Raw genomic sequence first — 144,179 nt, 5'->3', positions numbered from 1 at the left:
ATCTATCACTTATGATTTATTCATTCGGAAAGCACTTACTTAAGTTTATCATGATGTTAAAGCCAGCTCCCCTGTACAAAAAATACAAACAACAGAGGAGAAAATGAACAGCACCACAGCGACACAATCAGACAAATCCTCAAAAGCAAAGAATTTTGCAGGCAACTTTAATAAGTCAGTGTATAGGAAGAAAAACAAAAGAGATAATATTTTTTAAATCTCCAAAGAGCTACCCTTTAGATTCAATGCATGGTCTTGGGTTGGACTTTGTTCAGAGTAAGCCAGAAAATATATTTTTGAGACAGTTGGGAACAATGGCTATGAAATATGTCATAGATGATATTAAGAAATTATTACTAATTTTGTTAACTCTGCAATGTTTTTGACTATGCAAGGAAATGTTCCTTTCAAGACTATAACCAGAAATAATAGGTATTTTAAATTTTTCAATTATACTAACAAATAAATACAAATTTTTAAAAGAACAAACATTTTATCTATGAAACAGGCCCGACTTTCTTTTTGTTTATTTAAATGAAAAATAAAAGCACTACTGGGTAGGAGAGACAAAACTTCATTTCCGCTGATCTTTTCTGGTAAGAGAGTAGGTTCACTCAGCCTTTGTGGGAGCCAATTCAGCGATACATATTAAAATATGCATGGCATTCTTAACCTTTCTTTTGTAGAAATTTATCTTGCAGAAAAATCAACACACAAGCTGGACATGGTGGCTCATGCCTACAGTCCAGCATTCAAGGGCCTCAGGCAGGAGAATCACAAGTTCAAGGCTGGCCTGGGCTACACACAAATTAAAGGCCATCTCAGACAACAACAATAAGAAAAAACAACTTTCTGCCCCACCAGTGAGAACACAGTGGAATATACATATTAACTACCCACCAACATACATACTTTTTTTTCTCCCTTTTGGTTTTTTCAGACAAGATTCCACTGTAGCTCAGGCTGTCCTCAAACTCACAGTGATCCTCCTTTCTCAGACTCTCAAGTGCTGTGATTATAGGCATAGGATACCACACCCAGCACATATTATTTTTAAGAGCAAAAAATTAGAAACTACCAAAATGTTCAATATTAAGTAATTGCATACCATAATATGGTATATCCTATAACTATAAAATTACATTAAGAAGTCATTAATAACATGAGGAAATGATAAATAAAAAGTTGAGTGAAAAATTAGTGTGATAATCAATCTTTCCAATAGTCCTAATATTTTAGAACTTATAGAAAAGTACTGAAAGATAATATAGCAATATATATATATATATATATATATATATATGTCACTTTAGAGAGTAGATTCTTGTTATCTTTATTTTCTCTGATTTTTCTATAGTTTGCAAATTTTGGCAATGAATAAATATTCTTTTCTAATTAGCAACAAAGTCTATTTATTTAAAAATGCCTCGCCGAAACAATAAAGAGGATACAGAATTTCAAACAAGGTGATAGGAAATTAACAATGGTTGTTGTATTACATATTGTTATCTTCAAATTGGATGCTCAGATAACCAGATATAGGCATGTAAGATTGATCAAATAATTAAACATTGACTGTTTCTTTTTATTGTTTTTGTGTTGTTTTATGTCTTTATCTTTGTTTTTGTTATTTTGGTTTTGTTCCTTTCCTTTTGAAATAAAAAAGTTTTAAAAAAATACCTCCCCAAATAAGAAAGAAAAAATAAAAAACTGAAACAGAAGTCTGGCCTGATGCAGTATGGGGGTAGGCTGAGGAAGACAGAATTATAAATGCCTGTCTGTATAAAGCTACATGCTATAAAAAAATCTACATACTATCTTAATAGCAACAGTAATTTATATTTGCTATAAAATTATATACAAAAGCATATAATATAAAAGGAGAAATGTTATCACCCCCCCCTTTTTTTTTTTTCAATTTTCCTCCTATTAGTTTAGGAGAAATTTTTCCATACATAGCTTTTTTTGAAAAATGAGATCATAGCTACAACTTGTTTTTATAACTTAACAATATTTTGTACATGGTCTTCTATCTGTCAGTATATGTGGATTTATTTTATGCATTTTGATGGTGGCAGATGGTAATATGGCTATTGTAAGTTATTCACTCGTTTTCTATTAATAGATGTTTAGATCACCTTATCATGCCATTACAGCACTACTGTCAGAAATACCATCATATATATGTCTTTGTCTAGTGTGTGTATTTAAATAAGATAAATTCCCTGAAATAGAATTTCTTGGCGAAAGGGCACATGGGTTTAAAATTTTAGATCTACTTACTACCAGGTTACTCTCAAATATCCTATACTGACCTTTACTTTCATCATTAATGTACTCATTTTCCTAATTTCTCAACAAATTTAGACTTGTAACATCAGATCATTTTAATTTTTTTTCCAATTTCAAAAGTGAGGGCAAGAAGTGCAGCTCAGTGGTAAGGTACTTGCTTACCATGTATAAGACCCCAAGTTCCATCCCCAGTACTGTTTTAAAAAAAGGTGAAAAAGTGTTACCTCATTTTTCTACTTGCAATTTTTATATTAATTAGCAAGACTGATAATTTTAAAGTATGTGTCTTTGCTAAATGTATTTCTTCTTTTGTAAATTACCTATTTATTTGTCTTTTTGCCTAAGAAATATCAGCACTATTAACGATGAAATTCTACATTTAAAGTGGCTTCTCTATTACAAAAACTATTAACATAGGATAAACGGTAATGTCTAAGAATAACCAAGGGGTCTAATTTAGTAGGTTCTTGTTTTGGATATTTGCTTCTTGAATTCAAAAATCTTGTTAATATTCTCTTTTTTTTAAAAAAATAGAATCACATGCCATACTTTCCAGGTAGTTATATTATCATAATTTTCCAGGTGGGGAATCAGAGCATGAAGTGTTATACTTTAGTTAGAGTAACAAAATGATTCAGCAGCAGACATGCATCTAAAATCCATCACTCCATCTTATTTTTCAATTATGTGCCCCACACTTTCTTTCTTCAATTCACTCCCTACCATAGTCTCATTTATTCCAATAAAGAGCCAGTTAGTATTCATGGGTTCTGTTCAAACACATAAATATGTAAGTTCATGAAAGAGTGAAGCCCTTGCACACTGGTTATAAATTATTTCTTGATCCTGTTTACAAATAATGTTTTAATTACTGTACTCTTCTTGATCACAGGGGAAATGGCCTAGAAATAATTTTGCCTCCAACCAAAATTCAGTAAGAAATATGTTTTAGTACAATGGCATTTGCACAGTGAGAGGAACTGCAATGTGACATTGCTGCTGTACTTTAAGAAAAAAATAAGGTAAGCTGCAGAGAAAGGACTTTAAACTTTTATTATGGGAGAAGGTTTTAGGCGGGGGAACTTTTCCAAATCTGAAGTAGGCTTTCTCTAAGTGCTATAAATATAGCCATCATTTCTTCACCGCCCCCGTGTGACAGTGACCTTGTAGAATAGATGGAGTGGAGACAAAGACATGTTTCTCAGAAATTAGGAGTTGTGGCACACCAATACATTCTGTTTTTGCCATTTTCTGAGGACTGGAAAATACTGCAGCTAACATTGATAAAAATGATTTTTAAAATAACTATTGACATTTACAGTGTGCTTTGTACTCATCTCATTTAGCTTTTCTACCAACCTATGCTATCTTACAGGACTGAGCCTCAGAAAACTTGGTCAAGGTCTTGAAGCTAGTGAATGCAAGAGCCAGGATTCAAATTCAGCCCTAGGAACTCACAAGCTGCTTCTTTTCTCTACAGTGCTTCATTGCTGCTTCTATTTGTTGAATCTGTACAAGTGTCCTTTGGTGTCAGAAGGGGGTTTGTTCCAGGAACCCTCACAGATACTAAAATATAGGTAATGCTCAAGTCTCTGTGTGCAATGGTGTATCGTTTGCAAGTTACCTATGCACATCCTGATGTGTACTTTAAATCCTCACTAGAGTACATAGAATGCCTAATAAGATGTAATCCTAGATAAACAGGTTTTATACTATACTGCATAGGGAACACTGAAGAAAAAAAGGCCATCCGTGTTCAGTACAGATACATTTTTTTTCTCCAAATATTTTCAATCCCCAGTTGATTGAATTCACAGAGCCAGAGGACCAACTGTAGAGTGAAGGCAGATGGGCTCTTTTAGGCTTATTCTCTCAGGACACCTTCACATTCCTGATCTGGGCCTGCCTCTGGCTTTAAAATGTCACAGCTAATGTTTTGGTACATCCAGAATGGAGTAAGGCACTGGTCGAGAAGCATGTCAGAGGAAGACCTAAGTGCATCCCAGGTGAAATGCACACAGAGTCCACAATCTATAGAGGGATGAAGAATTAAAGAGCCAAACACAGGAATAGGGAGGCAATAAATACAAAGAGCAGGACAACAAGACAGTTAGATGACCCTAGAGATCCTGGCAGTTCACTGGAAGTGAATAATGAAGTGGCCAAGGTTCTTATGTGACCAGTCACATGATGACCAGTAGTGCTTAGGAAGTGGAGAGGCAGAAAGGCCACTGGGAAAAACCACCTGTGTAAGTTTGGAAGCTCACGTTGAGATGAGGCCAAATTTGGGACCCATACAGGGCAGGTGCAACAATTTGAGGCTCATTGACTGACTCAGCTAAGCAACCATACTACAAACTAAGTTGTAGGTTACTTTACCTACCATACCCAACTTACCCTTTAATGGGCTTGTCTCTCTCTCTCTTTTTTTGGTCTTTTTGAAACAGGGTTTCACTATGCAGTTCAGGCTGGCCTTGCACTCACTTCATAGCCCAGGCTGGCCTTGGAGTTGCAGTGATTCCCCTGCCTCAGCCTCCTGAGTGCTAAGATTACAGGCATGGGCCACCACACCCAGCTGGCTTCTCTTTTTGATCAACATTCCTGGAAGGATTAGTGGAGCTTGCCAGCAACTGATTGGATTCTTTCAAGGATTTGACCTATGAAATGTAGAGAACCGGATGGTCACATAGTGGGAGCACAGAGCTGCACAGTCACGTGAAAGGTAGGCCAGAGTCCATGAAATGTCACATATAATCAAAATGACAATGGAAAGGACATTTAGAATGGAACAAAGGAAACCTAAGAGAAATCAACAAGATTATATATATGTCCTCAAAGTAAGAGACAGGTAATTCATCTTACGGTTTTCAACAAGGGTGGGTTATTTCCTACAAATTAAGTGTCTAGGAGATTTCTCTTCCTCCGGTCTTGATAAAAGTGGATTCTTCTTTTTTTTACCAATAATTTCTGACCAAGATAGATTTATGAGTAAGGATACCATTGCATCCATGAACAATGAGATGGTCCTTTCCATTAAGAATTCTATGTCACTTACATGAAAAATGGAATTAGAAATTGGAATGTTACTTGTGAGCAGAGTGTCACAGCAGCCAGAGGATACTCTTCCCTCTGGAAGCAGAAGGAAACAAATAATTATTGAGAATTGTGAAGGGGCTCTTGGATGTTGCATATGAATTATGTCATCCAATTCTCACAACCCTGTTATTTAGTTACATGAAGAGTATGAGGACTCCCCAAGGTCACAAAACTAGGAAGCAGATTAGCTTTGCTTTTGGACACTCAGACTCACAGGGACTAAAACACCAGCAGTCACCCTGTCCAGGCCCTCTTCTCTTGGGCGGTGGGATGAGTAATTGTATGTATTAAATTGCCTGTGCCCAGATATTTGGTCAAATGTTATGCTAGATGTTTCTGTGAAGCTGTTTTTTTGGATGAGATTAATATTTAAGTGGAGTAAGTTTGAGTAAAGTGGATTGTTCTCCATAATATGGGTGGATCTCTTCTCAACTGAAGGCCTGGATAGAAGAAAGTCTGACTCCCCCAAGCAAGAAGGAATTCTCTCACCTGTTGGCCTTCACACTCGTATTGCAATATTCATGCTTCCCTAGGTTTCCCAACTCGTGCTGTATATTTTGGATTTGCTAAACCTCTATAATCTCATGAGCCAGTTCCTTAAAATAACCTGCATGATATTGTTTCTGTTTTCCTGGAGAATCCTGACCACACAGGCAATGATAGACAATAGCTACTACTTCTTGTTTTCATTCTGCAGGATTTAGAGCCATTACTTCTGGCATCTCAGCCTTATACGAAAGAGCACTCCAAACCACAAAGTAGGTTATGTTACAAAAACTCCCTTCCCTTGTATGTTACCTCTCATTAGATTCCATTTTAGAGTGACTTTCCTGACCTTGCCTTCAGATTCCAGCTTAGTTCAGTGTTTCAGGTAGTGGGAATATATAAATTAGCCAGGATATTACTTGTCATACTTTAACACTAGCAATAATAAGTACTGATTCTAGACCTATATTCTTCAGCACAACTACAAATCTCCATAACCTCTATCCACACACAAATGTCACTGATACCTGCAAGTGCCAGAGAGGAGATGCTAATTTGAAAACTTTTATTGGCTATAATTTGTTTGAAGACGGTGAACTGAATCTCAAATCAAGCTAAAGGTGTGCTTTAATACTCTTCATTAGTATACAAAGTTGTTGGAAAGATGTGGGGAGGGGGAGTCAAGGATGAAACTTCAGCTTACTCAGTCAATTAATTGTGCATGTTCTATTTTGAGATTTTTCCCTCATTTCAGGCAACCAATAGTTTTACTGGTGAGAAGGGAAAAAGAAAAAGGACAGTATTTATTAAAGTTGTGCCAAATGGTAAGAATACTATTTAGACTGCAAGATTATCCAAATTTTAGTAAAATAAAATTAGGAATAGGGGCTGGGGATTTAGCTCAGCGGCAAAAGCGCCTGCCTGGCAAGCGCAAGGTCGTGAGTTCGGTTCCCGGTACCGGAGAAAAACCAAAAAAAAAAAAAAAAATTAGGAATAATAAAATAATAGCAAGTCTCATCTATATAGAAATAAAACCTCATAGTTGTAATAACGTGTGGTCAAAGGACAAAGTTATGACAGAAGTAAAAACTCTTAAAACTGTACAATGATGAAAACACTCCATACTAAAACAAGAATGATATAGTAAAATAGAAAGCTGGAAGAAATAACTATATCCTATGACTGCCTGCATTAGAAAACAAAAAAGACAGCAAAGGAATGAGAAAAGTATTCGAGCCAAGATGTTAGAAAAAGAGTAATGGAATGAACTCAAAGAAATAAAAGGAAAAAAATGAAAATGAAACCAGCAATGACTAAAAATAGAAAACAATAAATTCATAGACAAAACTAAAACAAATTACTTGAAAGCCTAGTTAAAAGGTCAAAGCTCTCACTCTTCTGATCAAAGCAGCAAATACAAGGTAACTCAGGAAGAGAGAAACAGAATCAGAGGAAGAGAAAGCACCAATGAATAATGATCGTAAAAAGGGTCATGTAACCATAAACCCTGCAGAGATCTCAAATCCTACTGGGGAGTAATATAAATGAATACTGTGCCAAATACTGAAAACATAGCTGAGATGGGTAAATTTTTCAGCACAATATAAATGAACAAAAGTGATTAAAGAATAAATATAAAATCTAGACAGAGCTGGGTGTGGTGGTGCATACCTGTAATCCCAGCACTCGGGAGGCCGAGGCAAGAGGATCACCATGAATTCGAGGCCATCCTGGCCTCCTTAATGAGTTCAAGGGCAGCCTAAACTGCATAGTGAGACTCTGTCTCAATCAGTCAATCAATCAACCAATCAACCAACCAACCAACCAATCAATCAATCCATGGACCTTACAGAGGTCTGGGTTAAAAACTAGACAGACCAATAACTAATAATGATATTGAATCAACTGAAGCAGTATCAAAAGTTGACTCCACAAAGGGCACCAAGTCTAGATTTTTATTTTTAATTTTTAATTTTTTGCCTTTTTGAGACAGGGTCTTACTGTGCAGTTTAGGCTGGCCTTGAGCTCACTTTGTAGCGCAGGCTGGCCTCAAACTCGCAACAATTCTCCTACCTCAGCCTCCTAAGTGGTGGAATTACAGGCGTGTGCCACCATGCCAATTTAAATCTAGAGTTTTAAAAGTATTTTTAAAATTTTGAAATAGTCTTAGAGTTAAAGAAAAGTTACAAAAAATGGTGCTGAGAATTCCTGTCAATCCTCACCCTGTTTTCCCTATTGTTAATAATTCTCTACTGTTAACAATTCATGTAACTGCAGTACAGGGATTAAAACCTGGAAATTAACATTAGAATAATGACCAAAAAAATCACAAACTTACAGAATTTTACAAGTGTTTCAACTAAGGTCCACTTCCCGTTTTGGGCATTCAGTCTAGGATCCCAAACTACATCTCATGATCATATCCCCTTAATCTCCTATTGGTAACACTGCCTCAGTGTTTTCTTGTTTTTTATGAAAAATGCTGGGAACTGATTTTTTAAAAATGCCTCTCATTTGGCTTTGTGATGTTTTCTTATGATTAAATTGAGGTCATGAATTTTTGGAAAGAATAGAACATCATGTTTTGTTGTCCTTGGTGTATCTCACACCACTGAGGAATGTGATGTCAAGATATCTTGTGACTATTGACTAAGACTTATTAGTGCTGGGGAGAGATCTGGTCCTTAAAGCCTGCTTGGTGGCTGCAGGATGTGATACTCATTACACCGTATTCCTTTGCTCTGGGAAGAAGGGAGATTCACCTTAAGGCCAAGGGACCAAGTTTTTTTTTAAAATTTAAATGCTGAGAGTTAATCATATTCCTCAATTCATAGCTGATTGTCACTATTGGTTCACATGTAGCTGCTTGTTTTATGTCATTTTACTTTTACTTATTCATCTGCACCCTCCAATGCATCTGATACATGTGTTATTAAATATGTGTGTATCTTTATGAAGTACGTGTTGGGTTGTGGCATGTATGTAATCTTTATTCCTTCTCCACGGGCATAAAATCTTGGGCAAAAGTCTGGGCTAGTTTCTGGGATGTTATATAGACTACTTCTTCTACAGGACCTTAAGGGAATGTGCTGATGGATGGGGTATGCAACTTTATTGCATTTATGTGGTTTTCCATGCCCTTTGAAATATGATTAGCTCTCTTAAGGATCATAGACCCTTATGATACCGAGCTCATAAATAATTAAATCCCATTAACACTCCAGACTGAACCAAATTTAATTTATTTCAAGTTCTGAGTCTCAGTGGAGGAGGCCGCAGTTCACTGCTTTTGAAATAATAATATCAGTACCTTCTTCCATCTTCCTTTTGGTTAGTTTAAACAGTGAAGTATAGGGGATAAAAGAGAAGAAGTCATACATGTAAAGCTTATGTTAAAATATGGTATTTGCTAATTTTTTAAAAAAAATTTACAATCCAGAAAAGTAGAGAAAAGGATATAACATACTACATGCTTCCAAACTTTTGTCTTTAAAAAACAATCTAAGCAATGTTGAAACAGTATGTGAAAAGACACTAAGATTATAGGAAGAACATTACTGTGTCTATCCCTCAGTTTAAAACCTGGCAAATACAGTTGAAGTCACCTCCCTAACTCTTACCCTTCTGTTTTTGAGAAAGTGTTTTACTATGTAGCCCAGGCTGGCCTTGAACTCACAACAACCCTCCTGCCTCAGCCTCCTGAGTGCTGGGATTACAGGCATGCACTACCATGCCCAGCTGCCATCTGTTTTATTACATGATTAAAATTTTTGCTATGGCCAACAATGCTGCCATGAGCATTCAATTCTCTAGACTGTGGGAAATTTCTCTAGACTGTGGGACTGCCTACTGATAGACACAAAATGACAAACATTAAAACAACTAATCCTTATTTTCAGATCAACTTCAGTCTTAAATGTAGGTTAAAAAAAAAGCAAAAATCACAAGTGCTCATCTAGAGAAAAAGGAACCCTCCTATGCTGTTGATGGGAATGTAAGCTAGTATACCCACTATAGAAATCAGAATGGAGATTCTTCAGAAAACTAAAATTAGAAATTCCATTTGACCCAGCTATTGTCCTACTAGGCATCTTCCTGAGAGAGTTAAAGTCATCGTATTACAGTGATACATGCACACCCATGCACAACCCATAATAGCTAAATCTTAGAAGCAGCCTATATGTCCATCAGCAGAGGAATGGATAAAAAATGTGGTATTTATATATAATGTAATACTACTGTGCTATAAAGAAGGATGAATTCTTTATAGCAGAATAAAGGAAATCTAGGAAACTAGATGCACCTTGAAAACATAATGCTAAGTGAAGCAAATTAGACACACAAATATGGTTTCTGTCATATGAGGAAATCAAAGCATAAATAAAGAGCAAAGTAAAGGAAAGAAAATGTATATATAGATAATGGACTTCTACTCTGGCACAATGAAGATAAATTTGATTCATCTGTAGGAAAAGGGATGCATCTTGAGACCAGAAATTTAAGTGAAGTAAGACACACAGCTTAAATATTGTATGGTTTCTCTTATAGACGAAACCTGAAGTATAAATAAATTAAAGGGTAAGATAAAAGATGGATAATAGGAAACAGGGAGATAGAACTTTTAGAAAAGGTAAGGAGACCAAGAGCTTAAGGGAAGAGGGTAAGAAAAAGAATTAAGACATGATATGTACACACACTGACTCCCCACAACAAACTATAATTATTATGTACTGCGAACATATATTAAAAATAAAAGGCAAAAAATCCAGCCTCATTCTTTTTCTAGTTGTATAAAATCACAGCAAAATTGTTTGTAGAATATGTGATATTCCTGCCGAGACAGATTTGATAGTGATGAACAAACCTCATGTTCCATTAAAATCTATTATTTTGTATCTCTCAATGTAATTTTTGAACCCAAGGTAAGTTCACTAAATTGACAATCTCAACCCAACCATTTATTTGTGTGTGAACTTTGAAAAGAAAGTAAAAGGAGCAAATGAATGATACATAGCAGCAGAACAAAAAGAAAATCTCTACCTGCTGGTCTTCACATAGTTCAGAGGGGAAAAATCAGAACTAGGCATGTAGAATGCCCAGGAAACCAGAAGAATGCCTCTTTCAACATTTTCTGCAAAACTCTGAGTGGGGAGGTGCCCCCCTCGTCCTCTTAGCATACAACAAGGGCCCAACCTGCAGAGATAAGGGTTTGCGACCAGGATGCAGTCTGACAGTGTTGATGCAAATCCTCTTTTGCTCCCTGGATATCCTCTTCCTAATACCACTAGTACTAGTGCCACAACTGATACGACTCCTACAGCTAACCCTCATTTATCAGGTTTGTCCTCTGCCATTCGTACATGTGCTCTGCCCTCACCCAAACCTTCCAAGTTAATGCTCAGAACAAGCCAGCATGGAGAAATCATCATGATGTTCTTTGTGTAGAAGAAGAAGCTAAGGCACAAAGAAGTCAGAGGACTTGCTCAAGGTAGCACAATTAGTACTTCACAGCAGCCTGGAGCAAGGATTATGATCCATATCTGTGTATTCCCAGATCTCTCTGCCGCCAGACCAGTCTATTCTAGAGCTTAACTTCCTAGAAGCTTTGCCTCTCTGGCTCCAGCTCTCTGATAATACATAATAGTAATTACTGATACTCTTTGTTAGATAATGACTTGTTTTTGAGACAAGGTCTCACAGTGTAGTGCAGGCTGGCCTTAAACTCACTTACATGGCCCAGGCTGGCCTCGAACTCATGGTGATCCTCCTGCCTCAGCCTCCTGAGTGCTGGGATTACAGGCATGCGCCACCATGCCCAGATAGACAATGACTTTTATGAATACTGGTTAGTATCAAAAATAGAAGAAGATGAAAATTGTCTGTCATTTCCTCTATTGGGATATAATCACTATCGATTTATTGCTGTATTTCCTTCAAGCCTTTTTTCTTCTACACACTGGGTCAAATAGAGGTGGCACTCTTGTTCTGAAATCTGCTTTATTGAAATATAATTCACATATTATATAATTTGCCTACTTAAAAAAGCATGATTTCAATGATTTTTAATATCTTACAGTTTTACAACCATTATTGCAATCTAATTTTATTTTATTTATTTGTTTAGTTTTGGTACCAGGAATCAAACTCAGGACCTTGCTCTTGCCAGGCAGGTGCTTGTGCCGCTGAGCTATATTGCCAGCCCCCGTAACCTAATTTTAGACTGTCAGACTGGAGGTGGAGCTCAGTGACAGAGCACAAGCTTAGCATATAGAAAACATACATGTCAGGGACCCTGGGTTCAACCTCCAGTTCCATTCCCTGCCCCAAATAAACCACAACAGAGCCAAACAATTTTAGAGTATTTTTGTGATCCCAAAAGGCAGCCCCATAAACATACCTCACTCTCCTACCTTCCAGCTCTGGGAAACCACTAACCTAATTTTTTGCTCCTATAGATTGGCCTGTTTTAGACATTTTATACAAGAAGAATCATATAATATGTGGTCTTTTGTGATCAGCTTCCTAAACTCAGTATGTTCTCAAAGTTCATCTGTGACATAGGATGTGTCAGGCTCTCATCCCACTGGATGTTTTCCCATTGTACATATATAGCACACTTTGTTATCCATTCATCTGTGGATGGGCGTGGGTTGTTTTCATTTTTTGCCTCTTACCCATAAGGCTGCTATGAACATTCATGGGTAAGTATCTGTGTGGGCGCCTGTTTTCGTTTCTCCTATGAATGCAGTGTTGGCTCATATGGTAACTCTATGTTTAACTGTTTGAGGAACTTCTGCACTGTTTTCCAAAGCATTTGCATAATTTTCACATTCCCACCAGCCGTGTGTGAGTTCTGACTCCTCCACATCTTCATCAACATGATTTGCTGTCTGTCTTTTTGCTTTAGCCAATCCTGGTGGTTGTGAAGTGCTAGCTCACTGTGGTTCCGAGGTACATTTCCCTAATGACTAAGGATCCTGAGTGTCTTCACAGGCCCATTGGCCATTAGTGTATCTTCTCTGAAGAAATGTTTATTTAAATAGTTGGTCCATTTTAAAAACTGAACTTCTTATTTTCGAGTTGTAAGAGTTTTTAGCTCTTTCTCTTCCTTTTTCTCATTGCTTTTGCTTTCTTCTGCCACCATGAACTTCTGCCACTTCTGTCATGATCCATCCTGCCTTGGAGCCAGCCTATTATGGACTGAAACCTCTACAAAAGTGAGCTAAATAACCTTTCCTCCTTTAAAAAAATTTTTTTAAAAAAATATATACCCTGTGTATAAATCCCTATCAGATATTTGATTTGCAAACATTTTCTCTCATTCTGTCAGCTATCTTTTTCATTTTCTTGATGGTGTCATTTGAAGCACAAAATGTTTTACTTTTTATTTTTAGTGGAGTTTTTTGTTCATTTTGCAGCTAAAGTACTGAATCCAGGGCCTTCTACATGGTAAGCAAGACCTCTATCACGGAGCTACACTCCAGCTCTATTTTTCTTCTTATTTTTTGTGGCACTAAAGACCTAACCTAGGGGTACTCTATCACAGGATTACATCCTCAACCTTCTTTTTCAAATTTTTAAACAGGGCCTTGCTAAATTTCTCAGGTTGTCCTTGCACTTGAGATCTTCCTGCCTCAACTTCTTGAGTAACTAGAATTATAGGTGTGAGCCACCATGCCCAGCTAGTGTTTTAATTTTGATGTAGTCCAATTTATCTAGTTTGTCTTTTGATGCAAGTGCTTTTTGCATTATATGTTGAAGAAGGCCAAGCCTTATTTTTAATAAAAAATATTTTAAAACAAAAATCCAAATCAGAATAAAATATTTAGTATTCAAACATTTTATATCACATTTTATCATGAACATTTTCACCTGAAGTATACCTAAAAGCTTTGTTAAAAAGCTAAATTTATTTTCCAGGAGAGTAACAATGATTAGTACATTGCTTATTGTTATCTTCAAAGCTAAATTTTTTGTTGTTGTTTTGAGAGCGGGTTTACTCTGTAGTCCAAGCTGACCTCGAACTCAAGGCAATTCTCCTGCCTCAGCCTCCAGAGTGCTGGGATCACAGGTGTGCACCACCACGCCCAGAAAAAGCTAAATTCTTGTTATTTGCCTTTATCAAACTTTTCAGAAACTTAGTGGCACTAGAAAAGAACTAGAGAAGCATTGCTGATAAGCAAAAAATCCCAAACAAGAAAATCTAAAAATTTAATTACATTGATAATATAATCACATCACAAAAATGTAGAAAGTAGAGAAAAGGAACAACAGTTCCTAAACTCTCATCACCCTAACAGCCTAGTGGGTATTTTCTTCGGGTATTTTTTTATTTTTATTTTTTATTTTTTTTTTGGTACCGAGAATCAAACCCATGACCTTGCACTTGCCAGGTAGGCGCTGTACCTGCTGAGCTATATCCCGGGCCTTGGTATGTTTTTTAAAAGGCATGTCTTTGAAGAATTGCGATCATATGGTATATTCAAATTTACATTCTGCTGTTAAAATTTAATCCACCATAAGATCTCTTCCTTGTTTCTCCCTAGTTTTCATAATGATCATGTTTACCACCTGCAGAATATACAAAATAAATGTATTACAATTTACATAATCTTTTATTAGATGTTTGGATAATTTTCAAGCTCCTTTCTCTTTTTTCTATTATTAATAATGCATGGGTGAAGTTTTTGCTTTCCACTTTTGGGATTATTTCCTCAGGATAAGTTCCTATAGCTGGAATTGCCAAATTGAGTTACACCCTTTCTGTGCCTCCCAACATATCTTGACAGATTACTTTCCAAGATGTCTGAATCACTTTAAAATGCTATTGGTGATGATTGATGATTGATGATGGTATTTTGGATATATTCTTTTAAAAATACTTTGCTAATTTGAATGGGGAAAAGGATTCCTTATTGTTTTAATTTGCATTTTATTTTATTACTACTTAGATTATACTCAAGTTAAACATCTATTTTTAGGTAGGACTTTCTAGTTTTACTTCTTTTTAAGTTTGCAGTTAATGCGAGGAACAGTCAGACCTGTCATATATTAAATATGCAGCTATCTACAGCTATATAAATACTAAAATATATACATCTATATATTTCGTGAGATCCTTACTTTTATGTTTTATTTCAATAGGAATTTATAACTTTGTCACAGAGATATAACTTCAATAAATTTCTTCCAAGCTTCCTGAATCAGGGTCTGTAAATTAGTGAAGTTTTTTTCCCTTCTAGGCAAAAGAAGGGCAAACGAGGTGAAAAGATAGTGAAAAACATATTCATGTAAGACAAGGTATTATTATGCCTTGATATTGTTCATATTAAAATTTTATGGCCAAGTTCCCATCATTTTGTATGCATATTTTAGTATGTAATTATTTTAAATATAGCCTATTATTTTAATTATCTCTAATTAAAAGCATTTTCACATATCAATGTATATTGAAATTTCTAGTGAAAGTCCCTTTCTAGTGAAAAGGGACTTTGAATTCCTTCTATTTTATAATACAGTCTCTAATTCTCTTTTTAAATTAATTTTATATGTAGGCAATAAGTCCCACAGTGATCCTCTAGATAAGCTATGAATTTAAAAACTAACTCACATTTTATTTTATTGTGCTACAAAAATAAATGTTAAAGAACTTTTCACTAAGTGTCTTTGCCTCCACTAAGTACCTTTCCTTTATCTGATTATTCACATGCTGCTTCCAGTGAATACTAACTGCTGCTATTTGGCATTCTACTTCATAGTGAGAAGGTGGATTCACCACATCCTAATTATCATTATTATTCCATTACCAAGTTGTCTTCAGAGACCACAAGAATGTGTCCTGTTATTTGTAGTTACACTCAATCATGGACTTAATGCACAATTAAGTCAAGTCATGAATATCCTGATCAGATGCCTTACTTGAAACACTGGAGTTAAGAAGGCGTTGGGAGCAATTTCAGAATATAATTTTTCTTCACTTCTTATTTGAAAAGCTTACAATCTAATATTCACTTATCTCCTACTCAATTTTGTCTCCTTCCTTTATACAGTATTCTCATTAATTTATTATTCTAGAACTGATTTAGGAAGTTCTCAAGGTGGGTACATATTTCAATCAAAATGAAGAAAAAGTCCACCATACTTATTGTGCTCTACTTCTCCTCCGTTATTGCATTCATCCCTCTGTGGTTGCTCCTTTCTTTCACTATTACTATCTTAATCTCATCAGGGTCCCCATTCCCACCTTACCCTCCTTCCTGGTATCCTTTAGACTTCTCATTTCCCCTTTGAGTGCCACCCCATAGCTAGCTAGCCACATCTCTAGTTTAATGGAACTTCATTTTTCTTAATCCCAAACTTTTTCACTGTAACATTTGGTGTTTTTATTTCCGTGCATTATCAAAGCAATTCATGCCCATTATAAAATCTGTAAAAGCATAACAGAGTGTGTGTGTGTGGGGTGAAACCACCTTTATTCCAACTTCCAGAGGTCACGACTATCAAATTATTGTTGCATTGCCTTCACATGGTTTTTCAGTTTAAATAAATCTTAAACAAATCAGGATCATAGTAAATATATTTTTTATCTAGTTTTTTATTTTACATTTGTCAGGAGAATTTCACCTCCACTTTTAGTAAATAATTTATCATTGAAGAGAAATTAGACTATCTAGAAAATAGGGATGAAGAAAATGTAACTCACCCATAATCACTTTTAATATTTTGATCTATTTTTGCTCTTTTTTCCCCTTAGGCATATTACACGTGTGTGTGTGTGTGTGTGTGTGTGTGTGTGTGTATGTGCATGCATGCTGGTGATCCAACCCAAGGCTCAGCAAATAAGAGGCAAGCATTCTACCACTGAGCCCTATCCCTATCCCTGCATATTACTTTTTGAAAATGGAAACAAAAACTAGGTCATTCTCTACACATATTTTATAAATTATGAAATGCTGTGTGAGAATCTCCAATGTTCACTCAACAAATACTCACTGATTAGTTAGGTCTGTAACCTTGGGGCCCACATCCAGGGATTGAACCAACCAAAGATCAAAAATATCTTTTAAAAATCATGTCTGTAGTGAACATGGATAGACCTTCTTGCTATTATTCCCTAGCTAATACACTATAACAACTACATGACATTTACATCACAGTCACTATTGTAAGTAGCTTAGAGAGGATTTAAAGTATATGCAAGTTACATGCAAATAGTAAGCCATTTTATAGAAGGGATGTGAGCATCCGTGGATTGCAATATTCACCTTGTGTGGGAAGAGAGTTGCTCGCGGAACAGATTCCATGGGAACCAAAGGAGGAAGGTACTTACCACGTTCTGGGTTTAGGGGCAAAATATAAACTGGTCAGAAAATGTCTTTGTCCATGAAAGCTTGGATTCCAGAGAAGGCATTAAACAAACAGATAAACAGACATAGTGCCCTTGGGATAACTGCTATGGAATAGAAGAAAGCAGGTCAGAGCTGGAGGCTAATTCTGGGGGTGCTTGCTCCTTTCTAAGGGTATGGTCAGGAAAAGGACAGAGCCTTGCAGCTCCAAAAGAAAACTAAATCCAAAGAAAAACAGTGTTATGTTTCTGGATTTTGTGTTATGTGTGGTATATTATTTGTGTTTAACTTATGAACTCTTTTTTATTCTAAATTTATATTGGCTTTTGTCTCTAATTTTGTATTATTTTTCTTAAAGCTCCCTAAAAATTGTATCCCTCTGGGTCTCAGGATTGGCAGCTCTATGAGGAGACTAGCAGAGAGAACTTTTTTTGTAGTACTGGAGATTGAACCAAGCACTCAGATACCTCCCCAGTCCTTTTGATTTTTCTTTATTTTGAAACAGTTTCCCCACATTGCTTAGGCTTGGGTGAACTTTTGAGCCTCCTGCCTTGGCTTCCCAGAGTGCTGAGATTACAGACATACAGCACTATGCCTGGTGAGGGAGATGTCACTTTTAAGGTAAGAATGACATTGGGTAGCAGTTCACTGTTGCAGACCAGAAGCCCAACCTTGTGTTGGAAAAGTCCAGAGCAGGTTCACACTTCAGAAACTCTGGCCAGGCTGGGATCTGGAGGCCCCAGATACATCTGAGATTGAGGCTGAAAATAAGATGGGTTGAATATGCGTGTAAGGAGATGTAATAGCCCAGATTCTGGTTGCTACCTCCTGTAGCTGAGTACTTGCCCTTCCCACCCCATCCGGGCTGAGGCAGCTTGATTCATGCAGACTCATTCTATGAGCTATTGTTATCAGTAATTTCCCTTCTTCAGACACCTCTTTTATTTTCTAACAACCTGGAGACTTCTGAAAATGAAATGTCTGCTTGCCTTCAGATAAGCCCCTCTGTGCTTTCATATGTTAGTTTGTTTCTTGAGTTAAAGAATTTTGAAACTCAGACCAATTTGTGCAGAAAGTGGATGATTAGAAGGCAGTCAGGAGATGACAGGAATTTAAGTCTGAGTCTTGCGGAGGCCTTAACATCCTGTTAGAGGAGACATCTGCTGGGAAGACTCCCAGTATTGGTGATAGGGCAACACCCCATCACCGATGCATTTTTTTTTTTGTTTTGTTTTTTGTTTTTTCTCCGGTACCGGGAACCGAACTCACGACCTTGCGCTTGCCAGGCAGGCGCTTTTGCCGCTGAGCTAAATCCCCAGCCCCCACTGATGCATTTGAAACATTATATTTTTCATGTGTGGCTCTTTCTGTGGTCCAGAGAAATAGTGGGGTCTGTCACTTGTTTTGCCAACTTTGAGTCTTACAGCCAGGATCTGTGTAGATGCATGGACCCTGTACTACATTGGTAATATGAATGGATGTACATAAATGGATTCCTATTGAATGTTTTTAGAAACAGTTTTCAGGAGAGTTAAAGGTAGCAATATATCATACATTATTTTTATTAGTTCATGTTTGCAGTACATAATGATCACATTATCACGAGGAATTTGTGTATGTACATAACACATCTTTATTTTGGGATGTCCTCTTTCCCTCCCCTCCCTCCAAAGCTCCTTCCCCTTCCCTTTTATAAAAGCTGTACTGCCATTTCCCCCTTCTTTTTTCCTTTAAACCCCTTCTCCCTTTACCTTTTCCCCATCTCTTGTTCTCCTTCCCATTTGAAAAAGTTCTTCCTACTTCCTAATATCTATCCTTTATTTTGCTCCTTATTTATATTTTAGATTTCTCACACAAGAGAAACAATGCAGTCTTTAAACTACATCAGAAATAATTTAACTTAATTGTAACAAAAAATTTCCAACATTTTAGAGAATAATTTTGAAAAAGCTTCCTCTGGATTTTTCCAACTTGTTCTAGTTGCTTCAGTACACATAAACATACTTGGTCACCCCTCAGTATTTTGAGGGATTGGTTGGAGGACCCAGCCATACCAAAATTTGTAGCTGTTCAAGTCCCTTATAAAAGTGGCATAGAATCTCCGTATGATCTACATGCGCCCTCCTGTAAATCGTCTCTGTGGTTACTTATGATACCTAATACAACATAACTGCTATGGAAATAGTTGAACTGTCTTGTTAGGGAATAGAGGCAGGAGAGAAGTCTGTGATGTCCAGTACAGACACAGCCATCACTGGTCTGACTAGGTTATGATTTGCTGTTGGTTGAATGTGAGACAGTCATCCTGGAAGGAAAGACATCTCACCTCTTCAGTCTTGCTGGTCATAGGAAAGAGGGACCTGGATCAAGTCAGAGGAAGGGGATGGCATCTCAGTCCTGCTACTCACCACCTTGGTGACACTGGACAAGTGACCTAGCCTGCTGAACTTTCCCTCTTCTCAGCCCCATGGGGTTGGGTAAGCATTTAATGAGGTAGGATTAAAGACTGCATGGGTTAAGACTTACTCTCCCAGGGGGAATTAGGTTGATTCACCACAGAAATGTGGCAGATGGAGTACATCCAGCCCTCAACAAAACATTTGATGTTGTCTTTCATTATGGATCAGTAGAGAGGCTGGGAGATGAATTGGATGCTGGGATAATTGGGCTAGGGACTTGGTCAACATCTGTGAACTGGTGGGTTGATGGAGAATTTCTACTGGTCTGCTACAGGATTCTAGGTTAAACTCTACCTTTTATGATGTTTTAATTCTTATCCAATTTCTAAGTGATATTAAGTTACAGATGGAAAATTTGGCAGAGAAGAAACAGCGCCTAAATTTCCTGGCAGGCTGAAACAAAAATAGATGAGTTTTCAAGATGAAATGTAACTGGAATAATTGTCTTATAATTCTACCAAAAATAAAACTTAGGGCTAGGAGTGGTGGTGCATGCCTGTAATCCCAGCACTCTGGGAGGCTGAGGCTGAGATAGTAGGATCCCAAGTTTGAGCTCAGTCTGGGCAGATTAGTGACTTAATGAAACTCTGTCTCAAGATAAAAAATAAAAAAGGACTAGGGAAGTGGTGGTGAATCTATGGCATGCGTGCCACAGCGGGCACACAAAGCCCTCTCTGTTGGCAGGCGAGCCAAGTTGCCCCAGCAGCTGAACCTTGGATAATAGCACACATAGGGGCAGTGCTGGCACCTTGTGATAAATAAGTGGGTTTTGGGTTGCAGTTTGGGTAACTGGTCTCTAAAACATTCACCATTTCTGGACTAGGGGATATAGCACAGTGCAAAGCCATGGTTTCATACCACTAGTCCCCAGTGCTAAAATCTTTAAAAAGTATCATCCCAAGAATTAGTAAGAGTTTATAATTCATAAATTTTTATAAAAAGGTAAATATTGGAAAGAAAACTAAAAATATCACAGGTCTTAAAAATAAGCATATTCTTTGAGCCAGGAAATCACCTCTGAAAATATGTATAACATAAATATGTCTGCCTTAGTATTAATTTACAATAGAGAATAACTATAAATAAAATATCCAGTGGTATAGATTTGTAATTAAGTGATAGGATTTATATAGGCTGGAGTACTCTACAGTCATAGTTCTTAATTGGGGGTAATTTTTTTTCCTCCAAGGGACATGTGACAAAATCTGCAGACAGTTTTGATATTCACAACCTGCCTCGGAGGGGCCAAGAGCTATGGCATCCGGAGATGTTGCCAAATGTCCTCTAATGTGCAGGAAAGCCCCCAGCAGCAAAGAACTATCTGGTGCAAAATGTCAGTAACACCTAGGCTATGAAACTCTGCTAATTTTGTTGAGAAAGACTACCTCATGATGTAAGAAAATACTCAATAGTCTGTAAATTTTTAAGAGGCTATAAATTGGTAAGCTTTCATTTTGTGTGCAAGTGAAAAAATATTCAGTAGTTATTGATGAAGATCAGAGTTAGTGATTTAAATTTTCTTCAGCCTGCTTTTCTGTACTTTTCAAGGTTTCTTTTAATATAGGTATTACCTTGAAAATCAGTGAAGAAAAATACTGCATGAAAATGAGCTATCAAGGATTGGTGGCAGTGTGAAAAGGTTTTGATGGATTTTATTGACAGTGAGCATACAGTCTTGGGTGAAACTAAGATATAAGATCTGGAACGAAGGGCTTATGGTCTTCTCTCCTCTGTGCAGGTCAGGTCTGATCTGGTTATCTGTGTTCAGGGACCCATATTTTATCAGGAATGGGGGATTTGCATAGTTACTTCTCCATGGGGGATATATAACTAAAACTCCCAGTGGGTGTCCAAAACCACAGCATACATAAATATATTTCTATGCATATGTACACATCATAAAGTTTAATTTATAAATTAGGCACAGTAAGAGATGAACCACAATAAGAGTAAAATAATTATAAATATTTACTACAATAAGAGTTATGTAAATGTGGTCTCTCTGACTGAAAATGTCACTGTGCTGTATTTGCCCTTCCTGTAAAGATGTGAAATGGTATAATGTCTCTGTGAAGGAGGTGAATAATGTAGGCACTGTGACATAGCATTAGGCTGCTATGTAACACAAGCTACTTGAATACAAGCATGCAGTACTGAAACAGTGGCTCAGATAATCACTGCTAATAAGTTGTTAACAGGTGAGTAGCAGATACAGCATGGACACACTGGACAAAGAGATGAGTCAGTCCTGGGTGGAATGGAGCTGAAAAGCAAGAGATTTTATCACTCCACTCAGAAGAGTAGGAACTTTAAAACTTAAGAATTATTTATTTCTCGAATTTTCTATGCAATGTTTTCAGACGATAGCTGACTTTGGATAAGTGATATCTTGAAAATGAACAAGGGTGGGGGATGACAAAGGAGAATACTGTGTTTACTCTCTGCCTGTTGTTCAGGGAAAATAACATGTTTCTGTATTAGTGCTTTTATAGAAATCATGATCTCAGCCTGGTTCAGTAGATGAGAAATTTCTCTTTGAGTAAGCTCGGATGACTCTTTGAGTGAATGCCTGGCCTTTCAGTTTCCCTCTTCCCTTACTGCAAGGTGTGGACAAAGGGTTACTTTGTTCCTATGATGGCTAGGAGAGGATCTAGATTTACTCCAGCAGAACCTGGTTCTCTTCTGGCCAGCCTTGCACCTGGAATGGTGGGGCTGAGGGCCACTGGTCCTGTTGGACGGTGTTACTGCTGTTTTTTTCTGGTCTCAACTGGGTACCACCTCACTCCCACTTGTGCTGTGCTCCTGAGCTGGGCCTATGATCTCCTTGGGGTCACACCCTTTGCCAAGGTCCTGGGCCAGACTCCCAGCCAACCTGGGTGTTCCTCTCAAGGGCTGGGAAGTCCTGGTGTTGGCCACGCAGGACGCAGGGCTGTCCTCCTCCTCCTGAGTTATTTATGTATGGCATGCTCTTGCTTCCCATGTGTAATTATTTAGGGAGCGTGGGAAAGTACTTTTTGTTTTAATGTAATTTCAAATTTATAAAAAGTTGCATATATCCTTTGCCCAGATTCATCATTTGTTCACATTTGGCCTTTTGTTTTTCTGCTTGTATGCATTTGTACATATGTATATATATAGTGTATATTTATAACACACAGGCATATTTAGAATTATTTGAGAATTTTTATGTACAGGCTTAATGTAATTCCTATAAAAATCCCAGAAAAAATTTTCTGATAGTCAAGATTATTGTAAAATTTAGATGGAAATCCAAAGGAACTAGAATTACTAAAACAATTTTGAAAAATAAAACTAGTGGGAGAAATCAGCCTACCTAGTTACAAATTTATTTTGTATAATGAATAATTAAGATTGTGTGATACTGGTAGTTGAATAGACACATAGATATGTGGAGGAGATTAGAAAACTCAGGAACAGGCTTATATAAGTACAACCAACTACTTTTTGACGAAGGTGCAAAATCAATAGTCTTTTTAACAAATGGTGCCGGAATCTAATCTTGACCTTATATAATTAACTCAAAATAGGTTATAGACTTAAATTTAAAACTTTAGGAAAAAGGAGGAAATCTTTGCTATATAAGGCTTGGTTATAGGTTCAAACATGGCACCAAAAGCATGATCCACAAAAAAAAAGCCACATTGGACCTCATTAAAGTTTAAACATTTTGCTCTGCAAAAGACCTGGTCAAAGGTGAAAAGGTAAAATTGAGAGAAAATATTTGCAAATCACATATTTGACAATGGACTTGTATCCATAATATATAAAGAACATAAAATGCAAATGTAAAACCCCAAACATCCAGTAAGAAAATGGGCAGAAGACAGGAAGTGATATTTCACTGGACAGGATATGCAAATGGCAAATGAGTACATGGAAAGAATTCAATGTCACTGGGGAAATTTAAATGAAGACCATGATGCAGTATTACTACATATCTATTAACAGAGCTAAAATTAAAAAAATAGTGGCAATGTCAAATGCTGATGAGGATGCAGAGACACTATCTCACACAGTGCTCTGCTGGTGAAAATGTAAATGTACAGACTCGATCTGCATGGAGTTCTGGGTAAATGTGTGGAGGGGGGCCTCTGTCTGCAGGAGCAGCTCCCAGAGCAGGGGTGCACTTGCTTGGGTCATGCACAGAATCAAGGCAAACCCATGACATCCTGATGAAGACCTGGTAATGAGTAAATCCTGCAAATAGAGTGGTGTGAAGAGGATTCATGGGGCCTTCAGGTCCTTGCACAGAAACTAGGACAGGAAAACCTGGAATGGACAGAAAGGAGGCCCTGCACCTTGATGGTCAGCACTAGGGCTCCTCAGCCAGGAAGTGGCCTGTTGGGTGTGATTTAAAAAACCCAAGCAAATAAGTTTCTTCCACAAATACTCCAAATAACCATGAGGGACACCCGAGAGCCATTCACACATGCTCTCAGGAGGGGCTTGCAGGGATGGGCACACAGCACCAAGTCGGGATTAAATGTGCTCTTGTGTGACAGCACACGGTCCCCAGTGGGAGCTCAGTAAGTGTATTTTAATGGTGTTTAAGTGGATGCTTCTCTTTTTCAGACCCATCCTGTCGTGGGAAACACAAGTGCCACTGCCAAAGTAGCTGCTTTGGGGAAAAGGGAAACAGGCTGATGTGGCAGGGGATAAGCTGGGAAGTTGGAGAACTGCACAGAACAAGGGCTCTCATAACCTTGATTTCACTTGGTGGAGCTGAGCATGTGGCCTCAGTCAACAGAGCCCTGAGAAACCCTGAGGCTCTGTGCAGCTCTGGCCTCCTTTCAGCAGATCCTGCAGCAGAAATGACGGAGGCTGGGTCCAGAAGAGGAGGGCTGTCCTTGCAGGTCATCCCCAGCAAAGTCACTGAGTACTGCAGCATACAGCTGCCCCTTTGAATCCAAGCCTAGGACCACTAATTAAACCCAAGGCAGACCAGCCAGAGAGAGGCTGTTCCGCTGCCCATGGAAATTTGCCACTGCATGGACAAGGGTGCAGGGGCTCTGGCTGCCCTGCTAGACACAGGCCTGGGGCGATCAAAGAGGGCTATAGACCACGGGAGTAGTGGGACGGGGGTCAGGAAAGAGATGTGCACAGGCAGGAGCTATAGCAGGTGGTCCAAGCATGGACAGCATGGGCTGGAAGGCTGAGGTTGCTGGCCCGGGATGGACCACTGCACTTGGCCCTGAATGGTGACTTCATTGCCTTTAGAGGGGAAAGAGGGAGGGAATGGAGATAGGAAATCAATACTGGAGAAAGCAATATAGTAAAGAGATGCAGGAAAACTCGCCACAACCAAAACTGAAATGATCCAGAAGCTAATGCTTAGGTATGGCTGCTTCAGTGCCCTGAGACCCTAGTCACCTTAATGTCCCCACCAGTACCTAGCCTTTCCCCAACAGGGCATTGTGTGGTCCAGTTCCGCTGCTCTGCTTTCAAATGCCCGACAGAGGCCAGCGCTCCAGGTCTCCTGGGATGCCCTGGTGCCGATGTGGCACTGAAGTGTGGCTTTCCACCTCCCAACGGTTGTGAAACGCTGGAAACACAAATCTCCATCTGCGTGAGCTTTAGTATAGGCTCCAAGAAAATGAACCACTCCACCAAATAAATGGTAGATTTTATTTCAAAATTGTACAAAAGGCCAGAAGTGGCTATAAAAAACTTTGTCTTCAGAACATGTGGAAATTCAGAAAGAACAAAGCAGGTATCATTCACAGTGTAATGGGAAAGCTTTCTCTGAGGCAGAAATTACAACTCTTCCTTCCTTTTCCCTTGTTTCTTGAGGTCTCCCTCCCGGAGGGTTCGAATAAAATTGATAAGGTCCAATTCCTGTAGGGAAGGAGAGGTGAGAGAGAAGAGACTTAAAGCTCTGAGCCCAAGTACACACTATCTCCTTGCCCCTTCCCAGCGCCCCCAGGAGCTCAGAGAGGTGGGCAGACTGACAGGGAGGGTCTCCTTGGCTTCCCAGGCCAGCCCTTGCTGCAGGCATGGAAACTGCATCCCAGAATCTACCCTGGCTCTTAGACAGGCCCAGGGCCTGTGTCTGGTCAGTGTGGAGCTACTGCTGAGATTCCTGGGTGGCCTCGCTTTGCTGCCCTCCTCTGTGGCTGCTTCCTATTCCCCGTCCCCAACAGCACGAAGGGCTCCAGGCAGCTGCCTCCCCCAACTCACCGTCCCGTCGCCTTCATACTTCTCAGTAAACTTCCCGTAGTGGTAGTGGTGGAAAGAAGGGTAGGCCTTCACGGCCTCCTGCTGACACAGGTCCTGGTTCCTGTCTTTGACACAGTCTATGGCCACACAGGCAATCTAGGGGTGAAGTGGGGACAGTCAGCTCGGGTGTCTCCATCGGGATGCCACTGGGGACAGTGCTGGACCAAGGTGATGAGCAAAAGCTCTAAAGTCAAGTTTCCCAAGCACAAATCTTGGCTTGCTTTCCCCTAAGACTTACAGAAAATGGATCATTTCCTTAACTGTGAGATGGAGGTTATGATAAAACCTGAGCCATTAGGACATTATGAAGAGGAGACAAATGAGGCCAGTGAGCACAGGACCCGGCAGAGGATCAGTACATGTTGGCTGCAGTGACAGTCACTTCTACTGACCCCACACCCTGCGCTGTGTCTGCTAGGAGCTCAGGGCTTGGGTAGAAAGCTGAACAGTGAGACAACCTGAAGATGGTGGGATGTGAGCTATGACTGAGGTGCCCAGCACCCAGCGGGACAAAGTGCTCCTCACCGTTCACCACCTGAACCACAGCCTGAGGGTAGAAGAGGAGCAGAAAGCTGGGGTGTGGCACAAGCCGGAAACAGGGAAGGAGTTGGGTCCCTTAGCATGACTAAGGCGATTGTATTTTCAGTCAAAAAGAGTTCTGAAATTGGCCATTGGCCTCTCTTTGCTCATCTAACAAATTCCATGTGCTGGGTAGATTTTCCTTGTGATTTCTTGTTCTTCTAAGACTAGAAGAAATAAAGCAGATACGGGAGGCTTTTTTTTCTTTTGAAAGCCACACACTAGAGGAGGAGTCAGTTGATGGTAAGACACAACACAGAAGTGTCGAGGAAGGGCGAGTTCACATGGGAGGGAAGTGCTGCCGTCAGGCAACCTTTACTGAAGCCTGCCGTGCGCCATGCCTGATCCAGATGTCAGGGTGACCTCAACGAAGTCTAGTTATCAAGCATCTGCCTTATAAAAAATGAGGCCATATTACAGCCCAAGCAATTCTCTGAAAAACTTTACAAGAGTGATTCAGGAAGACAGCTGAAGATTGTCAAATAAGCATGATTCTTTGGCTGCTGATTAATCACGTTAGGAGGGAGTCCCCTCTCCTTCCAGGTAGGAAAGTTCTGCAGGCCACTAATGGCCATGTCTGTCTACTGGTCACTTACTGTGTGCCCAGGGGAGTGGGCTACTGTTCTCTGAGCTGCAGGACTGACCACCAGAGTGGGACAGGGCTCTGGCCTTGCCTGAGCACCAGAGGGCCGCCCTTGCCCACCCACATATCACGCATCTCTTCTGCCTCTTTGGCCCCAGGGCGTGCATCACAGTCAGACTCATGGAAGTCGAGTTTGCAAACTCACTGCGCACGATCCCTAGCTGGCTCTCAGTCCTGTTCTATTTGGCCCACATAGAATTTAAAAAGAAAATATATTTGAACTAGCTGCCAACAGAGAAAGGAGCCAGAAGATTTAATATAAAAATGTGGCTTTCCAGCTTCTCCTTAAACGTCAGATCTGGTGGCACTTGCCCTGCATTCCCACAGGCAGCAGCCGGCTGGGGCAGGGAGGCAGCTGTCTCTTTCAGCATGCCAAGTGTGCCCTTCACCAGCGCCTGCACAGGCCACCAGGCAGCCCCGACAGGCTGCTAGCAGCCCCAGCTCACCCTCTAAAGTGTTTTCTGAATTACTTAGAAACAGAAGGTAGATGCTCCTCCAGTCATCCAAGAGCAGGGTCGCAGTCCTCGGGACAGGCGCGTCCACCGCTCGGGCTCTGCACAGCTGGCCGTGGAGGGCCCTCCGCGTCCAGCCTTGGGCCGGAGGCCGGAGCTCCTCTGTTAGGCTGAGAGTGTTTGATGAACATTGCTCCAGGCTGCTGCTCTCCCTGCATCCGATTTAAATTATGAATTTAATTTGTATACATGCCCTGGAGCTGTTGGAAATGTAGTGTATGGTTTTATAAATCTACTAAATTAAAAATCTGTACCACTTCTGAATCCCTTACACTCTTGCCCAGCTGCATACACAGAATGCAACTCCCAGCTGCAATGAAGAATCCACGTGCAATACCTCCAGGAGAACAGGAGACAAGTGTGACTCTCCCCACAGGGCCAGCTTAGACTCTTTGGGAAGAAGGTGGCAAGTATACTAGTGCCTCTCACCTGCCTCGACACTGCCCGGTGAGACTGCCCCAGATCGGCACTCGTCACATCTGCAGCAGGGAGCACACCTGCGACTTCTGGTTTCATCCTGCGGCAGCTGGTACAAGTTCCTGGGCACAGTGTTGGTCCCCTCAGCCTAGCAGTTGCCATCATAACCCCCAAAGGGCTCAGCCTAAGTGCTTCCTCCCAGCTCCAAGGAGCCAGCTCTGGCCCCACTGTCCACAGCCGTCTGCCTTTAATGCACGTGTGCCGGCTTTTTTCCTCCCTTGGACCACCCGTTAAATCAGCTCCACAAGTTTGCCCAGGTACCGGGTGTACTTCTGGGAGACTCAAACTCTGCCCATCCCTGTCTGGTCTGTTCTGTCTCGGCTCCTTTCCACCCACAAAACTTGGGGCTGGTCGTTTGACCTCTCTAAGTTTCAGTCTCCTGATGTGTAAAATGAGGACTGGAATAACATCTAGTCAATAATGCTCCTGGAAGAGGAGAATTCTTAGTCACTTTCAGGTATGTTACTGTACTTTCATTTGTTCACTATATACAGCGGTTTAAAGTATCAAGATTATGGGAAATTCAAGGGCCGCAGAGGTCCTTGCTATTGGGCGCTTACATGCCTATGAGTAAAGGGCTAGTCTTATAAATGGGAGCTGCTATACAACACAGCCAGATTACAGTAGTGGCCTGGGCAGTGGCGGAGAAGGGTGCCTGCTGCCTTGTGGCTACCCCGTGGGATGACCTTCACACCTCTGCTGACCATCCCCATGCCCAGGCTGGGCATACATGCTGTGAATGTGAGCTCCTCCTAGTAGCCCAGCATTCCCCTGGCCCCTCCTGTCTACCCCACCAGCCTTCTACCATAAGCCCATGTCCTCCAAGCCTTTCAATAACACCATCCATTCCAACCCACCGGCATGTCAACCGATAAAGTCCCCAAGTAAGCAGGGGTTCCCAAGAGGGAGGGGGTAGAGGCACCCCAGCTAAAATATGAGCTGCCTCACACAGCTTTATTGATTCAGTAAAATAAATCTCTGCAGGAGCTAATATTGACTTTGGCTATGAAAATGGAAGTGAAGAACCAACTGCATATTGATTGGGGAGGAACTGGGACTGGCTGTAGGGTGGAAAAGAAAAATAATTCTGGCTAAGAGGTGGCAGCAAGAGGTGTCAGAAAAACCAGGGAGGCAAGAGACCCAGTTCTGGCTGTCACTGACCCACTGGGCCTTCCTGGGCAAAGGCCATAGCTCCTCTCTGGGCCTTAATCTCTTATCAATAAAAGGAGAGGGTGAGCCAGCCAGTGGTCCTCAAATACCAGCTTCTGCCAGTACAAGACCCAGCTCTTAGAAATCACCAATTTCCAGAAGCATCTCTGAGAGCCCCAGATCTGACAGTTGCAGGATGGCATCTTGCAATCCTGAATTACGCCTGGAGCACAAAATGGGAACCAATGACATTAGCCCCAAGCCCAGAAGCTGGTCCTGAGTGCTACAGTTACTGTGGAACCTCCAGGAACCTCAGGTGGGCCAGCTGCCCTGGTGGACAGCTTGAGAAGTGGGTTCCTAAAAACAGGTGACAGTGATCCTTGGCTTGGAATAAAGAAAGCTGGGAAGAGGGACAGAGGGAACGAAGAGCCAAGACAAAGGCCAGCAACACCACTGCTTCACTGTATGTACTTCCTGTGCTGACATGTGTCAGGCCACAGGACAGGGCTCCCGACAGCCTCAGCAGAGGTCTAGTGTGCAGAAGAATTGTATCAATGTGAGCTGTTTTCCAGGGCTCCCTGGCCACCCTGGCCTCTGCTCCCTGTAAGGCTGATGTTCCCCAGCAAGGCCAGGAGAACCAGGTCCAGGCTGTATACATCCCAGGTGCCTCAGGATCCCTGTCCAGACCTGCTGGGACCCATGGAGACCTGAGTGGCCTGGGGGAAGGGTGACCACCAACCTTGGCCATTCTTCTGTCTGTCCAGAGCACACAGTGAGTGCCAGGGGTGATGGCGCTGACAGAGGTAGCAGCTACTCCATACTAAGGTTGACATCCCAGAGCACCCAGAGCAAGAGCAACCACCCCGTGGTGTGCATGGGCCCTGGGCAGCACAAAGGGGTGGGGTGGTGATGGAGATGGGACACAGGAAGCCCCATCCTGCCATACTCATGCCAATTAAGGACACACTGTGGCAGGCAGACAGAAAAAACATTTCTTGTCCTGATACACCCTCGCAGCTCACTGTCCCCATGCATTTGCATCATCCCAGCGAAGTGACCCTGGGTCTGCGCCTGCCCCCGCTGTGGGCTGTAATCTAATGCTGCTTCATATGGGCCTGCCCCACCTGGGCTGCCGGCCTGTCCTGCCCACATCTGGGTCTCTCTGCTTAGCTTGAGCCTGGCCCTGCCTCCCTCTAGCCTGGGGCCAGGCTGGCCGAGCCTGAGGATTCTACCGGGGCAAACAGGTGCCACACCAGCACATATGACTCTGGGTGTGGGTACGTGAGAATGGTCCCACACAAACCCGTGCTTCTGGGGCCTATTAGCTGAGAGGTTCCCACGACTGAGTCCCAGAGCTAGGACGAGTTCCTAATTATTTTTACCAAAGCCCTGACTGCTGAGATAAGGACGGAACTTGAGGGCGGGAGGGTGACAGGGTAGGTAGAGTGGCAGAGTGCTTGCCCAGCATGCAGAAGGCTCTGGGTTCTTTTTGCTCATTTGTTTGTTTTTGACACAGGGTCTTGCTATGTAGTTTAGGCTTTGAACTCATTACATAACCCAGGCTGGTCTCAAACTCACAGTGATCCTTCTGCCTCAGCCTCTCAAGTACTAGGATTATAGAAGTGTGCCACCAAGACTGGCTAAGGCCCTCAGTTCTATCCTGGAACTAAAATCAATTGATTGCTCAATCAGTCAGTCAATCAACCAATCAATCAAGCAATGACCCTAGAAGGGAACTTAAGGACTGGGAGTTGACAGGACTTCCCTGAGCACCAGAGGCTTGCCTTGACCCATAAACCCTGCCCAGAAGTTGTACACATCCCTCTGCCAGTGGCAGCCCTGCTGCCCCGGGGCTGGAGCTGTTTTGTGGGGGTTGTGCCTGGTGCCCGCACCCTAATCCAGCCTATGCCTCCAGCTTGTTAATTTTATGCTTCATCAGCTGGCAGCTGCAGGCGCCTTTGGCCTCGGCAGGATGAGGAACCCCTGGCACAGCCTGGTCTCCTCCACCAAAGCCCCTCCACTTGACTTTTGTGAGGGTATTTATTTGGGTTTTTAACTATGTAAGTGATGCATGACTACAATCCTCCTGTAAAAATGTTTGAGCACTAAAACAATAAACATATGACCCCTTTTACCACTCGCTCCTCAGGGCAGGGCTGTAACGCTTCACTGTAGCCCTCTGGCTGGTTTTGCAGCACTAATCCAGCCTGCTTTGTCTTGATATGCAGAGAAAGACTGTCCTGGTTCCCAAGGACTGCCCTGCTCACAGGCCGTGGCAGGACTGGACCTTTTTAGGGACAGAGATCTGACTGGTAGGGAAGACGGTGTAGGCATCAGCGGCAGGGCAAAGTTGGAGGTGGGACCACAGGAAAAGGGAAAAGCCTTACCTTTCGGTCATCTTTGAAGGCGTTGGCAGCAGCAGTAAAGTGCGGGATGAGCTTCTTACAGTGTGGGCACCCTGTGTGAGGGGAGACAGAATGTCATGTACGTTTGGAGGGTACAGAGCCGAGGCTGCTTCCTAGAACCTCCAGAGATGCCTTTTGAGCAGCCCCGCACCCTGCTCACTCTAATGTCAGGGTACACATGTCACCTTGGCCATGCACTTCATCTGTGGGTCTGGGGCCTCTGCAGGAGTTTCTACTGCGAGCACCAGTGCCCTCCTGCCCAGGACCTCCCCTCGGCCATCCGGGCGAGGAGGTGGGTCACTGTGGTCTTTCTCTGCAGGCTCCTTCCACATAGGTCGCCGTGTGGGACTAGGAAGAGCTTGCTTCAGGGCACAGAGGCAGTTTTGAACTTGGGAAAAGAGCAAGCTTGGTCAGGATTCCCCGAGCCTCTTACATTCCCTCTTGTCCCAGGGACAATGGCAAATCTTTCCATTTCATGACAGTCCCCAAATCCCCAGATGCTTCCTGTTCCAGTGAAAAAGCCCGTCAGTGGAGAAGGGCCCGTGACATTCTGCAGATGTGTGCCCTTCCTCTGTGGTCTTGTCTCTTGGTCTGTGTACCACTGGAAGCCCCTCCAGCCTCAGTGCAAGGTAGAGGCTGTTTGAGGGCTGCTTTCTCCTCTCGTCACAGGGCACTGCAGGCTTCTCTGGCCCCTCCCCCCGGGGAAACAGGTCAGAAGACAAACCCACCTCCTTTCTCAACCATTCCCCTGGTACTGGGAAACACAACTGGCAGGAGGGCGGAGCAGTTTTGACCTTGACTGTGGTAATTAATCCTGCTCAGAACACAGGTGGGAGAGGCCATGTGCCCGATGGGCAGAGCTGACTCCAGCCACAACTTCCTCACAAACAGCCTGCACATCCTCGCCTTGGGGAGCAGACAGAGACGGTGTGGCGGGAGGAGAAACGGCTTTGCTCTTTGCTTTCTCCTTTTTAGAATAAGGTAATAATGACTGGCATTTCAAAGGGTTTTGTAAAATCAAATTAAGCTAAGCTAAAAATTTAATCTGAGTTCAGCACATGAGCTGAGATGGACGGGACCACCAGATGGCCTGGCTGGCAGAACAGCTGGCTGGCCCAAGCAGGGTCAGGGAACAGGGAGGGGGCTTAGAGGGATCTCCCCAACATCTGACAGGAGGAGAAGAGACCTGGGTAGCTTGAGGGTTATAGCAGAACTAAAGGAGACAAGGTACCTACCGAGCATAGCCTACATGGATGATTTTTTAATAGCCTAAAATGGCAATTAATTTGACTTAACAGAAGGGAAAGAAGCTCAAATTCGCAAACATCATACCACAGCAGAGGGGTGCTATATAATTTTGGAAACATTTAAAGAGCATGATCTTCTGGTTAACAACATACATCAGAGACTTATCCTGTGGGCAGCTACAGGCCCCCTGTGAATGGCCCAGGTCCACTGGCAGCATTAGGCAGGCTGAAAACAACCTACCCCTGTCTTCAAAGTCTGGCTTCCCTGTTAATTTTTCCTTTTTAGCCTTTTTGCTTATTGAAAGTATAAAGGTAATTGTTGGATTCATGCACATTCCTCTCCCATCAATTTAAAACACTGAGCCCTCTGACTAATGGCCTCTATCCTATCTCATTTTCTCATTAGATGAAAGACAGAGCATGGCGGATGAGTGAATGGTGGGCAGGCTGATGAGGACATTTTCATGGGGTCAGATGGGCCAGAGTGGCAGGGTTTTTTTTTTTTTTTTTTTTTTTTTTTTTTTTTTTTTTTTTTTTTTTTTTTTTTTTTTTTAAATTTGGGGTTTTTTTTTTTTTTTTAAAAGGGACCCTTTCTTTGAAGCAGGAAACCAAGGAAGCCTCCCAGAATAGGGAGAGAGGAGCAAAGACGAGGGCTGGGGTGGAGAACCACGGACCGCGGGACTTGACCCAGGAAAGGCAGTCCCAGGGCTGGGCCACAGAGCATAGAGCACAACGACACAGCAACAGGATGATCTGAGCAGAACCCAGAGGCAGACACGGGCAAGCAGAAATGTTGGGGTGAGGGGTGGGGGAGGGCGTAGGCAAGATGTAGGGGTGAGTGGGAGGTGGGGGTGAAGACCTATGCCGGGTACACTGATGAGGAGGTAATCCGCTATTTTTCACAACCCTTAGGCTGTAACTACCTGTTAGACCTTTCTTGCATATCTTTGTTTTCCTGAGAAACCACTTTGAAGATACCAACATGTATTACAGCAGCCATTGATAATTTCCCACCAATCTGTCTATAACTCTGTAATGTTTGTATTGTTCCTATGCTATTTCATAAATGGATGTATGTTCATTACTATGTGTTTTCAACAACAACCACTGAGAATAGTCAATGATTATTTAATTGATCACTCATGTATAGCTTATTTGTTTTCCCTAGAAACCACTTTAAAGAAACCAAAGTATAGTACAACAACCATTAATTTCCTACCATTTTTGGCTGTAACTCACTATTATTTGTCTATTTGTTTTCCTGACAAAACTATCTTGAAGATACCAATAGGTAAAATAACAACCATTGATACTGTCCTACCACTTTGTCTGTAATTTGCTAAATCCCCCTATTACTATGTTATTCTTCTTTTACTCTTTAAAAAAACAAACAAACAAACAAAAAACTATGCAGGGTGGGAGGTTGGGGGAGGTAGGATGATGTGAGGAGCAAGGTTTGGCTTTTTAATTTTACACCTTTACCGTTGGCCTTTTTACAGTGTTTATGTTGTTTATAGATTAATAAGTACCTATCGTACACCACAGAAGCCTACAGAAAGAGAGATGGAGAAACTGTAAGGACAAAGCCTTTGACAGAGGCTGAGTCACGGAATGACGCTGCCCCAAATGGACTGCATTAGTTGTGTCAGAACAAAGTGGGAGCCTTTGAGGCCTGGCAGGGACGTGGCTCCTTCCCTGGTATCCTAGGCCCTTGGACAGTGCCCGGGGTAGAGCTGTTATGTGAGGAAGGAAGGGAGGAAAGAAGAACGGAAGGAAGAGAGGAAAGGACAGTCTTAACAGCCTAGCAGGGCAGGAATCTATTCAGATTTCCTCGTGCACTGGAAATCTGCCAGCTCCAGCAGCTAGTAGGGCCTACATAGTGAGCCTCAGTCAAAGCTGAGCCCGAGAGAGGCAGAGGGAAGGCCTACCTCTGGTCCAGAAGCCTGGCCATGAGAGAAGACATTTCTAGGGGCAAAATTTGCTTTGTGAGATCCACACATTCTTGAGCCAAGGACTCTTACTTCTGTAGCCAGGTACTTGCTCTCTGAGAAAACTCCTCCTAAATCACCTCAGGACTAAGACAGAGAGCCACCCAGGCTGCAGGAAATGCTGGTCACCAACTTGTCTCAAGGCCTTGGTCAAGTTACACATCTGGGTTCCAGTCCTCAAGCCCCTCTGCTCTGAAGGAAGATGTTAACTTCTCAAATCCATTCAGGCTTCTGGGAACATGAAGGACTGATAAAGACAGTGCGAAATTTTATGAGGAACTGAGAATAAGTCTCACAAAGCCAAGCAGCAGGGAGGCTGCCAGGATGTGCTGGTCGCCTGAGGGATGGAGTCTGAGGCCCTGGACCAGGCCACGGCCCCTCCCAGACACCGAGAGTGAGAAGAGACTTTATGAATTACTGACACTTGAGCAGTTGGGGCCGGAGGGGAGCAAGCAGGAGGGTTGGCCACAACTGAGTAGGTTTATGACTAGACTGAGCTGCCTGGCTTCTCTGTAGATGGTGGCTTTTATTATCCTCACTCCATTAAGCTGAGCTGTAATCTGGGGGAGAGAGAGAAGGGCAACTGAAGAGTGGGAGTTTCTAAGAACCTTTCCTTTTAAGTGTCAATTAACAACTTCAGAATGGGAATATACAAAAACCTGAGGTCATAAACACCGATGTTAGCAAACATGTCACTTCCTCAGCTTAAGCTTTGATTAAAATGAGAATCACACGGGAATGCGGGAGCAGATGTGCGTGTCCCCGTTCCACTGCTTCAACCAAAATGGCTCACAGCCACCAGCAAGGTGAGAGGAGGGAATTCTGCTGTTCTGAAGGTAAAGCCAGTGTCTGGAGGAAGGCTGGGGAGGAAAGGTGGAGGTAGTGGGACAGGTGACACGGAAGAGCCCAAGGATGTGAGGAGACTGGTCCCCGCCACACACAGGAATAAGGGGCTTTAGGGCTGACACAGTAAAGTCCTCTCCAAAATGCGGTGACAGGAGGCTGCTCTGGACTTTTAAGGTCCTACCAGTCCAGATGGAAATTGGGCAGCCTGGCTTCCAGTCCAGACAACTGTGGAGCTGACTAGTGGCTGCCTCGGTGCCTGGGGGTGAGGGTCAGGGTCTTCTTGTTTGGGGAGGCAACCCTCTTACCTCACCCCTCATGAGCAGCAGCTACTTACAAGGGGCATAGAACATCACCAAGGTGTGCTTCTTCTTCTTCAGGGTGTCCCGGAAGTTGTCCCCTGCCAGATGCAACACACTTGTCTGCTGTTCTTCCCATGTGGGCTCCGGTGGCGGGGGAGACTCGGGGCTGTGGAAGCCAGGGGAGTGGGAGCAATCATGAGGAGAAATCATGTCATGTGTGTCACATGCCCACTGCCACACCCAGCCCCCTGGGAACACGCATGAAGGGATCCCTTTGCAGCCTTTCTGAAAGGCCACTGAAAAACCTCAGTTTAAACACCAATGTATCTGTACCATCTGCAAGAAGGCCTCCCTCTGAGGAGCCTACTAGGGAGCCACTTTGTGAAGAGACTGGGGACTGGCAGGCGCCTCTCTGAGTGTGGGCCATCCTCCCTGGGCCAAGGGCGCAGGACTGCCTCCACCTCACTCCCAGTCCCTCCCAGCCTCTCAGGGGATGCTAGATGATCTTCCATTATCTTTTGCTCCTAAGCTTTTGTTAGGCGTGAGGCAGGCCTGAGCTGAGATCTGGATTACCTGCCAGCTGTGTGACCTCAAGTAAATTACCAAATCCTTCTGGCCTTTTCCTTTCTGTTAAATGAGGACAGTGCACCTACATCTGGCTCTAGACAAAGAGCAGGGACAGTGTATGCAAGGCACTTAGTCAAACTCCTGACATTTACTGAGAATCTGGAAGGTCTAGTAAATGGCAGGTGCTGAGTGAATGTCCACAAGCATCTCTGTCTCTGCCTCTCCGTCGGCTCCCTCCCTCTGCTTCACTTGGGATGGAGCTGACTGCATTGTAGATCTGGAGAGTCCCCAAAGGCCCACATGTTAAAGGCTTATTTTCTAGAGTGGCTCTATTGGGAAGTGGTGGAAAAGTTTGGAGGCAGAGACTAGTGGGAGGTTTTAAATCACTGCCAACCAACCATGCTCCAAAACCTTCAAAACTGTAAGCTGAAATAAACCTTTTTTCTTTATAAGCTAATTATCTCAGACATTAGTTACAGTAACAGGAAATTGACTACAACAGAGCTCCCAGACTTCTTTTTAAAGCTTTTGTTGCCCTTGTTCCCCACCTACAACCAACAGTCTCTTTCCCTTCCTTCTCTGAGAAGCGTCCAGGTGGAATGGACTGCACAAACTGCCATGTCCTCCCCTGCACTCTCACCACAGCCCATGCACAGCCACCTCAACACTCAGTGCCCAGAGCATCCCACACTCCTTCCTTCCTATCCCACAGCCCTCTTTTCTGCCTGTTCTATTCAGAGCCTCTGTAAAGGTCTTATGCCTGTGCACAGCCTTAGCGACTCCAGTGGCTGAGGCTGACTTAAGCCCTGACCTCTCCTCCAAGAGTCTGCTTCCAGGTTTTTTTCAGGTATTTCCACTGAAGGGTCCAATGCTATCTCCAACCTAAGACTTGGAACATATTCTTCCTTCTTCCTCCCTTCCTCCTCCAAGCAGTCTCCCTTCCCTCCCTTTCCCTATGGGTCATGGCCCCTGCACTAGTGACCATGGCTGGCCCCTTCGAGCCTTCCTGTTGTCCTCCCTTTTCTTTGTCCTCCACGTCCCCTGGCTCCACAGCTGACACCACCAACCTGATTTATTTGTTGTGCCCTTAATCTCAACGCTGCCTCCCCAGGCTGCCTCTGGCACACGTCTTGGGTACCCACCGCTCGGCCACCTGTGCACGCACCGGCAGCCATCACACACCTCAGCCCGCACCGTCTGCTCTCCCTGCTTCTGCATGAGAAGCCTCAGAGCCATCTGCTCCTCACACTCCACTTGAAGGCTCCCTTCCAAGTACCTGAAAGAACTACTATCTGTCCCTGGGCAGCCCTTACCCATTTTGACCCCAAGTTTCTTTATCAATGAAACAGGAATAAAAACTGTGGCCTCAGTAGGGTCTGTGGACAAATAAGGCACAAGGCGGGAAAGCAGGGGGCTGGAGGTATAGCTCAGTGGCACAGCCCTTGTCTAGCATGTGCCAGGCTCTGGGTTTGATCACCAGCACTGGGACAAAAAGCATTCATCAAAAGTGTGGGTGGTATCACCCCTGTGCACTAATACTGTCAGTTGTAGAGCCCAGCTGACAAGGGATAGAATTAGTAATAAACTTACTTCCTTTCTCTGAGCATTTCTGTACGATGTCTGGTACTAAGAACTTTTCTTAACAGTCTAACTTAATTCCACAAGTCCGTGGAAAAAGTATCGTCTCCATTTCACAGGTAGGAAGCTGGGGCTTCAGGAGGTCAACTGCATGGCTTGGGGTCATGAGCAGAGTGCAGGTCTCTCGGACTCCAAAGCCCCTGCTCTCAACAGCATGCTTCTCAGGCTGCCACGTGTGGCACAGGAAGGATGAGGCCTCCATGCTCAGCGCCAGGGCTCGCGAGCTGATGGGCAATGATCACTGCTCTGATTCCCCTGGCTCTCGATTCCCATGTCCAGCATCACGAGGACCAGGCCCTATCACCCATGGACTCAGTGCTTCCCAGAGCAAGGGTGGAATGGCAGGAACCAATACATCATCTGCTTCAGACATCAGAAGTCCTAAGAGCAATGAGTGCTTCATCACTTTCGGAGGCAAACCATTTCTTCTGGTCTCTAAATCAAAGCCCTGGCTACCTGGGATTCTCTTCCAGTGGAGGAGCGGGATAAAGTGGGAGGAGCTGAGACCAGGACCTCCCCAACACACTCACCTCTTGTCAGAGGCCTCACCTGTTCTGTGCTAATTTTGCTCCCATTCCGTGCACTGCTGCTCTCCCAAAAACCATGGCTGAGAATCCTATGCACATTTCCTGAATCAAAGATTCAGGGACAGGTGTCTCAGAATCCTCCCGCCAGTAAAGCTCATGTATAAAGTGCCTAGCAAAGCATCTCTGTGAAGGCACCATTATTTTACACAGCTCTTGTGTTGCTTTGTGGCTCTGAAGTCTACCTTACACGTGGTATCACCACTTCATGCACCAGGACCTCTGTGAAGGTGGGAATGTGGTCACTTTCATTTTTCTCCCCTTCCTTGCTGAAACTAAGAGAAATCCTTAAGCAGTGGCTGGGTGTGGCAGGCAGAAGAAAGGTCACTCTGCTGTGTCCTAATAAGAACTTCTGCTACTCAAGTGTGGCTGCAGGATTCCTACCTTTCATAGGACACCTGTGTGCTCGGCCCAGTTAGTCCCATCATGGGAGAGGAAATGCTGACTAACTTGTGCTCTAACTCCTTTGGTGAGTAGGGTCTTTGGGTCAAAGCTTCTCAGATTCTCTGGACAGGCAGGCTGTATGACTGAACTGTGCCCTTCCAAAATTCCTTCTAAAAGTGTTGAAGCCTTAACCTCCAGTACCTTTGAGGGCAATTTTATTTGGAGATAGAATCTTTAAAGGCACAATTAAGTCAGTATGAAATCATTAGGGAAAGCCATAATCTAATATGGATGATGTCTTTCTAAGGTCGTGGTGTACACACAGGAAAGAGCATGGGAAGACACAGGATGGCCATCTACAAGCCAAGGAGGGGCCCCAGTGAAACCAACTCCACTAGCCTCTGGATGTCTAACTGGTAGCATCCAGAACCATAAGAAAATAAATGGCTGTTGTTAGGTCAATCAGTCCATGCTACTTTGTTATGCTGACCGTTACATGTAAGGTGGGGGGGTTCTCTGAAATCTTTACCCTCAACTCGAAACCACAGCAGCCAGTTTTGTGGACACCAGAGGAGGCCTGGACAGTCACCAGCAAACCTGGGGCGAAATTAGCCCAGCTCAGGATGTGAAGAGCTGTGTTTCCTTCACTCAGACAGGAGGGAATAAGATGCAGATGATGACAAGATGCCGGGGCTAGGGAGGCTGAGACAGAGTAAGGGAGACACACACTCGGTAGCTCTGGTGAGGCTACGGCTAGGAGGGCTACCGCTAACCTGCTCTCTTAGGACGCAGGGTCAGCACAGAAGGGGCAGCCCTAATCCAAGGAGGCCAGGTTTGTCCCGGCTCCTGTGGGCCCTGAGCCAAGAACAGCGGGCCCTAAATCTCACTTTGTCTCCTCAAGGTTGTCTCCAACGGCTGACAGCCACAGTCAGGATGTGCCACTGAGATCATAAAACTTACTTCTGCATCCACTCAATAAACTTCTTCTTTGTTCTGAGCGCAGGCACTGGGTATTTCTCTCCATTCTTAAAATACTTCAAGGTTGGAAACTCTGAGATGTGGAATCTTTCTGCCAGGGCCTTGTTGACAGTGGCATCGACAGCTGCAAGGACACCAGAGCTCTGGGATGGGGGAAAGGCCAACCATGCATTACAGCCTCAGACATGGTGCTGGTGGAAAGAGGAACCCATGCACTGCCCCAAACCTTCCTGGGCCTGCCAGAAGTTAGCTGCCTCACATCTCCTGAAGAGTGACTGAATGCTGCCATGTCCCTCACTTCTCATCTGTGGGCTGAGGTGAGGCTTTGGAGTTTATCCTTCCAACCACACTGGGCCAACTAGTGCCTGCTCCCAAACATTAGGGCCCCAGAACTAAGAGGGTGCAGGCAGAGGTCACAGGCCCAGAAACACGGCCCCATAGGCTTTCTATCCACCCCCCATCCCTGGCAAGGGCCCATTGGAGCCTGATGTATCTACTGGGGGACACAGAAGAACTAGAGACCTCTAGGAATGGGAAAGAAGCTTCAGGGCTTTCAGGGAAAGCTGCCCTAAAGTTCTACATGCCAGCAACTCTTCAAAGGACACATGAGGCGTTGGGAAGGTAAGCTTACCTCTGCTTCTCCGTGGAGGACTTCTGCTGCCCTCTCGAACTCTGGCTTCATCTTCTTACAGTGTCCACACCCTGTGTGGAGGGAATAAGAGAAACCATTCGCATGGCATGGAGGTTCTGGGACGTCCCCTGTGCTGCCTGCCTAGGACAGTCCTGCCCCCTGCCTAGAAACTGGGTACCTGGGAGAAAAGCAGACAAATGTCAGCTCACAGAAGAGAACTCTTCTGCCTGACCCATGGGGTAGGCTACACTGGAAGTTCCCAAGAGACAAAAATGGAGGATCTACATGAACAACATGTGCAACGTGTATCCTCACAGCAGCCATACAAGATAGGAACTGACAATGTCTCCATTTTACAGATGAGGAAAGTGAGGCATCATGAGGGCAGGTGACCACTCAAGACTGCACACACAGCCAAGGTCACAGAGTGGAGCTGAGAACCCCAGCAATCCAGCAGGGGGCCATGGTGCAGGTGATGTGGACCTCCTGGTCCCACATGGCTCACCCTTACCACCTTCTCCAGCCTAAAGTTGGGAGTAAGAATCTACAGAAGCACAAGTATGGGGAGAGATTAAACTCCAACTGTCCCCACAGGACAGAGGCAAGGATGAGACACCACAGGGATTTGACTTGCTGTTTCCAAATGAATGGTGTTTTCTATGGAAAAAGACTGCTTTGCTCTTTCCTTACAACCACATGAATATAGTCAGATGTCATGAAGATAAAACTCGATATGTTAAAAAGAAAATAGGCACTTTGTGCAGATGATGTCAGGACACTAGTAAACTTACCCATTTCTCAAGATAGAGTGTTTTCTGGCTCCTGATGCTGTGGGTGGGGGGAGGTGCTGGGAGACGTCAGGGTCCTGACTGGCTGAAGGCTACTCTCAAGGGGAGCTGGCTACATGGGGACCCTGCATAAATCAGGCTCAGTGGGTGCCAAGAGGTGGCTCGGCCCTGCCCGGGGAGTGCACTATGTAGAAGCTGAGAGCGCTGCAATTCTAATTAAGATAAAGAAAGACAAGAAGAAAGGAAGACAGAAGGTCGCAGGCTCACATGATCAGAGCCCTCCCACGTCCTCTTGGGAGGCGCCTGAGCCATGGAAAAGGCTTTCTTGCCTCCACTGAGCCCTTGGCGGGGATGAAAGCTTCTATCTCCTCCAAGGTCATCCCTGCAGATCTCAGCCCCAGGGGGCAATGAGACATGAACCCGTCTCATTCCTTCCATTCCATTCCTGCCTGGACCTGGCTTCTTCAGTCCACTCTTGCCCCTCAGGGACAAGGGACCCCAAAGTGGCTACTCCTACTTACTAATGATAGGAAACCAGTTCCCAGGCAGAGCTGTCACACTTCTGTCCTGGACAGAGCACCGAGGATGGGACCATTCAAGGACATAGACCCTGACATAATGCAGCCTGGGGACTGGCTACAGTTCTCACCTGTACCAACATGCTGCTTCTCCGAAAATGGTCCCATCGCAGAAAGACACCACACATCCTTAACTCAAAGGTTCCATACTGCTCAATAGGCAAGAAAGTGCCAAGCATATACCCTCCTGTAGCTGTAGAGGAGCTCTCTACTCCCAGAGGGGCACAAGACAGAAGAGAAGGGAGAAGAGGTTTCAGCCTATTGGCTCTTCCAGCCTCTTTTCCACAGAGGGCCATGTTTTTTTGTCCAGAGGGGAATTTAGTGTACACATAACTTCTAGAGATGAACCATGAAAGTTGGGCATGATGGCCCATGCCTGTGATCCCAGCACTCTGAGAGGCTGAAGCAGGAAGATTATAAGTTGGGATCCTGCCAAACAATTTAGCAAGATCCTGTCTCATAAAAAAAAGAATTTTTTTAAAGGGCTAGAGATAGTTCAACGTGAAGGCCCTGGGTTCAACCCCCTAGTACCGCAAACAAACAAACAAACAAAGCAAAAAGAGATGCGTCAAGGAAGAGTGCTCCTTGTTCCCACCCCTGCCTCTCACTCTGGGGAGCTGGCACTGCTAAACCTTGTACTCTTGCTACATCCTGTGCACATGTTAACATTCATCACACTGGGTTCTAAGTACCACACTGTGACTCCTAGAAGGTAGCCCTTGAGGGTTTTCTACCTTGTCCCTCCACATGAAGCAAAAGGGTTCACCATTTAATAGACACATGACAAATACTTATTGGCCAGTAAGGAGAATATCACTAATTAAATAACTAGAAGAGAACAAGGGTCACCAGGGGGTTGGGAAGACTTCCAGGAGGCAGATGAGAGGATATATGGGAGAAGTCAGTAAGTAACAGGGCCAGAGTGGCTGAACTAGCGGGGCAAAGCCTCCACAGACAAGTGCGGGATCCACAGGCCCTGTTCAGCCTGTTCAACCTGAATTCCACTGCCAGGCCAAGGCCTGCTGCCCCAAGACTGCTTCCAAAGGCTCCTTTGGAACAGCTCAGCTCCTGTCCCTATTGAGCTGCCTGGCCTCCTCTGCCTGGAGCCCAGTCAGGATCCCCTCCCCACAAACTGCAGAGGGATCAAGGTCATCACTTGTGAATGTAAGAATGTTATTTTCCAGAAATGAACATGTAGCATCATCATAACACATCTGTCATTTCCTAAACTATCAGATTACAAAAGGGTCATTATGGCAAGTTGGTTGTTTCCCCACAGAAAGAATTTTGTACTCAGATTACAAGCAGATTCCCAAGAGCAACCACAAAAGCCCACAAAGCAGAACGTACCCGAAGCATACAGCGTATGCAGAGTTATTTTCATTTCACTGAATCCGGCCCCAGGTGGGGAATACATAGTGCACCATCTGCAGCGGCAGCCACCTCAGCAGCGGAGCATGCGCGTGGGTGTGCGTGTGCATGCGTGCATAAGAAAGAGAGGATGGTGGGGCAGAAGCTCTGCCTGGGCTGGGGAGTACAGGCAGGAACTCAGCTTTGAGGCACCTATGCTTGGGACCAATGAAAGCTCCTCTCCTTCCTCTCCCCTACTGATGAATCTGTACCCCAACTCCATAAGTAACTTCTGAGGAATCACAGAGCCCAGGTTAAGAGGGTAGAGCAGAGGACAAGACGTTAAGCTGATTCTATTCTTGGGAGAGCAAGGTAGAAGTCAAGGAGGGCTGCCCCACAGGTGTCCAGGCTCAGAGAGCCCGCTGTGCCCAACTGCGGGGCAGCACACATGGGGTTTTGCTATGCAAGGTTCCACTGACATAACATGAAATACAGAAAGATTCAAAAAACTGATTCTAACTCAAATAAAGAGAGAAATCAAGCATTCTCTGAGACTTATGGTCAGGAAGAAAAAGTTCTACAAGTCCTATAGTGCCCCCCACCTCCTTCAGGCTGACAGCTCCCTGTACTCTGCCTAAGGTGAACACCCCATTCTCCTGCTCGAGGTTGATCTCCCTTGACTGGGGTGAAGTGAGGGGCCCCAGCCTCTGCAGGGAGCTCAGAGGTGTTCCTACTGCTCACTGCCCAAGAACCCAGCCTGCCCTGCAGAAAAGGAGGTGAGTGATCTCCGAAATGTCCCCCAAGCGCCGCTGCTGAGATAGCCTGGCTCAGCTCGGCAGTGCACAGCAGGGGACTCCCACGCAGGCTTGGGGACTCAGGCTCAAGATGCCCAGTGGCTGCCACAGGACACAGGAAAGCAGGAAGGAGATGCCCCCCAGAAACCCTCTCCTCTAACTGTAATGTGGGGGATGCTGCTGGCAGGGCCCACGGTCAAGGTGGACAGGGGGACCGGAATGGGGATCAGGGGAGGGAAGACAGACAAAAACCAGCCATTGCTATGATGGAAATCACCATTTCTCTCCAAATTGTCTCCCCGCTGTGGCAGGACCCCTGAAGATGACAGAATTCAGTTTGCACCAGACCTGGAGGAGTCCCACCTCCAGACCTTTATCAGCTTCCTGCCCTTTGATGCCACTGCCTCTCAGGGGTGGCAAATAGGCTCTGTACCACCTGCTGGCTTCCATTGGAGGTGCTCTGAGACTGCAAATTAGCTCACTGCACAGCGGAGAGCTGTGTTCAGTGGTGATGTCTGCCATGGACAGGGAGGGCAGGCAGGGGCATATGCTGGGGATCTTCAGATGCTTTAGCATGCATGCAAGTGCTCGCACCCTCTTTGTGGCCCTTCCCTCACAGGAAAGGCCTCTCCCTGCATAACACCCACCTCGGATAAACCCTCATGACCCACCCCAACTGGAGTGTTCCCAGCACACTCCGCCCCCCCTGAGGAGCTACTTCTCCTCTGGTGAGGAAATACTGCTATGGCACTTAATTTAATGTTGCCTTTGTTACCTTGGGACTGTTATGTTGGTATCTCCTGGTATTTAAGAAAAGCCAGGGTATCTTTTTAAAACATAAATCACATTAAATCCCCCTGCTTAAACCTTCCCAAGGGCTTCCCATCACAGGTAGATTAAAATCCAAACCCATTATCATGCTCCTGCCGGCCCTCCCACCTCAGCTCAGATCCCTTCACTCCTGTCCATGCTGTAGTCTTGGACCCTCCTTCCCTTCTCCCATCACGAACTTGTTTCGACCTCAGAGCCTCTGAACGTGCTTTTGCCCCTGCAGGAATCTGATCTTCCCCACTCTATGCGTGGTTTACTCTTCACATCCCTCAAGCTTCCGCTTAAATTTCCTTTCTTCAGAGATGTTCCCTGACCACCTACTTCAAAGGAACCTCACCCCATCATGCTCTCTCAAAGACTGTCTGATTTTCTCAACTGTATGCAAAATAGCTGGAATGTTAGGTTGCACAGGCAGGGGCTCAGCAAACTATTTAGCTAGTACTGATGACTGGGGCTCCACATGCTTTTTTGGTACAGCTTATGTTTATACCTCTTGCACACAAGGACTGACTGTCCCACAAAGGCCCAAGTGTTAAGGATGAGTTCCCAGCCATGGTGCTATTGGGAGGTGGTGGCACCTTTAAGAGGTGGAGCCTAGTAGGAGGAAATTAGGTTGCTAGGGACGTGCCCTTGAAGGGGCAATGAGATGCAGCCCCTTCCACCCTGTACTCCACCATGATATACTGCCTTGCCACAAGCCCCAAAGCAATGGGCCAATGGGTCATTTTGAAACCTCTGGTACTGAGTCAAAATAAACCTTTCCTCTTTTTAAGTTTATTATCTCAGGTATTTTAACACAGTGATGGAAAGCAAATATACAAGACTTAAATGTTTTAGAGGCAAACATCATGGCTTGCATCAAATACACAGTTGCTAATTTAACTAAGCATTTCCACTTTGTATGGCTGGCACCAAGCTGGTCACTGTGTACACATTCTCCCTTCCCCATACCATTTATGCACTTCCCTGGCTCCTTACAAGATCTGGAAATGACTTCAGAAATCTCCAATATCTGTGGATGTTGTTTTAACATTTCTATTACATACCCTAGAGCTCTTTTGATATTGTTAAAGTTTTCAATTCTAGCTTCTATTCTCTCTGCCCCCTGAATAGGACACCAAGGCCAAGCAATAAACTTATGCAAACACTGTTTATGAAGAAGAGTCTGGCCAGGCCCAGAGGAAAAGGTCTGGCTTAGCAAGTGCTTCCCTCCCCGACACCTGCCTGGTTTCGGAGAGCCATGGTGATGTGGACTACTGCCTGCACCTGAGCCCCACCTCCTGGGCCTGGCCTTCAGGATGTCCCTGGCTGCGTGGGTTGCAGGATGGTAGAGAAGGAGGATTAGACGTGGGAAACAGGGCTCTGGCCTGCTGCACTTGCTGTCCTCATTGTGATTTGACAGGCCATTAAGTTTTATGGCCTGACTTCCTTGTTGGGTTTTTATCATCTGTGTAAGGGCACTTGCTTGTAGTTTCATGATCTGGCAAGGAGGTCTGCGTGCCAGTTCCAGGGTCATGGTCTGGCCGGGGGAAGGATGGCTTTCTGTCAACCCCAAATCTTCCCATTCCTCTGCATTTCATTAAATTCAATTATACTTATTATTTTATTACAGACCAGCAATGCAGATTTCCTGCATACTAGAACTAAAATTTTTCAGGGGACTAAATTAATCTGTAAAGCTTTATGGTAGCTGGGTTCCCGGGGCAGCCCCTCCCTGGAACTTGGTTAGGGCCTGCCAGGGGCTGTTCCTATAGATGCAAGGGGAACCACTGATTTCTGACCACAGCGAAAGGCCCCGCAGAGACCGCAGGCTCTTCCAAAGTTTCCAACTGTCTACAAACCAATGCTGACTCATGACAGAGACATCTTACAGGCAGATGTGCAGGATAATCGATGCCTCTATGCATCACAGCCCTGCTTTCCTCTTCTTGCACAGTGGCTGTTTTCTTTTTTTTCTCTCTTCCCTCTTTATATTAGTGCAAAATATGGATAACAAGCTTTCAACATTTTATTCCTAGGATTAAATCCTAAGGAAATAATGTGACATGTGGACAAATATTTATACATGAAAATGGTCTCTGCAGCATGATTTATAATGGGAAATTCGGTAAACAACAAAACCTCAATGTTATAGTGCTGTGTAGGCAACTCATTGCACCATACTATGTGGCACCAAAAGCATGTACAAAAGGCCCTTTGGATAACATAGGAAAATACAAGGTAATTGTTAAGGGGGAACTATAGAGGAAGATCATGGATAAAAGGAAACAGCTGGGCAAGGTGGCATATACCTATAATCCCAGCACTGCTGAGGCAGAAAGTGAGTTTAAGGCCACCCTGAACTATATAGCAAAACCCTGTCTCAAAAAAAAGAAAGAAAGAAAGAAAGAAAAAACGTGGGGCATTGCTTTTATATCCCCCCCCCCCCAGGTTACTGGGAATCAAACTCAAGACCTCACGCTTGCCAGGCAGGCGCTGTGCCGCTGAGCTAAATCTCTAGCTCCTTGCTTTTATACCCTTGAGTGGATTTCTTAAGCAATTCACAAGACCCAGAGGTAAGGGAAGGGAAGAACTGCAGACTGGCTCAGGGCTTAGATGTGGCTTCTGGGACTCTCTGGTTTTAATCCTGGTTGCATTTTTCTGGTTATGTGACTTTTGGCAAATTTCTTGACCTGTGAATATCTCCTTTTCTGTATTTATAAAGTGGGAATAATCATGATATCAACTTCACAGGATTTGTTGTGAAGATTAAGTATATGGCAAGTGCCTAGAACAATGCCTGATTCATAATTAGTGCTCAATAAATATAAAGCTTTATTTGCCTACAAAAAAGCCAAGCTTTGCATAATGAGATGCACCATAACTAAAGTTAAAGCAGAGACAGATTAAGAGAACACTGAAAATGTAGAAAATAGATAAAGATTAATATCCATAATTATACAGTTCTAGGCTAAAAGGAAAGAAGACAACTTTGCAGAAAAATAGGCAAAAGATACGAATAGGTAGCTCCTGGAAGAAATATGAAAGGCTGGTGCTATGGTTTAGATTTTAAATGTTCCCCAAAAGTCCATGTATTGGTCCCCAGCTGATGGAGCTACTGGGTAGAAACTTTAGGGGATGGGACCTAGTGAAGGGAATGAAGTCACTGGGGGTATGCCCTTGAAGGCATATTGGGCCCCCAGCCCTTCCTGTGTGTGTGCCTCTGTCTCTGCTTCCTGACTGCTATGAGGAAAAGAGCTCTTTTACCATGTGCTTCTCACCATGACGTTCTATCCCACCACGGGGTCAAAGGCAACAGAGCTAAGTAATCATGGACTGATACCGTTGAAACCATGAGCCAAAATCTTTCTTTTAAGTGTATTTTCTCAGGTACAGTATTTTGCTACAGTGACAGAAAGCTGACTAACACAGTTGGTTACCACAAGGATGTTCAGCTTCTCTAGAGGTCAGAAAGCTACAGAGAGGCTGCCTTTCAGCCAGCTTAGTTGAAACATAAAGGCTTACAGTATTCATGGCTGCAAAGGTACAAGCTTTGCCACACACTTCTAGGTATAGTCAGGCTTTTGTGGAAGACGAATTGGCACTCTCTACCAAAGCTGCAGCACACGGACCCCATAGTCAGGCAGCCTCTTTTAGCAATTAATATCAAATGTTTAGACATGTTCCCTAATCTGTGTTTACAAATGTTCATTGTATTGTTTGAATAGCGAAAAACTAGACAGATGTGTATCAATAGGGGAATGGCTTAAAACTCAGTGGTATGAAATTATAAAAACTATTTGGTGATTTAAAGGACTGAGGTAGATTTATATGACAACACCTATATTTATGTGAAAACATCAGGACCTACTGTTAAGTTAAAAAAAATTACTGACAAAATATATAGGGAATAATCTTATGTTAGAAGGAAAGAAAAAAGCAAAAATCCTGTAATTTAGGTGAAAGTGCTACAGATAAGAAGAAAGGCTCCACCACCTTTAGTAGAGGTACAAGTGGGGTGCGGAGCTCCCATTGTTTGCACTACTTCTTACATATCCTGGAACCTTGCACTGTCAATAATAAGAAAGTGGTTAACACTATTCTTAAATTATTTGTACAATTAAAAAATAACAGCAGTAGTTTGAAGGTGTCTTGTGGCATGATGGTTACACACACCTATATGTGTGTTGACAAAAAGGTTGATTTTATGTATGCTAATCTAAAAAATAGAAGCTAAAAGGGGGGGTGTAAAAAGATACTAGGAAGAATGATGCCAAAAAATGGATTATAGGTAATTTTTTTCTTCAATTATTTCCATTTCTCTGTACCTTCTAGGTTTTCTACAAAGATCATATATCATTTTAAAAACAAGACAAACACAAAGTAAAAAGTTAAAAAAGACAATAGCAGAAAATCTGGAACATGACAGGGATCTGCTACCAGAGACGCACCGCTCCTGAGGGCAGGCAGGAGCAGTGACCTCCAGCATACACCTGTTGGAGCTGAGCTGGGGCAAAGAAAACTTCTTACCTGGGGCCTGTTGCCACGGACAGGGCAGATAGCAGGGGCAAGCACCCGCAAGCTGTGCGGCTCCGCCAAGCCCCTGCAGCACTGGGCAGAGGGATTCTGGTTCCCTGGCAACTTCTTAGGCCTTGACATCTGCATGGGTATCAGTGGGCCTGGCAGGAGAACAAGCTGCTCCCTGGGGACACCTTTCCTTGTTCCTTTTAACCTTCTCTCCTTTTATACATCATGTCCTTGTTCCTTTTAATCCCACTGCCAGGTAGCATAATCATGACACAGGTTTTTTCCCGAGTCACGTGGAGGACAGAAAACAAAAGAGCCAAGAGAATGGACAAAGTGACTTCTCGCATGGAATGCTACAGAGAAAAGTAAAAGCACCAGTGTCCTGTAGACATGGCCTCTGTGGATCCCACCACTGTCCTGTGGGATAGAAGAACTGGGCCTCGAGCTGCAGCCTCCTGTATCTATGCCATGGCCAGAAGACAATGAAGTACAAAGCCTCACAGGCAAAGGAGTACGGAGTGATGGGGGCTGCTGCAGGGCTATGGGCAGGGTCTTTCCCACACAGCTGATCACAGATCTCAGGGTGACCCACGGCAGGCTGGAGCTGGCCCATGTGGAGGGTGTAGCCTGGTAGCCATCTACGCTTACTCAGTAACAATGCAGGTTTCAGATGAACTGAAAAAATCCGTATGGGCTTCTAATAGACTCGCTGGGAAGGGGAGGGCGGGGAGACATGAAGTTGAGAGGCTGAGGTGGGGAGTGAGTGGCAAGCAAGCTGGGAGGACCATAAAGAAGCTGGGGGCCAGTGGCAGTCTCAAGGCTGGTCCCACCCCAGGGCACTGATGATATACTACAGCCAGGCCGATGAGCCTCTCTGGCCAGCAGCCCAGGAGAGTTCCCATGAAAGTACCCGTGAAAGTTCAGGCAGAGGAGAAAGGAACTTGCCTCTGCAGCCTACATTTGCAATCACCCACTTGGGGTAGGTACAAGTTAGGAGGAAAGCTGAAGACCCTCTGCCTCCCTGGCCTTTCAGATTGGGACTAGGAAAGAAATGAATACCAACTAGGCCCTTACTATGGAGGTAGAAATAACACTGCAAAGAAAAACCACGGTTCTGACTGGGAGGCACCATCAGGGTAATTTTAAAGTTCTTCACAATATTTTCCTGTATTATTCCTTTGGAAACATGTCTTACTTTTATAATGAGCTGACAGTCATAAAATAAATCCATTTTTTAGTTTGAGTCGCACTATTTTAGCCTGTTTTAAAATCTTAAAGCGACTGTTGGATGTTTTAGCTGGCTACCCCTTTCCCAACGTTAACCTTCGTGACTGTGAAAGTACGTCTTGTTTTTTTACAGCTTCAACAAGTTGTTAAAAGTAATTACAGGAAGTCCCAACATACGCACATCAGAGCTGCGAACTTTTGTACATGCAAAAAAATCGCGGAAGTCGCTCACGTGTCTGCTGGACACTGCCACAGTTGTGCTGCTGTGTGCTCACTGTGCAGTGCAGAAATGCACAGTAGCAGGGTGCTCAGTCAGAGCCCAGGATGTCTAGAAGCAGGAGGAAAAGTAGTGGTGATGTGGAGGGGACAGCTAAGAAGTACCAAGCAATATACATTGTGTATTTGTGTCAAAGGTATAGAAGACTCGCTTTGTTGGACTTAGGAATGAATCCGACTTATGATCGTTTTCCATGAATGGAATTTGTTTGTAAGGCAGGAACTTTCTGAATGGGCTCTCTAGTCACATGGCAGGGAGAGGATGCTTTCCCCCACCATGGTACTAGCTTGGCCAATCTTCCCATCAGTCAGGTCAATGGCAACTCACGCTGTCAAACATCTTGATGGAAGAAAGGCACGCTGACTCATCAACCCAGTAATCCTATCCCAAGAAAGGAACTGGGTGTATCCAGCAGTCCTGGGTGCAGTCAATGGTCTTTTATGCTGACAGATCCCAAATTATTTTCCTAAACCTTGGTCTGTTTGCAAACCACTCTATTGAGCTGGGGACTGACACCAGTAAGACTGATACACAAAACTCATCTCTTCTACACCTGGGACACCTGGTTTGGCTCTGCAGATGTCACTCCTGACACTTGTCCTGGTTTTCCAGTCCCAGGATGGGGGGTTCTCTTGGGCTCTCTGGCACAGGGTACAAAGCCAGGCAGGAAGGAGGTCTGCTCTCTGCTCAGCTGTCCTGAGCTCTGAGGCCCTTTCAAACCATGAGCATCGTTCTGTCCCTTCCCAGGCTGAAGAGCACGCCTCTAGATGAAGAAGGGGGCATGAGAAAGAAGATTCAATGTAAAGTCACTGCCATCTGACAGGAATATGAACAGGCAGTTCACTGAGAAGTTAACCTCATGTTTTTGCCTGAAAACTCTCGTTCTGCAGTGAAGCAGAAATAAACTCACATAGAGCTAGGAGTGGCCAGGGAATGGGTGGGCGCTCTTAACTCAGAAGGACAGACACACACAGGGGAACAGCTGGAGTGACCGGGGGTAGGGGAAGAAACAGCTAAACGGCATCTGCCTTTACAGCTGGGATGTAAGCAGGGCAACTTTCCTCTGGGTTCAACATAGTAACTTCCTGCAAGACTTGCTTCCATCAACAACTGTGAGACTGCCCAGGGCAGCACATTTATCTAGGGAGACTGCTGCAGTACTGTCCAGCTGTCCTAACACTTGGCAGTCTTTCTGTTGCCTCTGATCTTGGGGACACCCAGAGCAAGGCACTAGCAGACCTGGAGGTGATACAACCCTCTAGCCTTATCTATCACTGCCCTTAGTGGGGAGGGTCCTGAAAAACTGGAGGATTTTTTTGTTTTTTTGAGACAGGGTTTTGCTATGTAATTCAGGCTTGAACTCACTTCGTAGCCCAGGCTGGCTGGAAACCCACAGTAATCTTCTTATCTCAGCCTCCTAGGAACTGGGATCACAGGTATGCACCACCATGCCCAGCTCAAGACTGGAGGGTCTGTGAAACTTATTTTTTTTAGCTTTTTAATTTTTTAAAAATCTATTTTTTATAAACTGAGAGGAGTCACAGGAAAAAACTTTTCTTCGTTTGGATCCTAAGAATTGAATACCTGTAAGAAAGAAGGACTTGGGGAAGTCTACCATAGTGTGTTTAGGAACAATTCCTAGCTAACTAAGCCACTGCTTCGGGGAAGGGGAGAGTAGGCAGCAGCCTGTGGGTCAGAGCTTGACCCTGTTCCTCCTGGATCCAGCAGCCTCTGAAGTCTGAAGCTGTTCAGGACTCATGAGAGGCAGCTGGTGTCATTTCTCTGTGTGACAGTATCCTATCTGCAAAATGGGGCTAATCATACTCGCTTTGTTGGCACTGTGGGAAGGATAAACAATGACCCAGAAGCCTCATGATGAAGAGATTAATCAGGGGTTCTCCTCACAGAACATGGTTCTGTAGACGAGACCACCACCCCATGCACTGCGACATCACAATGATGGCACTGACTCATGAGGCATGCACTTGCTTCACTTCTCCTCCACAACCTCTCACTCACCATCACTGGGCAAAGAGCTGACAGAGACCATGAGAGAAGGTCAGCCCACACAGTACACCCTGCCCAGGTGTGCTGAGCACCCTGTACTTTACCCCTCAGAGGGTCCACCCTCTCCCAGCTCCATGCTGGGGCTGCATCCCCGTCCTCTCGCATGACTCTTGCTGACCCTTCCTGAAGCAGCCTTTTCCCTCTTGGAAACCAACTACAGTCAGTTTCCATTCTCCACAGGTATGGGGAGGACACTGGCCTGGAAGAATTCTGAGCTACAGGCCTTCCAGTGTTATCAAGCACGTGTTACAACAGGGAAGGGACATGTGTGGCTTCCTTGACTCACTGTGGTCATCTCAGGGTGAGCCTGGCACCAGAGAAGGCACTGCAGATGTTGTGAAATCCAAACTCCAGCCATGGCCCTACTATGCCTACTCAAGCATAGTTGGTTCCCTACTCTGGGTAGAATCTAAGGACATGTCAGTCCTGATTCCTCCAGCTCTAGCCTGAGCAGGGCAGGGACTCGCATGCAGCCTGAACAGGACTTCTGTGCAGTTCTGATGGTGAGGCAGAGTGGCTGCCTCGCCTGTCCCCCTTGTGCCCCTGGCTTAGCTGGGTTCTGGTCCCCAGGCGGTAGGCCCACCCTACTCTGCGGGAGGAGAGGGTGGGGGAGCAGAGTTCCACTCACATGGGGCATGGAACATGACGAGGACAGAGGAGTGCTCCTTCACAAACTGGTCAAAGTCTTCATCAGTCAGGTGATAAACGGAGCCGCCCTCATCTGCCCAGGGAGTCTCAGGGACCTGGGGCTGTGGCGGCTGCGGACTGGAAGACCAAAAACAGGCAGAGCTCAGAGCAAGCCCGGGCCTGACAGCCCGTACAAAATCCAGCCCCTGGACACAAAGCCCCTGTGACTGGTGCATCCCCTAGGGGTGTGCCTTTTACACACCAAGAGAACGAGTGATATGGCCCTGCCCGCCTTCGCCTTCCCGTTGAAGTCCCACAGAGGTACTCGGCTGATATCTGGCTTTCAGCTACTGCTCTCTGGGCAGCTCAGGAAATCTCACCTCTCCCTGGGAACCAGGGGCTTATTAGCTTTCTCAAGCTATTGCAAACGTGCAGCAAACTGGCAAGAATAAACTGCCGCAGTGCAGAGTGACCTTTGCAGACGCTCACTATTGTGTGCAGCGCTGTCCACGGGTACAGAGGGGCCGCAGAGGGACAGAATGGGGCGGGTGGGCAGGTACAGAGGGTAAGGGGGAAAGAGAGAGGCCAGGTGTCTGAGAACACCCAAATGTGGGCAGGAAAGAAGCTGTCACCTGGGGGTGTAAGGGTATTCACTGACCAGCTGGAGGGGAACGCAGGCGTTTCCTAACTGACAGTTTCTGTTCTGTCTCACGGATCCTTCTAGAAGCCAAGAACAAACTTATCTGGTTTTCCCAGAGCCCAGATCAACCCTATCACTCATTAGCTGCAAAGCCCTAGGGGCTGCCTGACCTCTCAGGAGCCTGTTTCCACACACAGAACTGCACACTGATACCTGCGTCCCTGGCCACTGAGGACAGGGGATCGCAAATGTGCTCCTTGCTCAGGGCAAGATGGCTGGTGACATAAGATTCCTGCTACTTCACTGTCAAGCACCTCTGCCAAGTGTCTTAACTGCAGCTTTGAAAATACCTTGTAGGATGACAAATGTGAAAAGCCAACCATTGCTTCCTGCCTGTGAGAACCTACAGTAGGACACACCTAAAATTCCAGGCTTTGGAGCCAGAAAATTTACCACAGAGGGCGCAGGGCTCACGGTAGAATCTGCCAAACTCCCACTCCCACCTCATCGCAGATGTCACATTCAGAAGTTCAGACCTGCACTTCTGACTGGGCCCCTCTAGTGGCCTTAGCCTCCCTGGATGCAGAAATGGGAAAAGGCAAACTGGTGGAAAGCCATTTCAGCTCACGATTACCCAGTGTCAGATAAGACTTTGGGGTAAGTCACCAGCTACACAATGGAACCTAGCTTCTTATCCTTGGATTCAAACTAGCTCTTCACAGCACCACCAATTTATCTTCAAAATGTACCTGCACATGGACTAAGTTAAGTGTATTCAAAGCCATTCAATGCAGGTTACTTGCCATGGCAGAGACTGCAAACACAGTGTGCAATGGAGAGCTGACACCAACTGCCTCTCTACCTGCTGACACCAACTGCCAGACATGGGCAGGAGAGGCTGTCATCTGCCAACTTTTGCATTAAAAGGGGGACCATTCCAAAACAAAGAAGAAAGGAGTTGCTGGGCAAGGTGGTGCACACCTATAATCGCAGCTATTTAGGAGGCTGAGATAGGAGGGTCACTAAGTTCTGAGGCCAGCCTGGGCAACTTTGTGAGACTGTCTCAAAAACAAAATTTAAAAAAGGGCTGGGGATGTAGCTTAGGGATAGAGCACTTGCTGCTTGATGGAAGAGGGTGTGTGTGAGAGGGAGAATAGGAAGGAAGAAGGAGATGGAAGCAAACTTTTTTAATGTATAGTTTTTAAGTATCTTAATTTTTAAAAAATTATGTAGAGGTAATCTGTTAAAAAATCAAAATAAACCTTAAAAAATCCAGCAAGAGAATAAAGGATGGAAACGCTATGGGTTGGCAGAAGTACAAGCATATGAATCAGCCTGAGAAGTGTCTAGTTAAATAGGGAGAAGAATACATGCTAGCATCACCAAAATAACAGCACAGGAGTTTAAAGAACAGTATACTGGAACAAACAGAACGGGAAAGACAAAGCAGAAAAGAGATCAGTGTAATTTAAGAAGCTAGAGAACCAATGTAGCAAAACAGGAGGCAGAAACTCGGGTGCTGGGAGGAGAGAGCAGCCCAGGGCTTGAGAAGCACACTGAGGTGCAGCCCTGGTCACTGTCCACTGAAGCAGTGCAGACCTTCAGGTCCTGGGTGTACCCAGTTCCCCCTCAGCAAACAACTGGGAACTCACTCTCCGGGGAGGACTACAGAGTAGACAGTGTAGGAGGACGTAACTGAAAGACAGGGAGAGAATGGAAGTCTGAGCCCACAGCTGTGGAGTTAAGCCTCCCCCAGGGGGTAAGCTCCCGCACAGTGCGGTTGTCTCTTTACCACTTGTTCCTAGCCCACAGCAGACACCCAGTAAATGCCTGCTGAATACCGAATGAGATAAAAGTGACTACGGGAAACAACTGAAGGTGTTTAATTTGGAAAGGAGAAAATACGAGGACAGTCTATCTCCAAACATTTCAGACTATTTTGAAAAGAGATATTATGATTACTTTTGACCCAAAAGAGAGGACACGATATCAACAAATGGGGATTTCAGAGAAACAATTAGAGCTCAGGGTGTGACTGTTCTACGGACAGCAGCGGAGGAGGGGAGAGAGCAGAACTGGGAGGGCGAAGACTGGATGAGCCCTACTTCTTCTGCTCATTGCCTTAGGCAAACACAATTGAAAATGTCTGCCACAGAGTGTATCTGTGGTCCTTTCTTAAAATGTCTCCCACATAGCTTATGTGTGGTCCTTTCTTAATCCATCTGCAGACAGTGGACGTGCAGCCCTTTGTCATTAATCAAGTAGCATCCAGATGTTCCCAGGTATTATGCATACCCTAGGTGTCCTAAGGAGCATTCCCACACAACTGGGCAACCTTGAAATGAGGCAAAGAGGACCAAGCAGGTACAAATACTCAGAGATAGCAACTCTCCCAGGCTCTCTCAGGAAAGTGCCGAAGATGGGGGGATGTGGACATTACAAGGCAAAAAACTTAAGTGTCCATTAATTCATTCATAGGCAGAAATGTGCAACTAGATCAACATGACTGCTGTTCCATCTTCCTTTACCTCCTGCCTGGGCCACTCACCAGTGTGAGATCTGCCAGTGGTGGAGACATGCAGGTCACAAGGGGCACTGGGTGTACAGCCACCACACGTGTGTCTACTCCAGAGCCCTCGGACACTGCTGGCTCCCTGGCCAGCCTCATCTGTGCCTCCCACCAGCCACTGGGTGAAGAAGGACCTTGGCTTTTCTTTCCTGAGCGTTCCTAAATTATCAGGACAACCAGCCAGGCCTCCCACACCTGGCTGCACATAAGCCCTGAGCAGCAAGGGGCCAAAGGAGATCCCAGGGAAGTGGGAAAGGTGAGACTGATGTGGGTGGGTGGTGACTGGTAAAGACTTCAAACATATGGAACAGGGAAAACCACAAGCAGACCTGGGTAGACATAGGAGAAAATCTGGAAGAAGTTCACCAAAATATCACATGTTATCTTGGGCTGATGGGGTGGGGAGGACTTTTCATTCCCTTACATTTTAAAGTTTCTCTGTAATCAATATATCTCACTCAAGTATCCTTAAAGTCAGAAAAGATTTTATAAAATTAAGCCAGCCGGTAGCACAGAGACATTGCTAGTTCTGGATGTCCTTCAGGAGGAGGTCTCCCTGCCCTGGCCTGCCTGCAGGGGAGGTGGGTGGAGTACCTGCAGTCTGCTCTCAGGAGAGCCCCCCACTTGTGCGCCCAACAGTGCTTACAGGGGGCTGGCAGGGGCTGCAGAGACCCCCAGTACCCGCCTGCTTCCTGGCAGTCTCCCACCTCCCATCTCACCCTGCAGACTGCAGATGCGCCTGGTGCTGCGGCCAGATGAGGGGGAGGTGGGCGAGGAGAAAGCTGGGAGGCTGGGGTGGGAGCTCCAGTGGGGAGATAATGACCTGTCTCTGAAGCTCAGCTGATGTGCTCCCCTTGTCTAGGCCTAGTAGGCAATTCTGAACACTTTTTTAAAAAACCATACCTTATCCTTCTAAAGAGATATGAGGGTGTTTTGAAACCAGAAAAGGTTAGAGAAGGGGGAGGGAAGCAGACAGATTTTATGCTCTGGTGACAAATGAGATTGCTATTTGTTGGAACCTTTCTCAAAGCAGAGTGAGGTCTGTCTGCCAGGAGGGGCAGACATGCTTATTATCAAATGAAAGGGGGAAATCAGAAAGTGAACCCAGGTTAAGACAATGAATACAGGATAATAGAGAATGGCCTTTCCAGGCAGGGGCTGGAAATGAGGTAGCTCAAGGGGAGAAGTGTGAAAATGCTTCTGAGAAATAAAAGATGCTGTGCAAACACGGGCTGTGCTGGTGTCGCATCTGCCAGGCCCCCGGGAGGGGGGAGAACAGACTGAGGTTTTCAACCTTTGGAAATCCAACAGTTTGTTTCCTACGGGGCCTTTTAAAATACATATATATCATCCTATTTACCATTCTGAAAATATGCATTTGGAACCTCCACATCTTTGGATAACTAGGTAACTATTTAAGGCTGGGGTTTGTACACAGGGTTCCTAAGGGAAGGACAGTAAATGTCTGAGTGCTGGCGGTGGGGGAGGGGAGGGACTGCAAGCAGAACTGAGCTGGACTGTGGGGAGCTGCTGGAGAGGGGGACCAGTGTCCCCACTGCTACCCATCAGCTCTGTGACCTCAGCAAGTTGCTCCACCCCGTTCCTCAGTTACCTCAATGGTAAATGAGGGTAATAATAATAATAATAATAATAATAATAATAATAATAACACTTTCCTGACTGCACTGCTGTGAGGGCTACATGAAGATCCTATAAAATGCTTAGACCAGTGTCAGATGTCAAGTAGCACCTCAAATGTCAGCTGCCATTATTCCTAGACCTGCGCACAGACAGCCATGCAGTGCTCGGAGCAAGTGGAATGAGTACTTCGTGTGGGTAGTGGGGGGGGCGCTGCGGGAGAGGGCCCCGTGAGCCCAGTGAAGGTGCCGGGAGGACTGTGATACACAGGAACAGGCAGTGGGGTGGCTGGGCAGGACACAGCAGCAAGCCCTGAAGCACGGTGCTGCAGGCGAGGGGCGGTGCCGGCGAGCGGTGGGATCTGACGCATTGTGACAGGGATGGAAGGCTGTCTTGAAGCAGGGCCTATGGGTCCAGGGTGAAAGGTAGAATGCTGTACAAGGCAGAGACCTCAGAGCATTTCTGAGTAGCTCCACAGCACCTAATACAGTGCTGTTTGAAATGAGTGTTCAAGTGACAATTCTATTTTCACAGACCTAGGGTGGAAGCCTCCCCAAACTTGATCCCTTGAGTGAGAAATGCCTCTACCCATCAGATCAACAGTGGAAAGAATTTCAGTTTGAAATGTGGGAAGATTTTAGAAAGCCCTTGACTATTCTAAGACAGTCCACAGGCTTAGGCCTGCCCCCTTCCAATTCCTGGCCACCCAGAAGAGAGGCAAGGGAGACAGGCTCCGGCCAGGCCCCGTAGCCCCAGGCCCAAGGCACACCAAATTCTCAGGATTACCATGACCTGAAGCACAAGGACCCCATGCGGACCTAGGGCCCTGGTCAGCAGTACAACAAGTCTCCTTCCCTTCCTCAATCTCCTCCCCAACCCCACCTGCAGCCCTGCAGCTGAGGGGTCACCCTTGGGCCCAGCAGCTACCCCTCCCCTGAGAACCTCTCCCTAGCTCCCCACATAAACCCCCGACTTACTTCTTCAGCCACTCCACGATGTCCTCAGCTGTGGATCCGTAGTTATCATACTGGAACAGAAAGCGCCCTTTCCTGTGAAACATGGATAGACAAGGTGGCTAAGCCAGGGGCACAAACAGCAGCAGACGGGGTGTGAGCTCCAAAGGGAAGCAGGGGACTTACTCAAAATAGCAGATGGTGGGGTAGCCGTGCACGTTGTACTCCTCCCTGATGTTTTCAAATTCGGAAGGGTAGATGTTCATCCCAGCCAGCACCTAGGAGAAGAGAGACTGGTCCAAACCCTGCCCCTTCATCTTGTCCATGCACACCTGGCCAGGTGTCCCACCAGAAAAGCACATATGGGACAAAGCCTCACAGACTGATGTGCAGCCAAGGCTGGGTGGGAATAACGACAGAGCACTCTAGAAGGTCAGACTTTGGGGCCTGTGTGCTGCACTCCCTACGCCTGCCCACAGGAAGGACGTCTGCAGTGGAAGTAACATTCTGAGGCCGAGGATCTACCAAGTGCAACAAGGCCTCAAGTGGGGCCACGGTTGCCCAGTACATTGTATTCTTCCCTGCCCACATCAATTCAGGCTGTGCCCTTCCACGTTATGGAAATAAATGGTGGTTGGATGCTACCAAGCCTCTGTACAGGTCCTCAGTCTGTCCACCCAGGCTTCATGCACAACGTTCTCGGACCTCACAGCTCAGAGGCAGCAGCCAAAGGACTGTGTGGTCCTCAAGGCAGCACAGAAGAAATGGTGTGTGCAGGCTGCCTGTCTGCCTCTCTCCCCACAGACCTCACCATGCCTCTCCCAGTACTCTCCTCCTATCTGTGACCGGCACTCTCAGTCTGAACAAGTTCTAGTTCTGGGGCTCCACATGGCCCACACCCCTGAGCCGGAAAGAATTTCAGAGTCAGGCTGTAATCCCAGCTTGCGGGGAGGCTGAGGCAGGAGGATCACAAGTTCCAGCTCAGCCTGGGCAACCTTGTGAGAATTTCAGTGTTACCGATCCATGGCTAAATACCAAGAACCACTCAGAATTCAGTGTCCCCTGAGATTCCGCTTTTCCTGTAGCATGTACCTTCTTCTCTAGGGATGGATCAGACACCAGCTCTCAATCTCTTCTCACAAAAGGACATTGCTAGAATGACCAGACTCAGATAGGCAGCTCCACAGAACAGAGGCCATGAACTTCAGGGGAAAGGAAGTTCCAAAGAGACAACTGCAGTGACAACAGCAGAGGGAAACAGCCAGGGAGGTGGAATTTCACCCTTTCCCATATGGAAGGGAATAAGGCAAGAAAGCCAGGAAGACAGTGGTTCTGGGGGATGGTGGGCTTGATCTAGAAGACCGCTTACACTAGGGTTATAGGACCCTAGGGAAGTCACGCACTTACTGAGGCTCCTTGTGTGGAAAATGCGCGGATGAGGTGGTCATCGGGTTCTCAAGAGCAGGAATGAGACAATCTATGTCAAAGATTTTGGCAGGTAAGTGGTGCTCAGGGTGACTGTCAAGGTCATTACTTCTGGCAAGATCTTCCTGGTAATGGGAACTTGGTGTGCCTTTGGCCTTTCCATCCCTAGAGGCATCTGAACCTGTCTTTTTAAACCTAGCACAATCCATGGCATACAACAGGCACATAGTAAATGCTTGCTAAATCATACCCCCGCAACATACACCCCAGCCCAATGCGGGCTGCCACAAAGGATCTAAGAAGAATAAGCCTGACAGGGAACTCATTAGAAGCCCTGGAGTCCTCTAAAAGCCATTCTGCTCATTTCCCAGATTGAGTCAGCCTGTTCCAGTAAAATTTGTCTACTTAAAAGTTCTCTTTTTCTGTCTAATTGATCTCCCTAGCGTCAGTGCACATTCACCAAAAGATTAATCGTGCATCCTCCCCTTTCATTACATCACTGCACAAAACCTTCCAGCTCCACGGAATACAGGCTTAAATCCAGCTCTGCATTCAGCCCATATGGTCCCTATCTCATTTGTGAATCCTTTTTTCTAACAAAGCTTATAAGCATACACCTGTTACGGTCTAGTTTTTTATTCTCTGGGGAAGGAGACAGTGTGAGAATTCTACATAGGAAGGAAGCGGGACTGTCTGCCTTCTTAGGCACCTTGAGGAGGGCAGTGGCAGCACCATCCTGCAGCGGCCAGGGGCATGGGCTCAGGACTCCTGGGCAGAAGTCCTACCACCCCACCTGGCAGACTCATTTCCTTGCCTCTCTGTACCTCCGTTTCCTTATCTGCAGCCACCTTGCATGCTTAGAGTGAAGTTGAAATGAGACAATATAAGTAGCTAGAGCACTCAGCATGAATTAGCTATTTTTATTAATAGTACTTAGATGCTAATTCTGTACACAGTTCCAGAACACGCACTGTGCCTGCCTAGTCCCCACTTAGTGCCTTCTGTCCCTGTGCTAAGGATGCCTGTTCCCTACCACTGGGCAATCACTGAAGGTTCATCCATCTCATTCATCCTTTAAGCCAAGAAAATCAAATCTCACCTCCCTGGGAAGCCTTTCCAAATCACCTTTGTTCGGGGAAGCTCTTAATTTGAGTATCTGTTGTACCTTGGTGCCATTGTGGGGGCACTGATTAGTTAAAAAGATAGACATTTTTTGAACGAGTATCTACAAATACTTTTTGGGGACTGGAGTTTTTGAAATTAAATGAGGTAAAACACCTGGTCTCAGTCTAAGGCGAAGATAAGGCCACATTTTCTTAATAGAGTGTGTGTGTGTGTGCGCGCGCGCGCGCGCGTGTGTGTGTGTGTGTGTGTGTATATACTGGATGAGCCAGGAATAATCCACTCCAGGTGGAAGCTGCACATGGGTCCCTGCTCAGAAGGGGACCAGGATTCCAGACACTGCAGGAGGGGAAATGACGGTGGCAAGACAAAGCAAGAGGTGGCCCAAGAAGTGGAACACACTTCTGTCTACCTCGACTGTGGGACACACAGAAAGGGGAAGAAAGAAGGCCCAGTGAGTTAGCCTGCTCACTTAGGAAAAGACTTTAACTGCCTTTGGTCTCGGGGCTCCATACAGGAGGTGATGGAGAGCTCCCAAGGTCTGGGAAGACAGCAACAACAACCCAGCTGCATTTTTTAGAAGCACAGTCATTCTTTGGTACCAGTGGGGGACTGGTTCAAGGACCTCCATCCATACCAAAATCCTCAGATGCTCAAGTCTCTTACATAAAATGGAACAGTATTTGCACATAGCCTATGTTCATTCTCCTATATAATTTTTATATTACCTTACTACATAATTAAATGCTATGTAAATAATGCTGCGATACTGCATTGTTTAGAGAATAATGACAAGAAAAAAGTCTGTGCATGTTCAGTAGAGACACAATTTTTTCCCCAAATATTTCTGATCCTCAGCTCAGATACATAACCCAAGAACATGCAGGGCTGGCTACATAAAGGACAGGTTAAGCGGGAAAGGTTGTGGGTTGGACGGATAAGTCATCAGCCTTTGACAACCACCTAGTGTGGCTAAGCGGCCTGACCCAGGATGGTGGGCAGGTGCAAGATGAAAGCTTGACAGAAGAGTGTTTTTGGCAGTACGAGGGATTAAAACCAGGGTCTTTGCACTGAGCCAGCTCCCCACCCCCAAATAGCCTGGGTGATTCAGAAAAGGTCCTGAAGGGAAGTTGGATGTCCATAAAATGGAAAGATGCTGAGTGTTATTTTAGACATTCCACATCTGGGACAGAGGGGGAAAATCCAGACAGATGTCAAACAAGCTGTTGGACATGTGGTATTGGAACTTAGGGGAAGGACTACTGCTATATTTTGCTGAAGCTATTGATGTAGATGATGGATATAGACCGAGGGACAGAGTGTAGCAAGACAAGGAGAGTAGTGGCGGTCCATGTTCCAGGTACTGAAAAAAACAGAAAGCAGAGCCTGGGGAGACGCCCCATCAGTGAGTGGGAGGACAGTAGGGTTGGCATTACCACCGTCATCTCCCAGATGGGGCAATGGAGGCTCCAAGACTGAGCAGCCTGCCCAAACCCCAGCCAGTTAGCAAGAGCCAGCACCAGAGCCTGATCCGTGCAAATCTGTCACCACAACCACTCCGTCTGTGTTTGCACCCAGGCTGGCATGTCATGGCCCAGGCTGAAACAAGTGACTGGGCAAAGCTCAGGGGCACGATGTGGACATGGGTGGGAAGAGGAGAGACATGGGGTGGGGCTTGTCCTCCCAGCTGCTGACACAGGAGCAGCTCGGCTGCTGCCGCGGATATCAATTAGCAAGCAGGAGGGAGGACAGACGCCGATGACTCACCAGACCTCAATGACAGCCAAAAAAGGGCAGATCTGAGTTTGGAAAATGGCAAAGGCTGCTCATCCTGACCTGGCCTGGCTTCCTTCTCAATGACATTAGCAGGTTGGAAACTTCCCAAGAAATCTGTAGAAGAGGAAGAGTTCTGACCACCCACAGCCAGCCAAAAAGGATACAGAGATGACCAAGATGAAGAGGAGAGAAGAGGCCGTAAGCCAGGTGGATGTCAGCAGCAGCCCACCTGTTAGCCCCACCATGTTCTGTGTGTGCAGACAGAAAGTAATCAACCCCTGTGGTCGCCCAGCCCCTCAGTCCTGGCTCTGGTGTGTGGAGAGCTGCTGTTGAACCATGAACCCTGGCCTTTGGAACCCTCCACATAGGTGGTACCTGTGGTGGCTGGGGCTCTTCACACTTAAAACCAAGTGGGAAAGTGAAACAAAACAAACCCCAAGCAAGAAAACATAGTCAAGGAAACATGAGCTTTTACAACACAGATGCCTCCAGCAGGGGTAACTAATACAACATCATAGCTAGGCTTGCCTGGGAACCTAGTCTTGTAACATGCTGAGTCTTGTGACATCATCATGGGACAGGAAGGGGCATCTTCTACACTTCTAGACCAGGGCTCACATAGAAGCAGGTACCTGCTCTTCAGGACTAAGCTTGTGAAAGCCTGGTGTGAGCCTACGGTCAAAGGGAAGATCCTGCACCACGTGCACTCTTCTCACTATATCTCTGTCCTTGACAACTAATGCTCTGGATTCCATTAAGAGGTGGAAAGGTCACATAAATATACAGCTTAAAATAAAACACCTCTAGGAGTGATATGGCACATGGCAGGTACTGGGCACCTCCTGCGCCTGGCCTTGTGCTCTGCTCTGAAGAAATAGACACACCCTGAACACGGCTCTTATGCCCTTGCACTTCACAGAGCATGATTAGCATCAAATGGTGCACAAAAAGCGGTGAGGAGCAGAAGCAAATATGGATGGACCCAGCCATGCAGGGCAGAGTCAAGTTTTGTGGCAGCACGGGAGGCAGTCTGGAGGAGCAGGAGGTCTGAGCTGGGCAACACACGTAGCACCAGTAGGGACTAAGTGGCCCATGAAGTGCACATGCCTGGCATCCAGTGCCCCAGTGCTGGCACAGCTGGCCAGGACAGTCTGCAGTCTGACCTGGGGCCAGAGCTGTTTATTTAGCAGCCCCACAGAGTATGCAAGTAGAGATGAGCAGTTTTCTTAAGCATACACATGGGCACAGGAAGGGAGAACAGGGTGGGTAATTAAGTCTTTTCTCCAGGCTAAATAGTCTTAAAATATGATATCTACTGAGGCCCCAAAATGTGCAGTGAAACTTCCCCAGACTGATGTGTGTGTACCCCAAGGCCACATGTCTCCAGGCAAGCTACTAAGAATTCATTAGTGAGCACCAAGCAGGGCCTCGGTGTCGCCCCAGAACGAGGTCAGGAGAGAAAGCATCAGTTCTTCTCAAACCAACTTGCAGCTGGTGAATGGGGCCAGCTGCATGTGCAGATGCTGCCACTTGGACTTAGTAAGTTGACTCTGAGTTAATCATCACTTAATGTGATCCATAAAGATCATGATGCAGTTTCAAGCTCGGGTCTCCCTTAATGGGACTTGTGCTGGCCCCACCGATAGCTCCTCTCATAACTTCCCACGAGCGGCATATGGATGTTTCTACACTCCCTAGAAGATCCACTAAAACAGAACAAAACAAAACGCTTCTGCTACTCATGGTAAGTGCTATAATAGACAAGAATACACCAAAAAGAATTCAAAACAAGATCTCCAAAAGCCATCTGTACAGCCATGTTCATAGCATTATTGACAAAAGCCAAGACTTGGAAGCAACCCAAATGGTCACTGACAGATGAATGGATAAAGAAAATGTGGTACATCTACTGTATACAGTGGAATATTACTCAGCTTTGAAAATAAGGGAAATTCTGCCACATGCTACAAGATAGATGAACATTGAAGATATCATGCTAAGCAAAATAAGCTAGCTGCAAAAGGTCAAATATTGTATAATTCCATTCATATTAGGGATCTAAAATAGTCAAAATTATAGAAACAATGGTAGAAAGGTATTTATTAAGGCTGGGCATGGGAAGTAAAAGGGAGTTTATGTTTAATGGGTTTAGAATCTTTGTTTTGCAAGATGAAAAAGTCCTGGAGGTCTGTTTCAGAGCAATATAAACACATTTGACATTACTGAACTGTACACATAAATATAGCTAAGATGGTCAGTGTAATGGTATAGTTCTTGCCACAAGAAAACAATGGTCAAGTAACACCCCTGCGGGGTAGGGGAACGCAGGATGGCAGGGAGCACCCGGGGGCGGGGGGTGAGGGAGCGGTGTCTCAGTCTCTCTAGGTGAGGCCTAACTGCCTCTCCCACCTCTGAGGGGCCGTGGCCACCCCTCTCTGCACCGTCCTGGTTGCACTGACTCTCAGAAGGCCTGTTTCCTTGTCAGCCCCTCTTCCTCCTCCTGTTGCCTAGGACACACTGTGTCTCCTCTCTGTCCTTCTCTCCCTCGCTCCTTCAGAGACTGCCTGCATTCTCGCCTCTCCTGACTCCTGGCTCGTCTTACTTTTCTCTCTTCTGCTTTCTGCCATCTTTCCTAGACTACAGGCACACAGAGCCAGAGGAGCCTGGGTGGGACGTGGCCTCCAGTAGCCCACTGGGTGCTCATGGTCCACCCTCCGTATCACCGACCCTCCTCTTTGCCACTGGGCTCCTGGAGATGGGTTTAGCCCACTTTGGAACCCACCCCAGTAACTGCAGACCCCTGCTGCATGGCCTTCACCCTCCCTTCTGGGCAACACCATGAGTGTGGCTTGCTGGTTTTCTGACTATTTAATCACTGGCCTCAGCAGGCTCCAGGCTCTCCTGGTCTCAGAAACTCTGTGGCATTAGTTCTGGACTTCACAGAGAACTGGCCTGTGAGTCACATGTAAGTAAAACTATGTCTCCAAAGCCATCAGGCAGCAGGGCCAGTCTCCTCACCATTGTAAAACCTGCCCGCCCCACTCTACCCCAGGGCCTTCTGTGTGGAGTCCAGCAGCTACCAGCTCTGCTGGTCTGTGGCGCCTCACTTACGAAGCGGCCTCGCAGCTGGGTCGCAGCCTTCTGGAAGTGTGGCATCATACTCTTGCACATACCGCACCCTGTCACAGGAAGGAGAAAAGCAAACCCAGTTACAGCGATCGCGGGGCCTTGGTGCTCTGCCCTTCTCCCTGCAGGATGTCCTCCCCTCAAAAACACATACCCCGGCTGTGAAACTCAGGATAGTCCCGGACCCTGGGAACACAAAAGGAGCAGGAGGCAGAGGTCCTGGCCCTCAAAGAGCTTATGGTCTTAATGGCATAAAACAGGGCAGAGCCCAGCAGTCCCTCTCTAAATGTTAGACCAAATAAGCAAAGGTGACACAAACGGCAAGAGTGGAGCCCAGAATAACTCGGTTTGCTGCTGAGCTCCACAGGAAGGCAGGGGCCAGGACAGTGTCAGGAAAGCCGCGTCCTGTGTGCACAGCTAAACGCTGCTCCTCACCACCCAGTCAGGGGCTATACCAGAACTAGAATCTAATGCCCCTAGGAAGCAAGGCTGGTGACCAAAGACACGAAGACTTTTGAAACATGCATGCCTCTTTTCTCTTGCATTAACAAGGATAATTAAGCAATGAGTAGAGGCAGGTCAGGCGTAAACGCTGCTGGCTCTGGCCAGTGGGAGCACAGTGCGGGGGCTTGGGGCACGGTCACTAACCTTTCAGAGACTCGCCAATAGCCTCCTCTCTGGGCCCCCGCTTGCTCTGGCAGGGGAGATGGGCTGGACTCGACTACCCCGGCCTCTGCCAGCCCTGACTTCAGAGCATCCTGTGGTGGCTTTGGCTCCTGTCCTCACTGCGTTATCCACACGGCCATACTCCTCCCCTGCCAGCCCTGGAGAACTCGGGGCCAGGCTGGCTAGGCCCCAAATATCCACAGGGACCTCACTTTCAACTCATCCCATCCCATGATTAAAATCCAACTAAAGCAGGACATGTTTCTGTAGAACCCACTGGACATGAGAAACAGTGTCCCCAGCTGCCAGGAATTGTGACATGCCGGGCTGTCATGCTTTCTGACAGCTGCTGTGCTGCAAAACAGGTTTTGAGATGACACGGAAAGCCACAAAAACCAAAGTTGCCTGAGATATGTCAGGCTGGGTCTCATCTGAACTGGGAAAGCAGGGCCAGGGCCCGTGTGGCCCCCTGAGGCAGAAAGCAACGCTGAGAAGTGGGAGGAGATGGTGTGTTCTCCTGGGCCACCAGGACCTAGTCCCCAGCACCAAGCTTATGGGCAAGATGCAGAGGCAGGAGACTTTGACAAACCATGCCCACAGCCCCTCCCAACATTCCTGCCCGACACTCAGATGTATGCACACATGCACCTGCATACAAAAGCCTGGGCTCCAGTTCCTGTCCTTAGTCAGGCTTCCACTTGGGGAGAAGCAGGAAGGCAGGAGCTGCTGTGAAGTAGGGCCAGTGTGAGCCACAGCACCCACTCCTGGAGCCAGTTGCCAAGATGGGGACAGCACTAGTGGCACAGCGGAAGGAACACGGTGCCTGTCAGGGGATACTGTTCACAAAGGAGAATGGGAACAGGGACAAGCACAGTGGCCACACTCAGGCGGACGCCTGTGGTAGGGAAGAGAAGATTGCTCTCATCTCCCCTTGACCCACGCTGGCTATGGACCCTGGAGAGTGACCTGGACTGTCTGAGCTGCAGTGTCCCTGTCCATGAAGCGGAGACAGCACCTGTCCCCCAGGGGTTATGCAGGTCTGGCCCTCAGCAGGTGTCACTCAGTGCCTGGGAGTCACAAGGTCTTCAAGTCAGCCTCCCATCTCCAGGGTGAGGAAAGGCCACAGGGGGACAGGAGGCCATTCCTGGGGTAATAAGGGTGCACATGTCACGCTTCCTCTTTACTCAGCGACTTGAGTGTGACACTGAGGGTCCAGGCAAACACCAGGAGTTAGCTGACCACCTGTCCCCTTAGGTGTAGCCTCTCTTCCAGCTCTGCCCATGTGCACCCTACAGCAACACTGCTCTCCCCTCTTCGCCAAACAGGTGACAGCCAGCTGTCCCCAAGAGTGAAGGCCAGCAGTTCTGGGTGAAGAAGTGATTGGGGGGAAGAGATGATGGAAGAGTAATAGAAAGCTACAGGCCAAGCCAGTTTCCAGTTTAACTTTACCAAAAATAGAGCTGGGATTGTGATTCTTATCTCAGTTTATCTCTTAGCAGATTCACCTCGGAGGCAGGGGAAGAGGTAAGACTAATTATCACTCTCAAAGCACCTGAGTCAGAGCCGGCAGCCTTTTCATTTTCTCATTAATTCAGTGAACAAACATTTACTGAATAAGCACCTCGGTCCTGGGGACCCAGATTCCTTGTCACCACAAAAGATTTCCATTGCCTCTGGGTTCATTCACCCCACATGTAATCAGAGAATCAGAATCCCAGCAGACTTCCCAGGTAGGGAATTGCTGTGTATCCCAGGAGTAAGCCGAATTATGAGGTCGCAAAGGCTGAATTGGACCAGTATAATGAAAGCATGAGTTTGTTTCATTGCAAACGCATACATAACAAAAGGAGTCTGTGGGTTCCTGGGACCTTGGAGGCCATCCAATGTAATCCTCCACTGAAAGCTTAACTTAGCAACATGGTGTTCTCTTCCCTCACCCACCACTAATGTGCTCTGTGACACCCACGAGGTTCCTAACTTCCCCTGGCCCAGCTTCCTATTATATAAAGATAATCACTATGCTTGCATCTCTGCAGCGATGAATAGGACAGGCACGCTGCCAGACAGCCTGGCGGGCGGGGACACATGGGACAAACATCAGGTGCAAACTGCTGGTGAACTGCTCTTTTAAAATGATTAAAGTCATTACTTGGAAACTTGCATAGTGACACCACTCTGCCTCGTGACACACCCTGCCTGTGTCACCGTGTCACTTCTCCAGTGGGTTTGGTCCTGAGGGTTCAAGAGAAACCAAAGGAGGCCCGACTCCCCCAAGCCGTGGAAGCAGGATGACTCCTGAGACAGGGGGGCTAACAAGAGCCCTCCAAGCAGAAAGGAAAAAAAGCAAAATGATCTAACACAACCATGAGGAAAATGAGTCAGGGTGAGAGTGCAGACCACGCCAGGCACAGTGGGATCTGCAGGAAGGAGGGCGCAGTGCCTCTGCCACAGGAAGGCATATCCTGGGCCTTCAAGGGGTCCTGGGAGCTAGCCTGTGGTCACGGCAATCAAGCTGCAGCCCCTAGGCATGCAGAACCACCAGAAGCCCCGCGGGAGCATGAGCCATGGGGCCTCATCGCCACGACTGGCATGGAGAGGGAGGGGCCTCCGCTTAAAGCGCCTCAGGCAGAGGGAATTGAGAAGAGCTTTCAAGTCAACAGGATCCTGGTGCCACACACCTGGGCACATCCACCTCCCACAGCCCCCGTCTTTCTCCCGCCTTCAGGTAGACAGGGACTCCTCCGGCTTTCCAAGGGGCTTGTGCCGTTCCCAGAGTCCCAGCTCCAAGGGCCTTACCAGCTTCTCACCTCTCTGGGTTGGGACCCAGAAGCCTGCAGGGTGGCTTGACAGTGAATACCTGAGGTTGTGTGTCTCACAACTAATCTGCTGTCATAGCTCAAAAGCAGCCAAGACACTGTGTCCACGTCTGGGCATGGCTGCATTCCAATAAAACTTAATTTACAAAACACAGGGGCCAGCCACGGGCCACAATTTGCTGACCCTTCCTTACAGGCTTATGAAGCTGTAGGCCTTATTCTTCCGTAAGACAGTGCAGAAACAAAAACAGTGTGCACAACATCTGGCAGAGTAGATGGCAGTGAGGTGAAGTACGGTTTTGTGTCAGCTTATTTACATATATATATATAATTATAATACTGGGCTGGAAAATATTTTAATTCTGTGAAAAAAGAACTTTATAAGTTTGGAAAAACCTTTGGAAGCCACTGTTCTGAGATAATCCTTCTCTTACAGGTGTGGGGACTGAGTCCCAGCAGACTGAGTCCCAGCTAAGTTCACCCAGCTCGAGGTCTCCAGCTGGAGCCAGAAGCCAGGTCTTCTGGCTGTCACCTCGACAACCCTTCTGCCCTTCCCCATGGGCTCTGGCCTCACACAAGGATGAAGTCCAAATCTCAGGGGCCCAGATCTCTCTGACCCTGTCCCAGGAGCCACTGCTGGAGGGACTGCCTCAGAGGCAAGCCGGGCCTGGGTTGAGAGGTTCGGGGTGCTCCTGGGGAGGGGACGAGCAGCACCACCACAGAGGGTGCACAAGACACCCAGGTGTGGTTCCAGGGCAGGAGGGACACGCGATTCTGTGGACCCACAGGAAGCAGGGGTGTGGGAAGGCGGAGCTACCTAGGCAGGGGGCCTGTGCTGTGTCTTGGCGCTCAGGGTGAAGAGAGCAGAAGGCTGGAGAGAACTGATGAGGACAGCAGAAGGAGGGAGCCAGATGGAAAGACTAAGAAGGCCAAGAGGCGCAGACAAAGCGATGAGCCTGGGGCTGGTTCCTATTTGTCCCCGCGCAACCTCGGTCACCCGCTTCCCATGGAGACCGAACAATGGACGTTGGCCAGAGAACATTCACTCACAGGGGGCATAAAACATCATGAGGAGCGGCTTCTCTTCCTTCTTCAGGAGTCGTCTGAAGTCCTGAGGCACAAAAGAGAGACAACAGCAGCAAGTCACACACTTGTCACACACAGCAATAATGGGACATGCCCTCTCTCTGCCCTGGTGCCAGTGTGGGGCAGCCACAAAGGTGAGCACCTCAGAAATACACAGGACACTGTCAGGATGCCAGGAGCTGGAAGAACCTTAGAGTGGATCTACTGTAGCAACCCTCAAATATCACAGAGGAGGAAACTGAGGCCCTGGGCTGGGGGGACAAATGGTGTTGCTGAGGCCACCTGGCGTGATGAAGTACCCAGGACCAGGCCACTGGCTTTGCTTTCAGCTCCAGATGAACAATAAAAGATGGCAAGAAGCTATTTTTGTTCCATAAAGTTGTTGAAAAGACAATTCCTTTGTGGGATTCAGGAGGGGTTTTGTTGTGGGGAGGTAGCTGTTTTCTTGTCTGCCAGCTTGGCCAGCTGGGGCACCTGCTTGCTGTGCTGTCAGGCTAAGTCCATGCCTGCTGCTCTCTCCCCAGCTCAGCCCTAACACCACTGTCACCATCCCCAGGTGCACTGTGCCCACAGAGCATAGGACGGGTCTGTCCACCTCCAGGAGGCCACAAGCCAGAAAGATCATATGTGTTTGTAAAACCTTTAGACCAGAGGCTGGCACACTGTTGGGCAGTATGTAACGGTTTGTTAAATAAGTACAAGAAATAGAAAAAGACAAATCGTCACAGCAACACTAATGTCAAGACTTAAGTGCAAACAGGGCAGGGACTCCTGACAGCCAGTAATGGATGAGCAAAAGTAAGTCCTTCCCAAACTGCAGTGAAGTTTTCACAGAAGAAAATGAGAGGTTTCCTCTTTTGAATAATAAGGAAAATAAGAGAAAATGTCAAAATGCAGTGTTTCTGGCATCGATGCAGTGTTTGATAAATCAATGATGGCACCCCACACAATGGAATACTACTGCAACGTTAAAAATGCTGGAGAGGAATAGTTAATGTCACAATAAGAGGGGTATGTTACATTAAGGGGGGGGATCAAAAAACAGCATATAAAAGTAATGATTTTTTTGTGAGTAAAAATAATCATGTATGCATTACCTTTAAAAGCCTGGAAGACCACAAAAATATCAGTGGGTACCTCTTAATGAAAATGCATGGGGTGATTTAGTTTTTCTTTTACAAATAAGCTACACTTTAAAAATTTCCAACAGGGATGTGTATTCCTTAATTTTTCTTCAGTTAGGTAGAAAAGATTGTAATTTTTTTCATTGGTTATCTAAAACATTCTACAATGAATCCTGACAAAGTTCACTCTAACTTACATAACTAGAGGCTTTAGCACTCATTTTAAAACACAGCACATTGCAAGGCTGAAGATGCAAGCCACAGAAACCATGCGTGTGTTCAAAGGGGATAGGGAAAAGAAACTTTTAAAGGTAAAACGAGAAGGATTATGTAAGTACTACATTTTATATCTACATGTCCCCCCAAAGCCTCCTACATTCATAGGTGGAGCTTTGAGGAGGTGACTGAATCATGGGGGAGTGATAATCAGTAGCAGATTGGTCTACTGAGAAGTTTATAGCTAAATGTGATGTTGGGAGGTGAAGCCTGGTCAGAGGAGGTGGGTCATGGGGGTGTGGTCTGAAAGAGTCTATCTCCTTCCTTCTTTATTCTTAACTTGCTTCTGGCCGCCATGCCATGAGCTGTTGCTCCTCTGCCATGCTACCCTGCCTTGGAGCCAGCTGATTATGGACTAAACCCTCTACAAACTGAGCCAAAATAAACCTTATTTCCTGTAGTTTTTTAGGTGTTGGGTGTTGTGTCTCACTCAAAATGACTAAGACAGCAAGTTATTGTGAAACACTAATGGTTGTATAACAAAGGTGCCAGGAGCAATACCCAGGGTGCTATCAGTCCAAGGTTAATAGTTATTGGACAATGTCTTTGCAGCAGTCCTTGTGCAAAGGCATAATTTGGAGGAGTCCCTGTGGTAGCTCTTATTAATGGAATACGTACATGAGATCCTTCCTTTGTAACCTCACAGGTTCATTATTATCATTATTTTTTTTGGTGAGGGCTTAGCATAACTGACTAATTTTGATTTTGACAACTTTCACACAGATATTTCACCCTGTTACAGCTATTATCTAAAATGTTCCCTCAGAAGGCTCACTGTGGTGAAGGCTTGTTTGTCAATTGATGGGCTTTCAAGAAGTGACTGGGTCATGAGGGTGGAACCCAAGGCCTGGTGCATGCTGGGCAAGTGCTCTACCATTAGCTACATCCCTAGCTGAGGGAAACAGGAGGTGGAGCCTCGCAGAAGGGCACAGACCACAGGAGCATGATCTGGAGTGGGGGCTACATCTAGTCTCCTGCCCCTTCCCTTCTGGTCCTCTCTGCTTCCTGGTTGCTGTGAACAGCTCTGCTCTACTCCCTGCCATGATGCTTCTGCCTCATCCCAAGCCCAGAAGCAACAAGGCCCAGGGGCCATCGACTGAAACCTCTGGAACAATGAGCCAAAGTAACCGTTTCCTCCTTTAGATTGACTTTCTCAAGTATCTGTCACAGAGAGGAAAACTGACAAACACAGACCCTAACTCAGGATGAGGGATGCAAAAACACTAAAACCCACCCGAGATCTGTAGAGATAAAATCTAGTGAAAGATCCGAGCAGAAAAGGTGTTAGTGGACCTGTAGCAATTTGGTTTCACTGGTTTTGAGTAGTAATGAATGTTACGTGCTTAATTACCTTCACAAGGTAACCCTAAAAATTCAATTAATAATTCAAACTTGAATTTGGAGCCTTCAGTAATTTGATGAGGGATTCTAGTGGCAGAGAAGCAATTTAGACTTTGTATTTCTGCATGCAGGAAAAGAGCACAAAGAATAACAAGAGGACAGCAGTAGAGAAAATACTGTTTAATATTCCTCCAACTACGGGAGAACAATCTTAGGAAGTTGGGGACGTGACATTTGCAGTAGGGAGGTGCCAGGCAATTGCTTCATAGAGAGGCTAAAAACATTTATCATCACAGGACCAATAATCAGTTTGGATTCCTCATATCTCGTAGCTTAGGTGCCCACCCACTCTCTCCTGACACTTGCTGCTCTCACCTTGACCCCCACCCACTTTTTGAACATTTTTACCTTCTAGCTGACAGCACTGGCACTTACTATCCCAGAGAATTGGATGCCCACACCCTGAAATTGAATTACCAAGACCAATCCCTTTGGGCTACCCACAATGATCACACTAACTCTGGAAAGTTAAAAAGGTGTCATTTTCCTGTGATCTAGAAAGAACTGAGAGCAGAGTCAAGGCCAGGGCTGCAGCTCAGAGGCAGAGTGTCTAGCATGAACAAGGCCTCTGTTCTACCTCCAGCACTGGGCCGGAAGCAGAGTTGATAACTTTAATAAAAGGGAAGAAGCAGCAGAGGAAGATCAAAGTTACGTTTCATTTCAGCAAGGTAAAAGTAAGCATTCTCTTTCCATCTATTTAAAAAAAAAAGAAAACATTGTTTGCCTCCCAGGCCATTTGGAATGTACAAGGGGACCTTGCCCATTCCTATGTGAAGACACAAGTAAGCAAATAAGACATGATTCCAACTAGATAGGACAAAGGGACACACTCAGGTCAGGGCAAATGGTGCAAGGAGGGGCGGGTCATATCAGGGCTTTGCTTAAATCCTCAAAGAACTAATGAAGACTGTAATCCAGAATCACCCTTTTACCTGCTCCCCCATCCTGGACCACTCTGAAAATTAAACCTTAAGTACGTAAATAACATGTATACGATATACAGTGACTTAAAAACTGCAAAACCTTACCAGCATCTAGATTAGATACTGAGAAGAGTACATTTAAATCTGTACTCCTACAAGGAAAACCTAAACATTTTATGCACATTAAAGAAGGCAGCAGGGGTGGAGAGGTTCTCAAGCAGCCACCTTTAATTGCATATTGGTTCTATCATGGAGCTGGGAAGGGGAATCAAATATTAGAGTCCTGCCTGGTCTCCCTGAATGAAAGCACAAGTGATCCTGAAATTCTCGAGTTCCTCTTTGGGAGGCTTGGGCATCAGAGAAGGTCCCAGTTCTCATCCAAACCGATGGGGAAGAAATTACCTTTTCACTGTCAATGTGGACAACATCTTTGGCTCCAGGATCTTCTTCCCACAGCGGAGGCCCTTTTGGATCCTTTAGAAAGGCTACTATGGACTGAGAAGAAAAAGACACAAGAACGTGCATTTTAGCCAGGCAAAGGAAGAGGTGGGGAGTGAGGAACCTGCCAATCTCCAGCTTTGGCCCCCAGGCACGCCAAGCAGCAGCATGGGGCTGAAATGCGGCATGCGTTGGAGGTAAGCGATTTCCACTGTCCACAACACCACTGTCCAGTGACCAGAAATGCACCTCCGCCACTCCCACCAGGCATCCTCTTAAGTCAGCTGACCCATCCCTACTATGGTACCTGTCTTCATAGGCAAAAAGGAGTAACCTGAGACCATGAAGTTGGCTTCTTCAAACCAGAGACACACTAGTGCTTCTGTTAAATCTTATCACTTCCCAGAAGCCTTTCTGGTCAACTGAACAAAGATCTCCAGTCTTAAAGTGAGTAGTTTTGTATCCCTGCAGCCACTAAAACTGCCAATCCTATAAGCAGATAATCACAGCTTCTTAGTACTTCATGATCTAAACCAGGGCTGGGGTGATTTGATCCTGATTATCCTGACTGGCAAGGGTTGGGGTTTGGCTTGGCTTGGCTGGCCTTTGTTACGTAGACCACTGACTCAAATCTCCACTTCTTTGGGAGGAGACTCCCAGGGGGCAGGGGAGAGGGGCAATGTGTCTCCATGCCCCTCCCTGCCCCATCCACAGGGCTTCACTGGTGTGGTCAGAGGTGGATTTCTCTGTCCCCTCAGACAGTCTCTCTAGAAAATGATCCCTCAAATCTGTGAGAACCAGTCACACCTCCATCCCTCCCACCCTGGAGGGGAGTTGCTGGCCCGGCCTGTCAACATGTGGAGCTTTCCATGTTCCCAGTCTGATGAAGCAATCTTCTGTTACTTCTGTTGGCTTTGGTCAAGCTCCAGCAGGCAGAGGTTCAACAGGGTGTGTCCAGTGTGTGCCTGTGTGTGTGTGTGTGTGCATGTGTGGGTGAGTGTTTCTGGAAGGAGAAAGGTCTGACAGGAGAAAGGAAAATGCCATTTTAGTAAAATTTAGCATTCAGTCCATCCACTGGTCATCCAGAGAGAGTCCTTCAGTAAGGCTTGTCATTTTTGGAACCTTCTTTGGAAACAACTACTATGGAAGAATGGGACACAGCAATGCCTTATAAGGTTCCTTCAAGTAGCCCAAGGAAGAGCAGCTACTTTCTGCCCCAGCAAAGGGCAGACTTGCCCATTCTGAGTCTGTGTCAGTGCTTCACTGGGATAACACAGGCCCAGAGGGAAATGGCAGCTCCTTCCTGAAGCCAACACTACCCACTGCTGCACGGGCACCTGCCCACTGGCAGATAAGGGTGCTAGTGAGCACCCATGGGCCTGTTTCCACAAATACCTGGTGCACAATTTAGGGACCTCCAGAGTATGGGGAACCCCATACGCACTACCATCCACACACACACTGCTCTGGAGAGAAGGTCCTGTCCAGTAGACTGCCAGTGGACTGGGAACCCACAACAGGTCAGGGAGCTGCTACTCTGGGGAGTTCCCAACTCCACTCTGGCAGGAGCTGAGCTTAGGGTTAGCATAGCTTCCTGCTCCCCACCCCACAAGCCCCTCAGCATAGGAAACGAAGACAATGGCATGGGAAAAGGACAGAAATGGCCTCTTTTAAGATAAAACTTGAAGAGCTGCGCTCATGGCCTTCTGCTTTACAGATGAGGATCATGCTCATCTAACTGAAGCTGAATGATCACATCCCGCTGGTTGATGCAGAAAGGGTGACTATAAGAATAAGACAAAAGCCAGGATACTGCCTCCCCCACTACTCAGCTGCAAGCTGGGGCAGGAGCTTCTCACTACTTCCCTCATATGTAGTTCTGAGTGGCCACTATTCCCTGCTCAGATGCTCAGAGGTCCTGGCTAAATACAAAACCCAAACCTAGCCCCTCTTTATCAATACATAAGCAATTCCCCATCTCACCCAGCTAACTCTTGCTCCTGGGGAGCATGTGTTCTCTCTGAGGACATTAGCTCATGTGCTGGCACAGAAGACAAAGGGTCACACAGCTCAAGTTGGAGGAATTCTCCAAGTGTGTAAGTAGGTGTTAAGACAGTGAGTAATCAGACTGAATCACTAGAGAAGGTGAAAGCTGTAGCAACTTAAGAAAAAAGAGTTCTTAATGGATAAACAAGAAATGGCCTGGGGAGCTGAGGGAGCGAGACAGGGAGAGAGGCAGACAGAGGGAGGGCAGTGTCGACAGCTGTATAGACAGACAGACAGGAAAGAATGGAAGGAGACACGGAGAAAGAATAGAAGGAGACACAGAGAAAGAGAGCAGGACGAAGGGTCAAGAGTGCACAGTGCAACCCAGTCTGAGAAGCAGAAGAATCAGAAAAACTGAGTTCAGCCCAGGTTGGGACCAGAAAATATATACAGCCCTACAAGGCAGGGGGATGGTGCTGGCCTAGAAGTAGCAGGCAAGTTTGAAGAGGACCCCAGTGTTGAAGGAGAGCTGACTAGCAGCAGAAAGGCTAAGGGTTGGGCAACTGCTATGTGTTAACCATGCAGCACCTGCAGATTACTGGACCTCATGCATTTTCCTTTATGCTTTTCCACTGACTTCTCAATGACAGCCACAATGCATGTGGAACAAGCTACATCAGCTCAAAGGTGCCAACCTGCCCGTGTCCTACACCTCATGCTAAGCTGGACAAGATATGTCCACTTTGGCCTATGGGTGGCCACTATGGGTACCAGCGTAGAGATGAGAAGATGCCTTTGAAGGGGACCTAAACCCATGGAGGGGTGGCGGCGATGTCACCTGCCTCATCAAACTCCTGTACCTTCACCAACTTATCTACAAGTCTGGTCGTTCCCTTGTGTTAGGTAACAAACTTTCCCTAACAGAGTAAAGGGTCATTCCCTTACTCTGCGGACACTTCTGCAGAGACAAGGACCCTTAGGAAGAGGCAGCGTGCAGTCTGCCCTTCCTCTTCCTTCTCAAAGAGACCCAGCCAGAAACCTGGCATCTACTCAGACTGTCTCTGCTCAGAACGGGGGTGGGGGGTAAGGTGTTTACCTTTAATGTCATAGCTCGGTTATATTCTGTGTGAAATGCACCATCCCTGTCAAACAAGGAGAAAAAGGTGTTAACTTTCAGAATGGTTGTGAAGATACATGCCTTCGGTTTCCTGAAGCATCTTAATAGGACTCGCCTATTGAATACAATTCAGGACTTAAAAAAAAGAAGTATAAACACAGAAAAATCATTTTACAATACAATTAATCTAACTTAAAAACTGCTGTTCCTGAAAATATCAATGAAACTTCTCAGCACTTACTTGGAAATTGGAAATGCCCACGTGTACTTACTGGTAATGGAATAACTCGACCTTTTTGTCCTTTGGGCTAAGGTCAACTTTCATCTTCTTGCACAATTTTCTACTCTCTGCATCACTGAAAGACACAAATGTCAGAAACCATTTGTTAGCTGATGTCCTCCCATAGGTTGACAGCATATCTGCTGGTGGCCTAAGAAATAAGCCCAGTAACCTGGAATTCTCAGTAGCAGATGAGATGAGGACCTCACAACAGTGGGTCCTTAGGGACCTAGGTGAAGGAAAATAACCAGTAGGATAAGGGTTGGTCACACAAGTGTGTCCACACAGAAGAAATGCCCAGAATCTGAGGGGGTAGAAAGAAAATAAACCCCTAAGCTGGGTGGCACAATCCTGCGGTTTTACTCAGGAGGTTGAGGCAGGAGGACTGCTTAAATTCATGAGTTTGAGACAAGCCAGAGCAACAGAGTGAGGTGCCACCTTGAAAATAAAAGAAGAAAACAAAAGAAGCCCAATCTAGCTGTTCATCAGACTCCCTGGGGGAAGTTTAAAACATACCGCTTCTTGGCCCTCCTGGACCATTTCTTTAGAATCCATCAGGGTGGGACCCAAGCAAAATTTTGTTTTAAAAAAATCTAACAGTGCCATTTGCCACAGGTCATCTGACCATGGAAAAAGGCAATGTTCTACCATGCTGAAGAAGTGAGAGATCTGACCAAGTGCAACAGAGGGCACTCAGGAAATGCCCCCTGAATGCCGGAAGGGAAAGGCAATGACTTGGGAACAGTCTCCCTACGGTGGCAAAGGTGCTGTCAGATACAGTCCAGAGGGGATGGCAAAGCCAGGGGTGAAGAGGAGTGTGGGGGACAATGGCTCACTGCAGAACGGGGCCCAACAGCATGTCGTCACTGGAAACCTTCCTGCCCTGAGGTCACATGCACCCTTTCGGGATGCCGCACACATCACTAGAACAGTGGACACTGGGGATTGGGTTTGCCCCATCCCTTAGAGCTCCGTGGTGAAGCCAGCTCACAGGTGGCAGCATTGTTCGGGGACATCGGTGAATGAGACTCCCTAGCTGAGTTAACTTCCAGGAGAGAGGATCCACTTTCCTCGTCCTGCTTCATTCTGCTGCGCTCAGCTGTCCTCATGACCAACTACTCTCACCCAATGTAACAGCAACCAGGCCAGGGCAGGTACAAGCCTCCACACAGAGGGGCTTGGGTCCTTCACGAGGCAGAGGGATGACAGGCCTGGGTCGTTCCAGTCCCAATCCCTGTCCATTCTGCCAGAACGCACAGCATGGAAAAGTCCTGCGGCTGAGCCTCGGCGACGTGCCGAGGAGCAACACTCTGGACCAGCCAAGCCTCCCTTTCCCTGCTGTCTCTCCCTCTCTCCAGTGATATCGACTTGTCCTTTGCCCTGCCCCAGAAATATTTGCTTCACACATTTGGTTTTGTCCACAGTTGTCACAGGCATCAGGGTCACAGGCAGCAGACACATGGTAGATGCACTGTAAACAAGCTGAACGGACGGATGAATAAATGAAATGGGCAATGCCGTCTCTGAGTTCCCTGGCTTCCTGGGCTCCGTCTGCTGGGCTCAGGAATCCTGCCATGTGACAGTGCCTGATGGGGCTCTCTCACCTCCACTCCCGCTAAAACTGTATCTCTTAAAGTGTCTAAGTGTACACGTGAACATGTACTAATGGTATTGCACAGACAATAGAAGTCATAAAAGTTCAAGAAGGAGAGAAAATTACCCAAGCTCTGGGACTTAAAAGGATCTGGGTTGATAGATTAAGTACAATTAATTGATCCACTGCCTCCCTCCCTTCCTTCCCCAGCTGTGGCTGAGGCTCTAGGGGGAAAAGGAGACAAAAGCAGCAGGCAGGGGGATGAGCTGCTTTGCCAGTAGTCAGGAGATCTAAGCCCTTCCCTTCCCTGCCCAGGCCCAGGCCCTGCCTTGGGGAATCTGCCATCAGCCTGCCCACTTGCTGACCTGCTCCAGAGAGTGAGATGGAAAGGCCAGTATCTGCTATGCCCTGTTCCTCCTCACCTTGCTTGGCCCTGCTCCGCAGAGAATGAGGAGGGAAGGATCAGAGGCCTGTGCACGCCCCCTTCCCAACCTCCCCACCCCCAGAGAGACAAACGGTGCTGTCATGTGAAGTGGCGGTGGGGAGCTGAGTGCTGGTCTGGAGTGTCTGCTGTAGGTACATGGGGCTATGATTAGATCTTCATGTGCAGTAATAATCATCCAAAGACTGGTGATTTATACTTCTGGGAGGCAGAAGCAGGGATGACAGGTGGGGGCGAGAGCAAGAACAAAGAGAACAAGGTGCTAGAGGCTAAGAACAGGAGGCAGTAAGTCTTTCCTAAGTCACAGCCTACCTAAGTACCACGCCATTCCTGTAGAAAGGCTTGACAGCTGCTAGAATGTCAGATTCTAGATGTGGATCTGCCATGAGCCAGCTGTGGCTTTTGATGGGCCCTTAGCCTCTTGAGCTTAAAAATGCAGGAGCTGTCCACACACTGAATGGAGCTTCTGATCCCTCAGGGGCGGGAATCAAGTAACACTAAAAACCAAGACAAGCTCCTTGCCTCATATCCTGATAGATGAATGAGGAGCCAGAACCCAGGAGAGAAAGATGGAGATTCACATGAACCCAAAGCCCTGTCATCTCTCTCCCAGCTCCCCCTACTGGGTCACCACTCAGCCACGGCCAGCATTCTTAGTCCACAGTGAACTATGCTCAGCCTCCCCCTGGTAGGGTGGAAGGGAGGCCACACAAAAACCAGCAGGCAAGTCCTCTACTGACCTGTCTTGGCCATGAACTCTGGGCCCTGGCTACCCCGGCCTCTCTGGGCTCTGTTTCCCCATCATCAAAGAAGGGTCCATCTCTTCCCCCCATCTGGTGGACCTGCCATGGTGGGATTCCAAGAAGGTGGACTTGTGATTCCTTCGGCTGGGTAGGAGATAAGGCATGAGCAACAAATACCGAGAGTGACTCTTTGGTGCCATGTGGAGAGGACAATGTGACAGAATGTGACTGAGATGAATGAATGTGTTAGACAACAGACGTGGCATAGCTGAGCCTTGAACTTGGACAGACCTCGGTGCCTCATAGCATTCCTGGATGGAGGGACTCTAAAGCAGAGACTTTCCAGATGGCTTGGTCTCCTTGGTGTCTGCTCTGAGAAGGTCCGTAATGAGGCCAAGTCATGCACTGCAGGCGGGAGCAGGGATGGGAATGAGAAGAGCCACTCTCTGTCCACCTTCCCCGGCCAGCAAGTCTAAGGTTCTGCTCCTCAGTGGGGACATGTCACTACAGGTGGTATGGCTATGTGCCAGGAGGATCTAAAGCCAGAAGATAAACACAGTGCTTCTTCCAGAAGTCTAACATGACTTCAGTATAGTTTCAGACAGCTCCTGAAACTGAAGCCCATGGCAATGTTTGCCATGCATATATATAAAGGAGCAAATGCCAAATTCAAGTAATTTTTAGAAGAAAACATAAGACTTGAGTCTGCCACATCTGTCTTGGCAGCTGTCTAATCTTGCATTTGGGGAGCCCTCACTACTCCAGGAAATCAACCAGATGGGAACAGAGGAGTAGAGAAGGAAGAAAGTGTGATTGGGCAATGACCTTAAACCCCAGGAAAGGAGGCAGCCAGTACAGCTAGTCCAGCCCCCAGGGAGGCCACCTCAAGAAATAGCATACCAGGCCTGGCGGCATCTGCGGCTGGGCCACCTCCACCTCCCAGACAGCATTCTGCTCACCAGGGCCCAGCCCAGCAGGGCACAAGGAACTGCCAGCTCCCTTGCACACAGCCCATTTAACAGCCAGACAACCTTCACCCGCCCAACTGGGCACGGCTGCTGACGCTGGAGCCAGAAGCAGAGGGAGAGAGAAGGAGAAGCAACAAATCTCTGGAGAGAAGACACATCCATACTGACACCTCACAGCATAAGTGAGAGGGCTTGGGACCAGGGAGGGGCTTGTGTGTGCCTACACTGTGCATGTGGCAGCAAGGAGAGAGCCAGGAAAACCAAAAAAAGAACAAAAGAAATATCCCCATGGAGGAGTAAAGAACAAAAAGGCCAAACGAATGGGAGAAGAAGGAACCTAGGTCAAATCTGGGAAGTGGTACTAGAACCTTAGCAAAGCGAGAGAAAGAAGGGGCACATAGCACAGCAGTTCAGGGAGAAGGCTAGGAGACACCTAGAATGCAGAGATGCAGAGAAAAAGACTGCCAACACTGGAAGGTGCGTGTCCAGCACACACGCACGAGCACACCAAGACTGACCACTGTGGCACTTCCCAGTCGAGGCTATTTAGGGCTGAAAGCAATTTGGAAGATTTCATTCCATTTTGCACAGAAGATTAAGTTGAAGCAAGGAGGGAGGCAGGTGTGCCAAAGGCTCCACAGCGATTTGTGACAAGTCTGGACTCAAAGCCAGGTCCCCTGCCCCCTGTCCCACAAATCCTACCGTACCGCATACTTTCTTACGGGGCAGAGCAAACCACCTCAGGGGCTGGGGCTGACTACCATGACCAGTACCTTCTTCAGGGACATGCTCCCCAGAACCAAGGGATGCTACCCAATAAAAACATGCAATGAACAAATGTGCCATTCCTCCCAGTCCAGCTTCTTCCTGGACGATTCTGCCCAGATAAAATAGTAACAGCGAAATGGCATCTCACACTGAAATCTACCTGCTCATATACCTGTTACCTATTCATTGACCTGTTCCTTAGCACTTAGCAAGAAAGAAGGCAGAATATGTAGCACTGTCCCATGCTGCAGATAAGGAAAAGGACTCAGGGTAACAACTCATCCGAAAGCAGTGTATGCTCTTGCCAGAGGCTCCCATCCCCTCACCTGCCCTTTGAAGGGGAGAGGTAGAGTGGCCTGTTCATTCCCGACTCCCCTGCCGCTCCCATCCCAACCCTCATGTCCTTTGCTAGCAGGGCAGGCAGCAGAGCTGGAGAAGCGGAGGTGCGAACCCCAGCAGGGCACAGTGTGTGTGGATGCGCTGTGGGCAGTGACCATCTGCTGTTTAACAGTAGTGGCTAAAGACACCAACACTGGCCCTGTGCTGCCTCCTCCCTCCCATGCAGAGATCCGTGAAAGCAGTCCCAACACCACCTCTGCCCGGCCTGGGGGTGTCTCCCTCACACAACACAGACCCAGACAGACTGTCACAGTTGTGGAGCAGCCAATGTAGGCCCCAGAGTTCATACAGTAGGGTTCCTGAGGATTTAGGGCAAGTTTAGGAAAACAGGAGCAGGACCAGGTGAGTAGAAGGGCAGGATGCCCTGGGATCTCCTCGTCCATCAGCCGCCCCTGATAACTGCGGCCAGGAGGCCTGCAAGGAGGACCACTACCCATGGGCTGCTCTGGGAAGATTTTAGCTGCACTTTGCCTCTTAATTTACAACTCAGATGCAGATATTCTGCCTTCCAGCAGAATGTGTGTTGGCTCCATAGTCCACCTATGTATCTATACTGTTTCAAAGCTATTTAACATTTTGGTTTATACTTCCTCTTACAGGAACAAATGCAAAAAACTGAGAAGTAGCTACATGGAACCACCTATCCTTTTTGTGCAGGGAGCCTCTTTTAACCTCTAGTGCCCTTCTGTCTCGAGTTTAATTTCAGCACATCAAATTCACTGGACTTTCCCACCGGCACTTTTACTGACTCCAGACATCACGACTCCAAACTTTACTGCTAACCTCTTCCTCGTCTGTCTTCACACTGAACCTGACCCCATTTAGCTCAGGCGTCCTGCTCTGGATGTTCCGCAGCTGGTATGTGCGAATGAGCGAGGGCACCGGGAGCACATGACACTCTGGATCTTTGCCCTTCCTTTGAACTTTCCTCCTCAGTAAAGCTCTTCTCCACTTTCCAGGCGGCACCAAGTGACTGGCCCTCTGTACACAGAGCCTGTTTGAAGCCCTCTCCACCTGGACTAGACACTTGGCTGTATCTGCCTCCTCCTCCTACCTTGGGCTCCTGGGAGCACTGTCACTCACTCATGTGTTCACAAAGCATAGTAAGTGCTTGGTAAAGGCTGACAGATGGACTCAGGTAGAAACAACAGCTAAAGCAAAGCTCCCTTGCTTGTTCCTGCCACTTATAAGCCTCTCAAAAACTCCTTGTAATAAGGCTCCATCGGCTTGGCAGAACTGCTGTCATCTTCAGATATGGAAATTCCAAAGTACCTTGTCTCCTCTGATAGGCTTTGTCACTCTGCCAGTCACACAGAGCACTGCCGGCAAAATGTGGGAGACAGAGAGACACCTGGAGACTGGAATACCCTCGGACCAGCTATGTATCAGAATTAACCCATAGCTAAGCTTGCACCAACCATCTAGTGAGCGGGCTTTTCTGCTCAGCTGCTATCCAGTGAATCTGGAGGTTTGAGGCCAGATTCACACATGCACACATTTACTCACATTTACATACCATTGGAGGCTAAGACTTACTATCTTAGCCTTATGCACTGCTTTATGAAAATATGAATTTCCTTCAATTCTCTCTAATCACAGACTGGACAAGGCTAAGGTCATCAACTTAATATCTGTGTGTCCCAAAACTTCACTGGCAAAACAGCCATTTAGAACTCAGACTGAATAGAAAGAGGATTACCCTGGAGTGGGGCCTATAAAAGCTCACTTAACCTGCAGGGCAGTGGCAGGGTTTGTGGTTCGGGTAAAAATAGCTATATTAAAGGTTTTAGCCCTTTCCAGGCCTGAGCCAGCTCAGGAGCCAAGGCCCAGTCAGGCTGCCAGCAGACTGCACAACCTCAGCACTGCAGAGAGCAGAGACATCCAGAGGGGAGGGCCTGAGTTGGAGGCGAAACTCGCGGTTCATGCTACTGACTCCCCATGACCAACACAATGCGTGAGCCTGAAAAATCATCCTGCCTCTCTGAGCAGCAGGGCTCTGAACTATAAAACAGGGAGGACTCCTCTGTTACCTGCCTCTCTCAAAATAAAGCAACACATGAGAACATAACCAAAGGGAAAGCTCTATGGAAAATAAGAAGAAAAGGGGCAGGGGCCCAGAAGAAAGGGAGACAGAGCCACACCACCCTGTCCAGGGCACAGGTGCCCTCAAGCATCATCTGGGGTCATCTTCCAGCACTCCCACTGCAGTAACCGAAGGCTGACCCCCGAAGCCCAGGGACCCCCAGCCCCCAGCGCTGTTCTCCATGTGCCCAGGACGTACCCACAGTCCACCCAGCAGATGGTGCCTTGTCCTTTCACTGCCTGGGCCACAGTGGACAATAACCTGAGATGATTTTCAGCTGCCGCCTCTGTAAAAGAACAGAAAATTAAACATCTGTGCCTAACAGCTTTAGGCCCCCGGGCAGGTGGAGGGAAAGAAAGGCAGAGTTTCTCGGTCCAGGTGTCATCCCTATGGGTCTGGGCAAAAAGCATCTGGGTGCTACTGTGGGAAAGCAGGGCCTCAGGGACAAGCGCCAGGTCCAGGGTTTCAACCCCTTCAGCCCGCAACAATCCACAGTGGAGCACCTGTGGTGTGTTTGACACTCGCAGCCAGCAGACTCCTGCTCACCTTTCCCCTGTGAACCTAGCAAGCTCACTCAAAAGGCACACCGGGTAGATGTTGGTGGGGAGAGTGATCTGTTGCCTTCTCCTGCTAGACACCATATGATACATCCTAAGGCCAAGCAGAAATGATGTCTGAATTATGTGTCTCTACGGAGCTGCCCTTCCAGTGTGGATAATGGTAGCTGTTTGTGAATACAAAGCATGCTGAGCCTTTCACAGATGCGAACAAAAAGCATCGTTCAAGAAACATGCACAAGTTGCTCAGAGGAGGCACTCCCAGGAAATCTCAAGGAGGGGGAGCCATGGAGGCAGCAAAGCCATTGTTCCAGATGGCAGATGGGCCTGGGAGGGGCTGGGGGCACAGATTAAAGGAGGGCAATATAACGTACCCTCACCCCAGCCTTGCCTTTCGCCACAGAAAAGGAGGTGCTGCCTGGAAGGATGGCAGGGAGAGAAAAAAATTGTTTCCACAATGCTCTGAAAACCCCCGGAGGACATTAGTCTCATGCAGCAGGCATGGGCAAGGAGGCCATGGCTCAGGCCTCACCCCCAGCTCACCAAAGCCAGAAGGAGCCTGGGAAGTGGGCAGCACAGGGACGCTAGAGCCAACCACCCAGACCAGGCTAGGAGAAGGGCAAGACCTGGAAACCCCACCTTCCCACTCTGACCTACCATAATATTCCCTGTCTTGGCCCCATGCTGGTCTCAAAGCCCTCTGTCACTGCGGAATTAACTCAGTTTTCCTTCCTGTCTCCCATGAGAGGAAAGGAGAGGCAGAGGCAGCATCAGGGTCCAGGTCTGCGGCACTCGCTGGTAGACCTCAAGCAAGTTCAGTATTTCCTACTAGCTGCCATATCCTCATTTCCAAACTGGATACCTACTGACAGCCTGCACTGGCTCCGATGACAAAGGAGCAGACAAGACTGTCTGATGATAGTACCTTAGATTGCAGATCTGCCCCAGAAAAGGCATGCAGCACATTCCTGCACTAACAGCCAGCCTAGCTCCAGAAGTATCCAAGGTGTGAGTCAGGGATCGACAGAGTTACTGCTTCTCCCATGCCTTGCCATGCCCTCATTCCCCAATAGCAGAGAGATGGTGGTCATGCTGGCCTCCCAACTGCAAACCCAGGGAGTGCGTGTGCCACACTCCCGGAAGCAGCAAGTGGTACTGAGGCCAGCCATGTGCCGCGATGCTCAGGGCGGTGGGTTTTAGGAGGGACAAACATCTGAAATGCTCATCAGCCCACATGCCAGTAAGAGTTGAAGAGGAGCTGCTGGGGAAGGCCGTGCCAGAACTGGCCCAGCTAGTGGCTGTTGCTTCTCCGGGGCATGGAAAACCTGGCAACTTCAGGGGCAACAAAAATGCTTAACTCTGCTGGAACAGAGCTGGCCACTCACCCTTCCCCAAAGTTGCTGCCAAGAGCTACGTAAACCTCTGTCTGCTACGCCCTTGCCAGCCTCAAGGTCAGGAGGGCAGCAGCCACTGCTCTCCAGTGAAACTGCCATGCCCCGAGCTTGGGGTCCACTCCAAAGTCAGTCGTGGGTCGGACCCCACAGCAGGACAAACAGGGGCTGGGCAGGGCCAGGGCTACCAGCCTGGCTGAGTGTCCCCAAGCCTGGGACCAATTCAGCCAGTACCAGGCCTGCTTGGGCAGTTAATCAACAGCTCCAGTGAAGCATGTCCTGGGATGCTTGCTGTGCCATGCAGGGAACCAGTGTCTACCTCACCCTGTGAGGTCCTGCACACACATCCTCTCCCTTCCAGGTTGTGAGGGGCTGCGGGGACTTTTCCCATGGAATAACCCTTGGGATGCCAAAGTGGCTGAACTAACACCCCTTTGTGACTCTGCCTCCGCCTTCCAAGGAAGGCAGACATCCTCACAGCTTCCTAGAGTGGTTTCTGCCCTGAGGACTCCCCCTCTGCCCTCTGCCCTACCCCTTCCCACCACCACACCCAATCCTGATGGGTGACCCCAAGGCCAGGAAAGATACTCACCAGATTTAGAGTACAGCACCAGCACGTTGTTCCGGGTCCTGAGAAGTTTTTTCAAGTCCTTGGGGTCAGATATTCTCACAATGAGTGAGGAGACTTTTGTGGAGGTCAGACAAGTTGGCAGGACCACCTGGGGATCAAAGAGTCAAGGACCATAAGTCCCAGCTTCTAGCCTGGCCCAAGGAAGAACTGGGGCTCATGGACGTGCTGCCTAGAGCACATTTCACTTGCAGGGGATGAGGCTGATGGAACGCCACAGGGCACCACCAATACCCTGCCTGTCTACCTTCAAGGACACTTCTCGGCCCATATCCAGTCTCTATCTGCTGCGCCACTCCCCGCACTTCTGTAAGGATGTATGGGATAAATCAAAAGCTGCCTGGAGGTCACTTATCCCAGCTGCCACACAGCAGCACAACTGAAAGCTCCATTCTACCTACAGTATCAAAGCATACAACCTGCAGGAAATTAAGGTATCTGTTAACGTTTAGGATGCGAGTAGGTGGGTGAAGGGTTCTAGCTTTTCTCTCAGCCAACAAGAAACAAACTCTTTCCTCCTAGAGTCCTGGACAGCCCTGGGAGCTGCAGGTATCAGGTACCTCACAGGCATGGTGAAGGGTAGGCTTAAAGCTTGGGGAGTCTGAGGAGGAGCAGTCATAAAGCAGACCCTCTTGCCTAGCCCAGGCACCTGCACAATATCCATGGCCCACTTGGCGGAAGACAAAGGGTTACTGTATGGAGAGCTCACCAGGTACAGTGTGGGGGACGCAAGAATGCGCACCAACCAAACCTTGAGATCACTCATCTTTCCAAGCACCATCCCCCAACAACCCCCCTCCCTTTTCCAGATGCTGCCGTCAGTTTTACTTCCCAGGCAAGTGATTAGAGGACTTTTCCTCTGGAGAATCCAAACAGAAAAGAAAAACAATGTAGAGTTAATGATTTCAAGAACCTCCAGTGAAACATGAGTTCCCACTCAACACTTCACTATGAGGCTCCCAGAAAGCAAGTCTCCTCCACCTGCTCCTTGTACTCCAGAGCTGCCACTCCCTGGGCTGTGCCGCTCTTCCACAGGTAACCAAGGCCCACCAGGTCTGCCTGCCTCTCTCTTTTTTTTTCTTTTTTCTTCCTTCCTTCCTTTTTTCTTTTCTCACTTCCTTCCTTCCTTACTTCCTTTTCTTCTTTCCTTTCTCTGTTTCTTTCCACTAGCAATTGAACTCAGGGCCTCTGCACTGAGCTACATGCCAGGCCTTTTTCCATTTTTCTTTTTTAAAATTTTGAGACAGGGTTTCACTAAGTCACTAAATTGCACAGGCTGTGCTCAAACTTGAAATTTGCTGGGATTATAGGCATGTTCCCACAGGTCTCTTCTCCCAACACCAAAAACAGACACCAAAACAAACTAATAGAAAGATGAAACTCTGAAGGAAAAAAAACAACAACAAAATTATAACTCTTTTTTTTTTTTTTAATCTCTGAGAATTTTATCTCTGAGAAATAAAACAGTACATTTATAAACCAAGAAAAGAATGCTGTGAGGAATAGAAAACAATCAGGAAATATCCTTGGAAAGTAAAACTATCACAGAAACAACTTGGGTTAGAAACAGCACAGAAAAAATTTCCCAGAAAACAAAACAGAAAGATTGAGAAATAAAAAAGGATACATATACATGCCAGGTGTGGAGACACATGCCTATAATCCCAGCACTTGGGAAGTGGAGGCAGGAGGATTACAGCAAATTGGAGGCCAACCTGGGTTACACAGTGAGTTCAAGGACAGCCTGAAGTGCATAGTGAGACCCTGTCTCAAAACACCAAAAGCCAAAAAAAGGATATGCATATAATAAAAATAAGAGAATGGACCCATTAAGTGCAAAAGCCAAATTAAAGGAACTCCAGAAGAAAAAAGAGAGAGAAAAAGAAATTTTTTTACAAAGCTGGGCATGGTAGTGCATGCCTATAATCAATTCTAGCACTTTACAGGCTGAGGCAGGAAGAGTACCACAAATTCAAGGCCAGTGTGGGTGACATAGTAAGTTCAAGGGCAACAGCCTGAAGTACATAACAAGACCCTGCCTCAAAAAATCCAAAGAAAAAAAAAGAAAGAAAGAAAAGAAAATGTTCCAGAAATAAAGGATGTGCATCTCTAGTTGAGAGGACCCAGCATCATGAAAAAAAAAAAAAAAAGAAAAGACTCGTGGAGGTTCATCAGCTGAAAATTTTCAGAACAACTGTTAATAAAGAGGAAATGTGGAAAAATTCAAAGGGAAAAGAATACCACATACAAAAAAATCAGAGGTCAGAACTGGCAAAAAAAAAAAAAAAGCTCATCAGAATAGTAGAAGACAGTGAAATGATGCCTTCACAGTTCTCAGTAAGCGTCACTTCCAACTGGAATTCTATACCCAGCCAAAGAATCTGTCAATCATGAAAGCAGGTTCACACAAGCCAAGGATATCAGATGTGCAAACTTAACCACCAAAGAACTCTTGGAAGCCACAAGAAGCCAGCTCCACCAAAACAAAAAGTAAACAAAAAGGAGAGGTACATGGAACCAAGGAAATAAAGGATCCAACAGAAGAGAAAGGCTCTCTAAGAAGAGTTACCATGTGGCTAGTGAACAGTTTGCCAAAGATGGCTGTTCAGGGGGCTGCCGAGCAACCAACCCGGACTGAAACAAAGACAGAGATCATGGAGGAATATGGTCCATAAAAAGAAGCAACTAGAGACTATTTTATATGTCTCACCATATTGAGAAGTTTTCATTTCTGTCAGAAAACTTTTAAAAATGAAAAATCTGAGCCAGGCACAGAGGTGCATGCCTGTAATCCCAGGTTGAGAGGATGAGGCAGGCAGGTCACAAGTGTGAGGTCAGACCGGGCAATTTAAAGAGATCCTGTCCCAAAAATTAAAAAAGAAATTTAAAAGCTCTAGGAATACAGCTCAGTAGTAAAGCACCCTTGGGCTTGATCCTTGGTATGAAAGAAGAAAGAAAGAAAGAAAGAAAGAAAGAAAGAAAGAAAGAAAGAAAGAAAGAAAGAAAAGGATGGAAGGAAGGAGAGGAAAGAAAGAAGGAAAGAAGGAAGGCAGGAGGAGAGGGAGGGAGGGAAGGAGGAAGGAAGGGGGAAGGGAAAGGAAGGAAGGAAAAAGGAAGGAAGGAAGGAAGAAACAAAGAAAGAAAGACAGAAGAAAAAAAGGAAGGGAGAGAGAGAGAGAAAGGGAGGGAGAGAAAGGAAAGGAAGAGAGAAAGAAAGAAGAGAAAATGGGTAGAGTCAGGCTCTGAATTCTAGCCTAATGTGTTCCCAGGCCTTCTCAGTCCACTGCCTCTTTCTAGCCAGATGTCTTAAGTTGAATCCAAACCCTATCACTCAAAAGCTAAAACAACCAGGCAACATCACTCAACCTTTCAGAGGCTTAGTGACTCACATCTGATGTGGGGATAAAACCTCCCTCATGGGATTGCTGTGAGGATGAGATGGGATAGCTTATTGAACATGCTTTATAAATCAGAAAGCACTCCGATAGGATCAGTTACCATAATATACAATCCAAATTTCCATCTCAGCAGAGTGGAAGACAGAAACATGACTGCAGTCGAGTGTTTCTAAATATAACCGACCATTGGAATCCAAAGGTTCCTTTTTCCCCAGAGTAAAACTATCCAGGAAGAAGAATTAAGGAATTATTTCTCCTTCAACCCACACTGCCCAAGCTGTGTACAAGGACCCACTGCCCTTATTGAGGCTGCCCCAGAAGCTCACCAAAGAATTCCTTCAACTTGATTAGTATGTGTTCACAGGTAGCTAATGGACTTCAGACTAAAAAGGCCATACATAGTTCAATGCACAGGGTGATGAGACCAAAATAAATAAATAAATACATACATACATACATACAAGAATCTCTTAGAAGGGGCTGGAGATTTAGCTCAGCAGCAAAGTGCCTGCCTGGCAAGCGCAAGGTTGTGAGTTCGGTTCCCGGTACCGGAGAAAAACCAAAAACCAAAAAGAATCTCTTAGAAAAACATCCTGACTTGCTGCTGTTGTTAATCCTCAGATAATCTGACCAGTTAAGAAAACCACTACCTGATCCAGGGCTCTGACCTGGAAACCAGCCCCAAAGCCTGCCAGAAGCCTATGCCTTGTGAACCAGGGAGAGGGAAAAGAGACTGTGTTCCAGGCAGCACACACACAGCTGGTCACTGTGACACAGTGGCCCCACAAGAAATCGCGGGAGCCTGAGTCTCAGGTGCACCTGGCTTCCCTTCTATAAAACCAGTCAATCCTCCAGACCATGTAACCACGGGTCACCTGAGATTAAGCAACCACTTTCCCGGCAGCCACCAAAGCCCCGACTCAGTGTTTATCGTGACACAGGAGAGGACTTAAACCGTGGCAGAAATACGCTGAGCAAATTGACTTTGCTCGAAATCCACCATGGGGCACTAAGCTGGGGCTGGCCCTGGCTCCCTGCACATGGCCTGCTTTAGAAATCTCCACAAAGAGCCTCTTTCCCCACCTTCTCCCCAAGACTAAGACTAAGACCTTTGGAGGACAGGGCCCCTAAAAGCCATCAGGAAACATCTGCCCAGCTTCATAAACAGGACAAATCACAGCCCTGGACTGCACTCCTGACCTGCAGAGGTCATGCCCAGAGCATGTGATGAGACGAGTCTGTGGCAAGGACCACAGAACCCAGGGAGCCCACAGTATACGGGCCTGGCTTGGAGCTGAAGCCGGGGAAGGCAGAAAGGCCTGCGCTGGGGGTCTTGCTGGTTTGGCTCAAGAGCTGGCCTAGAAAGAAAGCAAGTGAGAGCACTGCTGACTAGTCAACAGGGGCAGCTCAGGAATGTTCAGACTCATCTGTCTGTAAAGTGACGGGGAGTGGCCTGGGAGACTGGGGTGAGGTGACAGCTAGGTGGCTGCTCAAGAGGAGAGGAAAAGGGTCAGTTCTACTACTGCTGGGGAAAAACAACAAATGTGATGCCCGTTCATAAGTTAAACAAGGAAGGAAGAGGAAAATGTCTAACATGGCTCCAGGGACCCCGTCGGGGGGCATGCAGTGGTGGAGTAGCTTTTTCTCACTAACTGAGGAAGATGACGGCAGGTTTAAGCTGCGCAGGATGTGTGCCGGTGAGCAAGGAGGTACCCAAAGAAAGGTCCTTCAGTGTACAGGATGAGCCGCAAGGTGACTGAAGTGTTCATAGGCTAGGGCCAGAGGGAGCGGACAGGGAACAGCTCAATCCAGGAAGAGAAGGCAAAAGAGCTGAGATAGGAACAGACCAGACTGAGGGGTGAGAGGCTGAATACCTGGGAGAACCTGGGGTGGGGTGGGAAACACAGCACACACATCCAGCACAGAAGCTAGATGACAAGGGAGAGAGCAAGAACTGCAGCAGGGTCAGGAGGATGCCGGGCTGTCGTGGAGGATGGAGCCCACAGGAAACATGGGGTTTGTCCAGAAAGGCAGGATCTGAGGGTCTGAGAGCAAGAGGAAAAACAAAGGCAGATTCAGGCAGAACCCAGGGAGACGAAGTCCACAGAGCTGAGATCTGAGGCTTTGCATCTTCTAAGGACAGAAGGGATGAAAGGTTGTGGGTCCCCCTCCGACTAACCTCACCCTCTTGAGCAACCAGGGTGGGGCCAACAGGGAGCCCTTCCTACCTCTCCTTAAGCCCAAGAGGTCATCCACCGGCCACTTAATCCTCCTAGGCTGTTTAACCTTCCTCTCCTGGAGGGAAGGTCCAGGGAGTCCTTGACTGCCTGGCCCTGGGTCCTCCTGCAGATGCCTAAATCACAAGCCAGAAACCTGGGCAACAACAATAATGGCTGCCACGATAACAACTGTAATGATGCTCAGCCTGCTTGCTCCTCTGTCGCGCCTTAGGGGAAAGGGCGGTACTGGAAGAGTGAGCACTCCCTAAACCAGCCATTTCCAAGCCATAGTGGTATCTTTCCTGTGTTTGGCAGGCTTGTGAACTGACCCACTCTAGGGACAGGAGAAAAAGGATCTTTGTCCATCACACAAACTCCTCTGACCTCCGACCACGGCCTTCTTTCTGCTCATCAGCTCTCTGCTTTACCAGCGTTACTGGTAAATAAAGACTGAGCCATTCCAACCAGCTGAGCTGAGACCATAAAACACCTCCCCAAGCAGGGCAGAAATCTACTGCTGGGAAAGAGGCCCCCAAAGCCTGGTCTAGCTGCTATCAGAGAAGCAGCCCTTCCCCATATAGACCAGTCTCCCTAACTTCTGTCACAGTCACCACCCTACCCACGCTCCTCCTTCTTTGTCCAAGACTGTCTCCAGAGCCCAGCAGCACCCACGGTGCCCCCACAGCATCCTTGCTCCATCCCACACAGCTGGGGCAATTGTGGAGGAGACAGCACCTTCGTCACCCGCCAGCACCCCTGCACTGCTCCGGTACCAGGCGTCTGCCCATCTCTGATCAACTGGCTTTGCGGTTTCTAAGCTCTGCCCACCTCTTCTCTCTTTGCCATCTTCCAGATACTGCACAAAGGGCACTTGATTTGAAGTCAGACAGATCTGGCGTGAATGCCGATGCCACCATTTACAGCAGGTTTGTTACTAGCCCTCTGAGTGCCATCTCCCACCTGGAAGCTGGAAAGGATGATCCCGATGCCCACCTGGTGGGTTGGCTCAGGACTGGATGGCAGGGAAGACGTAAAGAAACTGACACAATGCCTGGCATATAGAAGTACATAACGATTGTTCATTATCTGTGCCAGTACTATTAGTGAGCAAGGGCAATGACAACACGGGGACCACCTCTTCCTCTCCAGGCCCTGCCCGCAATCAGACAAACAGCAGGTCCAGGCAGGAAGGAGTGCACACGTACACACATTCAGCACCAGAAAACCTGGTGTTGCCAGCCAGCTGCAAAGCGACCCTGAGCAAAAGGTCATGCGGCACATTGGGAGCACACTTTCCAGGTCTTACGCACGCTGACCCTGCCTCTCACAGCAGCCAGCAAGTGGGTACTCACCCCACTCCACAGTGAGGAGCCATGGCCACACAGTAGCTACGCGGTAAGTCAGGACTAGAGTTCTATCCCTGACTCCCAGCCAGAGGGCCTGCCTCCCTCCACCATCAGCCCCCAGATGGCTGCAACAGACGGCCAAGCCACCCAGGAGAGCCATGGGGAGGCCGTCCCCTCCCAGATTTACACTGTGCTCTGCCTTCTACAAGTCCAGTGGACCCAAGGGCATGCAGATCCTGCAAGTGGCAGTATCCCCAGAGCTGTTCCTCTTCACAGACTGCAGGCAGGGCAGTGCCCATTCTCTACCCACTCACCAGCACGGGAACAAGTCCCTCTTCAATGGATGAGCCTGGTACCCTCCCGCCTGCACCCCTGACTGGATCTGGACATGGCTGGAAGATAAGCAGTTACACTCTCTGCCTAAAAAGGTTCTGTCTCAGGGGCACAAACCAGCACCCTCACACCTGCGGTCACTGGCGCTGTCATCATAGATCCACAGATTCACAACCCCCTGCAGGCCCTGGAGCTAGAGACACTCAATTACCTGAGAGTGCCCTGCTAGGAAGGAAGATGTGGGGGTCCCAAGTTGAACATTTAGGAGAAGCGAAAGATGAGGAATTCAACCTTTTTTTGCTGACACCTGGAAAAAGATGCTTTTCTTATGCTGGATGTTGTAAAGAAACCAGTTTTAGTTTAACCCACATTTTGCTCAAAATAGCTTTGAAACGTCGGCATCTGCAAATCTAGATGCTGAAGAAGCTGGTGGTAAAGGACCTGAGGGGAAAGGTAGGAAACAGAGGAGGGTCTGGTTGGGGAGGGCTGGAGTGGGGTGAGAACTCAGAGCTGCAGTTTTAGGGGAAGAGCACTGCACTTGGAGTCAGAAGCCTGAGTTTTGTGCTGACCTTGACAGTTACCGGCTATGTACGCTTGAACGAGTCGAATCTCCTGCAGTCTCTGTTTCCTCCTCTGGAGGATGGAGGGGCTAAAAGGTTTTCCAAAGTGCTTCTCAATTGTGCCATTTGAGATACCTAGTCTCATGGCTACTACCAGAGAAGGTGGGCAGAAGCTGCTGAGTTTTCCTGGGCTTGTGGCCACCCACAAAAAACCATTACCTCTCAGTCTCCCTTGCAACAAGTATGGCCATATGGCTAAATTCCAGCCCTTGCAATGTAAGCATAAATGTTATGCAGCAACTTTCAGGAACTGCCCCTAACAGGCATCAGATAGGAGTCTTCCTGGTCACTTCCTCCTTCTGGCCAGCTGGAATTCAGACAAGGTGGCTGGAACTCAAGGAGCCACCTTGAAACAATGAAAAGGAAGGATTTGCTAAAGATACGGGGTTAGCAATATAGAAGACGTGGAGTTCTCTGATACCACAGAGGGATACACTAGCCCTGGACTAGCCCTGTCCTGGCTTCTATATGAGTGAAATAAATGACCTTTAATGGTACTATCATTCTTGGGTCTGATGCCACACATATAAATAGATTTGAGTACCTACTGGAACAAAAGCTCCAACAAGGAAGAAAGATGAACATCTGTTCCAGTAGGGATATTTCAAGTGTGTAAGTCACCCAATCTTGTGTTCTACTTTAGATAAACTATATCAGGAAGGACACAGAGATTGGTTTACCATGTGTCTTCTGATTCTCCAAGTATTGGCTTTGCTGGTTCTCACTGATAACTCAATCATCTGGCAACAGCTACCCGCAAGCCCAAGGAGAATTAGCTGGGGATTCTCTTGCTTGCCGACCTCACCCTTTTCTAGTGAGGGGACCCTACACAGGCAAGGACACCTCTTGCTGAGCTGGGCTGGATGGTTTCCCTCTGCAGAAATCCCCTCCACAATGTTTACGCACCACCTTCAGCTCCAGAGCCAAGACTCACAATTCCTTGACTCAGCTGGACTCAGAAGGTTGTAGGCAGAACTCAGTATAATGAAGCTCTTCTGGAGTCCATGTCCTCAGCCCTACCCACCTCACCTGGGATAGCCTCAGTCATCAGGAAGTTTGAATTCCTCTCCTCGCACACCATCTGTCAGCCGACTCACTGCAAACACGGCTGTCCACTCTCCTCTGAGGGCTCTCAAGGTGAAATTCCTGATCCTTCAGGGGGACCTCAACTGCCTTCCTGTCCTGAGTCATCTTCCGTAGATACAGCCACCTGGTGACACCAGAGCTCATCCTGATGCTGAGCTTGAATAGGGTAATGTGCTGCATTGCACTATAATTTATTTTTTGGCAATAAATACCTGTGCTTTCATAATTCAAAATACAGGAAATTAATCTAGTACCAACCTTCACAGGTGGGCCATAGTTGAAAAAGAAGAAAAAGAATAAGGATGAGAAGCACCATTATTAGATTTCTTAAAATATGAACCCATGCCATACACTGCTGGCAAACACCTAAACTGTACAATTCTTTTGTAAAGTTATTTGGCACAATGTATCAGTTATCTTGAAAGTACTGGTGCTCTTTGGCTTGGTAACTCCACTTTGGGGAATACGTCTTGAGGAAATTAGCAGAAGTTCTGATACAGAAATGACTCATACAATCCTACCCATAAGAGTTAGAACCTGTAAACAAACTAAAGGTCCAACAGCAGAGGAAGGGTTATACAAACTGGAGTAAACAGCTCAATAAAATATTACAGTTATTTGAATAATGTTTTTAAGGATCAAAAATATTTGTCTTAACGTTCTATTTTTAAAAACAGGATTCAAAATATACCTGGTGTGACCACAACTTGAAGCGAACAAAATGATGTTCAGAAAAAGATAACAAGAAAACAAAAACTAAAGTTTTGTTCTTGGATAGTTCTTATTCTTCCCCTTTATCTGTTCTACTAACTCATCATAATAAAAAAAAAAGTCCCATTTCAATATTGAAAATGTTACCACCATTTGGCTATCATGACAAAAATAATTAAGTCTCAAATATCTCCCCACCAGAAAATACAGCTTTACAGTGAATAAACAGGGTACAATTCTTAACCACAGGACCAACATTAACACCAAACTGTCATCACATGCCTCCTGATATGAAGCACTGAATGGACACACCACCAAAAATAAAACACAGGGAAATTCTTCTTCAAAACTGGCAACGTCAGAAAAAACAACAATTGAACAAGTTTTCCAGATGAGAGACTAAGAAAGGACAATTAAATGCAACGTGTGCTTCTGGATTGGTCCTGAACTGACTGTAGCTGGCCCTCTATATCTGGAGGTTCATGTCTAGCTTTAACCAACTCTGGACAAAAATATTTGAAAGGAAAATTTCATCTGTACTGAATATGTGCAGACTATGAGTCCCTAAACAACAGAGCAGAACAATTACTCACTTGGCATTTACATAGTACCAGGTACTACACGAACACCAGAGGTGATCTAAAGCACATGAGAGGGTAGCATAGGCACACATACAAACACTGTACTGTGCCATTTTATGTAAGGGACTGAGGATCCATGGATTTTGGTATCTGTAGGAATTCTAAAACGCCAAGGGCACTGAGGAACAACTGTACTACCTTCCTGGTTTTGATCACTGTACTGTAGTTATACAGAAAAGAAGGTCTCTGAATACTAAAAAATACAGTCATGCATCGCTTAACAATGGACGTTAATTCTGAGACATGCAGTCCTTTGCTGACTGGAACATCATTGTATGTCACATGACTGGATTGAAGCATTTAGTGGGCAAAGAAGCATCGCATATAAACTTTATACGTTAGAGAAAAAGTATGATTAAAAAAGCATGATGAAATACTAGTATTTCTAGAACCTGGTTAAAGTGTATATGAAGAGTGTTTTTTTTTTTTTTTCTTGCAACTCTTTCATAAGCCTACTACTATTTCCTAACAAAAGGGAAAATACCTTGCCTAATAAAAGAAATTTTAAAAAAGAGATCCCCAGAACACAGCAAATACAGGCTTGCCTCTCCCACAGACTGCTTGAGACCTGTCACTGTCCAGCAGGCTTACCTGGAACAGTGCTCACCTGCCCCCTCCTCCTCTAGCTGGATGGCATGCTCCTTCAAACAGAGGATCTTTCATAGTTACTTTGGGTTTCTGTTGTTGATTTTGGTTTTTTGAGGCAGGGTCTTGAACTGTAGTCCAGGATGGCCTTGAACTCACTATGTAGCCCAGATTGGCCCTGAACTCATGACTGTAGCATGCTCAGCTCATTTTGGTTTTTTTAGAAACTGTTATACAGAAGCTACAAAATGATCTGAATGTCACACATACCTAGTAAATATTTGGAGAATGGCTTCAATGAAAAAGAGATACACAAAAGAGCAAGAATTTTAAAATATGACTAATTTATGTTCCTGGAAAGAGCAAAATTTAAGCATATGTCACTACTCACCATGGCCGAGTACCACTATTCACTGGGAGCAAAGGCCTAACTGCAAATCAAGTTTGGATCTTTCACCATCCGTACTTCTTGATGCTTGAACATCTACCCAGCAGCCTTTGAAGTAAAAACAAGCGCCATGAGTCCCTGAGGATATGTGTGTGCCTGTGTATGACAGGGAGAGACAGACAGACAGACAGACAGACCCTATCTTTGGGATGCAGGATCCATGGACTGCATCTTAATATATGTGCTTATTAAGAAAGAGAGAGAAATGAAAAAAGCATCTGTCTAGCAAGGAATGGAACACAAGAGAAGATTCTTTAATTCCAAAATCCAGGGCCTAGGTATTAGCCCCACAATGACTCTAATATTTAAAAATACATGCTTGCTGTGTGACCATCAGCAAGCTAGGCTGTTTATGGAACTATCTGGTTTAGTTATTTTGGTAGGTGTAAGAAGTACTTCATTACACTCACTTTGCAGATAAAAAGGAGCAAATTATTCATTTTATGGACAGGAAGCAAAAAGACAGGAGACAGTTGGTCCCAATGTCCCTTTTAAGTGCACACCCCCAATGACTGAACTTCCTCCCACTAGGCCCCACCTCCTATGGATCTACCATCTCCTGGTAGTGCCATAGACTGGTGACCAAGCCTTTAACATAAGGCCTTTGGGGGACATTCAGATCAAATCACAACACTAGCTCAAGATCACACAGCAAGTAAGTGGCCTGTAATTCAGACCTAAGTCTGACAGAACCCAGTGCCCAAGTTGGGGCATGAAAAAGATTCCCACAGGGCTGAGGATACAGCTCAGAGGCACAGTGCTTGCCTTGCAAGTGCAAGGTCCTGAGTTCAAGTTCCGGTACCAAAAAAAAAAAAAAGACTCCTATAGCCATGCACATTTTACTGCTTGCTCCTATAAATACAAGGCTAGCTGCATTTTTTTTCAGGTTCAGCATGCCTGCTCTGAACATCCAAAATCCTAAATGCTCCAAAATCCAAAGCTTTTTGAGTGTCAACATAAGAACAGGTGGAAAATTCCATAGCTGACCTCTTATGACATGGCACAAAGCAAATGCGCTAAAAATATTGTATAACATTAACTTCCAGCTATGTGTGTAAGACATGCATGGGAGATACATGAATGTTGTGCTTAGACTTAGGTTCCACCTCCAACATGCCTCATTATGTATGAGGCATGCTCAGAAAATGTGAATATTTAAAAATTATTTTGAATTACTAGAGTAAAAGACACATTGCCATTAATCTCCCTCAAAGAACTCCCCTTTGCTTCAAACACACTTATCCCATTGTCCTTGCCACTTTCGGAAGCTGTTCTGGAAGGCTTTTGTTAGGCTTTTGTTAGTGTCTTCATTTGTGCTATTGTGGCTACCTTGGTGTTCTGAATCAATTCAAAATATTTACCTTCCAAGGTCATTTTGATTTTGGGGAAGAGCCAGAAGTCACACTGTGCCAGATCTGGTAAATAAGGTGGGTGAGGACACACCAAATGTCTCTATGAGCCTGCCTTTCCACTGGGTGGTACTCAGCAGCGTATTTACTATATTGATCACACCTCATAAAAACAAGGACTTCCAGAACTGCATCTGAAAGTGCGAAGCACTATAAGAAAATATGTTCAAGATGAAGGGGAGTCTTTTGAGGGTAATTGCTGGCACTGGGCTTTTACTGTAATAAATTTTTTACAACATTCACCGTATATATGTTTTTAAATATTTATTATATATTTTGATCGCCCCTTGAGTATGCAAATATTCCAAAATCCAAAACATTTCTAGTCTCAAGCATTTTGGATAAAAGGTACTCAACCTATCACCACCACATCCGGCCATATATTTTGCTTTTCTTAAGAACCATTCCTTACACTTACGGTTACACAGAGTAATAACCCCCACCCTACTTCGTACTCCCCATAGAAAATGTGGCTGTCAACAAGAAAGAAGTCAGCTTGGAGTGGTGGTGCATGCCTGGAATCCTAGCATTTGGGAGGCTGAAGCAGGAGGATTGCTGCGAGTTCAAGGCCAGCCTGGGCTACATAGTGAGACCCTGACTTAAAACAAAACAAAATAAAACAAGACAAAACAAAACAAAAAAACAAAAACAAAAAACTCAACCCTCCCCCCGCCAAGAAACAAGAGACAAGTCAGGCTGGCCACTTGATCCGAGAGCTTATAAAAACAGGTTTTCTTATCCTGAAATTGCAACTGCAGTACATTTAACCAAGACTTAAGTCCCTGAAGCTTTTAATGTTTTGGAAAGCTTCTCCTAGAGCCAAGAGGGCCTTGGATGGCTGCCAACCTGGTGTGCCAGGCCTGTAAACGAGGAAGAACCGGTAGAGGGAATGCTGAATTAGGCAGTGGGGAGGAGGAGGAGCAGGTGAATTCCCACTCCGGAAATCTAGCTCTGCCTCAAAGCTCTGTTAATTGATAAAGAAATAACAAGTGCCCATGGCTTGTGGTGCACGGCCAGGCTTTTAGCACATTATCTCATTCAGTCCTCTACAGTGGGGAATCTAAATCTAAACCCACGGTTACAACCTTCAGGTCTCAACCCAAGGGCCAAGTCACAAAAATCAATCCAGTGAGTGAAACCAGCATCTTTTTTTTTAAACCAGCATCTTTTAAACATGACATTAAATAGAAAACATCAGTGTGTATCTTAGCAAGTCCCAGCAATCAGTGGAACATTTATATCTGCTATTAATGTACATATGACCTGGACTATGTTGTAAAATGTATACTTGCTCTTGCAGGAGTTGTGGTAAAAATGTTTGCGAAACTGCTGTAAAGAATGGGTATGGGAGGTAGTACTATGCCCACTTTAGACATGTGAAAACTGAGGCTCAAAGGAGGTAAGAGGTTTGACTCGGGTCGAGCTGAAGAAGGACACTGAGCCTGGACCCTCTTCTTCACGCCCTTCCATGTGAATAGTCCCCAACATATCCCTGGAGCTGCCACCCACTTGCTATAGCGTCATCTAGAACAAAGACCAAAGCCAGGCACAGAGGCACTCGCCTGTAATTCCAGCACTTAGGGAGGCTGAAGTAGGAGAATTTCAAGCTCAAATTCCATTTGGGTAACTCAGCAAGACCATGTCTCAAAATAAAAAAAAAAAAAAGGGTGGGAGCAGTGATAGGCATCCCTGGGTACCACAGAAAACAAAACAGAACAAAACAAAAACTCAAAGCCGAGAAGCCAGCAAGACTGTTTTTCCTTCCAATCTAGTGCCCACGTCTGACCAGCTAGAAAGAGCCACAACGACAACCCGATCCATCTTTCCTCTGCTCCCTGCACACCTGCCATTCTCCTCCAGAGAAAAGCAAAACCAGCCTGTGCTCTGACCAAGTGACGTCACAGTGAACAAAAATGATTCAGCTCTTGATGTGCACAGAACTTGTTCTGCACCACTTGGTGGAGAGCAGCAACCTTACCTGGGAAAATATCACTTGCCACACAAGGTGAATGCTGTCACCTGCTATAGTCTAGATCTGGAATGGCCCCCAAAAGCCTGTATGTTAAAGGCTTGGTCACCATCCTGTGGCACTACTGGCAGGTGGTAGAACCTTTTTTGAGGTGGGGTCTAGTGGGTGGGTAACCTAACAGTCATGGGGGGTGTCCCCTTGATGGAGACATTGGGACTCCACCCCTTGTTATCTCCTTTTGCTTCCCAGCTGCTATAAAATGTACAGGTTTCCTTCACCATACGTTCTCACCATGGTCAACTGCGCCATACAGGCCCAAATCAATAGAGCCCATCAACCATGGACTGAAACCTAAGAAACCACACGCCAAAATAAACCCTTCCTCATTTTAAGTTGATTATCTCAAGTATTGTGCACAACCATAGAAAGTTGTCTAAAAGATTACCTTATAAGTTGTGTAGCTGTACCATGACTTTTAAGTACATGCTTTTTAGAAACACAGATTCCTGGGCCTTATTCTTAAAGAAAATCACACTTGGATCTGGATGGCCCAGAAATCCATATTTTTGCAAATACTCTTAAAAGTGGCTTTCACCCACAACCAGATTAGAGAAATTCTGCCCCGGTCTTGTCTTTTATGAATTCTCTCTCTGGACACCATGTCACTCCCTGCTCCATTCACAACCAGGATTTTCCATTTTCCCCTCATTCCTTGCATTCCTTATCCTTCTTCAGATGACTCTTGGTGGAGGTTCAATAAGGACCTCTTGAAATAAAATCAAGAACACATAAAGAACTAAAAAAAATTAGACCCCTCAGGGATACAGCTTAGCGGCTCTGGTGCCTGCCTGGAAAGTGAAAGGTCCTGAGTTCGATTCCTGGTTCCAAAAAAAAATTAGACCCCTCTAAATAAAACACCCAAACAAAAATAGGGCAAATGAAATGAATAGGCACTTCTCAGAAGTACAAATGACCAACAAATACATGAAAAAATGCTCATCATCTCTGGGCATCAGAGAAATGTAAATTAAAACTACACTGACATACCATCTTACTCCAGAATGAACGGTTATCATCAAAAAGCTAATAAATGCTAGTGAGGATGTATGGAAGAAAGGAACTCTACTACATTGTTGGTGGGAATGTAAACTATTACAATCACCATGGAAGTCAGCATGGAGATTGCCCAAAATACTAAAACTAGAAATTCCATTTGACTTAGCTGTTCCACTTCTAGGTATCTTCCAGAAAGAATTGAAATCATCATACTATAGGGAACATGCATACTCATGTTTAAGCAGCACAATTTATAATAGATAGAAACAGCATGTATGTCCATCAACAGATAAAAGTATAAAGAAAATGTATTTCTTTAAATATAGTGCAGTACTACTCTGCCATTAAAAAAGATGAACTTGAGGCATTCTTAGGCAAATGAATGCAACTGAGAACATAATGTTAAGTGAAATAAGTCAGACACACAAGCTTAAATATCAAATAGTTTCCCCTATATGAGAAACATTCTTTCTATGTATCTATCTATCTATCTATCTATCTCCGTGTGTGGGGTGTCTCCTATGCCATGTAAGTTCAGGACCTGATCTTGACATGGAGCCTCTTGTATGACAACTGTCCTTTGTCATTTTTTTTGGTTTTGTTTTGTTTTTTTGAGACCAGATCTCACTACATAGTTTAGGCTGGCTTTGAACTTATTATGGAGCCCAGGCTTGCCTCAAATTTGCAGCAATCCTGCTGCCTTAGCCTCCAGCATGCTGGGATTATAGGTGTATGCCACGAGGCCTGGCTGTGTTGTGTCCTATGTGTGTATGAGAGAGAGACAGAGACAGAGAGACAGACAGACAATCTCACCATGAGACAGAGCTCTGGAAGGGCAAAGATTGTCTTTTTTTAAGTCTTTTCAGACAGGATCTCACTGTGTAGTTCAGGCTGGCCTTGAACTCACATATAGCCCAGGCTGGCCTTGAACTCACAACAATCTTCCCACCTCAGCCTCCCTAGTGCTGGGATTATAGGTGTGGACCACCATGCCCATGGGTGCTGGGGTATAAGGAGGACTATGTTTAACTGGCTTCTGTTAGGGACACAATGGGCATTTGCACAGCTCTTTCTGTGCCCATGAAGGTCTGCACTCTCCTGGCATGTCCTCTTGCTGGCTCTCTGTACACCCATGGGGCTGGCCTCCAGCTCCTGTGGACGTAAGTGTGTGTGCATGTTGTGCCTTTCTTGACTACCTGAATTAGCTGAGGGATCCCTATTACACCTATACTTTCTCTTCCTAGCACTTACTAACCGAATGAAGTTGTTAATCAGTAGCCTTCCCGCTAGGCCACTGGAGGAAGGGATGGGGTCCATCTTATTTATCACTACATTCCCCAGTGTCTTAGCATGGAGCCTGGCTCATAAAGATTCACAAGGAAATATCCACTTGGAAACAAACAAGTACTTGTGTTATGCACAAACGCAGGATGCCGATGCTCGTCCTCCCACTCCCCTAATGTAGACACATGTACAAAACTCTGCCCAGGACACAGCAAGATTAGGCCCCTTAGTGACATCAAACCCGCCGGTCCCTGAGGACACTTGGCTACTTGGCCTGACAAGAGAGCTTTCCAGCCCAGCCCACACCTGGACTCAGGTGACAGGTCACATGAGCTTGTGACAGTCCACCTAGACATCTTCCAACAAGGACAAGGGGACTTGCTCACTCATTCAAGATGCTAAGGGGCTGGGAGAAGTGTGGGATTTTTTTGGAGGGAATGGATCTTCCACCCCTGCCCCAGCAAGCTATAATGAATGAAATCTGTACTTACAACTGGACCTCAGTGCAAGTTTGAGGAATAAAAAGATGCAAAAAAGCTATTCTAACCTCCTGCATCTGAGTGTCATTAACCCCCCACTTTGCATGATTGCAAAGTTAACAGACAGACTGGTGTGTGGCACCGGAAGGAGCTACTGGGGAAGAGGAAGTCACTATGTGCCTAGATAGCTGCCCCTCCTCCTGGGACAAGCTGAAGAAGTAGTATGGACCCTCCCCAGGCAAACAGCTGCCAGCGTGGTTGCTTAAACATCAAGTGAGCCACTGAGCACCCCAGCCTGATCCTCTGTGCCTTCACCTTCCAGGTCACACATACCTCCGATTCGTGGAATACTATGTTGCTTCCCACCTCTGAACACCCACCCGCACCTCTCTAGGGGTCAGCCTAGGGGTCATAGTGCTTTATCAGTGTCCCTCACAGGATTCAACACCATACTGATGTGGCAGAGATGCTCTGTAAACCAGCAGCCAGAGGCCCCAGTGTGTGCTGCAGGATGGGCCATCCCACCTTGGGTGAGTACTGTGGCTCCCTCCTGCCTGCATGGGCCCCAAGACATTAGGGGTGCAGGGGGGCTCCAGGCAACATAAAAGAACTTCAGTCCTCCTTACACCCCAGCACCCATCTCTGGCCTCTTGTCAACTAGCCTCAAAAGCCACCATAAGTGCTAAATGAGATACAGAACAAACCACAAAGCTGACGCAAACTCCTGGAGGGATTGGTGTGGTTGGCCTTTAGGTCTCTGGGGAGGATCCACTATCACAAGGAAGTGGGTGGCTTAAATCCTGAGCCTCTCTGCTTGCACCACTCCCCAAGTGTCCCCACAGGAGCGTGTTGGGGCTGGGGGACACACAAGGTGAGAGTCCAGAGCCAGTTCAAGGAACTCAGGGAAGAATCCCAGCAGGACAGCGCCCAACTAGGCAACCGTGCCGCCTCCTGCCCACACACCGCCTCTGGCCAGCGCCCACGGCCCACCGCCTCCACTCCCCTGACTTCCCCATCACCTCAGATTCAACAGCTTGCAAGGCTGCAGGGCTCCCACTGATCAGGCATTTTCACACGCCAAGCACTGTGCTGTGTGCTTCCTGTGTTATTTCTCATCCTTTTAACTCTGCAAGATGGATATTATTACCACCATTTACAACCAAGAAAAGCGAGGCAGGGTTCAAGGCCACTTGGCTCTGGAGCATTTCACTGGCTAAAAGCCCCCGTGCTTTCCACCACTTCATACTTGACTCCACCTTGGAGATAACAGGGAGGAAAGCAAGAGGATGAAAGCGTTGTTCTGGGAAAAGTAACCCTGCCTCACCCCTGCAACCCAGCCCAGCATGGGGCCTGACTGATGTTATTAAAAGAGCTGCTTGCATCACATCTCTGCATCACCTACAGAATCCAGTCCCTGGGGCTTTGCTGGGCATTTAAGGTTCTTTGCCCTCCTCTTTCCCAGTTTCTTCCCTGCCCTAGACTCAAATCCTGCTTCTGCCCAGGCTGAGCTCCTCGTTTCCCACATTTCCATCCTGGAGACTGCCTTTCACTCTATCCACCATACACATTGGGACGCCTGGGTGCCAAGCACTGGGCTAAGTACTGGGGACACAACGGTCACACAGGAGGATTTCTGTGGTCACAGAATTAGGAGTAAGGCCAGTTCCTACTTCACTCTTGGAGTGTTCTCTGATCACTTGCTGCTTGTCCCTGTCCCAAATCCCAGCAGTCAGCACTTGCCATTCCAGGGGCACTCAGCCATGGCTCCAGCTTATGCGTCAGGTCTGTTTGAAGACTTCCTCTGTAATGTGTTTATTTCTGTGGGAAAAGTGCACTATGGGTTCCAAACAGTATTATAAATGGCATCAGATCCCCAGGCCAGCCCACAAAAGCCTATTAAATACATAATGGTCCCAAAGATGTGCAGGTCCTAAGTGAGTATACCTTAAAAGCTCTGTAGGAGAGATCAACGGCAAATTACCTGCCTTCTGGACCTCCACTCACCCTCCCCTGGGGTCTGAGCTTAGAGCTACCATCAGGGACAGAGGCAGGAAGAAAACAGAGGTGGGGAATGCAAAAGACCGAGGAGTGCAAAGAACCTAATTTATAATTTAGGTCTGGCTTTATTCCTGGCTCTGCCCTTATTAAATGGGTGGCTGAGTCTCTTGCCTCTAGGAGCATCATAAAATAGAGTTGAGGGGGATGTGTGTGGATCCCAACAGTAGAGTCCTTGCCTCTACCGTACAATATCCTAGGTTCCACCCCCAGCACTGCAGGATAACATAAGGAGGGTAACGCAGATCAGTTCTCAGACTGTTGAATCACAACAGTCCTTATTTAAAAAGTTATATATATAAAAGTAATACGTACTATGTGTTTTAAAATAATGTTTATCAAGAAAGGACTTTTTTAAAGGAAATCACAAAATACTATGATCGATAGTTTCATTTTTGGAGAAAAACACTGTAAACACTCCACCTAAAATATGGACATCAAATCAGGAAAATGGACAAATGTGTTAACTGAAAATATTTGGATTCATGGAGGAAAAATATTCACCACTGTTTGTTATTTTTCCAGTTTGTCTGCAGACCAGTAAAAGCTTGGTCACAGCCTGGCTCCGGTCTTTGGCCTGACATTTGAGAACCACTGAACTGGGAGACGTGTAGTGCACTCTCTGGCTGACATTTCTCCATCCTGTGGACTGGACAGGACTGGACAGCAATCAGCATGCATGGGCCTACGGAAAGCCTTGGGGCAGGGAGGAAGAGGAGGAGCAGGGCTGCAGTTTGAGAGCTGGCAGCCAGATGCAGGCTGTGGCAGGACTCCAGGCCTCCCTTAGCTGCTGCGGCCCCAGGCACAGGGATGTCAGCTTGGAAGACGTAGGGCCTAACTTGGTCCAGGTATCGACTGTGCCACTTTTCACCCTGGTATTCTTCTGGAAGGCTGAGGGAAGGCCCTCAAGGAGACCTTTTAGAAAATATCTGATGCTTCTGATTATAAACTAATACACACTCATTTGGACAGTATGAGAAAGCATAAGCAAAAAAGTAAACAAAAGTCATCCACCTCTCCACCTTTCAGAACAATCATTTACTATTCAGTTACTACTAATTCTTCAAATACATAACTTCACCCTGAGATTGAGTTTTCTATCCTACTTTTCCAGTAATCACATGAGTATTTTTGCACATCTTCAGATGTTCATCATCATATTTTAATAACAAACATTATACCCTAGTAAATATATTCTTTAAAAATCTGGCAATGAACTGAATGTGTCTACCAAGACTTTCTATGTTGAAATCCCCACTGTGACAGTATCAGATGGGACCTCTTAAAAAGTGCCCAAGACAGCTCTCCAGTCCTCTTTCTGTCTCATAAGGAAGTCAGAAGTCTACACCCAGGATGAGGGTCCTCCCTAGGACCCAACCATTCTAGCACCTTGACCTTAGCCTCCAGAACTGTGCAAAATAAATTTCTATTCCTTATAAGCCATGCACTCTATGGTATATTTGTTATATAACAACATCACTTCCCATGGTACGAGGAGTGCCAGAAGTTACTTAACGGTGCTGCTACTGTTGAGCATTATAACTATTCCCATATTTTTGCTATTATAAAAAATGGAGTGGATGTATATCTCTGTACATAAATCTCTGCAGATACCTTTATATAGTGGACCCCCTTGTCCAAGAGAGAGATGCTTGAAGCTACAGATGGTACCAAACCTTAGATATACCAGTTTTTCCAATACATACATAGCTATAAGAAAGTTTAACTTGGGGCTGGGGATATAGCTCAGTGGCATAAGCGCCTGCCTGGCAAGTGCAAGGTCATGAGTTCAATCCCTGGTACCGCAAAAAAAAAAAAGTTTAACTTATAATTTAGGCATAATGAGGGATTAATACTAAAATGGAACCATTATAACTATACTGTAGCAAAACTTAGGTGGATGTCTCTCATTTGAAATATCTTACTGTGTTGTACTTATCCCTCTTGTTGACTTCAGGAAATTAAAACTACAGAAAGTGAAGTTGATCACTGCACTCCTTTACTACTGTACTGTCCTGTACTGTACCTTGGGTCATAGCCCAGCACTGTGCCAACAGCCCTCAGTAAATATTGAACAAATAAAACCAATCTGACTCAGGGATCACAAAGCCCTTATCAGTCCTTCCCTTGCAGTCTTGCTCCCTCCACCTCACACCTGCTAAGCTTAGGGAAAAGAAAGGACAGATGTAAACTCCAGGTCTAGTGCTCTTAGCAAACCTCCCTACTTTTCTACACCGCTGAGAGGACCTGCGGACTGCCCTGCCCAGCTAGCCACACTCCTTCCGACTCTGCTCTGCCCACCCTGGAAGGCCTCAGCGGATCCTCCCTCCCTCTAAATTACCATGTGGACCCCACTTGGTGAAGGCTGCCAGCAGTTAGGGTACTAGCACTTTGCACTTCTGTCATTATTTGCTCACAGGACTGATAATCTTCCTGGCCCAAGGCAACACCAGAAGTCAGGCACAATGTTTATTTTTCTTCCCCACCCAAAATCCAACCCTGTATCAAACAGTGTGGTTGAGGGGGCTGGGGATTTAGCTCGGTGGCACAGCGCCTGCCTGGCAAGCGCAAGGTCGTGAGTTTGATTCCCAGTACCGGAGAAAAACCAAAAATAAAAACAAAAACAGTGTGGTTGGTAAATAAATGTTTGTTGAATGAAGCATCAGATTCCCAAGGCTTTATTTTTAGAGTGGAGAGAAAGGGGAAGGAAAGAAAGCAGGGCTCCCTGAAGAGCTGATGGCTTCAGGGGGAGATGGCCCTTTCCCCTGCTCTGGCCTGCCTGGCCTGGAGACCAGCCAGACCTAGTGGCTCCAGCAACTGATGGCAAACAGCTCCAGCACAACCAGAAAAACGTACAGGGAAGTGCAGATGCCGATCTAGATCTAGCCTGACTGATCCTAGAGAGAGAAAGCTTCAAGGGAACTGAGAGCCTCTTTCCCCACCCACTTCTAGACAACCGGAAGATAAGTGGCCACTCCTTACTGTGATCCCAAAAGGTCGAGGAATAAGAAGATGGAAGAGTTTAAAGCCACTCAATCCACACTCCTTTTCTCCTCTCATGTGCCCAGCACCTTGTCACACCCAAAAGAAAAAAAAAAAAACCCTGAAAAATCTAGGTTGGTGACAGTGGCGGGAGTGGGAGGTTCCCTGGAACTTCAGGAAAAAAGGAGTCAGGATGGTCTTAACATCAGAAGAACCAGAAGTCATTCGAGAGATGTGGAAGAAGGCCGAGACACCCCCAAGCGACACCAGAGCTGGAAGCCACACCCATTCCCACCTCTCCGTGGGATGCCCTGGAGGACCCCGAAGTGCCCCCAAATGCCCCTCGGCAGCAGCCCACCCCTCCCTGGACCCTGACACCACCCCTCTTCCACTCCTGTCTGATTTTGCAGTTTTCAGACATTTCTCATCCGACCCTCCGACAACCTTGGCAGGGTTATCTTCACTGTCCCCATCCCCCGAGTGAGGAAACCAAGACAGTGACATTAAACGATCCGCCGCGCCACACAGGGAGAAAGTGGCCCGGGCTCCAGCCAGTGTCCGAGGTGAGTTGGAGCACAACTCCTCCGGGTGGCTACTCCACCCAGCCCGCCGAGCCTAGCTGAGCCGAGCCTGTGGGCGGAGGCCCAGGTGCTAAGCCACTTTCCAATCTCCTGGAGTCGAAACCAAGATCCGGAGTGCTCCTAAAACCGGGTTCCCGCCTGCACCACGAAGAAGCACCCCCATCGCACCCCACACTCACACAGGTGCAGGGCCAGGAGTCTGGGCGGGGCGCACTCCCCAGCCTGCGGGTGTCCTGCCCTGGCCGGTGGCGCCCCCAGACCGAAGCCCCAAGCGGTCCCCCCACAAAGTTGTGTCATTTGCGAGCACCCTTCAAAGCATCGCCCGGCGTCCCGGGGCTGCGTCTGCCGAGGCGCCCGGTGGGAGTACACCGAGACCGCCCTGCTGTCCCCGCGGTGGCCGGGTGCGCACGCCCCCCGCCGGGTGCCAGAGGGCTGGGAGCCGAGGGCGCGGACCCGCACGCGGGGCGCACGTGCCGCCGGCCCGGACCCCACCGGACCTCCACTCTGCAGCTCACCCAGATCGCCAGCAGCAGCGCCCACGCCGGCCCGGCCCGTGCCATCCCCGCGCCGGTGCCCGCAGCCGGCTCGGATCTCCACTCGCGCTGCGCACCCGCCTGCTGGCTCCGCCGTGGCCAACAGCCACAGCCACTTCCCAACCGCTCCCCGCCTCCTAGTTCCCAGTGCCACGTCTGCCAAACCATGCGCACTAAGCGGGAGCGCCTGAGTGATGCTCCATGGGAGTTGTAGTTCGCAGCCGGTGAGCGCTTCCCCTCCCTGGGTGAACTTGCTGAAATGTGAAAGGCCGGGTCTGTGAGTAAGCGAAGGCATTAACTGAGGGGCTTACTCTGTGCCTAGAGTAGCCCATCCAGCTCAGAAGTAAGTTTTATGTGCCTGCTTTGTGGATGAGGAAGCAACCCCAAAATGTAAGCACAGTACTTTGACCCAGATCGTACAGCCTGTAAACGTCAGAGTTCCCCACTGCTTGTGAAAGACAGAAAATGCCTTGATCCCTGACTCCAATGCTCCCACCTACCTCTTCTTTTGTCTTTCACCAAAACTTTTTGAGCTGTTGGAAAAGTTTGGTGAGTCCTCAAAAAGTTATACATAGGTTAGATATGAACTCAAAACAATTGAGAACTGGTGTTCAAACAAGTACGTCTACACCAGTGTTTGCCGCAGCACTGTTTAGAATAGCCAAAAGTAGAAACAACCTAGATGCCCTCAAAGGTTGAATAGATAAAGATAATGTGATGTAGCTATACAATGGAATATTACTCAGCCACTGAATGGAATGAAGTATTGATACATAGTACTGTGAGGACAAATCTCAAAAATTAGTATGATAATTAAAAAAAAAAAAAAACCAAACTGCACACAGTGGGGCATAGTGGCACAGGCCTGTAATCCCAGCTACTTAGGAGACAGAGGCAGGAGGACTGAAAGTTCGAGGCCAGTCTCGATAACTTAGCTACTCTCTCAAAGTGAAAAAAAAACTAAATTGAATGGTATGGGACATACTCCGCACTCCCTGGGTTCAATCACCAGCACTGGAGGAAGAAGAAAAAGGAGAAGGAGGAGGAGGAGGAGGAGTAGTTAGACACAAAGGTCGAATATCATATGACCACATTTATATGAGATATCCGGAATGGGCAAATGATGGCGACAGGAGTTGTCTGGGCTGGGGGGAAGAGGGAATGGGAACAGGGGGTTCTTTTGGAAGTGATGAGAATACTTTGGAACTAGATAGAGGTGATGGTTGTGCAACACTGTCAATGTACTAAATACCGCTGAATTGTACGCTTTAAAATGGTTCTTTGATATTACATGGATGTTATCTCAACACAAAAATGTAAAAGGAAAATCCCTTTATTGAACCCATTGCATGTGCTAAAATTGTCATACAATTCAGTTGGGTAGGTTTGAGATACACAGTCGTGACAAGGATAAGGGGAGTACAGAGTGGGAGCTGGCAGGTTAGGGCTGAAAGATCCTTGAACACCTTCCAGATGATCAAAGCCAAACCCAGAGGTCATGCTTGACCCACCCCTCTTCTCAACAGACCCATCACGTTACTCACCATGTCCTTCCCATCAGTTCTGCCTCCAGAGCATCTCTTCTGCCACCTTCTTGTGTTGAAGTCACTGACACAGCTCACTTCGGTAAGGGTGACAGACTAAACAGTGGACCTGTATCTTAGTTACTTTCTTCACCACTGAGACCCATACCTGACACCCACAACCTAAAGAAGGAGGAATTTATCTTGGCTCACAATTTATAGAGGTTTCCGTCCGTAGCTGCCTGGCTCCAAGGCAGAGGGCATGGCGGAAAGGCCTGGAGAGAGGAAAGCTGCTTGCTCCCTGGCATCCAGGAAGCAGAGAGTCCAGGGAGGAGCCAGGAAGGGAGATACACCCTCCGGGTCACGCCCTCAGTGACCAGCCTCTTCTGATCTCCTCACAGCAAGTCAGCTGTATGCCCCCTCAATCTAATCACCTTCCAAACACCCTGTCTGTGATTCACAAGGCTTTAGGGGACATCTAGATATAAACCATAGTAACCTGTTTTTTTTTCTCAGTAATGTACGCAGTAATATCACTTGGATGTTATCATTGCCTGATGCCCTCCAAGGGCTTAGTTCTGTTGCCCTTAGAATAAAACACAAATTCCTTCTGTGACCTGCAGCCCTCAAGGCCTGGGCCCTTTCCTAACAGGCCTCATCTCCTATGCACACCGACTCAGCCCCTTCAGCTCTACTTCTGCACTTCCCAGCATTTCCTGCCCCTCCTCTCCCTGGGGCACCCCCAGTTGGGGATTTGTGTTCTGCCTGTCTCAGGGGACCTCAACACTTGTTTTGGCCTTTACCCCACTGGTACCTTCTGATCTTTGGAAGCTTTCCTCTCTGCTCCCTTACTTAGACAGGCCATTCAGAGCAACCCCGTTAAGAGGCAATTTCACTCTCCCCTTATTCCCTAGCTCAGGTCTTGATGCTTACACCAGCCCTTGCACAGTCAGCAATTACAGTCCTCTGCACCCATGGGTTCCGTGTGTGGATTCAACCAACTGTGGATAGGAAATATTTTTAAATGATTGTATTTTTGTCAAACACAAAGAAATATCCTTTCTGTCATTATTCCCTAAGCAATATAATACCTATGTATATTTGTCTTAGTCATTTTTCTCCCATTGCTGAGACAAAAATACCTGACACCCATAGTTAAAGGGGGAAAGGTTTATTTACCTCACAGTGTGTCGAGGTTTCAGTCCATAATCGGCTGGCAAAAGGCAGGGTGTGTGGCAGAGGGGGACTGCAGTTTGTGGCGGCCAAAAGGTAGCAAGTCAATCAAGAGAGAAGACACGCCCATTTCTGTCCCTTATATTGTATCCAGGCTACCAGGATTAGGGCAGTGCCAAACCAATCAGTAGACTGACTTAGTAATCACCCAGCCTTAATCCTAGTACCCTTAGTCCTAGCATTGCATCATGAATTAACCACACACTATAGATTCAGCCACCTCTGAAAAAACAGAGGCTTCGGGGGCACATCTGGACTCAAGCAATAACAACACTGTATTAGATATTACAAATAATCTAAAGATAATTTAAAGCACACAGGGAGATCGGACAGGTTAAATGCAAATATTATGCCATTTTATATAAGGCACTTGAGCATGGATTTTGGTGTCTAGAGAGGTTCCTGGAACCAATACCCCATGATACTTAGGGACGATGGACTTAGCTTGTGCTTTTTTTTTTTTTTTTTTTTTGGTTTTTCTCCGGTACCGGGAACCGAACTCACGACCTTGCGCTTGCCAGGCAGGCGCTTTTGCCGCTGAGCTAAGTCCCCAGCCCCAAGGGATGATGGACTTAGTTGTGTTCATTGTCTGTTGCTCTGACCTGAATGTATGTTTTACTTGCTTACCACCTCACTTCTGGAGCCTGGCACAGGGCCTGAGCTACACAGATGTTTTCTAATGCTGTTTTCGTGAATGGCTGGATGATTGAATGAGGTAGTGTGCCGGGAACTGCAGAAATTCCTATAGAAGGATGGAGGCAGGGCTTCTTCGGCATGCTTTGTTGTGCAACCTCAAACTCATGACCTGCATGCGGGTCTGGTGACACACATGAAGGCACCAGTAAGGCAAAGGCCAAAGAAAATGTTGGGGCATGTAGAAGAACTGGCACCCTCAGATGTCGCTAATGGGAACATAAATGGGTTAATCACTTTGGACAACTGTACATGTACAAAATACATTGGAAAATGACCATTGGGGAAATGCAAATTAAAATCACACTAAGACTCCATCTCACTCCAGAAAGAAAGGCTGTCATCAAGAGCAATAACAAATACTAAATGCTGGTGAGACTGCAGGAAAAAGGAACTCTGCTACATTGTTGATGGGGATGTAAAACAGTACAACCACAATGGAAATCAGTATGGAGATTCCTCAAAAAATTAAAATTAGAAATTTCATTTAACCCAGCTACTCCCTTTCTAGATATCTTCCAGAAAGAGTGAGACATCATATTACACTTGTACATGAATACCCATGTTTATAGCAGCACAACTCATAATAGTTACATCTTGGAAGCAGCCCATATGCCCGTCAACAGATAAATGGACAAACAAATGTGGTATTTATACTGTTCTGCCGTAAAGAGGGATAACCAGAGCCAAAATAGATACACCTTGAAGCCATTATATTAAGTGAAACAAACCAGCCACACAAATTTAAGTATCATATGGTTTCTATTATATGAGAAATATAAAATATAAATAAAGAGCAAAATAAAGGATACATAATAAGAAGCAGGGAGGTTGTTATTGTATGGCAAGGAGATTAAGAGTTAAAGGGAAGGGCAGGGGAGGAGAGAGGGTTGAAAAAAAGAATTAAGATTTGTTATATACAAGCACCAATTCCCCGTAAGGAATGTAATCATTATATATTGAAAACATGTACTAATAAAAAATAAACACTGAGAAAATGTTCATAGATGTTTTATTTATAGTAATGGTTATGAAATTGTTTTCCCCCAAATTTGTATGTTGAAGTCTTAACCCACCTCCAGAATATGATACTGAGAACCTTTAAAGCAAATCATAATAATTTAACTTCTTCCTTTCCTATCTTTATTTTTAAAAATTTCTTTCTCTTGTCTAATTGCTCTGGTTAATGTTTCTAGGACTATACTGAAGAAGAGTGGTGATAGTGGCCCTTGCCTTGTTCCTGATTTTAGAGTGAAAGCTTTCAGTTTTCGTCTGTTTAATATCATGCTGGCTATTTGTTTTTCATAGATGGGTTTTATCAGATTGAGATAAAGACCTCCTATTCCAATTTTCTGAAGGGATTTTATCATGAGTGAATGTTGGACTTTGTTAAATGCTTTTTCTGCATCTGTTGAGAAGATCATGTGATTTTTGTCTTTGGTACTGTTGATATGGTGTATTACATTTATTGATTTGCATATATTTAACCATCCCTGCATCCCTGGGATAAACCCCACTTGATTATGGTATATAATCTTCTTGATAATTTGCTGCATTCTGTTTGCCAGTGTCATATTAAAGATTTTTGCATCTATGTTCATTAGGGACATTGGCCTGTAGTTCTGTTTCTTGGTTGGATCTTTCTCTGTTTTTGGTATCAAGGTAATACTAGCTTCCCAGAATGACTTTGGGAGTATTGCTTCCCTTTCTCTATCATTAAAGAGTTTGAGGAGTAGGGTTATTAGATCTTCCCTAAATTTCTTGTAGAATTCAACGCTGAATCCATCAGGGCCTGGTCTTTTCTTTGTGGGTAAGTGTTTAATTACATTTTCAATTTCATTGACTGATAATGGGTTATTCAGAAATTGTATATCTTCTTAACTCAGCTTTGGTAATTCATATGTATCTAGGGATCTGTCCATTTCTTCTGTGTTTTCCATCTTATTAAAGGTTCTTGAAGTAGGTATTGATATTCTTCTTGATTTCCACAGGATCCATTGTAATTTCACCCTTTTCATTACTAATTAGATGAAAGACTAATTTGAGCCTTTTCTTTCCTTTTTTGATAGCATTGCCTAAGGGTTTATCAAATTTATTTACTCTTTCAAAGAACCAATTCTTTAATTCATTGATTCTTTGTATTGTTTTCTTAGTTTTAATTGCATTAATTTCTTCTCTGATATATATAATTTCCACCCTTGTACAAGCTGTGGGCTTGACTTGTTCTTTTTCTAAAAGCTTTTTTTTTTTGGTCTTTTTTGAGACGGGATCTCACTATGCAGTTCAGGCTGACCTTGAGCTCACTTTGTGGCCCAGGCTGGTCTTGGGCTTGCAACAGTCCTCCTACCTCAGCCTCCAGAGTGCTGGGATTACAGGCATGCACCACCATGCCCAGCTTCTAAAAATTTGATGTTCATCATTAGGTTACTCATTTGAGTTTGTTCTGTTTTCCTGATATGAGAATTCACAACCATAAATTTCCCTCTTAGGACTACTTTCATTGTGTCTCACAAGGTCCAGTATATTGCATCGGTATTGTCATTTAACTGTTGATACTGTTTAATTTCTTCTCTAATTCCATTGTGACCCATTGGTTGTCCAGTAGGGTATTATTTAATTTCCATGTATTTATGGAATTTTTGTGGTTTCTTTTGCCATTGATTTCTAATTTCATTGCACTGTGGTCTGATAATATACATGGGATAATTTCAATTCCTTTGCATTTACTTAAGCGTGTTTTATGGGCTAGTATGTAGTCTATTTTGGAGAATCTCCCATGCACAGTTAAGAAGAATGTATATTCTGCTGTTGTGGGGTGGAACACTCTGTAGACATTTACTAACTCCATTTGCTCACAGGTTTGATTCAATTCTGATATTTTCTTTGTTGATTTTTTGTCTGGTTGATGTATCTCTTTGTGACAATGGAGTATTAAGTTTCCCCATTAAAATTATGTCAGTGCTTATTTGATGTTTCATGTCCATTAATATTTGTTTTACATAGTTAGGTTGCCTGAATTTGGTGCATATATATTTATGATTATCTCTTCATCTTGGAGTTTTCCCTTTACAAGTATGTAGTAACCTCTCTGTGTCTTTTGATCAGTCTTGGCTTGAAGTTCACTTTGTCTGCAAATAGAATAGCTATCCTTATTTTCTCCACGGTCCTGTCACATGAAGTACTGTTTCCCTTCCTTTGACTTTCAGTCTATGAATTTCTTTTTGAGTTAAATGTATTTCTTATATGCAGCCTATTATTGGATCTTGTTTATTGATCCATTCTGCCAGTCTGTTTCTTTTGATCAGTGAACTGTGACCATTTACATTGATGGTTATAACTGATATGTATTGACTTATCCTTGTCATTTCATTTTCCTGTTCTTGGTTCCCTGTCTTTCCCCTCTGTTTAACTGCTTGTCTTGCCTGAAAGACCCCAAAAATTCCATCAAAAGATTTCTAGATTTAATAACCAAATTCAGTCATGTAGCTGGATACAAAGTCTACACTCAAAAAATCAATAGCATTCCTGTACGCAAACAACAAATTCACTGGGAGAAAAATTAGGGAAACAACACTTTTCACAATAGCATAGAAAAAAATGAGATACTTAGGAATTAATCTAACAAAGGAAGTATAAGATCTATACATTGAAAACTATAGTACTTGAAAAAGGAGATCAAAGAGGTTATCAGAAAGTGGAAAAATATCCCTTGCTCTTGGATAGGGAGAACCAATGTGGTGAAAATGGTCATATTTCCAAAATTGCTATACATACTTAATGCAATACCAATCAAAATACCATTAGCAAATCTCAGAGTTAGATAAAATATTCCTAAAATTCATTTTGAACCAGAAGAGACCTAGAATAACAAAAACAATTCTAGGCAGCAAAGGCAAGGCAGGAAGCATCACAATCCCAGACTTGAAATTATACTACAGAGCTACTGTAGTATACCATACTATAGTATAGCAGTACTATGGTATACTATGGTATATAGTACAGTATAGTATACTATAGTATACTGCAGTATACCATAAAAACATGGTAGTAGCAAAAAAAAAAAAAAAAAAAAAAAAGAAAAAAGAAAAAGAAAGACCTGAGGATCAATGGAACAGATTAGAAGATGCAGAAACAACGTTAACATATTCAGCCACCTTATCTTTGACAAAGGGGCCAAATGCCTTCACTGGAAGAAAGATAGCCTTTTTAATATGTGATGCTGGGGCCAGGCATGGTGGCTTACACCTATAATCCCAGCACTCTGGAGGCTGAAGCAGGAGGATCACTGTGAGTTCAAGGTCAGCCTGGGCTACAAAGTGAGTTCCAGGCCAGCCTGAACTGCTTAGTGAAACTTTGTATCAAAAAGACAAAAAATAAAATAAAATTTTAAAAAATGATGCAGGGAAAACTGGCTTTCCACATGCCTAAAACTGAAATTAGACACATGTCTATCACCATTCACTAAACTAAAATCAAAGTGGATTGAGGATCTGAATATTAAAACAGAAACATTAAATCTGCTGAAAGAGACAATAGGTAGAACTCCTGAAGACATAGGTATAGGCAAGGACTTCATGAACAAAATCCTCAGTACATGGGAAATATTACAAAGAATCAGCAACTGGGGTCTCATCTTACTAAAAAGCTTTTGTGCAGCAAAAAGAAAAAATAACTCACCACCAAAGTGAAACGATAACCCACAGAGTAGGAAAAAATTTAGCCAGTTTTTCCTCAGACAAAAGATCTATATCTAAACATTTAAAGAATTGAAAAAGATCAGATGCCCCAAAATTTAAAGATGCAATCCAAAAATGAGCATCTGAGATGAATATACACTTCTCAGATAAAGAAGTCGAAATGGCAAATAAATATAAGAAAAAGTGTTGAACATCACTGGTCATTCAAGAGATGCAAATTAAAACAATGCTGAGATTCCATCTCACTCCAGAAAGAATTGCTATTATCACCACACCAATCAATAATAAATGCTGGTGGGGATATAGGAAAAAAGAAATTTTCTCCACTCTTGGTGGGAATGTAGACCAGTCCAACTGTGGAAATCAGTGTTGAAATTCCTCAGAATTCTAGAACTAGAAGTCCCGTTTGATCTAGCTATTCTCTTTCTTGGTATCTTCCCAAAAGAATTAAAAGCATCATATCACAGTGATATATGCACACCCATATTTATAGCACTACAATGTGTAATAGCTAAATCTTGGAAACAACCCAAATATCTACCAACTGATGAATGGATAAAAAAGATATGGCTTTTCTATGCAATAGAATACTACTCAACCATAAAGAAGGATAAACTTGAAATATTTATAGCTAAATGGATGGACTTTGTGACTATATACTTAGGGAAATAAATTGGACATCCATGTGTAAATATTGCATTGTCTCTCTGGTGTGAGAATCTGAAAGTGTACATAAAAACCAAAATGTATACTAGATATTGTGAAATAGGAAGAAACTGCTCAAAAGGAAAATGGAAGTAGGGAGAGGGAAAGGAAGAAAGGGAAAAGAAAAAAATTGAGAATAAAAGGATAAAATGGAAACAAGGAGGGAAAGAGGGGCTGAAGGGAAGGGAGAGGAACAGGAAAAAATGAGGAATCAAGATATATCATGCACAGGAACAAATACTCTATGATGAATGTGATCATTATGTATATCTAAACGATACTCATAAACTTAATAATAATAAAAAAGAGGTGATTAAGATTAAAGGAAGTCATTGAAGTAATCCCTCATACAAATGACTCTTGTCCTTATAAAAAGAGGAGCCTAGGGCACACACATAGAAAAAAAGCCATGTAAAGCCATCAGCTAAAGAGAGAGGACCTCGAAGAAACCAGCCTTGCCAATACCTTGATCTGGGCCTTCTCGGCTCCAGGATTATTGGAAATAAATTTCTGATGGCTAAACTGTATAGACTGTGGTACTCTGTTAAGGCAGCCCTAGAGAACTAGTATAGTAGCCAAACTTGAAATAGTATGAATTTCCCTAAACCGAAGAATAGATAAATCAATGATAGTATATTTTAATCTAAAAAGTACTGATATATGCAACAATATGATTGAATCTCAAAACTATAATGGTGAGTAAAAGCAGCCAGACCCAAGGGAATACATACAACATGGTTCCATTTATCTGATGTTCAAGAACAGGCAAAGGTGATCTAGGATGATGAAAGAAAAACAAGTTGGGGCGGAGCAGAAATGGTTAGGAGAAAGCACAAGCAAGCATGATGGGTGCAGCAAATCTGGGGTTCCCAACTCCTGGGCCACGGGGTATTTTATTTTTATTTTTAAAAGGGAGTGATTACTGTATTTACCCTTTCCATCTGTGCCTCTTTTCTGCATTTATGCACTTTTCTGCATTTGTGCACTTGCTTCAGTCACAGTTTTGGTAAGCCCACAGCTTACCCTAACAAAAACTGAGTACAAGAACAATCTGGAGGGCTTCTTTGAAAAGGGAGAAGACCCCATGATGAGAGAGAAGACTCTGAGACTGCCAACAAAAAAAAAAAAAGCTGCATTGAAAAGAAAATAGTCTGCTTAATTTACTTAGCTCTACTTAGCTGTACTTAAGTAGAGCTCTACCTAACTCTACTTAAATTACAGGTTCATTGCAGCAGCTGATTTGCATTCTCTACACCTGCTTTGTGTAGTATGTGGTGGCCAGCTAGCCAAGGAAGCCATGAACCCTCGAAACTGCTTTCCCACATGGAGACCAAGCACCTGTGTTAAAACACAAGCTTTTGGAGTTTTTTGAAAAGAAAAGTGAACATGAAGACCAGAAGCAATTATTGAAGGTCACTACTTCATCAAATGTGTCTGCACTGAGAGCATTATTCTTCATGGGTAACCAAACTGCTAAAGTTAAGAAGCCCTTTACTATTGGTAAAGATTTGGTCTTGCCTGCTGCTGAGGACATCTGCCATGAACTTTTAGGTGAGGCTGCAGTTCAAAAGGTGGCACATGTTCTTATTTTGGCTAGCACTGTAAGTGGATGAGTAGATGAAACAGCAGGGGATATTGAGGTACCTTGTTAGAGAGGATTAATGAGTCACTATGGTATGCTATCCAAGTTGATGTGCCTACCAATACTGATGCCAAACAACAATGCTTGCTTTTGTGTGATATATTTTTCAGAAGGATGTTCATGAGGATCTGTTATGTGCACTTTGGTTGCCAACAAACATTACAACTATAGAACTGTTCAAGTCATTGGATGATTACATGTCAGGAAAACTGAGTTGGTCATTTTGTGTCAGTACATACACAGACAGAGCAGCTGTCATTACTGGAGAGCCATTTCTGATTTCATTCCTCAGGCCAAAGAAGTCATTTCTGAATGTGAGTCTATGCACGGTGTCATTTGTGGAGAAATTCTAGCTACCTAAAAAATGTCGCCTGAAGTCACAAGATTTTGCAGGTTGTGATTATCAATCACATTAAAGTACAAGCCCTTAACTCAGATCTATTTGTACATCTCTGAGGGGAAATGGGGCACAGAACACAGATATTCTTTTATACATGGGAGTGAGATGGTTTTCTGAGGGTAGATCACTGGCCAGAGTTTTTGAATTATAAAGGCCACTCCAGAGATTTCTTTTACAAAAATAGTCACTACTGGCAGCATATTTCAGTGGCACACAACGAGAATTTGCTTACTTGTGTGATATAGTCAACCTCCTCAGTGAACTCAGCCTGACTTCAGGGGAGAATAACTGTGTTCAAGTCATCAGATAAAGTGACTGCATTCAAAGCCACACTGGAATTATGGGGCTGATGAGTGACATTTAGAATTTTTGAAATGTTTCAAACATGAGCACAGATTTTGAGAGACTGATCTCGGGCCTTCTTTCTTCCCATTGGTGCAAGATCACCTACCTCAGTTTTCAAAAAAGTTTGGGCATTATTTTTCAACCACAAAACACTCCTGAACTGAGAAAGAATGGATCATGGTCCATTTGTGAATAATACTTTGTCCTTGCTAGAAAAAGATATCAACTGCTTGAGACCACAAATGACAGTGGCCTTAAAAGTATGTTTGAGACAACTTCAAATCTCTGTATGTTCTGGAGTAAAGTCAAGACAAAATATTTTGAGACTGCCACAAAGGCACTAAAAAACCGGTTTCCATTTCCAACATCCTATCTTTGTGAAAGAGGGTTTTCTACAAGGATGGTAACCAAAACAAGACTGCAGATTAGACTGGGCATAAACAACACACTTCAAGTGTCACTATCTCCCATTATCCCTAGATAGGATTCTCTAGTTGCAGGAAAATAAGCTCAGGGCTTCACTGATTCTGCATCATGGTAAGTTGTATAATTATTTCATTCTTTTACAATGCGAGAATAATAACAGAAATAAAGTACATATAAATGTAATGCACTTCAATCATCCCCAAACCATCTTCCTCCCCCTGGTCCTGGAAAACTTGCCCTCCAGAAAGCCAGTCTCTGGTGCTAAAATGGCTGGGGATCACTTCTATAATGTTTTATATTGTGACTGAATGACGGTTGCATGATGGTCTACATATGCCATTTATTAATATATCTTAATTAATTAATTATTATAACTGTAGTGTTACAATTCATGGACTCGATTTTTTAAAATTCTAAACAGTGAAGGTTTGGGTGAATCTTCTAATCTACAGGATTGCCTGTAACTCTCGCGTCTTCTGAGTCTAAGATTAGCTAAAAGCTCCAGATCTAGGGAGGCCCAAAGTCCACTGAAATTTAACTGGCAAAAGGAGAAAGAATTGAAAAAAAGAAAGGAGGAAAGAAGACCTTCACCTGTGAGCCAGGAACCAGAGGATGAGGGACTGAGAAGGAAAAATAAAAATTGCCAAGAAAACAGACCATTTCATTCTGCAATTGAAACAACCTAAAATGCAATTTATTGCCCTTCTGGGAATGTTTAACAATTCTAAACTTCATTCTCCTTGAAATATTAGGAGGAGCGCACAGGGCAAGTGCTGTCTCTCCTCCATTACAGCCCTCAATGGGAACCATCCATTTTGCTGAAGCGGCCCGCAGGGCCAGGCCAGAGAAATCTGTGCTGTGGTAAACTGTGAATTGTGACGCCACTTTGCATTTGTATAGCCACTCCCCTCCATGAGCTCAGCTGGAATGAGCACAACAACCATTCTGTGACATTCTAGCAGTAGGAGAATTGGCTTAGAACAAAAAAAAGGAGGAATACTGAGCCAAGAAGCTAGGCACAAAAGAGTCTATTTTGTATGACTTTATATATATATATATATATATATATATATATATATATATATATGGGAAAGGTGTGAATAATTGCTTCAAGAGGCCCCTTGGGGGAGCTACTAAGGTTCTCTTTCCCATCTGAATCAGGGCACATGGAGATGAGTGAAAAATCATCACACTCATTCATGGATTATGCTGTACATATATTACATGTCTAGAGGAATATGTATAATAAGAAAGAGGAGAAATGACATGGCAGGAAAGAAAAATCAGCTCTGAATAGAGATGGTGCAAAGAAAGGGGAATCCCAAAAAAAGAACAACCAAGAAGTCATTTGGTAACCTGCACGCCTGGGTACGGGGGGCTACCAAAGAAGGACTGACCATGACACCTGGTACTTCTCAGGCTTCTCAGTGCTGCTTCAAAAGCCTTTGCCTCTGCCCAGCCCTGATTGCAGGCCATTCTTGAGCCCTTGCTTGGCTGACACTGGCCCCTCCCTAAGCATCCTTCTTCTAAAAGCTGTATACCTTGTTGATGTTCCCACAATTTCTCATGTATGTAACATAATCCTTAAGAATGTAGACTGTGGCAATTAATAGAGACAGAAAGTACAGCAGAATTTTCCAGTGGTGAATGCAGAGGTGAATGGAGTTATTGTTTAATAGCTACAGAATATAAAAATGGGATGATGAAAAATTCTGGAGATGTACAATCGTGATAGTTGCCCAACAACAGGAATTTCTTAATATCATTGAACTGTATTCTTGAAGATGCTTAAAAGTGGAGAGCAGTCTTTTCAACACATGATGCTGAGAAAACTGGATATCTAGGTTTGAAAGAATAAAACTCAGTCCTAACCTTATACTGTACACAAAAACTAACTCATACTGGATCAAAGTCCTAAATAAAGCAGCTAAAACTATAAACTCATAAGAGAAAATATAAGGGGAGAGCTTCATGATGCTGAATTTGGCAAGAATTTCTTGGAGGCATAATCAAAATCACAGTAACAAATAAAAAGATAAATTGGGCTACATCAAGATTGAAAAATTTTGTGCATCAAAATATACAGTTGACAAAATGAAAAGCTACCTACTGAATGAGAGAAAATATCTGCAATTACACATACACATATATATGGGGGTTAATATCCAGAATATTCTAATAACTCAGCCACAAAGAATCCTGATTTGAAAATCACTTGAAACAGGACTGAAAATAGACATTTGCTCCCCAAAATATACAAGTGGCCAATGAAAAAATGCTTAATAGTATTAACTATTAGGAAATCCAAGCCAAAAGTACAATGCAATATCTCCTTACATCCAGGATAGCTGCTATTGAAAAATTAAAAGGTACTGGCAAGGCTACAGAGAAGTTGGAAGACTTATACCCCTCAAAATTTTAACTACCAGGGGACTGAGGCACCAACGTGGCACAATGGTAAGCAGCAGAGAAAGAGCAACTCTGAGAGTTGCTATCCAGACACTAGAATATAGCAATGTGAGGAAGACAAGAAGAAGGGAAGTGAGTCCCCTGGTTACCTAGCAAAGATCTGAAGCATAAATTGAAACCCATCAAGAGAAGGAAGAGAGAAACTTCAGTGAAGAAGAAGGAGGAATCTGGCAGAGCAGTCTCCCTAAGATGAGATTCATGCATGAGAGGAGCAGTTCAAACCCGTGGACACCCAGTGACTGCTTGTGATACCAGAGACCTCCATGGAAAAATGCAGCAGTGGAGGGGAGCAGTGGATATAAAGGGCTGCACTAGCTTCTGGTGAGCGCTGAGGGCTCAGTCATCCTGCACAAGACAGCAATTGGCTGGGAGCCATCTTCCAACTCAGAGAAGCAGAGCTCAGAACTCAGAGAAGCTGCTGGCTCCATCTAACAGCTCCCAGCTGGGCTCAGGTCCATGGAAGGTTCACTGATGGCTGCAGGCCAAATGAGTCTGGTCTTGGCCAGAAGGTGCAGGTTCGCTGAGATTATCTACTATCCTGCCAAAAAGCTACTACTGGCTTGCTGGGATAAATCAACATGGACCAGGACTTTGTCTTCACACACTGTCTACCAGTGACAGCAGAGACAAACCTGGAAGTGGACCTTATTTTTCTCTCTCTCTCTTATTTGTTTGTTGTTGTAGTGGTGGTGGTTTTCTTTGTTTTTGTTTCTATCTCCTTCATTCTTTGCTCTTATTTTTATATGCGTATGTGATTTCTAGCCTCTTTGTGGTTGTTGTTCTGTTATGTTCTTTTTGTTTTTTCCTTCTCTCTTTCCCTCCAGTCTTCTGCACCAGTTTCCCAAAGTTAGCATGATCCCCTTTTGTCTTCCAGGCTTACTTCTAATCACTTCCTCTTTTTCCACCTACTTTTCCCTAACTCCTTTTAAATTATAATTCCTGAGGGTAAAATTGACATATTAAAGACTTATATACTGATATAATTTTCTGGTCTGTTTTAGATTTTATTATATAACTATAAATCTAGTTCATATGTTTTTTTTTTTGGTTTTTCTCCCATACCGGGAACCAAACTCACGACTTTGCACTTGCCAGGCAGGCGCTTTGCCACTGAGCTAAATCCCCAGCCCAAATCTAGTTCATATGGTTAAAGGTGGTAAATTAATGGTTACACCAGGTTGTCATTTTATAGGATGTGATGGATGCTACTGTGATTGCTAATGGTACCACGTTAGCCAAAAGGGACATAATTGTTCTAAACAGCAATTCTTCCTGGTATTCAAAGACTGAGATGGACTAAGGGTCATAGAAAATACTGCAGCACAGTGCCAAAGAGCCAGGGGCAGGGCCAAACAGGCAGCAACTTCTCATCTCCAACAAATTGAACACATAGAATTTTTTTTTTATTATTGTTGTTTTTTGTTTTGGTTTGGTTTGTTTTTTTTTCCTGTACTGGGAACCAAACTCACAACCTTGCACTCTCCAGGCAGGCGCTGTGTTGCTGAGCTAAATCTCCAGCCCTGAACACATAGAATCTGATAACAGATTCAAAACCCAAAAGCCACTTACATCTGGAAGACACTTTGGAGAAGTGTTCACTTCCTATGTGTTCTAAATACTAGCAATAAAGCAACCCACCACAGGCAATTTGCAAGCATCAACCCAGGAATCAAACTAAAAAAGAAAAAAAAAAACAACAAAACAACGAGAAGACACTTAAACAAGATGCAACTGCAGACATCCAGTTCACCAAAGACAAACTCAGGGGCAATAAAATGGGACAATCTGAAAGCCATCCACATGGTTTCTCTGAAGTGGTAACAACAAAGCAATTGAATGAGGCTCTAGAAAAAATCAAATCAGAAATAAGTTCTCAGATAATTGCAGAGATGGTGTCCACAGTGAAAATCATGCTTAGTGACTCTAGAGCAGATAAAGACAAAGACACAGAGGAGCTTAAGGAAATGATAGAAGCCATGAATGCTCAATATATGAAAGAAATGGAATCCATAAAGCAGATTTAAGCAGATATCCAGGAGAATAAAAATTCCATTGAAAATATCTGCAGCAGATTAAGCCACGGTGAGGACAGGATCTCAAATATAGAAGACAGGTTTGTGGTTAGCGATCATGAAATGGAAGATTTCTTAAATACAGCAAGGAGGGCTGGGGATTTAGCTCAGTGGCAAAAGCGCCTGCCTGGCAAGCGCAAGGTCGTGAGTTCGGTTCCCGGTACTGGAGAAAAACCAAAAAAAAAAAAAAAAAAAAAATACAGCAAGGGACCATGAGAAATCAATCCAGCAGCTGCTAGATGAGGCAAAGAGGAATAACTTAAGATTAATTGGGGTCAATGAAAAAGCAGGAGATAGCACAAGTGATATAAAAAACTGTTCACAGACGTCATGGCAGTAAACTTCCCTGATAGGGAAAAAGAATTTGACATACAGTAAGTGAGGCATATAGAACTCCAATTAACAATAATAAAAAATAACCTACGGCCAGGCATATCATAATCAAGATTCCAGAAATTCAACACAAGAGTCTTAAAAGCTGCTAGGGAAAAGAAACAAATCACCTATAAAGCAAAGCCCTTCAGAATCACAGCTGACATATCAGTGTGAACACTAAAGTCAAGGAGAGCTTAGAATGAAGTATTTCAAGTTCTAAACGAAAACAACCCCCCTGAACAAGATGGATGCACCCCACAAAACTGTTTCAAAACTGATGCAGAAATAATATACTTCAATGACAAAGAACATCCGAGGAAATTTATGACCAACCAAACCAGCACTTCAAAATGTTTTGAAGGACATTCTAGAAAGAGATAACAAGAACTACAGCTCCCTGAACCCATACAGAAGGAATCCTCCAGACAAGGCAAACAATTAAATGGTGGTTGGGGGCAGAACCCAACAACAGGAAAATAATATGACAAGGATAAGTCAATACATATCAGTTATAACCGTCAATGTTAATGGTCTCCATTTACCAATCAAAAGACACAGACTGGGAGAATGGATCAAGAAACAAGATCCAACAATATGCTGCATACAAGAAACATTTAATTCAAATGGAAATTCATAGACCAAAGTCAAAGGATGGAAAATAATACTCCAGTGACAGGAACCCCCCAAAAAGCAGGGGTAACTATTCTATTTGCAGAAAAAGTGAATTTCAAGCCCAGATTGATTAAGAGAGATAAAGAAAGTTACATCCTTGTAAAGAGGACAATCCAAGAGGACGCTATAACAATCATAAATATATATGCAACAAATACCAGTGTACTCAACTATATAAAATAAATATTAATGGACATGAAAAATCAAATAAGCACTAATACAATTGTATTGGGGTAACTCCATACCACACTGTCACAAAACGACAGATCAGCTAGACAAAAAATCAACAATGAAATATTAGAACTGAACCAAACACATTCACTGGAAGAAAGATAGCCTCTTTAATAAATGTTGCTGGAAAAACTGGCTCTGTACAAGCCAAAGATTAAAATTGGACTCATATCTTTCACCATGCACTAAACTAAATTTGAAATGGATCAAAGATCTAAATATTGAAACAGAAACATTAAATCTCCTGGAAGATAGAATAGGTAAAACTCTTGAAGACATTGGTGTTGGCAAAGACTTTATGAATGAAACCCTGATCACACAGAACTATCACAAAGAATCAACAACGGAGTTCTCATCTTATTAAAAAACTTTTGCACAGCAAGAGAAACCACCAACAGAGTGAAGAAATAACCCACAATGTGGGAAAAGATGTTTGCCAGCTGGTCCTCAGACAAAGGATTACTATCAAGAATATATAAAGAACTCAAAAAAATCAGACCTCCTAAATATTTAAAGACCCAAACAAAAAATAGGCATCTGAGGTGAATACACACTTCTCAGATAAAGAAATACAAACAGCAAATAAATATATGAAAAAATGTTCAACATCACTGGTTATTCGAGAGATGCAAATTACATAAACACTGAGATTTCATTTCACCCCAGAAAGAATGGCTATAATCAGCAAGTCAATAACAAATGCTGGCCGGGCTGTGAGGGAAAAAAGAATAATTTTCCACTATCTGTGGGAATGTAGACTGGTGCAACCACTGTGGAAATCAGTGTGGAGATTCTTCAAAAAAGTAGAATTGGAGGTCCTATTTGACCCAACTATGCTTCTTCTGGGTATCCTCTCAAAAGAATTAAAAACATTGTACCACAGCAATATATGTGCACCCATGTTTATAGCAGCATAATTTGTAAAAGTTAGATTTTGTAAACAACCCAAATGCCCACAAACTGAGGAATGGATAAAAAAGATGTGGTCTTTTCATACAATGGGTATTACTTAGGCATAAAGAAGGATAAACTGGAGATTTTTACAGGTAAATGGATGCAACTCAGGACCATACTCAAAAGCGAAATAAAGCAGATGCACAGGTGTAAACATCGTATTGTTTTCCTAGTGTGAGAAGCTGAAAGAATAAATAAGATCTAAAATGTACAATAGATATTGAAAAATGGAAGAAACTGTTCAAAAGGAAAGAGAAACTGGGATGGAGGAATGGAGAAAAGAAGGAAGGGAAAAGCAAAAATATATATATATATGATAGTTAAGATAGTTATAGTACTAATTTCTCTTAGTTAATTGAAAAGAAAGATTTGTACTAGTATTGTTCGGACAATTAAATGCCTATATCTTGTACTGCGAGTAAGTAATTTAAAGATAACAATATGAAATGTATTAACCATTGTTACCCTCCTATTACCTTGCTTTGATTTTTTTCTCTTTAAAAAAATTTTAACTACCAAGGCTGAGGGTGTATCTCCGTTGTACAGAGTTTACCTAACATATGCCAGGCCTTGGGTTTAATCATACAAGGCACGCGCACGCACACACACATTAAATTACCATATGATCCAACTATTCCACTTTGGGGAAATGGATGCAACTATATACAAAATAATTGAGAGCAGAATTCTTGAAGAAGAGAATGTTCATAGCAGCATTATACACAATAGTCAAAATGTAGAAGCAACCCAGGGTCCACTGACAGATGAATGGATAAAGAAAGTTGGTACAACGGAGCATTATTCAGTTTTTAAAAGGAAGAAAAGTTTGACACATGCTAAATATTGGTGAAGCTGAGTACATCATTCTAAGTGAAATAAGCCAGTTACAAAAAGACAAATACAGTGCTCTAGGAGTCTCCTCATGTGAGGTACCTAGAACAGTCAAGTTCACAGAGACCCAAAGTAAAATGATTTCCAGAAGTTGGGAGAGGGGAGTGGGAAGTAGCTGTATAACAGATAACGAGGTTCAGTAGTACAAGATAATGTAAATTTTGGAAATTAGTTGCACAGTGATGTAAATGTCCTAAACCTACGGAACATAATTTAAAACTGGGTAAGATGGAGCCAGGCATGGTGTCACACACTGTAGTCCAGCATTCTTGGAAGCTGAGGCATGAGGATCACTAGCTCGAGCCCAGCCTTGGGAACTTAGTGAGACCTTGTCTCAAAGTGGAAAATTATTTTGTTATTTTTTTTTATTCTCTTAAAAAATAAATATAAAGGCCCTGTGTTTAAATCCCAGTACTGCAAAAAGAAATAAAGTAAAATATAAAATAAAAAGGTTAAGATGGTATAGTATCATAATTTTTAAAATTTAGACTATAAAAAAAGGAATTTTTTATGTCCAAAAATAAGTAAATGAATAAAACAGGACTTCAGTAACAAAGCAGAGGTGAAAATGGTAAACTTTATTTTATGTGTATTTAGGACAATTTAGAAAAAAGCTGTGACCTAAGAAAGCATGGATATGGGTCCAGGCTCTGCCAGTTACTAACCAGGTGACCTTAGATAAGTCATATGACTTCGGGTTCCCTTTCTATAAATGGGGGTGATAATGTCATCTAGGGCTATCCTGGGGAGTAACAGGATAACACATAAGAGATATCTAGCTAGCATTTGTGTAAATGATATTAATCTCTTCTTTGATAGTCTTCTGCACAAGGTGTTACATTTTTGTGTAGTGTCCTGTTTTCCAACCACCTTAACTCCCATATCCCAACACACACACACACACACACACACACACACACACACACACACACACACGTAACTCTTCAAAGGCTGCAGCTGGTTTACTTTATTTGCCTTTGTATCCTTCACCACTTGGCACATACTAGGAGTCTGTGAAATGTGTGAAGAGAGTTTGACAACACAGATAAGGAAACTTTCTCCACAATATAGACAAACAACAGAACAGCCTGATCAAATAATCTTGAAACCAAAAAAGAATCCTTATAATCTTGGATTAGGGTATGTCCTTCCAAAAATCGAAGTAAAGAAGGGCAACTTTGGGGTATCTCTGTCAGCCCCTGGTTTCCATCATGGCAGGCCTGGAGAGAGTGTGGTTGGTTATTGAATAATAATTAGTAAGTTATTATTGATTAGATATTCATCAGAGGCCCATTTGTAGGAAATTTGCCTGACATTTCATGAAGAAAACATGGCATTACAAGGTCCAGCTCTAAGCTGGCAGGTGCAGTTCTGTCTGCCCCCACCCTCTTTCACTTGTCCTGGCTCTGCCTACTGGGTTGCTTAAGCCTGTGCCCCTCCCCACTTTAGCTTTCAGTTAGAAAATGATTTCCCCACATGGCCAAGTTCCCCCAAACCCTACCCAGTCATGATCCCTGGGCCTGCGCTTTGGGGTCTCTAACTGCTTGCACCTCAAATGGGAGCAGAGAACTCTGGGGGAGCAGGTCTGACTTCCCTCTGATCTTGTTCAAGAGCTATTTCCAGGATGTGTCTGCTTCTTTGCTCTTTTCTTTCTCAGAACTTAGCTTTGTAGCTGGGTTCACCTACAAGGCCCCAGGCTCTAACTCATTAAAAAAAATCGTTGTCTTGCTAAAACTAAATCCAGACTTGACCTTAGAAGACATCATTTGCTTCCTTTACAGTGACATTCACATTAGTAAAGACTTCAAGTTTGTGTTTAAAGCCAAGCGTGGGAATCCAAGATAGCCTCACATTCTCTACCTTGTGGGATCACCCTCCTGTTAATGGTTACATTTATCTGACTTGAAACCTCAGCTTCTCTGAGATGGGAAACCCAACACTTCCCCCACCAAATACCTTTGAAGAGTCTTAGGAATTCTCAGAAACAGATTTCTGAGGGTCTTAGAGATGAGATGTCTTTGTCATCTGTAGTACTGATATCTTGTTTCCACTGAAGCATATGAATCTCATGGGAACTTGGGTTTCTCTCCATCCTGTGCTATCACAAAAACAATGCAGCCTCTCAACCTTTGGGGTCTGCCTTATCTCCACGAGTCAGTGTCAGAATGGAATTCAATTGCTGGACACCCATCAGTGTCGGAGAATTAAACAAGAAGCCTTCTGTGATGGCGAATACTCTGGTGTGTGGTGTATGTGTGCATGAATGTGGGTGTTTAAGGGGTCTGGAACTATGGAAGTCTTGGTGTGAGTCAATGTCTTTCCTCCTACTTACACGACCCGTAAAGGTCCTTTTGGAGGCCAAGTATGGGTAGTGGCCCAAGGCAGCAGGTGGCCCAAGCAAGCTCAGTGGCCCAAGCAAGCTCAGCTAATTCGCTGCTTAGAGCAGTGACTTTGTGTTTGGAGCAAGTGCTATAAATAACACAGGAAATGTTGACAAGATGGACACCTATGTTGGTGGAAGCTTAGCTGGATAGCTAGCTGTCCAACTTCTGGTCTGTTTTTTCAGTACTAGTTCTCCAACTTTCCTGTGATGGTCTTAATTGTTAAATAGGTCCACAGATTATTTGATATACCTCACCATTGAGAGCAGGGGCTTTCTTAGCTCAGTGGTAAAGCAGTTGCCTAGCACGCTTGAGGCTCTAGGTTCCATTCTCAGCACTGGAAAAAAATCTGGGGCTTAATTCCCCTCCCCATGAAGATGGGCTAGACTTAGTCACGCACTTATCATGACTAGAACATGGTGAAGTGATCATGGGTGATGTGACTTGTAGACTAGATCATAACAGATCTGTAATCGCCCCCCCCATCACTCCGGGGGAAGCCACTTACCAAGTCATAAGAGCACACAGGCAACATTATTGAGAAACCCATCTGCAAGACAATGAATCCCCTTCCCAATAGCTAGGAAGTACTGAGGTTAAGGTGCTGAGGAAGTGCAGCCAATATCCCAGTCTCTCCCTGCGTCCTCCTCCGTGAGCTTCATCACCTTCTCTAAGTCCCCTGAGAGCTGGCCTTTCTTGGCCCAGCTGCAGTGTTGCACACCATCCTGCATGATTCCGCTCTCCTTGCTCAATTTCCTCAGCGTCACACAAGCTGAGGTTCTGTGCAGCCTCTCACACTGCTTTCTCTGAATTGCAGACAGTTTATTCTCTCACTTCCTAAACTAAGTCGCCCTTTCTTCCTTATGCTCTCCCAGGGCTGCCTGGACTCTCTACTGGCTCCAGCTCTCTGCTCAAGTGACTCTCAGTCTCTGCTGCCCGAGCCTGCATGCTGGGCCACATTTCTTTTTTTTTTTTTTTTTTTGGTTTTTCTCCGGTACCGGGAACCGAACTCACGATCTTGCGCTTGCGAGGCAGGCCCTTTGCCGCTGAGCTAAATCCCCAGCCCCCCTGGGCCACATTTCTATCTGCTGCTACCCTAATTAGCCCCGCGGCCTTGGCTCCACTTCAGTTGTGAGATCCTGCTTGGTTTCCCTCCTGACTTCCCTTCTGCTATGAATGTTCTTGTCTTTCCTTCGGGAAAACCAGGCACAGATTCCCAGCCATCTTTGACATCCTCTCCTTTGGTCGCATTGTCCTCAATGGCTGAGTCTCACCTTTCCCTCAGTGTCCCCACTTCCCTTTCCAGTCACTTGGGCACTGTCACTTCTCGTACTGATCTGTGAGTGCCTCTTTGTTATCACGTTCCTCTGACTCTGCTCCTCCAACGAATCTCCCCCACATGCTGGCTTCAGAGCAATATTCCTAAGGAGTGGCCTCTATCCTATTTACTGCCTCACTTAAGAACCTGCCATTATTTTCAACAGTGATTGAGTTCCTACTGCGTGTGTATTATTTATGATTCTTTGCATGCAACCTATTGAAACTAACTTGTGCCATTTAAACTGCAGAAGCGAAGTGGATTGCACAGATGCAGGAGGTCTCCTAGAACTCAAGGGAAGCAATGTGGCCAAGCCTCAGGAATGGGAAGGCTCCAGCCTGCGTGGTATTCTCCCTCCAACTCCTCTCTGCTTTGCTTGTAGTGCCCCTTGCCGCGCCCTCTGGTGCTCCCCCTGCTGAGCTCAGCTCTCTGTGGTTCCCAGCCTTGCCTTGCAGGAGATCCCTGCCTCCTAGGAGCTGAGATTTATTTTTATCCCTACCACTCAAGGGGCGACCCTCCAATGGCTATGGAGTCTGATATGCTCAGTTTCTAATTTGCAAGTGTGCTGGTTTGGAAACTTCTGTCTGCAAGTGATGGGAAGCTGACATAACTAGCTTGACAGAAGTGTGATTTATGGGTTCTTGTAAACAGCTTTGGGAATGGCAGAGATGAGTTGAGCCCTCTGGTTGGACAGTAACGGGGACTGTGTATCCGTCATCTCTCCATGTCTCGTCTCAGACCAAGTATCCAATCTTTAAACCTGTTCCTTCTACATGCTAGAGGGAGTGACTACTGATGGCACCTGGTAAATCTGGTCAGCCAAGAAGTTTGGCTCTTCTTTCCCAAAGTCCTACCTTTAAAAAATCCTCAGTGAGGATGCCAACTGATCCTGCTTGGCCATGTCTCTAGCCACCCCCCACGGCCAGGTGGGAAGGTTACTACACAAGGGTGGAGAATAGATCATGGGCTCTGAAGGCAGCTGCCTGGGTTTTAATCTGGGTGCTCTTACTTATTAGCTGTGAAATTCTTGGCACTTAAACTTCCTTATGTCTCCATTTCCTCATATTTAAAGTAGGGGCAATTATAGGACCCATTTCATAGATTGTTCTAAAGGATAAATTTACAGTGTTTAAAATAGTGCCTAAACTGGGCATAGTGGCACACCCCCTTAATCCCAGCACTCTGGGAGGCTGAGGTGAGAGGATTACAAGTCTGAACCCACCCTGTACAATTTAGCAATTCTATCTCAAAATAAAAAATAAAAAAGAAAAAAGGATTGGGAATGTAGCTCAGTGTGAACTCCCTGGGTTCACTCCTCAGTAACAAAAAGTAAAATAAAAATAGGTTCCACACAGTGTTAGTGATAATGAGAATCATGATGACAACATCAGAGGACAAAAGAAGAGAGAAGAAAGACGAAAACACTTCTTAAACCACAAGCTTGAGAGGGAGAGGTTCGGTAAAGAATTTCCTAGGATTGCTGTAACTAAACACCACAAACTGGGGGGCCTAGGACAAAAGGAAGACTCACAATAGTTCAGGAGCAAAGCAGTCTGAAGCCTAAGTGTGAGCAGCATTGCTTCCTTTGAAGGAGAATCTGCCCTCTGCCCTCTCCTCACTTCTGGTAGCCTCTGGTATTCCTTAGCTTGTGGATGGTGTCTTTCTGGCATCTTCAGCTCAGCTCCTTCTGCATCTGTCTGTCTCTGTGCCTAGATGTCTGCTTTTCATAAGACCATCAGTCCTACTGGGCAGTGTAGTAACTTAGCAAGACCTTGTCTTAAAATAAAGCAAAAAATAAAACAGATGGGGATGTAGCTTATGCAAGGCCCTAGTTCAATCCCCGGTACTGGAAAATTAAAAAATAAAAGATCCATTCTAGAGGAGTGACTATTGAGTTCATCTTAGAGAAAAGAGGAAAATTCGCGGGGGGAGGTGTTCCAGCTATAGGAATGTGAGGGACAGAATGGGAGGGATAATACAAGCAGTCTTCATAGTCAATAAAGAGGGAGAAGTGACAGTAAACACTCACTGAGTGCCACCTGGGTGCTGCTCTCTTTTCCACCAGCCCTTTGGACCCAGTCACCACTCAGGTTTTGCAGATGAAGTCTGGGGACTTGCTCAAAGTCACATGACCAGGAGAGAGGGCTGGGCCCATGGTCTCCATGTTCAGCTCTACTCTTCCTCAGATAAACATACTTCACAGGGCCACTCTTAACATAACAATACCCAGTTCTTCCCTATCAAACCTACTTCTGGACCCACCTCTTTACCCATCCTTCTTCTGGAAATTTCCCACCCAGGCCTTTCCCCTGGACGAACACACTGTCCTTGGAATGTGGTGTGGGCACAGCATAGCACAGCGGAGAACTCTGAGTCACCCCACCCTGTCCCCTGGAGTCCTCTTACTCACAGTCTTATGCCACGTCTCATGAAAGATCAGGCTGGGAAGGTGGTAAGGTACGGAACACGGCCTTGCCAAGGAGCCACCAAGGAATGTAGGCAGAGGAGGACCCAGTTGCCCTTTATTTCAGGGTGACAGTGCCATGGCAGTGTGGAGGAGGCTGTGCAGCAGGAGAGAGTCCAGGAGAACAAACACCTGCCTTTTCCCAATCCATGGAGAAGCAAAAGAATTGACCAGTCATCCTTCCATATAAGACGGCACTAGGACCTGGGGGATCATTTGCTACCTTGTTCTTTTAATTTAACTTTTATTGAAAGATAACCTATATACCAGAAAGTACACAAATCAGAAATGTGGCTCTCTTTATTCTTCCTCAGATAAACATACTTCACAGGGCCACTCTTAACATAACAATACCCAATTCTTCCCTATCAAACCTACTTCTGGACCCACCTCTTTACCCATCCTTCTTCTGGAAATTTCCCACCCAGGCCTTTCCCCTGGACGAACACACTGTCCTTGGAATGTGGTGTGGGCACAGCATAGCACAGCGGAGAGCTCCGAGTCACCCCACCCTGTCCCCTGGAGTCCTCTTACTCACAGTCTGGCCCGAGGCAAGTTCCTTCACCTCTGAGAATCTTAGGGTCCCTCCCCACAAAATGGAATTAGTGTTAGTTTCCATTTCACAAGCTTAATCATAAATTAATGGCAAATAAATAAATGCATTATAAAGTAACCATCTACAGAATTTATGTAATATTTTATGCTCATATTATAGAATATATAACTTATGATGTTGATAAAATTAATTAATGAATCATAGAGAGTAAATACGGGCCATCACTGTCTTTGATGGTGTCCATCCCACTTATTCCATATACATTCATGGAGGCATTTCTATGCCACCAGGGTAGGGGACACAGAGGTAAGGAAGACAGGCACCCCCTCCCTCCCTGCCTAACAAGCTCTCTAACTTTAGTGGGGAGCAGTGGGGAGGTGCAGCATGGAAGCCAGGTACACAGATGACCTTTAAAGAGTCTGAGTGCCGTGGTGTTTTACAGGGCTCTGAAGGAGTGTGAGCTGTTTACTAACTCTTTCCTGGCTTTGCTCTGAAGGGTCGTGGCCTAAGCCTGGGAGAATTCAAGCCCCAACTTAGCAGTGATTGGTAATTAACTCTTTGCTATCCAAGGTCTCTGATGGGAGCTGGACAGAAACCAATTTCAGCCTTCTACCTGCTGCACCTTGCATTTTCAAATGATTGTATTTCCTTCTCCCCATCCCTAAACTTCAGCCCGTTTGACCCAGACTGCCTCTCCCCTCTGTCCAACCCACATCCTTAGAGGCAAAGAAGTTTATAGTGCCCCCAGGGCGGGGTCCTGCGTGCTACTGGGGCCCATCATTGCTCTGACCTCCTGCACTGTGAACGCCCAGCTCTTCTTCACCTCCTGTTCCAGTCCCCGCCTCCAGTGTTTCCCCAGGTACCAGTGTGTTGGGGGTGGAGGCAGGAAAAGCCATGGCAAGTGAAACTCAGCCTTTTCTGGGACATCAGAACACTGGTCTTGTGGGACTTACTTCTGAAGTATGGAATCTTAAAAAGGATCTTATGGTCAGAGTTGCAAGACAGAAGCCCTGGACACCATCCACCTCTTCTTAGTCCTGATTCTCTTACTATTTCTCTGCTTCTTGGAGCTTCAGTTTCTTTGTTTATAAATGAGAATGACATTGATCTAACTCATCTCAAAATAGATAGTGATAGTGCTTTTAAAACTGTAATGGACCATGAGGAGTGTCTGAAATTATTATTCTTACTAGTGTCTCTCTTCCTTGGCCCCTGTTATTGCAAAGCCTTATAGATACTCTTTAATTCTCAGTTGGGTTCTGATAAACTCATCCTAAGTTCAAAATATTCTAGGTCAACAAATACACCTGGCCTGCCACCTCTAAACATCATAGCTTAGCAACACAACACACCATAGTGCCAATAGTTTCCCCTCACATTCCTGTGGGAGCTCCCACGGCATAGCATGGCCACAGAGTAAGGTGCTGCATACCGCTACCCCAGGAAAAGATCAAAATTCAAACTTTGAAACACACTTTCTACTGAATGCACATTTCTTTTATATCATAGTAAAGTTGAAAAATCCTAAGTCAAAACAGTATCAGTCCGGACCATCTGTACTATTCTTTTAAAGATAAAATTATAGGACAAGATAGCTAAGATAATTATACTACTAATTTCTATTGATTTATTGAAAGGAACAGTTAATGTTTAATTGTTCGGTCAATCTTGCATGCCTATATCTGGTAATCCAAGCAACTGCTTTGAAGATAACGATAAGTAATACAACCACCATTGTTGATGTCCTATCACCTAGTTTTGAAATTCTGTATAATTTTTATAGTTTTTGTGTTGTTTTGTTTTTGTTATTTTGTTTTTGTTCTTTGCTCTTTAAAATAAAAAAGTGAAAATAAAATAAATTATGGGGGAGGGCATGTTGCTCAGTGGGAGAGACCACTTGCCTAGCAAATGCAAAGCCCCAGGTTCCATCCCCAGCACTACAATCAATCAGTTAATCAAATAATCAGTAATACAGGTGGGATACACGTAATACAAGCAGCAGAGAAAGGCCCACAGTGAACAGTTCAAGCCCTCTTCCTTCTCCCCAGTGACATGCTCCCAGGTCCAACACTCTTGTTCATTTCTTACCCATCTTTTCAGACGTCTTCTGTGCAGACAGATAAGTGAATATGCATGTAATGGGGCTCTTTTCACCCAAATCAGAACATTCTGTGCACCTGAATTTTTTCATCCGGAATGTTGAAGAGCTTTTCATCTTAGTGCAAATAAATTCTTTTTAGAGGCTGTGTGACACTCCAGAACAAATACATACCACGATGTATTTGCCAATTCCCATTGAGGTGGACATTTGGGATTCTCATCCCTTGGAGGCTTCTCAGGCTGGCAGTTTGGAGGGACCACAGTTGTCCCCGTCATTGTGCATTTCCTCATTTTATCCTTTTAGGCATCCTGGGCACTACTAAGTCAGGGCCCGTGGGAGCCAACGTAGCAGGCATTTCCGGTCTCAGGACGGGAGCAGCAGGGAGACTTGTCGGCACCCATGGGTTGAGGTCTCCCACGGACACAGGAAACAGAGAAGGAAATGTCATTCAGCGTCTTTGCCTCGGTTGACCTCAGCCTCCCTGTCTGTAGGCCTGTGCAGGAATGCTCAAACTGGCCCTTGAAAGAATTGCCTGGGGAACCTATCAATCTCAGTGCCTGACCACACTCCAGGCCAAACTAATTGCACCGGAATCTCTGGGGGTCAGCCTCCCTGCAGTATGATGTAGTTTGGGTAGTTGTACTGTGTGACAACAAGAAACCATAGCCCAAAACCTAGAAGTAAAAATAGCCTCACCAACCTGGGGGCCTTTATTTTCATCCTTCTTCTACAATGAAAGAGAGAGAGAGAGAGAGAATATTATTCCATAACATATGAACCAGAACGCATTTAACAATCATGCATACAAGATGTGTACACACAGTTGTTCTTATTTCTTGCTAAGTTTGTATTTGGTCACCTTTTTGACTCTTATTTGGAATTGTTTATGTAAATTATTAAGAAACTTTTAGCAGGCCATTTGGCAATGTGTATCAAAAGCCATAAAACTGTTCAGAATCATTGGCTTAGTTATTCCACATTTGAAAACTACCCTAAAGAAATAACGTAAATATAGGGAAAAAGCTATAGGAACATCTTTTATTAGATGTTCATTGCAGCATTATTTATGTTAATGGGCAAGTGGGAAAAGCTAAATGTTCATGATATAGGAATGGGTAAGTAAACTGTGATACATCTATTCAGCAGAATATTAAGTAATCATTAAAATTATAACTATGAAGACAAAATAATAGCATGGAAAATGCTTGTGCTATAAAGTTCAATGAAAACACAGGATATAAGATTGTGTGAATGTACTATAATCATAAGGACAGGCAGAGGAAACTAAATGTAAAGGATGAAATCAGAAGAGAGCAAAATGCTAAGAGTTTGTGTTGGGAGAAACACATACAACGTGGGTGTTTTCTTTTACCTACTTTTAAAGACTTTATATGATTATATTACTACCTAGATGAAAATAGATATTTTTAAAGATGTCTTGCCTCGTGTATTTTTCATATGTCTGTCTGAGATCACGGACACCCTGAAGTGAAGATCACTACGTATAGCACTAAGGCCATTGTGCCATAAGGTCGCTCCGTACAATGCTAAAGTCATTGTACCACAGTGAGCACCTCAGGCTGCCTATGGGTAAGGTTGTAGCTCAGTGGTAGAGCTACAATGTGGGAGACCCTGATTCAATCCCCAGCAATACCACACAAGCAAAGCTGTGATAATACTGAACTAGGAATCAGGTCGGGCTTTTAGCCCCTGCTTAACTTCACAGCATGGCCTGGAGCCAATCATTCCTTCTCTCTGCACCTCACTCTGCTTGTTTGCAGCACAGTGGATTCAACTTGAGGAAGATCAAGATCCTTCTCATTCTGAAACGTGATGACTGTGATATCAAGGATGACAAAGACGATATTAATAGACCCCAAGTGCCTTCAGCTTCATTGAATAGGAGGCATAAAGGCAGAAAACCAGCTCCCCTAATGTGTTTGCCGGCAGGCTGCCTCCTGCTCCTCATTTCTGCATCCAGAATTGCTGTGTCTCACCCTGCAAATCCTGAAAAGCATAACTGAATAAATGTAAGGCAAATCACACACTGTTCAACATTTGGTAATTTCTCTCCACATCACTTGCATGCAGTCCTGTAAACAGAAGTGCCTCTGAAATACACAGGCGAGTGCTCGGAGCCAAACAGGAAACCCTGTTCCACCCCCGGCCTGGACTTTTCATCTTGATAAAGTGATTTTCCTCAACAGGCAGAGGCGGGGGAGTCATAAATCAGTGACAACACAGCTCTTTGGGGTCTGTGCATCCCGCTTCCCTCTTCTGTGATGGAGACGCACCAGCCTGGGGCCAGAGAATAACAGGGGGAAATGGCCGGGATGGTTAAAAGCAGAGCCATTCTGATGGGAAGGAAAATTGAAACCCCAGGATTTAAAGAGAGCAATAAAGGTGATGATGGGAAACGTGAGCCCACGGATACATAGTGCCACCTCACTCATCTGGCAGGAGCTGAGAGCTGCGGGATCAATGCCTTTTCCACACGACTAAAATTTAACTGTTGGAGCTCTGGGACTTGACCTTTAAACCCATTAAAACACATCTCTATATCTATAAGTGTCTGTGTGGGACATAATTCAGTCTTTATAGGAAAAGAGCTGAGAGTTCCATCATCGTATATTTATGTGAGTGACTATTTGTGAAATGCTGTTATTCTCTGCCGTACTTTGTGTGAACAGGGCCTGTGTATCCCAGCTCTTAGGGCCCACACAGGCACGTGAGTCTTTCATAGCTGCTGAATGAGTGACTAAGTGATGAGAACCTTGACTTTTTTTTTTTTTTTTGCAGTGCTGGGATTGCACTGAGAGTCTTACATACGCTTTGTATGTGCTCTGTCACCGAGCCACATCCACATCCTGGTTTTATTTATTTTGAGACAGGGTCTCACTAAGTTGCCCAGACTGGCCTTGAACTGTGATCCTCCTGCTTCAGCCTCCCAAGTAGCTGGGATTACAGGGGTGTGCCACCCCACTTTGCTCCCCTGACCTTGAATACATTGCATTATGAAGGACTCCATTCATTTTTATCAGAAAATAACTCTAGCTAAGGCAGACAACAATGGAGGCTTGACGGTGTCTCCACGAGCACTGTAGCACTGTGGATTGACAGGGACCAGGCTGGAGGCCTGGGAAGCTCTACAAAGTTGCTCCCCGCTGCATGGAGGCTCTTCTTTTCTTATTTTCCTTCATTGCGGATCATCTTCTGCTGTACAGAGCAAAGCTATCTTTCCTGTTTGTGAGTCCTCAGTCTCAGGAGCCCCTTTTTTCTGTTGTTTTGGTTTTTCAGCTTCTCCGGACAGAGCTCCAGCTGCCTCCCGGTTGTTCAGTGTGTGCCTCAGCAGCAGTGGGCTCTGGAGAAGAAGCAGGAACTCTTGGTACCAACACGATGACCGCCCTGGAGACCATGTAGGTGGCCTGGAGGGGTTCCTGAGGTAAAAGCGCGTGGACCCACAAAACATTATGA

At 45.2% G+C, this 144,179-nt stretch overlaps 1 protein-coding gene across 1 annotated transcript; it reads right to left on the bottom strand.

Annotated features, from left to right (window-relative positions):
• Positions 1-25,305: 25,305 nt before the first annotated feature.
• On the bottom strand, positions 25,306-112,699 carry Pdia5 (protein disulfide isomerase family A, member 5). The gene is made up of 17 exons (XM_005386524.2): positions 112,540-112,699; positions 88,787-88,913; positions 86,445-86,532; positions 79,242-79,325; positions 78,949-78,994; positions 75,831-75,923; positions 71,669-71,729; positions 67,122-67,189; positions 59,874-59,965; positions 59,712-59,783; positions 53,889-54,025; positions 40,843-40,913; positions 40,194-40,354; positions 36,096-36,226; positions 31,663-31,733; positions 25,877-26,011; positions 25,306-25,534 (listed from the first exon to the last, which is right to left on the bottom strand). The coding sequence occupies exons 1-17, from the start codon at positions 112,582-112,584 to the stop codon at positions 25,454-25,456; spliced, it is 1,563 nt and encodes a 520-aa protein (XP_005386581.1). The 5' UTR covers positions 112,585-112,699; the 3' UTR covers positions 25,306-25,453.
• Between the last annotated feature and the right edge of the window lie 31,480 nt (positions 112,700-144,179).

The sequence above is a fragment of the Chinchilla lanigera genome, unplaced genomic scaffold (genome assembly GCF_000276665.1).
Source record: "Chinchilla lanigera isolate Chin_1 unplaced genomic scaffold, ChiLan1.0 scaffold00026, whole genome shotgun sequence".
In the NCBI taxonomy this organism is placed as follows: Eukaryota; Metazoa; Chordata; class Mammalia; order Rodentia; family Chinchillidae; genus Chinchilla; species Chinchilla lanigera.
Note: the sequence above shows the minus strand (reverse complement) of the source record. Positions and strands in the feature narration are given on the sequence as shown.

Bases quoted from the DNA above. Each gene is read 5' to 3' on its own strand.
- Pdia5 (XM_005386524.2), bottom strand. From the start codon at position 112,584: ATGGCACGGGCCGGGCCGGCGTGGGCGCTGCTGCTGGCGATCTGG. The intron at 79,326-86,444 runs GTACGTCCTGGG...TGTGTCTTTCAG, and splicing joins ATCTGCTGGGTGGACTGTGG to TGATGCAGAGAGTAGAAAAT. The intron at 26,012-31,662 runs GTAAGGCTTTTC...CTTCACCCCTAG, and splicing joins CCTTCAAAGATGACCGAAAG to ATTGCCTGTGTGGCCATAGA.